Genomic DNA, 116,255 nt, shown 5'->3' on the forward strand with positions numbered 1-116,255 from the left:
TAGTTAACCACTATTTTAATAGTAATACATCATTAATTCTAAGAATATTCTTAAATGAAGGCGTCTATATAAACAAAGGTATCAAGAACGTTGATACATTGAGTGAGTATTTCTACTCATAAGGTATAAGTCAGAAGCCAATGAGTCTCAGACCTTCCCAGACAGTTCTCTACTTCTGCCCCAGTATAATGTTTGACAGGTATCCTTTACCCGCTACTGTTTTTTTTTTTTAGCTTAAATGATAAATTATAATCTCTTCTCAAGGCTTAATAACGCTCATTTGCAAGATCACACTATACCCAAGTGCATATGACAGCTCATAGTTTTTCCAGATATTTTTCCAGCTGAGACACATTAGGTAATATTAGTCAAAACTAACCCCGGAGTTCACCCTGCCTGTCTGTTGTGTTGAAAACATTTGGAATTATAATCTTGAGTCCAAAGCGAACTCTGGCATCATCCGGTATACTATCAATCGCTGACCCACAAATGCTTGGCACCAAACGTGAGCTTGCTTTCATGCTAAAATGGACAGCACTTAGAACCTGGCCCCAGGGGACTGGCCTTTCTGCATCAAGGCTATTTTGCCAGGTATGTCCGTGAACAAAGCTCCCAGCAACTGGCGCTTCCCCACTGTTGTGATTTGATTCCATTTGCTGCCGTAGAGAGGATAATTTGAGCCCTGTTTTTTGTTTTTGTTTTTTTTTTTTTATTTCTATTTACCAATCTTAGCAAGATCAAACCAATCATAGGCATTTTCTTCCTTCCTCGATTCCTCCCTCTCTTTCTTCTTCTAAGTCACATGCAGGATTGACCTGTGTTTCTGACTAGGCCATACGTATCGTTGTTCTCCTGTCTTGATGTAGCGTACATGATACATGACATTTGCATCAGATGGTGCCAGTCATTTCCTAGGCATTCCGGTGACCTCCCAACTTCCCTCCTTCCACCTTCAAAGAGGCAGACAAAATGCAAGGAAATGGCAGGACTATGTTTTCCAGCTGAGTCCACAACTCAGGAAAATGCACTTTACTACTGTGGCCACTCAGTTGCCATTTCTAAAAAGCCACTGGCAACATTTCCCATTGAATCCCTACATTGGAATGACAAAGCCCTTGTGGTGTTTCTCTTATCACCAGAACTGATGTGTTCAGGAGAGAGCAAAATGGGACATAAAGAATACTATTTGCTGATACCCAGCATATAAAAATCACCATTTAATTAAGACATTCAGCCCTCCATGGGAAGCCCAGGACATCCTTCTGCAAATCACCTAGTCCTGTAGGTTTTCTTGAAAGGATTAATTGGGTATAAATCAGTACATTTGCATGCTCCACAGAGTAGAGACAGAAATTTCTTCTGGAGTTTGTGGTATTAAGTAAGATATGATGTGGAAATTCGTCACAAATATGTTGAATTGTTCAGAGCCCTGCACTTGGATATTTGTTTAGGAAGATATGTAATTCGGTGAGATATGTTCCCTCTCATCAAAGAGAAAATCATAACACCTGCTAGAATATAGTATTAGCAACACTGGGAGATAGCAGTGATGCCCAGGAATGGTGCTAAGTGCTCTCCATATGTCAGTTAATTCATCTACGAATACAACGATTACCAGGTATGATGTGCTCGTCTGTAATCCCAGCACGTAGGTAGCAGAGACAGGAGGATCTCCTTGAGTTTGAAGTAACAATATGATAGCTTGGTTATCAGATAGGCAGCTGGAATTAACTGAAACCCAAGTTGCTGGGCTCACCTGGGACATGAGAAATTTTTTTTTCTCTTTGTTAAATCCTCTGAAGTGGGAAGACCTACATTCAATCCAGATCGTCTGAGATGTGAAGACAGACCTTTAACGTAGATCTTTTAAGGTAGGAAGACCCACCTTTAATCTGGGCCATGCCTTCTTCTGTCAGCCTATGTAAGGCACATGGAAGAAGGAAGCTCTCACTGCCTGCTTGATCTTGATGGCAAGCCTATTCATTCGTTAGCCTAAGAGCCTGAGACCAACACTGATAGGCAGCCTCGTGGACTGAACAGCTGCAGTATTATTTGCCCTTGGTAGGCAGCCATTGTTGGATCTAGATCACACACACACACACACACACACACACACACACACACACACAAACACTCATATGATGTATGTATGTATATATGTGTGTATGTATTTAGAAAGATATATAGATATAGATATAGATATTCATCCTATAAATTCTCTGTCTCTTTAGAATTCTAATACACCTGATCAACATAATAAACCCAAGCTAACAAGTAATACATATGGAGACCTTGTCTCAATCAATCCACCAATCAATCAACCAATAAATAAATAAATAAGTGTAAAAGTGGAATATTGTTTAAATAAAGGGGGGTTGACTATTATTATTCTGATTTGACGAGGAAGCTAAAGCACAGAAAAGCTAAATGTCTGGCCCAAGTCCCTAACAGCTGAACATTGGCGTCCTCAAGGTGACAAAGTTGGTAGATCTGGAAGCAAGACACCCTTCCCTGAGGAGGTGCATTCTCTGAGTGAAAGCAGACGGTGTGTTCTCTGCCTGCTAAGAGCAAGTGTAAAGGAAGGAGAGAGTCTACATTGGAACTCATGGTCTCCCTTGTAGGCTCCACTGCAGATAAGGTAGGCAACCCTCAAACTGGTAGCAGCCGTGTCGTTCATTCCCATATGTGCGCTAACACTCCCAGAGGTTCTTGTCCACATCCTGAGCTCTGAGGAAGCTACCCTGCTCAGGGAGGAGGCACCCAGAGCCAAGTCTGTGGAGCACGGAGGTAAGGTTTTAACCTCCATTCCCCACACTCCATGAAACACAGGGCACCCCACTGACTAGTGAGGCTCCATCCCATGTTACGATCTTGATGATACCTAGAAATAAATACCACAGTGGTGTTGTGTTGGCTGTGAATGAGCTCGCACAACCTCGTGGCTACATTACAGGTTTCTCCTGACAGGCATGTGCCCTGTTTATCATCCCACAGCACACCATGTTAGTAGCAATACCGCCCTTGCTGCTGAAGTCCACGCACCACCAGGCTATTCCTGCCCAGCACCATGGGGCTATCAGACTGGGAAGACTGGAAGGAAGGATGGGGAAAGAGGAGGATTCTGATGTTTGGTGACAAGGACAAGGAGGTCCCAGACATGCCCCACGCCCCCTCCCCCAGGGCTATAAGCATGCCTGTGCTTTCTTTCCACAGCCTACTGAGACTTTATTAGCCCAGTGTGGCAATCGCCTAAGCCAAGGTCATTGATTAAATACCATTACTCCCCATAGGGCTCCTTTGAGCTGTCATGTTGGTGTGCTACTTCAGCTCATGACGTCCCTGGCCAGGCAATAGAGACAGTGCTCAGAGCTCACCGAGTTGTTAGACTGTGAAATGTGTTGTTCTCATCCACAGGGGATGGGGCAAGGCTGTGGGATGCCGCGCTTCACGTTTGCTTTAATTCATTACGTGTTTCTTGCTGAGCGGGCCTCCCCCACAAATATTGAAGACAGCTGCCTAATGACTCTCTATTAGCACCGGTTCACGTCAGTGGTTGTGCATCATTCCAAAAGTACTTCGTAAATACTTCTGAGTTTGCTTTGCAAAGACGGCAGTCCCACCAGATGTGATACAGTGTTATTAGACAAAGACAGTCCTGAAAGGCTTTCAAGGTAACATTTAAAAAGTAATCCTTTATTAGGTTGCCAAGCGAGATGCCCTGTGACCACTTAAAACACAGGAGAGGTGTGAGTTCACCCTAAGAACATGCTACCAGATGGTGACAGTAATTACCCAGTCTCCGAACCTGAATTGTGTTTACCCCTCCTTTCACCTACAAAGTTGACAACACAGCGTCTGGCTTTTTGAGGGGAGCAGGTCATTTCTGTCTTCCTGCTGGCACAGATATATTAATGAACAGGTGCTTTTTATTAATAAGTGTAAGACTGGAGTATTCCAGTCTTGCCAGCCTACACTGCCTGTTATGATCATGAAGAATAAGTGTCCATTTTAATCGGCATTAACTCTTTGGAGCCAGAGAAACAGCTACCCTGGAGTTCATTGTCAGAGCTTCTTGGCTTTTGCTAAGTTATCAGTTATTAAATTCTCTTCGCCTCCTGCTGAAGCTGCCAGGAAACACCCAGAATCTCTAAGAGAGGCATTCTCCTAATCTTGAAATCAGTCGGAAAACTCCTTAGCATCTGTTAAATATCTTTGCCTTCCTAATCTGCTCGAAACTAACAGGAGGAGAGTGCTGGAACGTTTCTTAATTAAGGGGTAAGAGATGTTAAAGAGGGATTTGATATCACCACAGTGGCAACGATAGGAAATGGAGATAAACTGAGCACCACTAAGTAAGTCCTAAGACATCTCTTGAGTACCCCTAAGTCCTAAGACAACTCATGTCCCTTTACATGGAGCTAGACAGTGTGTGCAGTAATCTTAACCTCGAATTTATGCCTATGCTGTTCTGTTGAAGTGAGTGTGGATAGAGGTGATGATGCTGGAAAGGGGACCCTGGTGGGGGAGGAAGTGGGCACCATGATCTGAAAGTGGAAAGGGGAGTACAGGACAGTGACAAGGACAGCAGCATCAAGCGGAGGAGTTCACAACAGTAACGTGTTACAAAAGGGCATAAGGGAATCTGCCCCTTGTCACATGACCAAAACACAGCAATAGGGCCTGGGAGTAGGGATGCAATTCTTTCAATCCCTTAAACTAACCTCTGGTCTACATGTCAGCCAGGACAAGAGCTGATCTAATACGCATTAGATTAGCATAGATCTAATCTCCACTCAACCATGCCAACTAGTCACAACCCAGACCCACTTCTTCCTGCCGTGTTTAACTCCAAGTCGGAGTCAGCACTAAAATGAGTTCTAGAACTGTCTCTCACACTGTTGTGTCCACCCCCACCCCCCATCTCTGTGAGACCTGTTTTCATGCCTCAGTTGCTTTCACTGTGTCAAAGGACCTGATGACCATCGGGATTGTCTGAATAATGGGGCTTGCCCTGCCATGCAGATGACTCCATGTTCCCCCACTAGCACTAACCTTGGTTCCTCCCTTTCTCTTGTCAGTCCCACCAGCAGCAGATCACAGTACACCATTCCAAACCATACCTGCAGACCATGCTAGCCAAGAAAGTCCACATGCAAGTGGGACTCTCGTGCCTCCCACTTCTAATGAAACCTGGCATTCATTTCTCCATTATAGATGTGGCATGGTTCCTTTGTAAAGGTGTCTGCCCTGCCTTCTGAGAAACAGCATTTTCATCTGTGCAACCTTACAGAACAACAAGCATTCGTGTCTTACATCCTAAGACCCTCCTTACAAGTTACCTTAGAGCCCAGCCTTCTTCCTTCACTCTCTTACTCTCTAGGATAGTGTCCAAGGCCTCCCTGACAGTGCACTGTGCATGTGGAACTGCCTTCTCCTCCTCTTCCTTTTAAACTTGCCCTTTATCAGTTTAATTTGCAAGTCCTAGTGAGTAAACTTAAAAAAAATAAAGGGAATGTTCTTCCTTCACGTACACTGATAAGGATTCTCTGGAATAAGTGTGCCCTGTGCCATCCACGTGATACGTTGTTGATTTTCAGACCAAACTCTGATAGCCTAAAACATTGCACTAACTACTAAATTAAGTGGGCTTTCTGTTACTGTTATTTTGTTGGTGTGTTGTTGTTGTTGTTGTTGTTGCTCCTCCTCCTCCTCCTCCTCTTCTTCTTCTTCCTCCTCCTCCTCTTCTTCTTCTTCTTCCTCTTCCTCTTCCTCTTCCTCTTCCTCTTCTTCTTCTCCCCTTCCCCCTCTGTTGGTAGCCGCCTGTACCAGCTGTTGTCTGTTAGTAGCCGCCGGTACTGCGCCCAACATAGGGCCAATTTCCTGTGAGTGAGTCAACAGGGCACAGCTGTTGTCCACCCCGAAGGACGCAGAGTGCATGAGCCAAGCACGTCACAGCCCGCTCTCGGGGCATGCAAATTGGGCATTGGGGCTTGCACCAATCGGGTAGCGACACAAGTCTCCTAAGCATATATAAGCAGTGCCTTTTCCTCCCTCGGGGTCCCTGTTCAAGAGAGCTGTACAGTAAAGGCTTGTTCGCAAAAGAATCCTGTTGCCTCGCGTCGTTCTTGCTGGCGAGACATTGGGCACGTGACACCCCTCCTCCTCCTCCTCCTTTTCCTTGTTTTTGTTGTTCTTGTTCTTCTTCTCCCCCCCCTCTTCCTCCTCCTCCTCCTCCTCCTCCTCCTCCTCCTCCTCCTCCTCCTCCTCCTCCTCCTCCTCCTCCTCCTCCTCCTCCTCCTCCTCTTCTTCTTCTTCTTCTTCTTCTTCTTCTTCTTCTTCTTCTTCCACTCCATACTGGGTGTTCACAGATTCTGTACATGAAAACTCACCTGTTCATTAAGATGTAATGGAAAGTGCCACACCTTCCATCACTCCTAGGCTTGCCTGAGTTTGATCCTGAGAGAACGGACTCCTGTTGGTCTTGGCCTAGCTGAGCTCTCCCAGCTCATCTCTCCTGATAACATCCCACACACATCCTTTCTATCCTCCGGTTTGTAACCTTTCCTTCACCCATTCATACTTTTGTTGGTGATTTTGACACCTGACAGGCCAGCAAAATACTCGCAACATAATTCTGAAACACTGTTCATTGTCCCTAAATGCAAAGAAATCTGTAACATGTCCCTACAGAAAAAATATTCTTCAGTGCTCATGGACTATATATATCTATATATAGATATATATATACATATATGTATATGTATAGATATATACATTTACTCATCCATAATAAACTGTGCGCTTTTCTTCTATGCTCTCTCTTCCTCTCTTTCTCACTCTTCCTCCCTCTCTCACTGTCTCTCTCAAAAATTCTCGATTGGTTTTTATTGTGCCATTTAGTGCTATTTAAGAAAGCATACAGGTAAATAAAATATTAGGATGAATTGAATTGTCATGTACAGCCAGCTTAACATGACAATACAACCACACTTAATTAATGAGAGGGTTGTTGAAACTGCCCAAAATGAACCCTCCCAACCCGTGCATATATGTCCTGTTCTTGTCAGAACCGTGTAACAAAGCTCAGGACAGGCTGGGCAGCTTTTATTTCATCCCTACCTTCAGCTTGAGGAAGGACAAATTGAAAGGAAAAGGAACCTCAGATTTCTCTTTTGCCCTTTCTTGTGCAGCCATCATTTTTAGAGGAAGTTACTGACGAATGGGGATGTGATCAGAGTCAGGGGAGACACTGCAGTTTGCCTGCCGACATTGCCGCTGTCATCCTGCATTGCAAGTCCTTGGTCAAGTGGAAACAAGCCTGGGAGCCTCAGCCCTGGAGCCTCTTCTGCTCCACCATCCCAGTGGGTAGGAGGAGCCTCACTGCCGATCTCTAGATCACTGGAGTACGGCTAACCTCACAGAATCCCCACACAACGTTATACCCACTACAATCTCGTGCACATGGGGCACTGCTAATACCATGCAAGGAACAACAGGCATGCATATTCTACAGATGACCTCTCATCATAGCTCATATTGCCCCATCAGACTTTATATTCAAAACTTAAGTTTAAGAAAATGATTTATTAATTAATTGCCAAGAATTTCAAGACGATGATGGCAAAGGAATATAGCAAGTGCATCGGGCGGATGGACACTTACGCCCATCAACTTCTGCCACCAGAGAAAAATACATGAGGTCATTGACAAAAAGAAAAGAAAAAAAGTTTCATTCAGCTAACCTGAGGTTTGCCTCTAAAACCAGGTCTCCGAGGGTGGTGGAGAGCAGCGGGTTGACAAGTTAAGTTACGTGTTTGCAGCTTGAACAGAGAACCATGAGGCTGTGCAACTATAGTCCCACAGTCTCCTCGGAGGGCATGTTGGAAATCACCTACAGACCTTCCCCTTAGCACTCCTAAAGGCCCTCCACTGTCTAACTGCATTGATAACCCAAGGACTTCTGGGGAACATTAACCCTATGTGAACCACAGCACAACCATGAGAGTCATATGTCTGTGAAACTAACCCAGACCCCCAGACCCAGCTAAGCTGCAATCCACATGTGGCTTCTAGAATTACTTACAGAGGATACTCACCAGCCTTAGCAATGACGTTTAAGAACTAAGGACCCTCTTCCTAGATAATAGTGAGTCTTTGAAAGAGTGGAGGCATCATTCGGCCTTTGTATTTGTCAGTCATCAAAAAAAAAGCAGCTCTGGACTTAACGGGTTTAACTGGAAACATTGCAGAAATGCATTATAGAGTACATTGAGAACTGAGGTATAGATCAGCTACAGAGAACATGCCTCCTGCATGAGGATCCAAGATCCATCTCCTGCATCACCCATACATGGATACACTCACACACATGTACATGTACACAGATTCACACACATGCACACTCACACACATGTACACACACACACTCACATATGCACACTCACAAACACATGCATACTCACAAATACTCATAAATATACACACATTCACATATACACATGCACATACACACACGTACACACAGTCAACATGTACTCACTCAACATGCACACACTCACACCTTCACACACTCATACTCACATGCACACATATTCACACACATACATATACTCATCACATACATGTACTCACATGCATGTACACATATATGCGCATGCACACTTGCACACATGTACACACACTCACACATACTGACACTCATGCACATGTACACTCACACACATATACACACACACATGTACGCACATTCACACGTACACATATGCACACACACACACACACACACACACACACACACACTCACTCATTATAATCCAAGGCCTGAACTTGAGTTCAGAGCCACACAGCAAAACTCCACTCCATGAAACACACATCTTTAGAAAGAGATGCGCATCAGCATGATTTTCTAAATCAATGGTGTCCACAGGGAATGACTGGGAGAAAAAGGGAAATCTCCGGTGTGTAAGGCAGAAAGATGTTCAAAGCTAGAAGGTGGGGTTGAGAGGTAAACAGAACAAGAAAAAGAAGGGAAAGAGCCCAGGCTAGAAGCAGCAGCAGGGGAGCTCTGGGAATGAGGGAGGGTGGAAGATTTCATGGGAGGTGCTGTTATTTGAACCCTGCAGGTGAGGCTGGGAGTTGAAACTTCAGGAAAGAAAGAGAAACAAGAGGAAGAAATTGCCAGAAACTCTGAACACAGATCCTCAGGGGGAATAGCCTCGAGGGTCTGAAACATCAGCTGAAGGCTCTGAAGGGTGGATAAAAGGAAGAGGCAGTGACCAGGGGCCAGGAATGGTTATTAATTGATTGCGGTCTTTGCAGATTTGATGATTGCTTCTCCGTTGTTGTGATGAGACGCGCTGCCAAAGGCAACCCAAGGAAGAAAGCATTCGTTTGCCTTAGGGCTCCAGAGTGACGGTTCCTCAGGCCGGGAAGTCATGGCAACCGTCTGGGAGAGCAAGAAGGCAGGAGCAGGAGACTGGCAGCTAACTTTTTCATTCACACACAGTAAGTTGAGGGGAAGAGAGAATAGAAGTTGAGGTGAGACTATAATTCCTCAAACCCTACTCCCACTAAGGTTCCCTATTCTTCCCCAATAGCACCACCAGCTGGGGACCAATTATTGAAATACTTGAGAGTTTGGGAGGATGTCTCTCATTCAAACCTCAGGTACTCCTAAAACACTGTGCATCTTCCGTTTACAGTGGGCTGCAGTTATAGATGTGGATGCTGGAGGACAGACTCTTGAGTGGTCCCTAGGTCTGGCCCCCACTGCCGTGCCCTCCACTCCAGTGAAGGAAGCCATAATTTGCTTCCAACCAGCTGAAAGCTGTGGAAATAAAAGGGCACCGCATCACTATCTACGTGAAATTGTGTTGTATGAGGTGGAACTGCCTGCCACTCCAGCTCCTCTTCATCACTGCCTTCACGTAAGCAAGTTGTCCTGTTGCTAAAGCCAGGTAGTGAGTAAGAGAAGCTCAGACAGGAGACTGCAGCCCTGAGTCAAAAAGGACAAAGAGGCTGAGTCCTGACAAAAACCATGTGATCTCCCACTGGTGACTCAGATAAGACCCAGCCTCTCACTGGGACTTTGACTTCAACCCTCATTCTGTGCCAGGAATCCAGAAAGGGTTTGTTTTTATCTTGGTCACCCATCAGAACGTGACGGTAAGACTCTGTCGTTGACGACACCATACCGTTGGTCTTTACAGGACATAAAGAAACCCAACTGGGGTTGACTAGTAAGTGTCCTCTCTACCAGCTGGCCTATGCAGTGCCAGAAGCTGTGTTGCTAGGCAAAGAACCAGCACCGCTCTTCCTTAGCTGCGAAGACGCCTAACTCTACCACTGACCTCCCTGCCAAGATGTGCCTTGTAGTCAGAGCTAAGATGGGTGACTCATTTAATACTTACCAGGCAGCCTGTACGTTCCAGGCACGGTTCTGAGCGCTGGGAATGTATAAAGCTCCATCTGTAGGAATTCAGTGTACAACACTGCTCATCTCCCATCTCAAAAGGCAAAGGTAACTGTGCGTGGACCGTCCCAGAAGAGAGAGGATCTGGGAGGACAGCCCGCCGAACCATTTACAATCATGTCTCAGTATTCGTGCCTTTGAACAATGAGAAGTAACAGCGAGGGTGGATAAGTCGCTAGTGACTTTAGTTCGGAAGTGGAAGTCACGCTGAAGAGCATAGAAACCCCGGGTGGCTTTGACTAATTCAAGGAGGAAGCTGAGAAAGAAATTCTAGGTTCCTTACTAATATAGCAAATGGGTCATATATTAATTAACTGGAAAAAAAAAAGATGTCATATTTAGACCTCATGGCTGCAGCCTCACTCATGCCCATTACTTTTGAAAATGGGTTTTTTAATTGGAGTTAAGAGCACGGCCTCCAGGTATTGTATTGGTAATGCCAATGGCCAATGAGAGGAACAACTCATACCTGCCCTTGCTTTCTAACAGGTTGTCTGGTGCTTGAATAATGACTGAGGAGGGTACGGTCTACTTTGCTCAGGTTCACCCATACCACAGGCTTCACTCAGGTTCTTTGTGGCATGATACTTTGTAGCAGAAAATTCAGACTTGGGTTACAGGTTAAGGTCAACTTCATTCAAAGCTAATGAGACAGCTCAGCGGTTACACTGCTTGCAAAGAAACCCAGTTCAAATCCCCAGCACTCAGGGAGCAAGGAAAAGGGAGACAGAAAGGCCCTGGGACTTGCTAGCCTGCCAGTCTAGCCAAACAAGGAGCCCTAAGTTCAGTGAGAGCCATCTCAAAAACGACACTGGAGAGTAAGAGAAAAATAACACCAATATCGACCTATGGTCTCCACATACTCATGCATGAGCCAGCATGGCCGCATACACATGTACACATACATACATGCAACACACAAGAAGAAGAAGAGGAGGAGGAGGAGAAGTAAGAAGAAGAGGAGGAGGAGGAAGCAGCCTCAGTCAATCCCAGCTCCCAAAAGTGTCTGACAACAATTCCAGAGACAGTCACTCTCCAAAGAAACTAGAGATAGAAGCACAACAATAAATAAGTATTTTCCAGAGCTTCAGAAAACTGAAAGTCTTGATGTCACCTCATCCTTTGGCCCAGTTCCTGATGACATTTCATTATGTGTTTTCTATTGTTTTCTTCTACAATGATTCTACTTCTATTTCACTGGTACTAAATCTTCCCCCACTTGACCTCCACTGTCCTGACATACTAAGTTTGTGAAACTTATCGTTGTTGTTTATTTTGATTTCTGTCTGCTTGTTGGTTTTGGCTTCATTTTTGCATTATTTTTCTCTCTAGGATGGCTTGGATCTGAAATGTTTACCAATGTTGCTTGCCAAAGACTAGGTCCCCAAAGCAGCAGCATTTGCAGATGTTATTTGCGTACATGATGGCATCCTGAGGACTCTCTCTGCTCCGAGGGCTCTCTCCTCAATAGATTGGTTCAATTGACAGTTTCATGATTTGATGGACCATTGGCAGGTGATAGACACAGGAGATGGAACCTACTTGGAAGATTAAAGAACACACCTTGTTAAACAGCATATGAGTATTGTACTGACTGGTTTTATGTGTCAACCTGACACAGCTGGAGTTATCACAGAGAAAGGAGCCTCCCTTGAGGAAATGCCTCCGTGAGACCCAGCTGTAAGGCATTTTCTCAATTAGTGATCAAGGTGGGAGAACCCAGCCCATTGTGGGTGGTGCCATCCCCTGGGCTGGTGGTTTTGGGTTCTATAAGAAAGCAAGCTGAGCAAGCCAGTGGAAGCAAGCCAGTAAGAAACATCCCTCCATGGCCTCTGCATCAGCTCCTGCTTCCTGACCTGCTTGACTTCCAGTCCTGACTTCCTTTGGTGATGAACAGCAATGTGGAAGTGTAAGCTGAATAAACCCTTTCCTCCCCAACTTGCTTCTTGGTCATGATGTTTTGTGCAGGAATAGAAACCCTGAGTAAAACAAGGATCAATGCCAGGCTGGGGAGGGAGATGGCTCAGTCAATAAAGCAGTTACCACACGACCTTGAGGACCTGAGTTTGGTCACATTTAAAAGGAAGTCAGTCATGCAGGCATGATGGCACATATTTGTACTCCCCATGGGAGATGGAGACATGGGTCCCGTTGTGTAGCAGTTTTCTCCTAGATAAAATCCAGGGGCAGGGCGTAGAGACAGGGCCTGGAAGAATTCTTTACTATGGGATATTAAAAGGAATGTAAACCAGCAGGATGTTCTAAGAAAAGGTGAGACATTGCTCTTTGCAGAGAGGCGTCTTGAGCTTAGGAAGTAGACAGCACACTGGTTTCAGGAAATCCCTGAAACTGACGATTTAGAAGCATCTCCTCCTTTAGCTACATCACGAGCAGTAACTGCTGGGTGGAAGCCTCAGACAGTCCTGGCTTCCTAGAAATGACTCAGACCCGCTTCTAGGAAAAGCCGAGATGAACTGAGTTGTCTGACAGAGGCTCAGACCAGGTAAGCTTCCTGAAGAGACAGTTCCAACCTGTTGAGCTGCCTACCAGTTGTATAGTACGCTAGATTTCAGTGTACTGGGGTAGGCTTTTGGCAACACTGCTGTCTTTGGCTCATTTCTGTTCCTGTATGCAACCCCTCACCAATATTCCTATGAGTAAACCCACTTCAGTTGACTCCGGTGGTATCTTCACTTCTGTCTGTTCTTGGTTTCCTATTCAGGATAAGTAGACATTTTTTTTTTCATGTTAGTACCATGCAACGATCCCTGTTTCTTTCTAGCCCAAAGCAAAATCAAAAAAGGTAAACTAAGAAAAGGTAGGCTCTGATATCTGAGGTAAGCTTCTTAAGCGCGCCTGAGCCCAGGGCTAGAGTTCCTTATCTCAGAGAAAGAACCAGAAACCGGGGTTCTCTGGTTATACTGGAAAAATAAACAAAATTAGAAATAGGACAGAAGTGCAGTATCATTTGCTTAAAGTTCACCCACTGAGCAGTGTATACCCTCCGTCCGGTACTCAAAAGGCAAGAGTTTCCCCGAGGCACCTACCCTGTCTTTCTGCCTGCCTTTTTCTTCAGCAATAGGGAGGTCTTGGCACCCCCTGCAAAACTACCAGACCTCAGTGCACACTTAAGCAGTCAACAACACAGACCCTTCCTTTGTGAATGAAAAGGTTTGCAGGACAGCCTTGTTTGGCCCTTCTTTCATTCTCCATTTCTTTCTTTGTTTTAAGGTTTATTTGTTTAATTTTTGTTTAGGTGTGTTTGTATAAGCTCTCTTCCAGGAAGATCGGAAGACGGCGTCAGGTTTGCAGAGTTACAGGTGTTGTGGGCCACCGGATGTGGGTACTGGAAACTGAACTCTGTCCTCAGCAAGAGCAGATACTCTTAGCCATGGAACGTTTCCTGCGGCCTCCTGCTCAGCTTTTTTTCGGCTTCCCATTTGCAATATGATCTGAGAGCCAGCATTTCCCATCTTAATTAGGAAAATTTAAATTATGAAACTAGTTTCACACACCAGGAGCTCCGGAGAGACTTAACAAGTAGTACCGGTTTCTGTCGAGCAATTTCTCTATTTCAGGCTGTTAGAGACTGGTGCGTTTAAGTATGCCAGAATGCAAAACGCCTGGAGACGGGGCCCTTAAAAGATGTGATTCAGTCAAAATGCAACCATTTTCAGGCTTCAGTCTGAACTGACTGGTGCCCTTGTAAGAGGAAACGTAGACCCAAAGAGATAGCAAGGATCTGGCCACGCACAGTGGGAAAGGGATGGGCTCTGAAAGAATGGGCCTGCAAGCCAGGGAGAGGCCTCAGGAGAGAGCATGCGTGTTGTGACGTCACTGTTTACAGCCCATCTAATACTCAAGCAATTATTCTATTAGTACCCTTTTGTAGACAAGAAAGAAAACTAAGAAACAAAGCAGTTAGAAATAGAAGTTTTTAAAATATCACACTGTAAGAGGTTGAGCATGGAATCTAATTCCTGAGCTCTGCCTGCCTCCAGAGGCCACACGCTGAACCACCTCGCACTCCAGTGTCTCTCGTCACAGAGTCCGTCACACTGTATTCACGTATCTTACTTCTCTTCACATCTTATTTAATCTTTTTGTGTAGTGAGGGCGGGGATTACAGTGTCTGGAAAGAAATGAGCAAAGGAGTCAGAACTTCTGTTTCCTCTGTTCTTCGGGGAGAGTATTTATTAGTTAGGATTCGTATGCAGTGGAAGCAACCCCACTCATGCTGCCTTGAATTTTAGAAAGAAAGAGAGGGGGTGAGGGGGAGAGGGAGGAAGAAAGAAAGGAAGAAAGGAAGAAAGAAAAAAGAAAGAAAGAAAGAAAGAAAGAAAGAAAGAAAGAAAGAAAGAAGTAAATACCCACTACCCCTTCCCCCTGGTTGCTTGACGTCTCTAGGCAGACAAAATGGCTCTCTGACCATCCATAGACCTTACCACCCAGAGCTGAGACCAAGTCTTTGGGTGTTCTTCCCAGAAGCCTCAGGGAAGACCCCTTTCCTCCTTAGCTTTCTGTTTCAGATTCCACAGCTGGAACTCTGTGGCTAAGGGCACAGAAACAGAGATAAACAGGTTCTCTAGAGATAAGTAGATTCTTCCGCAGTCTCAGAGCTCTGAGTCTCTGTAGGGGGTGGGGAGGGGGGAGGGGGGCGGTGCTTCCTTAAAGCCGGTTTATAGGTTCCCCGGCTGGAGGGTCTGTAGTTAGGATTCAGGAGGAGTGGTGCTCCTGTTTGGAAGATGAGACATGTGTTAGTAACGGGGTACCTATGTAGTATGCCTAGGACACAGGGCGCCATCCCCAGAACTGAAAGAAAACAGCTCTGGTTGGGGTGCTGAGATGGTTCTGGAACCAGGAGGATTGTTGTACAGTATCTCAGGTGTAGTGTATGCCACTAAATTGTATGCTTAAGATAGTTCAAATGTCAAACGTTATATATTATCACTATTTTTAACCACAAAGGTTCTTTTTAAAATTAAGAGAAAAATCTCTTAACTTATTTCACTTTCCCAGAAGCTGAAAAAATCGATTATGTCCACCGTTCTGGAGCAAAATGTCCCCAACAAGTCTGGAGGGGCTGCTGAAACCCTAACACAGTGCAGGGTCAATGAGTGTGACAGAAACCTGGCCTCTGTCGGCAGTCAGGAAAAAACAAAACAAAACAAAACGAAACAAAAAAAAAACAAAAGAAAGAAAGAAAGACAACAACAAACAAAAAATACAGAAAAAGAAAAAAACGCCTAGATTGTGCTGGACGCTAAGGTGAGACACGACTCAGGACACACAACTTCTTCCTGGGAGCCCAGAACCTTATCTTAAACTTCTAAAGAATCCATACGGGGAGACAATTAAGATGAAATCCCTTATTGGTAGATTAGGTGATAACTGTCCTAGTGGCATTCAGATTCAGTGCTGGGAGGAAGGATGATGGGGAAAGGCCCTTGCTGAGAGATAGAAACCCCAGCGGCTGAGGCTCTTAAAAGATGCTGTTTATTCCTGCGACTGCACACAGCTTGGGATATACCCAGCAGCCTCAGCAAATCCAGCCAGCGCTAGATGTTTAGTTTTTGGCTGTGGTAACAGGAATGGGCAGACTGTTCTGTGATAAGAGCCGCTCAGTCACATCCTCGGCCCAGCAAAGGGAAAACCGAAGTCCAAGGCAGCCACCTAGCTGTCGGGTGAGCTCGCCGGTGAGCTCGCGGGAGCTCAGGTGTTCTGCGGGACGCGGAGGCAAACAATGGCTTTGCATCCCTTGCCGCAGCAGAGTGACTTTTATCACGCCTGCTTTTGTGTTCAGCTAAGCTGGGGAATGCCAGCTGTGACAGCTCTCAGAAAAAGGAGTGCATTTGCATGTTCCTGGGATGTAAGAGTCCTTTGGTTGTAGAAGAGGTCTGATAATGCTGTCAAGAGCCCGGCAGACAGAGCGGCACCCAACCGCACCAGATCCTCTCTCGGTGTGGCTGACAGCAAACATCGTAGTCAGCGAGGGATCAAAGGGTTGGGAATATCTCCAGCAAAAGTACCAAAAACACAAAGAAGCCATTATCTTGCTACGTAGGCGCCGAGAAGGGAAACGTGCAGAAAGAAAGAAAATGATACCGAAACTGCGAGACGTTACAGGCCTCAGACGTTACAGGCCAGAGACTACTCAAAGGGGAAAAGCAAGCATGCGCTCTGATTCAAGGTTTCAGACCGGGAGAAAGGCCAGGAGTTGGGTGCAGGAGCAGGAAGAGGGACCATCACAGTCACCAAGGGCAGGGGTAACAAAGCCTGTGGCATTGCTGTTTTCAGTGTTGGCCATTGGCTTCTATAAATAGCTCTGAAAACACACCGTGGCTGCCCTGACAAGAATGGAGACATTCCGAAGAGGCACTTGTACCCTTCCCTTTGTATACCAGCGTAAACAGGAGTTCCCAGGAAATTAGAGTTTCCCCGGGAGTATCACACTGAGAGAAGGGAAAGGCTGCAGCCCAAAAGGGAGGCTGTCTCCCAGGGAGAGACAGCACACAGTTGTGGCAACCTGTCAGACTGTGGCAGAACACCCGAAAGAGGGGCTTGTGTCAGGAGTGTCCACTGGACCTCTCGGCTCCTTTTTGAAGTCTGGCCACATTGAATTAATCTTCTTTTTCAGTTTTTCACTATCTCTTTGTTTACTCATTGGCTTATTGAGGGCACATGGCTGAGCATGGCTCGTTCCAATAGCCAAGGCCCAGCCTCTGATCTTTTATGACTCTGGTAACATCCCCAATACATGGATTCTTTTAGTGGAGCATTTTCCATTGATGGGAAATACAGGTATGTCTAAACAGGAAGATACGCCAAAAACAACAACAAAAAACCAACAACAACAACAAAAAAAAAAACCAACAACAACAAAAAACAAAAAAGCACACACTGCACCTCACACAATATTAGTGGGAGACTTCAACGCCCCACTCTCATCAGTGGACAGATCATGGAAACAGAAACTAAACAGAGACACAGAGAAACTAACAGAAGTCATGAACCAAATGGACTTAGCAGATATCTATAGGACATTTCATCCTAAAACAGAAGGATAAACCTCCATCTTAACACCTTATGTTACCTTCTCAAAAAATGACCATATAATCAGTCACAAAGTAGGCCTCAACAGATATAAGAAGGTTGAAATAATCCCATGCACCCTATCAGATCACTACGGAATGAGGCTGGTCTTCAATAACAACAAAAATGACAGAAGCCCACATACACATGGAGGCTGAACAATGCTCTACTCAATGATAACCTGGTCAAGGAAGAAATAAAGAAATTAAAGACGTCTTAGAATTTAAGTAAAATGAAGGCACAACATACCCAAACTTATGGGACACAATGAAAACAATGCTAAGAGGAAAACTCATAGCTCTGAAGGCCTCCATAAAGAAACTAGAGAGAGCATACACTAGCAGCTTGACAGCACACCTGAAAGCTCTAGAACAAAAAGAAGTAAATACACCCAAGAGCAGTAGAAGGCAGGAAATAATCACACTCAGGGCTGAAATCAACCAAGTAGAAACAAAAAGGACCATAGAAAGAATCAACAGAACCAAGAGCTGGCTCTTTGAGAAAATCAACAAGATAGATAAATCCTTAGTCAGACTAACCAGAGGGCACAGAGAGTGTACCAAATTAACAAAATCAGAAGTAAAAAGGGAGACATAAAAATGGAATCTGAGGAAATTCAAAAAAATCATCAGATCCTAATACAAAAGCCTATACTCAACAAAACTGGAAAATCTGGAGGAAATGGACAATTTTCTAGACAGATACCAGGTACCAAAATTAAATCAGGATCAGATAAACCATCTAAACAGTCCCATAACTCCTAAAGAAATAGAAGCAATCATTAAAAGTCTCCCAATCAATAAAAGCCCAGAACTAGCTCGGTTTAGTGTCAAATTCTATCAGACTTTCATAGAAGACCTAATACCAATACTCTCCAAACTATTCCACAAAATAGAAACAGAAGGAACACTACCCAATTTGTTCTATGAAGCCATAATTACACTTATACCTAAACCACACAAAGACCCAACAAAGAAAGAAAACTTCAGACCAATTTCCCTTATAAATATCAATGCAAAATAACTCAATAAAATTCCCAAAAACCGAATCCAAGAACACATCAAAACAATCATCCATCATGATCAAGTAGGCTCCATCCCAGGGATGCAGGGATGGTTCAATATACAGAAATCCATCAATGCAATCCACTATATAAACAAAGGAAAAAAAAAACACATGGTCATCTCATTAGATATGGATAAAGCATTGATAAAATTCAACACCCCTTCATGATAAAAGTCCTGTAAAGATCAGGAATTCAAGGCCCATACCCAAACATAGTAAAAGCAATATACAGCAAACCAGTAGTTAACATCAAACTAAATGGAGAGAAACTTGACACAATTCCACTAAAATCAGGGACTAGACAAGGCTGCCCACTCTCTCCCTACTTATTCTATATAGTACTCAAAGTCCTAGCCAGAGCAATCAGACAACAAAAGAAGGTTAAAGGGATATAAATTGGAAAGGAAGAAATCAAAATGTCACTATTTGCAAATAATATGATAGTATACTTAAGTGACCCCAAAAGTTCTACCAGATTGCTCTTCCAGCTGATAAACAACTTCAGAAAAGTGTCTAGATATAAAATTAACTCAAAACAAAAAAGTAGTCTTCCTCTACTCAAAGGATAAACAGGCTGAGAAAGAAATTAGGGAAATGACACCCTTCACAAAAGTCACAAATAATATAGAATTCCTTGGTGTGACTCTAACCAAGTGAAAGATCTGTATGACAAGAACTTCAAGTCTCTAAAGAAAGAAATTGAAGATCTCAAAAGATGGAAAGATCTCTCATGCTCATGGATTGGCAGGATTAATATAGTAAAACTGGCCATCTTGCCGAAAGCAATCTACAGATTCAATGCAATCCCCATCAAAACGTCAACTCAATTCTTCACAGAGTTAGAAAGAGCAATTTGAAAATTCATTTGGAATAACAAAAACCCAGGATATTGAAAACTATTCTCAACAATAAAAGAACTTCTGGGGGAATCACCATCCCAGAACTCAAGCTGTATTACAGAGCAGTAGTCATAAAAACTGCATGGTATTGGTACAGAGACAGGCAGATACATCCATGGAATAAAATTGAAGACCCAGAAATGAATCCACACTCCTATGGTCATTTGAGTTTTAACAAAGGAGCTAAACCTATTCAATGAAAAGAAGACAGCATTTTCAACAAACGGTGCTGGGTCAACTGGAGGTCAGCATGTAGAAGAATGCAAATTGACCCATTCTTATGTCCTTGTACAAAGTTCAAGGTCAAGTGCATCAAAAACCTCCACATAAAACCAGATGCACTGAAACTAATAGAGGAGAAAGTGGGCACTGGGGAAATTTTCCTTAGAGTTTATGCTCTAAGATCAAGAATCAACAAACAGGACCTCATAAAATTGCAAAGCTTCTGTAAGGCAAAGGACACTATCACTAGGACAAAAAGGCAACAAACAGATTGGGAAAAGATCTTTACCAATCCTACATTCGATAGTGGGCTAATATCTAACATATACAAAGAACTCAATAAGTTAGGCCGCAGGGAGACAAATAACCCTATTTAAAAAATGGGGCAGAGCTAAACAAAGAATTCTCCGCTGAGAAATACCGAATGCCTGAGAAGCACCTAAAGAAATATTCAACATCCTTCGTGATCAGGGAAATGCAAACCAAAACAACCCTGAGATTCCACCTCAGACTAGTCAGTGCCTAAGATCAAAATCTCAGGTGACAGCAGATGCTGGTGAGGATGTGGAGAAAGAGGAACACTCCTCCATTGTTGGTGGGATTGAAATCTGGTACAATCACTCTGGAAATCAGTCTAGTGGTTCCTCAGAAAATTGGACACAGTACTACCTGAGGACCTAGCTATACCTCTCCTGGGCATATGACCAAAAGATGCTCCAACATACAACAAAGACACATGCTCCATTATGTTCATAGCAGCCTTATTTATAATAGCCAGAAGCTGGAAAGAACATGTGAATGTCCTTCAACAGAGGAATGGATACAGAAAATGTGCTGTGTTTACACAGTGGAGTACTACTCAGCTATTAAAAACAATGACCATATGAAAGTCTTAGGCAAGTGGAGGGAACTAGAAAATATCATTCTGAGTGAGGTAACCCAGCCACAAAAGAACACACATGGTATGCACTCACTGATCAGTGGATATTAGCCCAAAAGCTTTGAATACCTAAGAAAAAATTCACAGACCATATGAAGTCCAAGAAGAAGGAAGACCTCCTTCTTGGAAGGAGCCCTACTGACACAGATGAGGATGCTTGCAGCTAACCACTGGACTAAACAAGGGGACACCAATGGAGGAGTTAGAGAAAAGACTAAAGGAGCTGAAGGGGTTTGCAACCCCATAGGAAGAACAACAATATCAACCAACCAGACCTCACCAAAGCTCCCAGGCACTAAACCACCAACCAAAGAGTACACATGGAGGGACCCATGGCTCCAGCCACATATGTAGCAGAGGACGGCATTGTCCAGCATCAATAGGAGGAGAAGCCCTTGGTCCTGTGAAGGTTCATTTCCTTGGTGTCGGGGAATGCCAGGGCATTGAGGTTGGAGTGGGTGAGTGGGAGCATCCTCATAGAAGCAGGGGGAGGGGGAGAGGGAGGAAAAAAATGTGCCAGGTAATTCCATGATTGGAATACAGATAATTAATGGCCCCCCTCCAAGGGATACTACGTCTTCTGGTAGAATTTAAAGTGTTTAAAACTCAAGTCCCTAATGTTTTGACTTTCACAAAATTTCTCAGAACAAATAGCTGGACTCCCCTGGAAAGAACCGGTGACTAAAAATCTGGCCCTCAGAACTTCACAGATGTGGAGTGGTTGGGATGGTTCGTGTCTGTAGCCAAATCTTCTGGAGCCATCTCTGCTCTCTTTACCAGTTACCTACTGCCTCCTAGGTCCTCTGCACATGACCTGACGTCTTTGTGACCTTAGGTGAAGGTCAAGTGTGCAAAGAGGCCCCTTGTTTCTACCACCAAAACACTAAGAACACCTCCAGTCTGCTTCGGAGACAGCCTGACATTTCCACTGATGTCCGTGAGAAGCGTCTTGGTCTACCATCACTTTGTTCTGTTACTTGGCTTCACTATTAACCACATGGAAACATGAAGTTTGGGGAAACCCGAATCTGTGTTTCCAGGCTATGGTCCCTCATGTTTGCTTCTTTCATGAACTATTTCTCAGCCCCTTTGAGATGAGAGTTGCGTTTTGGGACAGACAATATTCTTTTAAACCATGTAGCCTGAAGCCATCAGGGTAGGTAGTGAGCTTCTACCGCCAGCATCCCGTCCGCCATATTGGTTAGGCATGAGAAGGGAACTTTCCGGGGAAGGGCGGTTTCTGATATTGCACTTGAGTGCCTAAATCAAATGCTTATTTCTAGTTTCAATTCATTTAGCCACTATCTGTTGTAAAACTCTTCCATTTGTTTCCCTTGAAAATAGTTTCCGTTTGTTCCTTTTGAGATGCCGGAGACCAGACTCAGGGTGCTGCAGCTCCCGCCAGAAGAGCCTTTCGCACCGGGCTGTATATACTCCATCCTCTCCTTATTTTTATCTCGAGACAGGGTCTCTCTACATCGTCTAAACTAAGATTGGACCTGTGGTCCTCCCCACCTCAGCCTTCCAAATAACCTGTATTCTAGGCCTGGATCCTAGTAGGTAGATGGCTGTGTTTCATAGAAAACTCATTTTCTGTGGTATGACACATGGCTCTGTAGTTAAGCACCCTTGCTGATCTTGCAGAGGACCAGGTTTCAGTCCCCAACATCCAAGTGGAGCCTCATAACCATCTGTAACTCCAGTTCCAGGAGACTCAACACCCTTTTCTGGCTTCTACCGGCACTGCAGACACTCACTGTACATGCACACACACAGGCAAAACACCCATGCATACTAAATAAAGGTAAATAAATCTTTAAAAGGAGACTCTTTTTCCAATCTTCCGATGCAACACGAATATACAAAGACTGATAACTGAATCATATCCTGTCCATAGTTTCAAGGAGTGAAAGAAATTTCCAGCATCCACCCTAAACTTCGATGGTTTGTGGCCAAATATCTAACATCAAAAGAGACGGCAATGAAGTGCGGATCATAAAACATTGAATGAAAGTCTTAAAGGATTAATAGAACTTTTCTTTTGAGAAATGAAGCTTGGGGCTGGATGGCTCATTGGTTGAGACCAGTTCTAGCGACCTGGTTGGGTTCCCAGCACCTACACGGTGGCTCACAGCCACTGTACTCCACTAATGCAGACAAAACAGTCACACACATAAAAATAAGTAAACATGAAGTTCTGAGAGCTTCCCAGGAAGCCTTTTCTCTTTGAAATACTGTGCGATTCATCAGTTCCGGCTCCTGAACTCATGTTGAGTCTTCCAGGATTCCGCATGTACTGCACTCACTCACCAGCCAGTTACTCAGGAAAGGACCAGGGGTTGTGGGAACGCTGGGAGAACGTTGTGCAATTTTCAAGTCTACCACAAGAGGGCAGGTCTTGCTTTACTGTAAACCTGATTCTGTCCACTAGAGATGGTCACTGCAGCAACTGCTAATTCAGAAACAGCCGACGGCACACAAAGTAAGTGAGTCATTGGGTGGGTGACTTGGTCAGTGAGGTTGATATTATTGTAAGAAAGAAAAGGGAAAAAAAGCCAAGCTCACGCCTTCCTACTTGGCATTGGTTACACATTATACCCCAAAGGTCAGACTTGCATTGCTGTGGCAAAAGCCACAAATGGTTCCTGGCTTCTGCCCAGTAACTGTAGCCCTTCTTCTGAAAAAACGTCCCTACCTAGATTGGAACTTTTTTTTACCTTTAGCTTTGTTTTGCTTTGTTTTGTTTTGTTTTGTTTTAGGACACCTTGACACGCGCTCCAGCTCACAGTTTCCCCCAGTGTCATTTTCAAGATCTCATTTAATGCCAATGCATGATTAAGTTCACAGGGGTTGGTTTTTGCTCCAACTGCCATATAACCAAAGTCAAAGTGTCATCAGCGCTCTTGTGAGTTACTCTTCTGTAAATTTATCCAATAAACAACGAACATTTTATGGGGGGAAGGGGGGATGGGCCTGTATTAAACGTAGACCCTTTCCTATGTTGTGATCATTACTTAGGGAATCCATACCACAAAATTATTTGCCAACATTTACCCTGAGCTAAAAACTATCTAGAGATGACAAGGCAGGCCTGAGGATATGTGCCTATTTTATATCAGGACTAGACTTTTTATATAGAGAATTTGAGCATCCATGAATTATGTGGTACCCCGAGGGATCAGGGTCCTGAATCTTCCATAGCCGGGGACTCTAGTTACCTTTGTGGAGTTTTCTCTAGTGTGATGGTTTGTATATGCTTGACCCAGGGAGTGGCACTATTAGAAGGTGTGGTCCTGTTCGAGTACTGTGTCACTGTGAGTGTGGGCTTTAAGACCCTAATCCTAGCTGCCCGGAAGCCAGTCTTCTCCTAGCAGCCTTCAGACGAAGACGTAGAACTCTCAGCTCCTCCTGCACCATGCCTGCCTGGATGCTGCTATGTTCCTGCCTTGATGGTAATGGACTGAACCTCTGAACCTGAAAGTCAGCCCCAATTAAATGTTGTCCTTATGGGAGTTGCCTTGGTCATGGTGTCTGTTCACAGCAGTAGAACCCTGACTAAGACACCTACTTCCTCAGATCCAGCAGCATGAGAACAGCGCTGGTTTGCCTGTGTGAGTAGCTTTACCCTCTCGTCCCTTTCACTGGAGCCAGACTTCAGACAGCAAGCTTTGGAAGGCTCCTCGGTGATGTGTGTGACATTTTAGAGAAGTGAAAAGTAGAAATCTTAATTTTCTACTTAGTCTCTGTCAGCCATGGCCAAGAGTAGGGAAACTCATCTAGAAAACAAACAAAGCCAAAGCGCCCCCTTGTGTCAGATAGCGTGGAGTCAAACTCTACCTCAGGCAGAGGTCACTCACAATCAGAAGGTAGTAAGCTGTGGTGAAACTTCCTGGCAGGGATATCGTGTTCGATCTAGTTCATATTAAAACACACCCCAGTGAAGTGGAAGCTTCTGGTTGTGTCATGTGATGCAGACTTGAGTCATGTTTGCTGAGGCAAGACCCGTGAACGGAAGCGAGACGTTTGGAGAGGGTATAAATAGGGCTCGACAGACAGTGAGGGGGCACTTGCATAGCTAGCCGTGCAACTCTCGTTGGTCTCGAGTCTTAAATGATCTTCATGCTGAGAGGGGCACGGCAGAGAATGCCTGGCATTCTGGCTGGTTGTGATCACTCCCGGAGACTCGTGCACATTCAGCGGAGGCCTGTCGGTTTCTGCTGGATCATGCCATGCTGATTCGGGTTTGGTGACACTTTTGAACTGTACTGTTGGTAACATGGCACTGCTGAACTGGACTGCCAGTATCCTGACAAATGGAGATTGGGATCGCCTCCAAAGAACTACTTCTAAACAGGTCCACAACCCCTTGTCCTATTGACCATCTTTTCTCCTTTACCTTTGGACAGCGGGCTAGAAAAGGGGGTTGAAGTATGTGAGAGTAAAGAGGGTAAAGTTCTACTGTGAAGTTGGTTGGTTCATTTATTCACTAAAAAAAAAAATGCTAAAACACACACACACACACACACACACACACACACACACACACAGTGGGTTGCGAATTTAGCTCAGTGGTAGAGCGCTTGCCTAGCAAGCACAAGGCCCTGGGTTCGGTCCCCAGCTCCGAAAAAAAAAAGAAAAAAAATGCTTACATAGGACTCAGGGTAAACAAACTCTGGAGAAATTGGAAGACTTGGATTCTGCCATTGTATTGATGAAGACAATAACCCCACCCCCTCCCTGGGGAAGAGGTTCTTTATACACATGTCTCAGTTAACAACCCACATTTTCTGAGTAAGGGGAGATGCTTAGCTATAAAGCCAACAGAGTGGCACTAAAGAATGTATCACCTGACCTCAACCAAATCCAGATGAGGACTCTTACCCACCACCTCGCTGCCTCCAGCTTCCTTCTGGAATTCAAGAGGACGGCTGGCCTTGAGGCTTGGAGGATCCTTAGGGTCCCTGGCCTTGAAGAGGAGCCTACAGGATTGGCACACTAACTCTTGCAGTATCTCTTCTCCTAAGTCAATGATGAAGGCAGCACATCACCCAGGATGGAATTGCAATGACCTGTCAAAAACCCTACACACGAACAAGCATGGAGCCTCCCTTTCCACCTCTACAATAGAGACCCAGTTTTAAAACTCACCCAAGAGCTCAACTGTGCATTCTAGGGCAGATTTTCCAGAAGTACCTATATGTGTATGTGTTTTCATATACGTGCATTGAGCACCCAAAAAATGGAAATGAATGCACACAGCTTAAAAACCAGTAAACATACACACAGACACACACACACACACACACACACACACACACACACACACAGCATTTTTATTTTCCTCTTTAAGTAGCTTTCTCCTGTTTAACACAAGATGAAGCATGTAAGATTTAAAATCATTCACTGAAACTATTATAATTATTAAATCCTAATCAAGACACACATCAAGGTCCAAGACTTTTGGAACTGGAAGAGAACCAAATTCACAGAGGGCATCTGTTACTGGACCTAATTCCACCTTGGACTGTCAGCCTCGTGAAAGCATTCTGGGGAGACTGCACTTCCTACACCATCCTTTCCTTACCCTGAGCTTGTAAGCAGATAAAGTGATTTGTTCCTTTTCCTCAAGGTTGAATGTGCCCCTGTCATTGAGAAGAATACCCTGAAATTCTCAGTGACATTTCCTGAGTTTATTTGCATAATATTCAATATAAGTAAATACCAACGCTTTCCCGTGTGAATTTATCCTACCTTTTGAGTTGGTTAAAAGCATTCCTAATTGATTTATTGTGGGGTTAGGAAATCATATCCCTTTTATGTGGAGTAGAAAAATTAGAAAATTGTTTCTTTAGGAAAAACATAAACTATGATACTTATAAAAAGTTACACGTGTTCTAGATAAAAGAAGCTAGGTATAAATGACTTCTGTTCATCTCTATTTCTGAACAACTTGCTTCAATAAAATCTTACGCTGATGTGGTATACAAAAACTCTGATGTGCCTGAAAGGTAAGGTGGTAATAGTCATTTGCCTTATGGAATTATTCATAAATGCTCACCTTTAAAAACCTGATTTCCCATGGTACTTTTAATATATAATTGATTTATATATAACTTTCCACAGCGTATCTACCATGCACAATTTTATCTTCATTTTAGTATTTTCCCCTCATTTTAAAAGTAGGAGATTAAAATATACAGCCAAGAACCCTGAACTCAGAGCATAAGCCTTCCAGGCAGTACTGCGCAAATGACACGTTGTTTGGGTTCCGGGAACACTGTGAGTGACAGAATCCTGAGATGTGGGTGTGTCTGTGCCCAAGATGACCTTCCCCAAAGTCAGGAAGGATGCTGGGGTATCTGGGTTGGTTTCTCTGGGATACTCCTGTAACTTTACAAGACTTGGACTTGAATTTCTGGTCCAGCTGGCTTTGTCCCTTTTAGCAGTCATTCCATTGCACTGGTTCTGGATAAAGTGTGACTGTTTGTCTCCCACACTCTCCCCCACACACAGCAGCTCCACAGACCTCCCAATACCCATCATCTTCTTATACATGGCCTTTCCAGCAGAGAGGGGCAAAGCGAGCTCACAGAGAGGCCCCTGGAACTTCAACCCCGTTCCTGAGGTGCATACATCAGATGATAAGGTCAAAATGGATTTTACCTTAACTTTGTTTCTGTCTGTTTTCCTTTGAGACATACTGCACTCAGGTTGCCCTAGAATTCAGAGCGATCATGTTCCAGCCTCCAAGGAGTTAGAACTGTAGACATGATCCCCATAGCACCCAGTTTAACTCGTTTTAAAATCCGTTTCCTTGCTTGTGTGTCCACTGGAGGACACTTTTTGCAAGGCAGCAGCTCTCTCTCCCCTTACACCTTGTCTGTGAGGCAGGGTCTCTTTTGTTTCTGCCCTGCACTCCACAGCCTCGCTGGCCCCTCAGCTTCTCCCAGACTTTTCCATTTCCGTGCCTCATCTGTCTACAGAGGTGCTGGTACGACAGAGTCGCACGGCTTCGTCCTGTATCTTCCATTGTTTTCGGGATCAAACTTGGGTCATGCGGCTTGCATGGCAGGTGGCTATTCCCACCTTATGGGTCTCTGGCTTGGCATATCAGTAACATTTAACCTCTCAGAAGAGGGGACCACTGGGATACATTTAATTTTTACGGTTTTGGGGCTTTTGCCCGCATGTGTGTCTGTGTACTGTGTTTGAGTCATGCCTGGAGAGGTGAAAAGAAGGTATCAAAACACTTGGGACTGAAGTTCCGGGTTTGTGAGTGCCAGGAATTGATCATGGATCTTCTAGAACACAGCCAGTGCTCTTAACCACCAGTTCTCTCCAGGACCAATCATGATAAGCCTAAACACTGTATTAATGATTAATATATTAAGCATTCTTAATTTTCATGATCTGATAGTCTCTTAGTAGAATGTGACCATTTAATTCCAAATTGGCATACTTTGAATAGATGGTTTGCTTTAGAATGATAAGAGGTAATTGGCTAGTATGCTTGAATAATTTCCTCTACGGCCAATTCTTACATACCATCCAGTGAACTGTAGAGAAAGATCTTTCATTTCAGCATGGGTGAAATGAGACCCCAGGCTCATGGGGCTCTTAGTGAAATGTCTTGTGACCCACCTCCTCCAGCCAGCCAGCCTTCCGGGCAAACACGTGATCCTACATCCATCCACAGGCCTGGATTATATGCTGATGAACGGGGAAACTAGAGTTATTCTCTCATGCGCTTGTTTACCCCATGGAGTCAATATTTATGCAGCTATCGAGTCTTGTAGAGCCATCAAGATTGGCAACTTTAAACTAAATTTTATAAGCTTCCACCCATTAAGTAGGACTAAAGCTTCATTTATTCATTGGTTATCCTATATGGAAAATGAAGGTTTTTCTTATTTGTCAGGGCCAGAAGGGGAAAATTATGGGAAAAACAAACTCCAAGGCAGATGAGGATGAGGTACCTGGACCAGTCTTCAACTAAAGGGACCGTGGACCGTGAGTAGTGATGACACGCTGCTGTGGCTTGGACACGGTGAGGGTGTTCCACCCTCTCCAGCCTGAACGTGATCCAGGTGTATATCCCTCCATGGTCTGAGTGTGTGTCTGTCCCTCCATGGTCTGAGTGTGAGACCCACCCGCCCAGGCTGAACACCATCTGGATGTTCTCTCTCCACCCCAGCTTCATGGATGAGAATCTAACCCCCAACATGAAGAATTAAAAAGACAAAACTGAAACTATTGCTTAAGATGTGGGAAGGTAATTAGGATTCAACAAGGCCACCAGAATAAAGTCCTGACTGAATTCTGTTGAGTTCTATAAAAAGAGGGACAGTGGGCTGACAGAGAGACAGACAGACAGACAGACAGACAGACACACACACACACACACACCAGACACACACACACAGACACACACACACAAACACACACACACACAGACACACAAACACAACAGACACACACACACAACGGACATACTCACACACACAGAGACAGATACACACACACAAACACACACACAGACACACGTACACACAGACACACAGACACACACACACAACGGACACACACACACACAGAGACAGATACACACACACACAAACACAAACACAGACACACATACACACAGACACAGACACACACACAGACACACACACACACACACCTTAATTCTTGCCATGTGATGCTCTATGCCACCTTGGGATTCTATCAACAACGCGACCATCAAATTCAGCACCTTGTCCCTGCACTTATAAAACAGCAACTTTGGAAAAAATTCATTTCTTCAAAAAAACCCTTCTCCTCTTCTTGCGTCACATGTTTCAGTATAACAGTGAAACATCGACAAGCACACTTCCCACACACACTATTTCAGGCAGATATTTTGACTGTTCGTATCCTGCTCTCACAGTGCACTTAGCTGCAAGCTTAAAGGCAAACACTCAATGTTTGTGTTGGTGGTGGTGGTTGGAGATGGTGGCGACGGTGGTGGCTGTGCTTTTGGAATAAAAAGAGGCTTAATCAGTATAAGGACTTTTAATCAAAGGTCACGTAGGACTAGCCACACCTTACTTTGATGACGGTGACAGACCCAAGCATTTTGTCTGCGTGTAATAAGCAAAGTTGGGGGATCAGCATCACTGCTAAGGAGCACACGCTCAAGATTTTCACCGATCCCAAGAAGAGTGAGGATGCATTTAGTGACTACCTAGGTCAAGCAGGAGAGAGCCTGTTAGGCCTCCTCTGTGTATCTCTTGCTGCTTAGGCCTGTCTCCATTAAGGGTGCATAGCCTTTGCGAAGCCTTCTGTAGTGAAGGAAAGCCAGAAACGCCAAGACTCCAGCAAAACCTCCCAGGATTCCAATGACCACTGAGAGGGTTGTGGTCCAAACTGGAGCTTCTTCCACTGAAATGAGAGTAGACAAGAAGGCTCCGTGGTTACAACTCCGTCAGCCAAACACTCCTAGAAAATGAAACTATTTCCCTTTCTCACGTACATTTGTTTGCAAAACAAAACAAGCCTTGCTAGAATTTCATCCTCCCTCTTCTCACTGTTCTCAGAGCCACCGCTGTTTTCCAAGGCAGCAGAAAACATTATTTAAATCGGGCTGACTGCATTTAGTAAATCTGTCACAATAGATGTTTAGATGCAGAACAAAACCTCTAAGGAAATGCACACCTGCTTTTGTAATATAGAAACTCGCTTGTAGACACGAGAGGTAAGATGATCTTTGGGGGAATGGATAAATGAACGACCCTCTCGGTGGGAAATTCTGCTATTGTCTCTACCCGTGTGGAGGATGATAAAAATGTGTAAGAGAGCAGATGGACTCTCCTGACAGAAACGCCAGCAGAGGCAGACCTCTTTGTGTATTTCAGTAGTTTTGAATAAGATCTAAGCCTCTCACATTATATATCTAATCTGCTCACACTTAATTCTACTCTCCCATGAAGTTAGTGTATTTTTGAAATTCGTTTATGCCTGTGTGACATTTCCTTAAACCACATCAGATGCTGCAGAAGGCTCCAAGCCATCATATCTTTCAATGCCTAACCCTCACCTAAAGGACAGAGTACCTTCTCAACCTTCTCCAGTCCCAACGGCCAGAGACCATGACTGTATCCCTCCAAAAGGAGTTTCTTTGTCCTTTCTTTATATGACCCAGCAGAACTTGCTACTACTTATAACTTATTTTTTCATTTCATAATATAATATTTTTATTAATATTATATGATGCCAAGTCCAGCATGATCATGGAAGAAACAATGTGACACGGTTCCTACCCCTGGAACACTTCCACAAGTGTTGACAGTTGCTGGGTATGAGGTGTGTGTATGTGTATGTGTGTGGTGTGTGTGTGTGTGTATGTGTGTGTGTGTGTGTGTGTGTGTGTGTGGTGTGTGTGTACATCTGTTCCTCCTTCGGGAAATGTTCACCCTTCCAAAGTTATCACGGAATGCTCTCCCTGCCAAGGTTAATGACTCTATGACAATTAGAAGCAGCACCAGTCCAGAAGGCAAGGGTGTATCTAATGTCTCAGCAAAAACAGTAAATGCTGAGACCTTCAAGAGAGCCCTTAAGGCTGTGGAAAAGAACTCTGAAGACATGAGCTCAAAAAAATATGTGATTTCTCAACTATGCAAAATATAAGGACACAATATGAATTATATAAGGGGCTTCATGGGCCTAAAAGAACAGAGGCAGCTGCACTATGAGCCAACTTGTCAGAAAAGTATTAAGAAAGGAGATAAAGAGATCTAGGGAGTAGTAAGAGACAGATTCCATTCAGCCAAGTTTATTGTTTGTGCTTACAAAGGCAGGCAGATTCCTGAGTTCACAGTCAGGTACAGAAAAAGTTTAGGTCCAGGCCCAGGTGTGGTAGGAATGGTAATTTCAGGACAGGACCCCAACCAGTTAAACTTATTGTCTGTGCTTACAAAGGTAGGCCAATCTCTGAATTCATTTGCAGTGTCAAGAAAAAGAAAAAAGAATATGCTTGCTGTCTTTTTTTAGAATCAGGGGGCTGGGGTCATAAGATGCTGATTTGTGGGATAAGTAACCGACTAAATTGATATTAAATAAAGGACAGGGCTTTGGTCTGCAAGAGCTGAGCTATCTGGATAAGCTGTCTAGAGATCTCCAGAGAAAGCTGTCTCAAGCAGAACACAGGGTATCAGCTTGTACCCACAATTTGATTTCCAGTCTTTCTTCTCACCACTCCTGAACATCCCTTCCTTGGGACCACCAACCAAGCCAAGGCTAATCCTTGGCAATATGAAATATAATTGTATATAAAAATGTAACATTTGATTGATTCTTTGATAGGTTCATGCATAGTGTTTTGGTATTTACCTTCCAGCCTTTCTCTTAGCTCCTTCCAGATCCAGTAGAGCATGGTAGACTTATCAACGTTCACACCTTTAGGAAAAATAACTCTCTCCTCCATCAGAAGCCATTAACTATCAACAGTGTCTCAGTTATGGGTGGGAGCTCATCAGGTACACCACTCAGTGCTAAACTTATAGACTGTTAATGACTTGACCATGTGCAGTTTTTATATGACCTTGTACAGTTCTTGTGGAGCCCTGTGTGATCTTGTGCTGGTCTTGTGTGATCCTGTACAGGTCTCGTATGATCTTGTCCGGGGCCTTGCGTGAGCTCATTATAACTTCTTAAAACATGGAGTTTTAAACAGGCATGTTGGCACACACTTTTAATCCCAGCACTTGGGAGACAGAGGCAGGGAGATCTCTGTAAATTTGAAGGCAGCCTGATCTACAAAAAAAACATAGCAAGTTGCAGGCTACCCAGAGGAACACGGTGAGAACCAACAAACCATGGATTTTTATTCTGGCATTTCTTTAACGAGACGCCAAAAATTATGGCCTCTGATTGTCCAAATCCTGTTGGCCTTTTTAAAATACGTGTTTAGATTGTGGTAACATACATATAATATAGGCTTTTACCATCATAGCTATTTCTCACGCACTTCGTGGTATTCAAGAACCTTCACATTTGTGTGTGGCTGTCATCACCATTGTCTATAGAACATTCCTTGTTCTACAAAACTGAGATGTAGTAGCCATCATATGGTGAATCCTAGTCTTCTATAAATGCCCAGTGACTCTCTGCCTAGGCCCTTCCAGTAGAGCAAGGTGTGGAAGCAAAAGGGTTTCCTATTCACTCTGTGAAGATAGACTCATTCAAGTACATAAGGGAAGCATAAGGCCAAGAACAGGCAAGTGAACAGGAGAAACAGCATCCAAGTCCATGAATATGTAAGTGCATGGGAGTCCCACGACGTGTAAAACATTGAGTAGAGACATCTGGTTGGAGTTGCAGAGTAATGGCAGGAAAAGATCGTGTGGCTTTTCAGGGGAGATTAACGGTGTTCCGAGGACAAGCTTGCTGGGCTCTGAATGTGCCATGAAATCTAGTCTGTTCTATTGATCCTCTGGTGTGTCTGGCTTTTAAGGGAACCGGAACTTCGGAGAAAGCCCCTTCCTGCCCTTTGGGAAGCAAAGAGCAATAAGAGACGGCAGGGAGGAGAGGAGGCGTCAGAGATGTCTTGGTTCTCTTTTAGTTGAGAGCGCTCTGCTTGCCAACATCTCACAGTCAGGGATCAGGCGGGCAGAGCCAAGTTTCCCTCTCCCAGCCTTCAATTAAGCCACCTGTGCAGTTCCCTGCCCGTCCCTCTCCCTCCTCAGTCTAAGGCACCTGCTCACCTGCTGGGCATCCATCAGTCCCCTCAACTCCAGCTTCAGATCCATCCTGTACAGTCTTCCCTGAGCCACTCACTGCTTCCTACCCTCAGCCAGAAGAGAATGTGCCTCCCCACAATGCGTCCATGGGTAAGAGGGCCATCTTAAGATAAAGGCATTTGATGTTCAGCAGACGTCACTTCCTAGTGCCTCCTTAACTGACTAAACGCAGGAACTTGAAAGAAACAAGGCCCGTCAGCTGTGGAAGCAGCGGGAAACTGTACAGACCTGCAAAAGATCGCCTCATCGGCCACCGCTTCCCTGCGGACTCCCTTCCCATAGTTTGCCTTTGTCAAGTCACCTCCCTGTGACTTCTCACTCTTGGTTTAAAGTGGCGTCTAAGCTCCTAAGTCATTGACTTCTCTGGGTCTTCCTTTCTTTCTGTTCTAGGAAGACTCCGGTGTCCCATAAAGAGGGGCATCACATTTCTCCTGTTAATCTTTCCTTTGTCAGTCTGGGTTGCTGAACGCCAGTGAGCCCAGGAGTTAGCAGAGAAGAACACCCCTTACTCACACCCCTCCCCGTGCAGAAGTCTACATTTGATGGTCAAACCATCGCCCAGCATGGTTGTTTATCCTCTGGGAAGTTGACAGATTTTAGGCATATTTGGGACTTAATGATGCCTGCTAATTGATTTGTTGATATAAAGAATAAAAGCAGATCAGGGTGCCCGGATCACCCTAACCTATCATTGTGCTTAATCCAAGAGCAAAGAGAAAGAAGTTTTTAAATGGATGCCCTCAGCATTCCGAGTTAGTGCCGACAGGAAGCAGCCAGTGCCAAACAGAGGGGAAAACAGAGAGATGCCAAAAGAGTCTCCATGTCAGAGAGCAACATGAGGAGCTCTGGAGTCCCTTTGTCGGCTAAGAGTAAGGGCAGTGACAGCCATGAATGGGAAGAAGCTTCCAGCAGATTCTATTCTGCAGCTTCTCCACAGTTTAAAATATTTCTGTGGTTTTATCTATCCTTTCTCAAGCTTCCCTAAGACTCTGTGAAGGACATGTGACACCCTGGAGTCTGGGCAAAAGAAGAGAGATATCCGTGCCTACTAATAAAGGTATCCTGGATTTGGAATCGTGGCATAACCTCCATGAAGCCCAATCTGTTCTGAAGCTCAATGATATCCTGGGTAGACCTGTCCATACAGCACTCATGTAGCCAAGGCTGACTCAAAACACCTGGTGCAGCTACAAAGTAATTTCACCCTATCAATCAAAGAAACAACGGATGAGTCACTTGGACTTTATTGGTTACATGTGGGGGCAGTTCTCATAGATTTGGTGAGTTAAGCTAAAAAAAAAAAAAACTGTGAAATCGGGCAGAAGAGTTGACATTACCTCTGTAGGATGTGTCTTTTAACAACTTACAGTTTCCCTGAGTGGTCTGCAGTTAGTCCCTTTCTGATGTTTAATTGGTAGCTTAATGATTTACCTAGTTAAATCCAAGGTATTCTGAAAATAGCCAATAAACTTAACTCAGCCTGAATGCTTCAATTAACAGTCTTGCTTACATTAAAGGGAAAGAGAGAAAGAAAGCTGTCTTAGCAGCTGACTGAGTCACCCACTTAGAGGCCGTACTCCTTACCTGACAGATCAATGGCATAATTGTAGCCAAGTTGGTCTGCGGTTAAGAAGAGCTCCTCATTGGTCACTGGTGGGAAGAAGGGGACCATGTTATACATCCGATTGTGACCAATGGGTGCCAGCTCCTGAGGCCAGGCATCTGTGGAAGGGTTGTTTTTCCTCAGCCACTCATCAAAGATGGCGTCCGTGAAAGAGTGGAGGACCTGCAAGACAGATGAACATGGTGCTGATCAACTCACCCGACCCCAGCCATCTCTGCAATGGAAGATAGTGTTAACGTGGAGCGTGTGTGTGCCTAGCCTAGCCCTGACGATGCATGCACACATGCAATGACTGGTGGGTTTCAGATGAACCTTGCGATGACATAGGGACCCACCTCCTCAAAGGTATGTAAATCCTTTGATCGAGTGAGTAAGTATGAACTCATGTTGCAAATTCCACACTGGTTTGGAAACATCTAAGACCTTCGGCACATAACCAACCAGAGCTTCCACTACCCAAAGACTATACATGGACTGACCCTGGGCTCCAACCTCATAGGTAGCAATGAATATCCTAGTAAGAGCACCAGTGGAAGGGGAAGCCCTTGGTCCTGCCAAGACTGAACCCCCAGTGAACGTGATTGTTGGGAGGAGGGTGGTAATGGGGGAGGGTGGGGAGGGGAACACCCATAAAGAAGGGGAGGTAGAGGGGTTAGGGGGATGTTGGCCTGGAAACCAGGAAGGGGAATAACAATCGAAATGTAAATAAGAAATACCCAAGTTAATAAAGATGGAGGGAAAAAAAAAGAATAGCAAAAAAAAAAAAAAAAAAACCCGAAAAGAAAAAAGACCTTCGGCACATTGTGCTAATTAGTGCTTCTGGAAGAAAGGAAAATATGATAGATACATATTTTCCTCAAAATCTAGATGTTTGAGCCTAGCAGAAAAGAAGAGGTAGCCGTCGCCATTACTGTAAAATTAACGAGCGATAAAAAGGAAATAAAAACACTGAAGGTGGATTTTCGGATTTCGCGTGCCCTTTTCCTACCCATTTTACAAACCTCTTCCTTGAATTCTTAGTATCGCACAGCAATAAAAAGTCTAAAAGTATATGAATACACAGAACACTCGTTTTTATTTTCTCAGAGAAGCTGTAAAACCCTTTCAAACACTGCCGTCTTTATATATTTCACCACATCACCAGTGCAGTCCCCATACGCACAGCCCTGATCTTTTTTTAAACAGGGTATAAAAGCAAGAGTTCAGTTGACTTGTTTTTCTTTTTAAACAGGGTGTAAACGTAGTTCAGTAGATTTCACATCTGGCAGTGAGACTTCCTCTTTCATTCCTAGACTGCAAGGTCGGGATGCTCACGGACATCATTTGTTCTTCCTCGTATGTCTTAGACATGGTCAACTCAGGTCACAATATACGAGCCCCACCTCTCTGGAGGCAGCCATTTTGTCAGGAAGCCCAACTCAGCCACACAGAAAAGCCAACAGCAACAAATGCTAGCTAAACTCCAGCTGCCCCGGTATCTACCACTATCAGACTCCAAATGCCTCAAGATCATGACCCACCCAGGCTCAGTAAAGCCATTCCAGAGTCTCTGCCCAAACTCATGGGAAATCACAAGAAACAAAATGGTCACACAGACTTCAAGCTGAAGTGTTGGGGTCATTCTAACACAGTAGTAGATAACCACAGGGAAAGGAGTAAGTCTGAACAGCTCAGGACAGACTCAGACTCGCTCCACCAAGCACAGAGAAAGCTGTTCCTTGAACCCTAGTGTTGGCACTGGGGGTCAAGGATCAGTAAGTTCCAAGATTAGGAGGACATGGATCATGAGTGTTGACCAAAGGGAGCACTGCAAACATCGGCAGTGGACACCAGCACGTGGCAGTGTGGAGACAGAGAAGGCAACACAGAACCTATAGCAGCTTCTGTTGTGTCAGAAACGTTAGCAAAGGGTGACTGTCGCTTCAACTATAGCATCGGTGCTATTACCAGCTTAATTTGACACAATGGCTCATAGGAGAGGAATGAAGGGATCCCTATTTTATGGGTGTATGCAGGCTACTGTTCTCCGGCATCATGACTTTGTAGAGCTAGCTAATAAAAAGATGGGCATTTAGGGAGGCCTATGGTACATAATTAGCCCTTATTAAATACAATGATTAATATTGTTAGTGCTTGTTCTGTGTCAAACGCTACCCTAAGAGCTTTATGAATAACAATGTGCTGGAACCTCAGAACAACCTGACTTAATGGCTGCTGCTTTCATTAAGTGCTCAGGCTACTGTAAGGAAGGATCTCAGGCTGGGTGCCTGAGACGCTGCGAGCTCATGCTCTTCCCGTCCTAGAAGACAGAAATCCAAAGTAAGATGTTGCTGGAGCTGGTTCCTTCCCGGGGTCTTTGCCACTGCTTGGTCGTGGCTCTCTGCCTTCATCTTCATTCATGTGTTCTTGCCACGCCCAGACCCCTGGACATCACTTACTAAGGCTTGAATGTCTCTCTGAAACTCCTGCTGACATTCCATTGCCACTGACGGTGAGACTGAGTCTGAACGCCTGGATAGACTAAGACTGTGATTACGGGTAGGGGTTGGTTACTATAGGACCCATTTTCTCATTAAAAACAAAACCAAAACCCAGCTTCTCCTGTTTTCTCTCCTTGGTCAGAAACTCCCATGCTGCCCTTCCTGAGCTACCACAATGCTGGGACACAGTGCGATGGCCCCGGCCAGATGCCAGTGCTGTGTTCTTGGACCTTCTAGCCTTCAGAACCATAACAAAATAAACTTCTATTGTTTACAATTAATGCAGACTGTAGACTTCTGTTATAGCACGGAAAGCAGGCTAAGGCCCCTTGCATACCGGATAAGGCACATGCCCCTCTATTTCACCTTACCTGAGCTACTTACCCAGAAACAAAGTCACTTACTTAGAGTGATCAAGGATTAGGATTTTAGTATTTCAGTGAGGGAAGGCACGATCTAAACAGAATGTAAGATACGAAGCATTAAGAGATTTGTCCAAAAGCAAGACGGAGCAAGAGTGCTCGAACCCAGGATGCCCAGCTGTAAAGCCAGAGCTCATTTTACAATAAAATGTTTATGTTGTTTTTAATTCAGTACATGCGTGTGTGCCTGAGTGCTGGAAAGTATGCGCATGTGCGCTAGTGTGGCTACAGAGACAACAGGCCCACTGGAGCTGGGCTCACCAGGCAGCTGTGGACCTGACATGGGTGTTAACTCGGGTCTTCTGCAAGAGCAGTCTACACAGTAGCTGCCGAGCCATCTCTGCACCTCTGCATCCATCCTCGTCCCTTTGCAGAGGAAGCCAGAATTCTTTCAGTTGGTTTGGTTTGGTTTTGGGGTTTTCGAGCCACGCTTTCTCTATGTAGCCCTGGCTGTCCTGGAACTCACTCTGCAGACCAGACTAGCCTCGCAAGTTCTGGGATTTAAGCTATGCTAAAGCCAGAGTTCTCAAACCACCTATTTCTTTTCCCATACAATAAATCACCCTGTTCATCAATCACTTGGCTGAGTCTGGAGCCCAACCACAAGAGCAAATTAGTTTTTAGGAATATCCTCACGTTTGACCAGGAGGATGAAGTGTAGAGTTCAACTCAGGAGTTCCTAAGTCAATTGTGAACTTTCACGATCTCTGAGCCAATCCATGTCAGAAATAAAAGTGTGATTAGGAAAAAGACAAGAGAATCTCAAGGCACCAGTAAGATGCAGGGCCAGTGCAGCAAGAGGCTAACAGCTTGTAAAAACACAGTGAATCCTCCCAGTGCAAAGCATATAATTAAAAAAGCAGACAAAACTCTAAAGCAATTTATCATCAGCAGAGATAAAAGGGAGGAGAAAAACAATAAAAGACAATAGGTTTCATAAGGGCCATAAAACATACAATAAATGCTCGAGTAGGAACAACATACAGAGGACCCAATTTACAGAGCCCAGTAAATGAGGAAGAGCGTCGTGCTGGGAAAGCCTGCAGACTACAGTGAATAGACTGCAAGTGGTAACACATCCACGGCCACAAAGGGAGACAGTGTAGCCAGTGCAGAAAGCCTCTGTGCTGAAGCTACAGATGCTGCTCTTCCACAAGAAACCTTGTGTTCTTTCTGGGACGCTAATTGTATCTTTGTTGGACACAGTTGAAAATTAACTTGGGCATTATTGCTGTAACGGCCAAATGCTATTTCAGGGTCAGATGTGGGGAGCAAAAGTCAAGTAAAGGTATAGTATTATGGACTTTTATCAACTACCCAGAGACGTAAATGCAGGTTGGTATTAAAATTTAGCATTTAGGAATAACGTGACAAAGTCTTGCCTGGCTCCATTCTGCTTCCTCCTAGCAAAAGAAGGATAGGTTCAAGAAGCAGGGGGGGAACTCCTGAGTCTCCACTCAGAAGCACTGTTGAAGAAAATGGGAGCACATGGCTAAAAACCGTTTTAATGTAATCCTTGCAGGGGAAAGCAATCAATCAGCACGGATCGTTCTCACAGGCAAGAGAATACCACACGAGAATGCAGATGAGGCTAAGGCTACCGCCAAAGGGCTGGAACTGAGCTGGCTATAAATTTCGACTCTTGCCATACAGGAGAATTGAGAAGACTTTCTGCACCTGGAGAAAAGGAATCACAAACAGCTGAGTCCAGCCGCAAAGAGACGCACACATTATCAAAGGTCAGCACACTGCGGCCTCCACAGCCCCAACCACCCAGAAGACACCCCTTATCATCAGAGAGGCTTGTATGATGGTGACATGTTACTGTTGTGGTTCTAGATTCGGAATTCAGAGGTAAAGTCAGATGTGATTGTTTAAAAGTCGCAAGGCATACATAGACATGGACAAACAGGCACTGCCCTCTAATTTAAAACTTAAGGCGAAAGTTTAAGTCCCTTTTCAAATGTATTTAAGCTGGTGAAGGTGCCTTTAATCCCTTGCCCTGGGGAAGCAGAGGCAGGAAAATCTCTGTGAGTTCTGGTCCTCCCAGTCTGCTCTATATATAGAATCCCAGGCCAGTCAGAGCTACATAATACGCTGAGACTCTGTCTTGAAAACAAAACCATATTTAATCAGCTTGCTCTTTCATGGATGATTTTTTTAATTCTTGCCTTTTTCCACCAAGGCACTGAAGCAATGTATGGTCCTGTTTTCACATTTCCTGAAATAAGCCATAGTGTGTGTGTGAAGTGGTGAGGGGCATCCAGACTTCTACCTGCGTGGCTGAGCTGTGCCCTAGAAACACAATTCAGTCAAAGACAAGAAACAGCTTTGTACAGACTGGATGGTGTGTCCTTCCCTAGCTCATGGTGGATCCCTAAGCCTGGCTGTGACAGTTGGAAGCTATAGCCCCCTGCAAGATGCCAGACCATAAGAATGGAGCACTTATGGACAGGATCAGTTCCCTTAGAGAGGACCACGGAGAACATTTTCTCACTTTCTCATTTTCTCACTTTTGTGAAGACAAAGCAACAACAACAACATCAACAACAGCAACAACACAGCCTTCTGTGAACCATGAAGCAGCACCTCACCACACTCTGATGCTTTCCCCTTGAACTTCCTACTTTTCAGAGCAATGAGAAATGAATGTCGATTGGCTGAGCCCAGTCTCTGGTATTTTCTATTTTCATTACAGCATCCTAAATGGACCAGTGTGCGATTATAGTAGAAAGAGCATTTGGGCATTAACAGGTGGTAAGACAGCTCAGTGGGTAAGTTCAAACCCCATTACCCACATTGGAGAAGGAAAGATCTGACTCCAGAAAATTGACATCTGACCACTGTACACTACAGGGCACAAGTTTGTGCATGCACACACAAACACAAAATAGGTAAATAAGTTTTTAAGGCATAGAGTGACTAAGGAAGGCATCCAATGTCAACCTGTGGCCCTCACACTCACCTGCATGAACACACACACAGAGAAGGGGGGTGGGCATATTTCTCTGTCATTCTGGAGAAGTTTTTTCAGAAAAGAAACACCTCCTGGTTCAATCTGTAGCGTGATGAGACAGACTGGAGAGACTGCTCAGTGATTCAGAGCATGCGTTGCTCTTACAGAGAACCAAAGTTCGCTATATAGCATTTACGTGGTAGCCCACAAGTGCCTGTGACCCCCGCTCTGTTGACCCCAAAGAACACCAGAATGCATATGGTATGCAGATATATGTGCAAGCACTCACACATACACGTACAAATAAAATAAAAAGTCATCATTAAATTAAATGGATATAATAGTACTATATATGTATCACCGTACATATGCTTGGTCCAGGAAGTGGCCCTATTAGTATGTGTGGCCTTGTTGAAGGAAGTGTGTCACTGCGGGGGTGGGCTTTGAGGCTCCTTTATTCAGGCACCTGCCAGTGTGGAAGAGACTCTCCTCTTGTTTGCCTTGCAATGTCAGTCTCCTGGCTGCTTCTAACCAAGATGTGGAACTCTCAGTTCCTTCTCCAACACCATGCCTGCCTGGACCCTGCCATGCTTCCCACCATGATAATAATAAACTGAACCTCTGAACCTATAAGCCAGCCCCAATTAAATGTTGGCCCTTATAAGAGTTACCTTGGCCATGATGTCTCTTCACAGCAATAAAACCCACACTAAGACAACATGGAACATATGTATGCAAATATTTATGCCTACATGCCTATGAATATATTGTATACAATATAAATAGCACATAGAAGAAACTGAACCCTGGAAATTCAGCAGTTAATTCCTTGAGGGGAAAATGTTTATGGTTTTGAAATTTTTTAGCAAACACAAAGATTAGGTGTACCAGGGTTCTGCTATTAGTGCATCAATTTTCTGAGCACTGTGGCCAGTTCAGCAAGCATCCTCCTCCGTGAGGGTCTCTCTGAAGAGAGAGCTCTGTGGTAGTGTGAGGGTCCAGTCTGCTGAGAGCTACCTCCAGGCCGTGTTTTGTTGTGGAATCAGAAAAGCCCTAGGGGACGGAAACTGAAGCTGATGCTATACCATCCTAGATGTGCGCAAAAACTATGGCTTATCAGTCATATTTAATCTGACTGATAAGGAGGAACATCTAATTCAGTCCTTGGTACTGACTTAGCTCTCAAAAGTGTCCATTCGTACTTAGAAAGCCATATTGTTGAAAAGGCATTTAGCGTCTGCCCATGTAACATCCTCAGACCAGATGGGATTCACAGAGACCTTTGCCTGTGGTGGTTACCCATCCTACCTTTGGCTCTTCTAGATCTTACTCAGACAGGATGCCGCTTAAGAGGTAGGGACTGTGTGTCCGCTACATTAAACTGCATATTTAAAAAGTGAACGCCGCATTTACGAAGCGTGCACACAGTGAAACCAATGGCCCCATCCTTTCAAAATTAGTGAGACATGCCCTTCCCAACTAGGGTTAACTCTGCTGCTTAGCCTGACCTAACAGCACTGAACTGGCTCAGCTATAATGAAAGCCATTGTGGTGGGTTGAGTTAAGAACTGTCCCAAAGGCAAAATCGTTGGAAGAATTAGATGGAGAAATTGTGTGAGTGGTAAACCTTTCCAGCTGATGGGCGTCTGCCTCAGCATCTCGAGTCTTACGTTCTTGTAATGGCTGTTCCTGGTTGTCAACTTGACTATATCCGGAATGAACTACAATCCAGAACTGGAAGGCTCACCTGTGATCCAGATCTTGAGGCTGGGAGATACAAGTTTCTGACCTGGATTTTGGCATGGAGATCTTGAGGCAAAGTGGCTATGAATCCCAGGAGACTAAATTAAGGAGATCTCTGAGTTCAGGGTCAGCCTGAGACAAAAGTCACAGATACGAGCATGGTGGTACACACCTTTAATCTGGGTTGTACCTTCTACTGGAGGCCTACATAAGGACATTGGAAGAAGGAAGATTCGCTCTTCTTCACCTACATGCATTTACTTGCTAGCACATCTGTTGGATCTACTAGCCTTGTGGGACTGAGAACCTTCTAGATCCTTGGGCTTCCCATTCACAGCTGACCATGGTTGAGGAGTTGGACTGCAGACTGTAAGCCATCATAACCAATTCTCTTACTATACAGAGACATTTCATAAGTTCTGTGACGCTAGAAAACCCTGACTAATACAGTTCTCCAAGTTTCAAACGAGGAGTATGGTTTGGCATAGAGAGGTTAAAACATCATGTCTGTGTTCATACCTATAAAATAGGAACTGTCACTGAATAGATGTTCAATAGTGAACAGCTTCTTAATAACAGAAAATAAAACAGAAAACGAGGTTTGGAGGGCAAAGCCCAGGATCCACACTTAGTAGGCCATACTCTAACCTCTGCCCGACCCTAAACAAAGTCACTACACATGTGACTGGGCCAGACCGGATGTGATGTCAATGAACACACCAGATTCTCATAAACTAAAAATAAATTAGTAAGATGAACAATTTAAATTTGCATGAACCTGCTATTACTTTTTCCGTTAAAAGCCTCAAAAACAGAGGATGTTGCGATTTGTTGACCATTCAGAGAGCAAATCAGTCTCACTAATTCTGGTTCTTTCGAACATTTTTTATTTTTTTTAATTATACAGACATCATGATGAAATGAACACATGGCTCGTATAAAAGCAAATGTTAGCAAGATTTGTAAATGCATAGAAAAGATACAAAGCTTCATTTACAAGAGAAATTCGAATTAAAACTTCTCCTGCCAAATTAGCAAAGAGGAGAAGGCAAGACAGCACAGGGACAAAGAGCGCAAAGTCAAAAGGAGGGGCTAGCAATGACCATGACTGCACCATGCAGGGGTTAGGAGGGACTGTCCTTCAGTCTTTGGGGACAACTCAGGATTTTTATCCAAAGTCCAATGTTTTATCACCCCCTCCCATACAAGGACTCTACTCTGTCTTCTCACCTTACCTGCTCTACATGATATATCTTAATATTACTGGTAAATGAAAAGATTAGGAACTGTTAAATGCCTGCTGTGACTTCAGTGTGGTTTGTCCTCATCAAGATTCATGTTTAATTTTAATTCCCAGTGTAAAGGTGTAGAGAGGTAATAGGAACATTAAGTGACTAAGTCATGAGGGACCGATCTCCTGAGTGGCTGACACTCTCTTTCTGGTAGTCATCAAGTAGCTGAGCTGCCTAACTGGACCAGAATCCAACTCCTGTAGTAGCTGTTACTGAAATACATTTGGCTTCCTCAGCTCTTTGTTTCCTCTCTTGAGAAATGCTTTCTTGCTGCCTTCACCATGAGTTGAGGCTACACAAGGTCTTCAAGTCTAGACTGCAGGAGCACACCCATGAGCTATAGTAATCTGTTTTGTATGATTTACCCAACCTCGGGATTTCTGCTATAGTCATACACAGTGGACTGAAGCAGTGCCCATCTATGGAAGACTGATTAAATTTTTGATGATAAATCTATACAGTAGATCACCAACCAACCAGAATAAGGGGAAAGAGAAAAGCCTTTATTAACGGATGCATGCTGGCATAGAAAAGGAATGGAGAGGAGGAAAAAAGGGAGGGGGAACCTCGGTGGGGGAAGAAAACATTCTATAGTATATTTTCAATTAGTTGGATGTATAACCTATTTGCTTCTAGGTTTACAAACTATACCTAGAGAGAAATGGTAGCGAGTGGCTGAAAGACAGACGCAATGCTTCATTTAGATAGCTTTCACTGTGAACCTTGTATATGCATTATTAATTTTAGGATTCAAGATTTTAGGGAGGGTTGGAGGTGCAGTCACATGGCAGGGCATGTGATTGGCATACCTGAAGCCCTGGCTTCAATCCCAGGTACCAAATGAAACATTAAGAAACTATGTAACAACGTTATAGTTAAGCGAAACAAGTAGAAATACAATATGTGTCACTAATATACTATAATTGCTACTATATGCAACCTGAAACTTGAAAGGAAACAAGTATAAAAATTGAAACGTGGGCTAAACAGGTGATTGGGTTGTTCAGAGCGCTTGTTACTCTTGCAGAAGACCTGGGTTCAGTGTTTACAGTGTTCTCGCCCTAACTCCAGCTTTCCAGTGCCCTCTTGTGGTCTCCATGGCACTGCATGCACATGGTGCAAGTATAAAAAAGCAAACACAAGCACAAATCAAAATTTCAAACTTAAAAGCTGAACATGTAATTACGAGGATTTTAAAGCTTTTTCTTCAGACTGGAGCAATGGCTCAGTGGGTAAAGCACTTACCACACAGGAGTGAGGACCTGAGTTCAGATCCCCAAGGTCCACATAAAATAGCCGGGTGCCTATGATTCCAGAAAACTTAGAAACAGATGCATGCCAGGGCTCCCAGCCTGTTTAGCTGAGTCAGTGAGCTACAGACTTAGCAGGAAACCCTATCTCAAATAAGTAGAGAACATTGAGACACTCTATTAATCTCACACACGTGCACACTCACACAGAAGCACCGCGCTCACATCCACCTTACTGCGGTAAAGAATGACTGTGATCTAAAACAACTTGAGGAGAAACGTTGTTTCAGCTCACATTTGTAGCCCATGGTGAAAAGAAGTCAGGAACTCAAGGCAGCAACTAAGACAGAGAGCATGGAGGAGTGCTGTTTTCTAGCTTACTTCTCCAAGCTTGCTCACTTTGTCTTCCCATATCCCGCAGGACTACCTGCCCAAGGGTGGCACCACCTGTCATGAGCTGAGCCCTCCCACATCAATCATGAACTAAGAAAATGTACCACAGGCTAGCCCACAGGTCAACCTTGAGAAGACTTTTTTTTTACAGTTGAGGTTCCTTCCTCTAATTTATGTCAGGTGACAAAAAGTGTGTGTGTGTGTGTGTGTGTGTGTGTGTGTGTGTGTGTGTGTGTGTGTGTGAGAGAGAGAGAGAGAGAGAGAGAGAGAGAGAGAGAGAGAGAAGATGGTAATGATACTGACTTCGGAGGCTTAGTCCAGTTAGAATTACAGCACATTTGATAGAAAACAAACACGTGAGCTAGCTATCGTTATCTAGTCAACTCACAGACCTCACAACCAACTCAAGTGCTTGGAACTCATGGCATGTACCTTGTAAAAGGGTAACTCTGACGCACAAAAAGATGCCACCTCTCAGCCAAAGGACTTGTACCAAGAAGATGAACATAAGAGGGCTGGCGAAGCTGTGGAGAAAGGTGAAGACTTACACTGCTGGTTTAGTAAAGCGATGGTGGAAAACGACAGAATGCATCCTCAAAAATGTGAAGTGGGACCACTGTGTGCTCGTGAACTCCAACACGGGGTTTAGATCTAAAGGGGGTAGGTAGTATGTGAAAGGGCACCCAGTTTCTCACCACACTCTTCACAATAGCTGACATTGGAAAATAACTTCCGTGTATAACAGACGCCATGCCCTTAAATGGTGGTGCCTGGGCTGGCTCTGTCGGTAGGCTTTATGCCTGTGTGTAGTTCTGGGTCTCATTCCCCAAACCACGGAAGTTGTGTCTTGAAAGACAGCATTAGATTAAAAAGTGGTGTATATGTATATATATATGTTCAATGGGAGATGGTTATTTTTTTTTAACATAGGGTCTCCTATAGACCAGGCCAGCTCTGAAATTTCTATGTTGTCAATGAAGGCCTGGAGTTCCTGATCCTCATGCCTCTAGCTCCCGAGTGTTGAGATTACAGCCGTGTAGCACCACTCCAGCTTCTGTTGGATGACAACACTGGTAAGTCTGCCACACACGCGTGGGGTGGGATAAACTAGGTGCGGAGAGACAAACTGCTCAGCCCCTAAAACGCTTCCGGGAAAAGTATCCTGAGGCTCTGGGCAGAATATCACATTCCTAGCACAGCCTCTTTCTCAGCCTCAAACTGTTGAATTTTTACAGTGTATTGGTTTCCCCAGGGGTCCTCAGCTTCCCTGGGGCCTAACCTCATTTTCCATGATAAATGTGTGGATTTGCTGCAACTCGTCAGAATTATTAGAATTTCAGACATTGTTTCAGAGGGTTTTCCCCTCCTTCCTAACGTTCTGCCTTCTCTTCCTTCTTATCGCGATCCTACACAGCGTTATAGTTCTGTTGCTTGTAGAGATTTTACAAAATAATTTTTAATAAAAGCACTATGCAGCAGGGTTGCTTAAATTGCCTCACAAATATGAAATTCCTGAAGCTATAACTCTGTCAACTAAAATAGTTTAACCTAAATCTCGGGATGCAAAATCATTTAAAGCTCACTTGGCTTCAGCATAGCTTCTTCGTAAACAGCCTTAAGTAAGTGTGTGTTTTGAAAACGGCGACCAAATGCTCTTCCCTCCTCCTTCCTGCTGTTTTGCTGTCCTTGTTTTATGTATCTAATAATACAGTATTACTCCCAAAATTTTCAACATGGAAGATATTAAAAGTAATGAAGACGGAGACAACTAAATACATAGTAGCCTTGAACTACATGTAAGCTTCAATGGTTTGTTTTGTTCTTAGTAACGAAGTTACCAAGTGGGTTCTCACCTAGGACAGGAAAAGCATATGACTACAGTCATAGTCCAGAAGCTAAGGTAGAAGGATTATAAGTTCAAGGCCAGCGTGGGGGACATAGTAAGAGCCCCACCCCCTACAGCAAAACAGAAAATAAGAAAGGCAGAAGGAAAAATGAGAAGACAGGGAAAGTGTCCTATGCTGCAAACAAAGAATGCTGCTCCCTTAGGATAAGAGCCAGAAAAGTATTAAAGAGGACAAAGAAAAACTATGAGATCGTAGTACCGGGTTAAACAAGACAAGTGCAAAGTACCACGTGGGCCTACTGTCTGTCTCTCTGCGTGGCTTTACTGGGATACCACATTCAATCGTTTGTGCGTTATCTGTGGCTGCATTCAGTGCTTCAGTAAGGGATGGGGATACAGCCCGATGTTTGTTGAGCAAGCACTAGAACTCAGGTTCAGCTCCCAGGACTGATTAGAAAATAAAGTAAGGGCAGGAGGCAGGGGTGGAGAGAGAGAAGCAGAGGAAGTGGGACGGAGAGAGAGGGTGCTGAGTAATCGAGGCTCTCGGGGCTGGAAAACCCCAGAATTTTGCTATCTGGTCACTTACAGAAAAATGTGACCTGTCCTTGTAGGCGAGGTTCACGAGCTTCCTCAAAAAGATAGCAGGTCGGGCTGGAGAGATGGCTCAGCCGTTAAAGGTTAGGCTCACAACCAAAAAGATAGCAGGTCTACAAAGAAAATCATTTAGCGCCATTGCTATTATTTCCTTCAGGAGCAGAGCAATGTTTGTGAAGAGGAAGCTCTTCAACCTGTTACAGAACCTCATGTTCTACTGAGAGCAACTTGAAATACCGACAAGAGAAGCTGTAAAATTGTCCTTACGAGTAGGGATTGTGTGCACAAATGTATGGTCGACGCTGCACACTTCGACAAGACCTCCTTAGAGACATATCCTTTCAGATAGGTACAAGATTATCTGGGCATGCGCTGAAGGCTGAAATGGTAGCCAAGGAAATGATCTGAAACATGGAGTCAGAGACCTCGGGCAACCAGCAAGAGGCAGATGGTGTGATGGCTGCTGATGCCTCACAGATGGGTCCCACCTGGTCAGAGGCAGGGACCAACAGTCCACACGGCTGACAACCCCATCAGGCATCATGGCTGTGCAGACCTGAGAGGAGAAGCAGTTTCTAGAAGGAATGATCACCCATCTCCTCTTTTGAAGGAGACTCAAGTCTAAGTCAAGTTGCCTTGTTTAGCCTCCAGTTGACTTAGACTTGAGTGTCTTCTTATCGTGTCACACAGCCTCCCAGGAGCCCACGAAGACAAACTTGTAGAAACTGATGATGCCGTGAGTTGAGTTCATTCACTTTCATGTGTTGAAGCTCGTGCTCACTGATGTATCTACATTCAGAGATGTGACTTCAAAGGAGACTGCTAATGTTTGTTGAGGTCTTAAGGGTAGCCATGATGGGATAAGACTAGTGTCCTTCTAGGAAACAGCACAAGAGAGTTTACTCCTCCTCACCTCTTCCCATCACTCAAGCGCACAGCCAGGAGGCCCAGGAAGAGAGCTGTTGGAGCTCGAATGTGAAACATCCCCTACAGACTGCTGTCTTTAAACAACTAGTTCACACCTGGTAGCACTTTTCCGGAAGGTTTGATGGAACATTGATGGATGGAGCCTTGCTGGAGGAAGTGATTCACTGTGGGAGGGCTTTGAGGTTCTATAGCCAGAACCCACTTCCTGTTTACCGGGCTCCCTGCCTATGGGTGCAATGGGACTGGAGCCCTCTTACTTTCTGCCATGATTTCTCCACCACAATCACCTGTATCCCCTTATACTGTAAGCCAAAATGAGCATTTCTCCCTTCCTGTTGTTTCTTGTCATGCGCCTTGGTCGCAGTGATAAGAAAAGCTAATACAGGAACTTTCATCCAACGCTAATTGTGTTGGTCGTACACTGCTGATCCCCTGCTCAGGGCAGTGGCTTTTGTTCACACTAACAAGTCAGCAGTGTGTTATTACAAAAATCTGAGCAAGCTGAAACATGGATATTAATTCAACACAAAGGAAAGGAAAATTCTGGAAGAATCTAAATGCAAAATACTATCAAATATGTAAAGGACGAAGGGAGATTTTTTTGTGTGTGTGTTTGTGTGATGGATCCTAAATCATCTACCTAAGGCACACAGCTCTGAAGAGAGCTGGCAAACAAGCAGTGTGATTTGAGAGCCTCCAAAGCAGACACCTTGCTGGAGGTCAGCAGTTGAAAACCAGTATTGCTGTTCTATAAATCTTCGCAGCCAACTTTAATGAGCTGTTCTTCAGAAAGAAAAGCAACCTCAACACCTAGGAGCTGGCCTGGTACTGTCAGCTAGGCCTGGATGTGTTCTCTCAGACAGAAACTACTCCACAGAACATCAGCCACAGACAGGGCCTTCTGTGACTGTGATGGATCAGGACCAAACCAGTATAACCCTATAGACGTGTCTGAGCACAGACAAAATACCCAGTGTCCTTTGCTGTCTGCTACAAATGACTGCTGCTGGTGTACCAATAAACAATATCTGCCTTCCTATGGGCAAGTGCTTTCAGTAGTCAATGATAGAATCGCCCTTTCTTCCTGACAGGATTGATCTGGAATGAAACTCCCTGCTTCTCTCTTCACAAAATACCAGGCACCAACCCAAAGCCTAACCACCTTTTCTAATGTCCATTGGCCAGGACTTCTCCAGCATCCTCATTCTCTCCCCATAAGGAGTTATAACAACTCAATGTGTTTATCTGTGGTAGAAGGAAACAGACACCACATGCCCCAAGCCTTCGTTGGATGCCTGAACCTCAGTTGATAGCAAACCTCACATACACTGTGCGTTCCCTCTACATGCATACCTATGAGAAAGTGTAACTTAGCAACCAGGAATAATTAACAAACTAATAAAATAATATAATAATAACAGTGTGCTATCATAAAATTGATATGAATGTGAACTATCAAAATATCTCATATTCATCTTTCTTCTTCTTCCAGGACCATGGTTGGCCGTGAGTAACTAAGTCACAGAAAGGGGGGTCTGTTTTATAGCTGTTCCTAGAGGACCATCTCTTAGTAAAAGGCATCATGACAGGCAGCTAAATACTATGGCCCCAGATGGTATGATCCCCATTTGAGTTGTCTCCAGAGAACTCCTTGGCCAACATCTTTAAGAACTAGTGTAGCTTGGGATTGTAACATTGATTACCCCATTGCCAAGTATGGTCGAGATTTCATGGTTTGAAGTAATACTGAAATCAGATTTCTCAAAGAAATTCATTGTTCTTGGGGTATCACTGGGACCCTGAGTGGACAGTACCAAGTCTCTCTCATGGCTATCTTCTGTCCTGTCTCTCATGGCTGTGTCTCCTGTCCTGTGTCTTACAGCTGTCTCCTGTCCTGGGTTTTGAATCACTACTGTGGCTGAGAGTATTTGCACTTCTCATCCAGCCAGCATCCCTCTTTCTCCTTCTTTCTGGCTACCCAAGCCTTTGTTTCCTACAGGCAACAAACAAATGTAGTCTACATGCCATGCTGTGCACACTCTTCAACACCTTTCATTCACCAGGGAACATCATTTACAGCTATGCTAATTTATGATATACAGTTTGTTAGATTACTAACATAATTCTGCTAACACTCTCCTCTGGACTGTAAACTCCCGGTTAAGTTTATCTAAATCCAACCAATCCTAAAGGATTGGTTCCTGAGTAGGGTCTTCATTTGGTACCTGGCCACATGTCCCGTGTGGATTAAAATCAATGTATATAGGTAGAGAACAAAACGTCACCAAACCTTCGCTGCAAAGTCAACACATCCAACATAATACATAGAAACAGCTTCGTAAGTTCTGAGTCTCTAACATACCACAAAGACAGGGTCGTTGGCAGCTGAGTGTGGCAAGGCATTCGTTCCATTCAGGAAGGAGTGAGCCAAGTTATGAAGGTTCATGACCTGAGAGTCCAATGTTCCGTCTGCTTTGTCAAACCCTTCCAGCGCATTCCTGAGAGAAACCAGAGTGTGGTGACTTCAGTGAAGATCGTCAAAAGTCTCAACACTACCCAGCCATCTTCTCCTCTAAGGTTGGACAAGAATAGCTGAGGCTCCACCACCAATTGACTAAGGGCTCTCTCCCCTCCACCTTTTGTTACAATCTTCTGCAAGGGGAAGGAATTCAATCAATGCTGCCCTGTACCTGCCTGGTAACATTGTTCTCTTCCTGAACAGTGTAACTATTTATTTTCATTTTCTATACCATTGAAAGACAAGGACTATGTTTCCTTCATGTTACTGCCAGGACTTGTTTTCCCTCCCCCATATATGACCTGTGTTCAGTAAATGAATTTTGAATCAACATAGATTCTTACATTCATATTTCTCAATGAAATAGACTGTCTGCTTGGCTGGAAGACAAGTATCCTTCTAAACATACCCCAGCATTTCCCTGTTCTTCTCTTGTTTCCCTCTCTAGTTCCAAGAAATTCTAAACATTTCTCCCTGCCACAGTGATACTGGAAAGGAAGATTGCCTTGGAAGCACGGAAGGAAATGTTCATGACCTGTTTTTAGAGTTTCCTCCCCAGTAAGAACAGGCTGGGTCCTAACCATGTTATGTTCCTAACTGACTCTCAAACGATGCCAGTGATTACACTCGCAGCTCAAACCTAGAGAGAAAGCAGTCCGGATTAATAGCATTTTTATCACAAGGAAAAAACGAATGCATTCTTCTTTTTAAAACCATCTTAAAATGTTACCCTTCACCTACTTTTTTTTTTTTTGCTCGAATCTTTGAAACAGAATCTCACTGGCTGGCCTGCAAATTACTATGCAGTCCAAGTTGGCCTCAGACACACATAGATCTGCCGTGCCTCTACCTCCCAAGTGCTGCAATTAAGGCATGCACCATCATGCTTGGCCCTTTGCCTACTTTTGACACCACTCTAAGGACCATGCCCACTTCCAGTGCCAGGTTCAAAGCCTGATACATTCAGCAAAATTCCTGAAATTAAGTTCTGCCTACCCTGTCCCTAGCCCAGTATAAGTTATGTAATTTGTGTGTGTGGGAGGTTGGGAGCTTGTAGAGAAAGAGAACGAATGCAGTTTGGGTGACCACCTTCTCTTCCGTGGACACCTGGATCATCTTTGTTAGAACCTTGTTTACATACATATTCACGACTACTCTTCTGTGGTGGGAGGAAACTGATGGCCGGTCTTAAAGTATTAGGCCATTATGCTTTGCGATACTTAGAGCTAAATCCAAAAGCTCCCCTGAGAGTCAGACCCTAATAGTAAGATGCGTGACTGATGAGCTTCTAATGTCCGATTTTAGAAAGTAAGAAGAGGATAAGAGTTTGAGCACCGTTGAAATGTGAGAGTTCATGAGATGCCATGGCTCCCGAGGTAATGCCTATATGTTTACAGAAATCAGAAGTTAGAATGTCATCAAACAGCCTACTTAGAAGCTGATGAAACTATAGTGTCGGTTAGAGTATATTTCTCAACACCAACCCCTCCTTACCCTGTGTTTTTAAGCCTTTCTCGAGTATTGAGATTTGGAGGTATCAGCCAATACCCGGATTCTTTTGGTCCCACTAATGCAGTGGTTCTTGAACCTGTGGGCCATGATCCCTTTGGCAAACGTCTATCTCCAAAACGTATTCACCTTACAACTCATAACAGTAGCAAAAGTGAAGTTAGAAGTAGCAACGAAAACAAGTTCATAGTCGGGTATCTCCTCATCATGAGGAACTGCATTAAAGGGTCTTGGGGTGAGGAGGGGTGGGGAGCACTGCTCTGAGAAGAGACCATCGCCTACCTGAAGCTGAAGGTTGAGTTCTGGAAGAAGGGAGGACTGTCAAACTCCTGGAGGGACAGGCAGTCTTGCACATTTTTTAAGGTTGGCAATGTCTCGTTATTTCTGCCTACTTTGTTTCTTCTCAGCAAACCTTCGTAGGTGCCATTACACAGGGTAACCCGGCGGTTGTAGTCATCCAAACTAAGATTCGCAAGATTAAAAACAGTATGTCTTAACTTGGTGGGTGGTATCATGAATTTGATCCAGGCAAATCCATGGGGGATCATGGCCGTTAGTTACTTCACAGGGTCCAAACTAGGTGTAAAAAAAAATCACCCCTAAAGATAATCGTGGACGGAGACATTTCAAAACCTGTGGTCGCCCAAGCAAGAACACAGGAGTAAATGTAATAGTAATTATCGTTCAGTTTAAAAGACAGGGACAGGTTTACAGGCAAGGTGCTGACAACTGTAATTGTAATTGAGCTTGGAAAAGTTAAAGGGGTAAAATAGTAGCTTCTATTACACAGCCAGTTTAGAGGGAATATCTGCATAGAGCTGGAAAAAGCACTTAGGACAACTGGAGACACACAGGAAGCCAAAGAAACAGCTATAATTATACAAATAAAATGTAGTAATAAAAAGTAATAAAGTAAGTAGTTATTCGAGTCTTAAATACCTTGATTTGATTGTCCTACGTTGGATACACACATGCGCACATGGTAATCAATATTATACCCCATATTTGTATAATAAAAATAATACTCGTCCCTATGCTTATTTACATGAATGTATGTACACATGTGTGTGTGGGTACAAAAACCTGAGGGTCGCATTTCCTTAGCTAGAAGCCAGCAAGTGCCAGCAAGCCTCTTCCGCTCCTCCTCCTCAAGCTGGTCCTTGAGATGGGCTTACAGACCTGCCCGGGATGCCCAGGTTATCAAGTTTGTGCTGGGATTGAAACTCTGCTTCTCACAGTTTCTCATCAAGGACTTTCTTAACCACTGAGCCGGCTCTCTGTGCTGTGAAATAATCATTTTTTTTTAAAGTGCGAAAGCAAAAAGCACATTAGGAACTGTGTGAAGACAGCTGGAAATGAATAGTTAGGTGTTGAATGTGAGGCGGAGAGGAAGGGTCCACAAGGTCTGCCGCTGGCAGCCTGGAATCTCAGAGTACTGGTGTGTGGATGGAGGTAGATCCTAAAGACATTAGTGCATGGGCTACAAAGAGTGAGGGAAAGAGTGATGCATAGAAAAGACGAGAACATGCAAAGACAGAAGGTGCCAGGACCCCAACCTCAGCAACCAAGGCCTCCCAGGCATCATTTCCCAGAGCGTTCCAGTGAGAGCCGTCTGTGAGATCAAGGGTCCCAGAATCAGACACGTCTGCGTTCCCACAGATGATTGGTAATAAATTCATCTTCATCTAGGGCAGCTAGAAGATGTTCCAAATATTTTTTTAAAAACACACTTTGAACTCAGTGTTCTTTAGACTAGTGTGAGCACAGAAACTCCTCATGTCACTTATGAGTAGACAAAGGCACAGTGCCAATGGCGCTCTGTGGAACTCAGTGAAGTTGAGAAAGGGTATCTAAAGCATCAGCTGAGGTCTAACTGAGGGCTTGAGGACATGTACAGAACACAGAAGGTATTCCTATGCAGGTCCAGACCCCCCCTGAACACACATGTACCCCGGGACAGGTCCCTCACCACACACATCCACCCAGCACAGACCAACACCTCAGAACAACTATGTGCCTACAACCAGGGAAGTAGGCCCTGAGGTCACTGAATGACATGATATAGGAAAGCAAAGTACAACCTAAGACATGGGAATCTGGAGAGAAAAAATAAGAAGGAAGGCAAAGGAACCTCTTGGGGAATCCTTTTCTGAGCCACGATCATTTCCCCTTATCCACAATTTTGTTTTCCATGGTTAGTTCCCTGGTCAACTCTGCTCTAAAATATTCTGACAGTGTGCTGAGAAACCGGAGCATCGAGAGAGATGGCTCACATAGGTCTTCTTTGGAACACTATAATAATAGTTCTGTTTTCTCGTTAGTTATCGTTGTTGATATCTTCCGGTGCCCAATTCATAAATTAAATTTTGCACAAGTAGGGAGAGTCAGAGACACAGCATCCGGTGCTATCTGAGGTGTCAGGTAATCTGGGAACCCTGGAATGGAGCCCCAAAGGCCAGGTGGGATTACCAAACTGCACCTGCACAGAGACTGAGTCCAAGGACACTTTGAAGAGGGAATCTTTCTGGACTCTGGGTCACTTATTTTCTCGTGCAGCCTTCAGGGATTGGGAGCTATTGTTGAGCCTCCCACATCCAAGGCCTGTGCTTGTGTCCCACACAACTCCTCAGGAACCTGTGACCCAGATCCACCACCTTCCCTCCAGAGGTTTCTCTAGAGTGGTGCATGATGCTCCCACACCTAGGCCCTGCCGTCTATCCATTCCCTCCTTGCCATCCCCCACAGCCAGCCAGAGTCTGGACCTCTTTCTGTCTCAGAAATATCAGCTCTACACCCTTGAGGACTTGTCCTGACTCCCTTCTTGGCTTCACGCACACCACTATTACAGAACTTCTCAAACTGCTTGGTGATTTATTTACCACAAATTGATCTCTGTGGATGCAGAAGAAGACCTGGCTCTTATTTCTCCATGTTCCCAGCAGAGTTGCATCACCAAGGATGTGCTTGATGATGATCGGCAAATGGTGGCCAAAGGCTAGAACTGCTCCAGGTTGTAAAATGGTGCTCCTGATCTCAAAATACAATTTCCGTGCATCTACCTTCCTGATTTCAGAGGTTTAATGCTTAAATTCCTGCCTCCCATAGGAAAACTGTCTTCAGAAACATGTAAACATAACTCATGTCCCACAGACAGAGAAATATAAAGAAACATGGTGTGCATCACCTAGAACTAAGAGAAAGTGGTGCATTACCTGTCACACACAATCTCCCAGGTAGAGAACCTTGAGTTCTGACTAATCAGGGTCGGGTCATCTTGTCTCGCTGCTCCGAGCAGCTCATCTGTGCACACGTCACACTCATTCTTCCCGGTGGCAAAGTTCCAATAGGGCAAAGCAAAGGACTCGTTGCCAATGAGTCTCTAAAAGCAAAGGGAGGGCCCGTCACTTTATGTATGTGTCTGATGCTACACAAAGGCGTCCAAGCAAAGACTGGCCTGCTCCTTGGCCAAATTCACAGTACAACTACAAATACCAATTGGATTGGCAAGGAAATATCAATGTAAAGATATAGCTGTATATATTCACATAAATATACAAATCTCACATATGCATTGTGCATACATGTAAATATGCACAATACATTTGTTCTGCCTTAATACAGAAGGAAATCATACATTTGCAACAATGTGCAACAGTATAGGTAATTTGTCAAGAGAGCAGGCTTTAGATGCTCACAGAGGGAAAAGAAAGCTATCTGAAACACTGAGGGTATTGGGTTGGTTTTTTCCCCCACTGGTTATCACTGAAATAAGTGTACTAAACATCATTTACTTCTTGAATGCAAATCCTTTTTAGATACAGAGCACACACAGTTTTGACCAACCTGGAGCTCTCTTTCCAGCCACAACAAATGGTACCTGTGCCATGTGACAAAGGCAGGCCCTTGGTGAGAGAAATCAATGGCCTTATAGGGGCGTCCTGGACCTAAAACAGTTGGGAAATAGAGATCAGAGAATAGAATACTTAAGTTAAACCTTAGCAGAGTACATCTGTGTCCAAAAGGACCACAGTGTTTTAGTTTAAAATCCATGTATCTAAACAGCAATGATAAGAACAATAACAAAGTTTCAAACACAGCACTTTGACAAACTAGCAACTTTCATTCCTCAAACTTTTTTTTTCTTTTCTTTTCTTTTTAGCAGAGAGCTGGAAAATTCAAGTCAATCTCAGCAGTCAGGGTCCTGTTACAAATTTTAATTTTTACACAACAATGCATTACAATAAAATGCTGTCTAAAAGTGTCAATCCTTAATACCTAAATGAAATGCATTTTAAGGATTTTCTGACTTGCTCTTTAAAATCACATAAATTTATAACAGAGGAACTACTTAATAATGTAGCAACTTCAACCACACTCAGTGCTAATGCAGCCTTTATACATCCAAAAAGAACTTTTCGAGAATACTGCCTCACCCATCAATCAGCTAGAACCACAAGCTGACAAGCATGGTCACTGAGACCAGAAGAGGAAAAAAATATGCTGGAACCAATTTAGCTGGCCACTGGAACTGTCAATTCCAGCGAAGCGCTTTGGGCAATTTAACGCCCTTCTTGCTGCCTGCTCTCCATCCATCTTCCGCCTTTCACAGCAGCTTTTGATGGTTATGCAGAAACTTCAGCTCACTTTAGCGCTTTCAAAGTACCTGTAATAACTTCAGAGAGCCGAACAGACGTGAATATAAATTCAGCTCCTAGATAGGACCAGAAACTATAGTTTTCCTTTCCTCTTGAGAGGCTATCTTCTCATAAAGCAAAAATTCCTCAGAGTAAAGACAGGAAAACGATAAAGGCTTTTAGCCTCATCTGTGGATAAAGGAAGATGGATGCTTCCCCGTGAGGCAGGTTTTAACAACGCTCACACTAAAAGCAGAGCATCTGTCACTGATGCTGGCCACACCACCTTTCTAAAAATTCGTTTTTGACTAAAGAAAAGTTTCACGTTTTCTACACAAAACGATGAGAGGAACGCCAAAGGCTAGGGACTGGTGATGTGCGTGAGAGAAGGAGATGCTGAGAGAGCTGCACCACCCCTAAGGCACTCAATGACTTTGTTCACCCTGACCCAGGGAGGGGACCCAGAAGTAGGGACAGCAGCAGAAATAGCCAAGTGTATAGGCTGCTATGAAAAGAATCTAGAATGGACTCAAAGTCTCCTAGAACAAACCAATGGCTTCTCCTCAGACCACGGGTTAAATAGGGGCGAAGTTGTAGCTGTTTGATTGCTGAAGTGTGACTGTCAACTTCCTGTGCCATATCCCAACCAGTCCTCACATTTTTTAGGTTCTGGGGGAGTCCTCGATATTTCACAAGCATCATTTCATTATGATAGTGGGGGACATGCGCACCATAGCGCATGTTGGGGTCAAAGGACATCTTCATGAAATCCAAGAAGCCTCCCAGCATTTTGAAATTGTGTTGTCAAGGAAACATTTAAGCAGAGCCGTAGCAACGTAGAGTTCCCACTTAGCATGTAGATGATTATGCCTGCGTTAGATGCTTTACAAAGTGGTGAAATGAGCTGATGCCCATGGCCAGCAAGAAGATAAAGACCCATGCTACTTTAGTCTGGACACCTGAGTTTGATCGACCACATCAAAGCAGAAGGAGAGGACAGTGATCAGAAGATGCCACCTGTCCTACAAGGAAGCAACCTCAAGCGAGCATCCAACTGAAAACCTAAAGACATGTGAGTTCAAGGGGTCCCCACATTTCTAGTACAGATACTGCAATTCAGGACAAGGAACTGCTGTGCTCCTTGGCATGGGTTCAGTTAATTCTCTACTTTGAAGAAAAGGCCAGAGCCAGCTTTAAGCCAAAGTTGATTTTTTTTCCCCTGGACTCAGAATAAATTTGCCTCTACTTTGCTCAGGTCTTTGAGGATTAAGTTTCACAGAGAGCTAGGATTAGTCTCTGAACCAGGAATATAAACTAGAGAGGTTTGAAGTATCTGCGGAACAGAAAGAAACTGCCTCATTTGAGCTACAGGCGGTGTTTGGTAATTCTGCCAGACCCACCTCGCTTGAGGTTGCTCCCTGTTAATTAACTTGTATCAAATGACTTCCCATCCCATATCCCCACCCAGTCACAAGCCTCTAATAATGCATGTTAAGCCAATGGGGAAAACCCACCTAATAATGTGTCTCGAACAGAATAATAATGGAGCCACACAAAAAAGTCATACACGCTGCAATTGGCAATCTGGGGCTGGGTTCCGTTGGGCCCAAGCAGCCCCAGCCAGTGCTGCGTGGTGATCACGTAGTCTGGGTGGATAGTCTTCTTCGCTAGGTCTAAGGCGCTCAAGAACTGCTCCCTCTCCTGGGCAGTCAGGGAATGGATATTCTGCCTTAGGACTGGTGGCTTCTTCTGATTACAGTCGGGGCCGGTCCAGCCAAACTTGCAGCCTCCACAATTATAACCAGCAAAGTTTCCTGATTTAAAAAAAAAGGGGGGAGGGGGAGACAGGAAGTAGGTGTGAGGTTATACACTTTGGGAGAAAGTTCTCAATTGGAATTCCAGGTAGAATGTTCCAGAAGAACAGAGATTAAGAGTGGGAACGAAGGGCGCTGACACCGGGAAAACTATGACAGGACACGGAGGGAGAGAAAACACCGGATAGGGTACAGGGGCCTCCGAGAACCCAGGCCCCTCGCTGCTGCCTTGTTTTTGGGCTTGCATCCTCTACTACTGTCTGGAAACCATATTAGTGTTAAAGCAGACAAGGAGAAGTGGGGAGAAAGAGGAGAAGAGGGAAGGAGAGGAGGAGGAGGAGGAAGAAGAGGAAGAGGAGGAGGAAGAGAGAAAGAGAGGAGGAGGAGTGGGAGGAGGAGGGGGGAGGGAAAGGAGGGGAGGGGGAGGCGGCTTCGTGCCCAGAATCTCAGCATGTGTCTAGCTTTGGAAATCATGTTTTCAACATAGCCATTAAGGTAAAATTGGGGAAGGGGAGCAGCAGCCCCTAGCCCCGTAGGACTGTACTCTACGCAAAGGGAAGCTACATGAAAACACAGCGATCGTCGGGAAGCCCAGGGGAGAGGTCTCAGAAGACACAAGCCCTGCTCACACCTCAGGCTTCCGCTTCCAGCACTTGTAGAAAGTCACTTCTGTGGCTTCTGTCCCTGCCTGCAACGATTCGTTGCAGTGGCCCCAGCAGAGGAACTCCTCTGCTCTTGGGTGTCCTGGAGCTATCTCTTCTAAGGTCCTCTGCACACCCCAACCTGGTCTAATTTTGCTAATCCCGGCTGTCTTTGCCGGCCCACACTACTTGGCCGGCGCAGACTGATCCACAGACTTAATGAACAATCCCGGCACTCAGGAAGCACAGAAAGGTGGATCTCTGTGGGTCTTTGAGGTCAGCCAGGTTTACATAGTGGGTTCCAGCGTGAGACAGCCAGGGCTACACAGTGTGATCCTGTCTCGAAAATAATAATAATAATAATAATAATAATAATAATAATAATAACAACAATAACAACAACAACAACAACAATAATAATAATAATAATAATAATAATAATAATAATAATAATAATAATATAGCAGCAACAATGACAAACAAGCTGACTTGCAGAATTTGGGTGGCATCTAACTTTAAAAATGCCGGTTCATTTCACAAAGGAGACAGCATTAAGACAAAAATCGATGCTGTCTGGCAAATCATAAAAGTGAATTAACCGCTATGATGTGGAGATGTGCAAATTCTTTAGAATTTCTGTCCGCAACAAAGCAACTCTCCCTTCCCACACCAAGAGGACAAGAACTAGTGAGAAAGTTCTCAGACGCCCCCCAGGACTGGCGGCTAAGCCTAAATTCTTTACTTGCCTTTGCCCTCAACCTCGTGGGTTTTCTGCTTTGGCAAAATCAACGGCTCATTCCTTAGGAACACTGAGAGGGAAGGTCTAGCTGTTCTTCCCCAAGAAGATAATAGTCTTATCTCCAGAAGATTAAAGGGCTGACTCCAAGTACTCAACGCCGATGACCAGTTCCCGCTCATTCTGTGCTTCCGCCTCACAGCCCTTTTACTGCATCTTTCCTGTGCCCGGAACACTTTTCCAACGTCCCTCCCTGTGTAAGCTACGTACCCTGCTTTTAAGTTCAAGACAGATCACCTCTATACCACATTTGGGAAGAGCTGATTGAGGGGTATGGAACCCAGGGCTTCAGCCACTGATCTGCATCCCCAGCCTGGGACCCAGAACCTCAGAATGACCTGAGCTGTGTTCCCTCAGCCACTTGGAAACACTGCTTGTTTATTTATGTATAGTCATCAACAAGGCCTGACTCAGTGGTGGAGCACTCGTTTTCCATGCCCCACGTCATCAGGAAAAAAAGAAAGAAATACCTATTACCCACTGGGGTAACTTTAATTCGGATAGCTTTTCTTTTTTTTTTTTTTTTGAGAAGTGATCAGAAAAAAATTTATATTCGAAGAAGAATACTTACTACTCAATTGCTCACTCGGTCAAACTTGCATCAGTTTTTAAAGTCTCTGCTCAGAAAGCTATAGTCATCTCTCTTCAGTGGGAAAGAACCCAAGACCAGTGGACAGGAAAACATGCACACAAGCAAAAGGATGTGAGTGCTTTTTGCTCTGCGTGTGTGTGTGTGTATGAATGTGTGTGTGAGTGTATGTATGTGTGTGAGTGTGTGAGTGTGTGTATGTGTGTGAGTATGTGTATGTGTGGGTATGTGTGTGAAAGTGTGTATGAGTGTATGTGAGTGTGTGTGTATGTGAGTATGTGTGTGTATATGTATGTATATGTGTGAGTGCGTGTGAGTGTATGTGAGTGCTTATGTGTGAGTGAATGTGTGTGTATGTGAGTGTGTGTGTATGTGTGTGTGAGTGTGTATGTGTATGTGTGTGAGTGAATGTGTGTATGTGAGTGTGTGAGTGTATGTGAGTGTGTGTGAGTGAATGTGTGTGTATGTGTGTGTATGTGAGTGTGTGTATGTGTGTGAGTGTGTGTGTATGTGTGTGAGTGTGTGTGAATGTGTGTGAGTGTGTGTGAATGTGTGTGTGAGTGTGTGTATGTGTGAGTGTGTATGTGTGAGTGTGTGTGAATGTGTGTATGTGAATGTGTGTGTATGTGAGTGTGTATGTGTGTGAGTGTGTGAATGTGTGTGTGAGTATGTGTATGTGTGAGTGTATGTGTGAGTGTGTGTGTATGTGTGAGTGTGTGTATGTGTGTGTGTGTGAGTGTGTGTGTGTGTGCTTGTTGTTGTTTCTCATGTCCATACGCATCTTTGTGGGTCTGTGTGCATGTGCATATGTGCATGATAAAAGTCATCAAGCATCTTCTACCTCTCTCCACTTTATTTTTGAGAGAATCTCACTGAATCTAAGCTCACCAAATTCAGCTAGACTGTCTGGCCCACAAGCTCCAGGAACCAACAACCCTCCTCTGCCTTTGCAGTCCTGGAATTCCAAGCGCACATGGAGAGCTGGGGAAATGGCTTGTAGATTAACATCCCTGCTGCTCTTGCAGAGGGCCCAGGTGCATTTCCTAGCACGCACACGGCAGCTCACAACGGTACACAACTGCAGCTCCGGGGGATCTGAGACCGTCTTCTGGCCCAACCGTGTACATGCAGGCAAACACCCATAGACACAAAATAAAAACAAATAAATATTTTTAATAATAAAGGGGTTATTGGGTTTGGTTTGGTTTGGTTTGGTTTGGTGATTTGATTTTGTTTGGTGTGGTTTTCACGGAGGAGACCAGAGGGAAATGGAGGGCAGTTAGCTGGGCTGTCTGAGGTGACTGTCTAGCTCATCCTGCTTGCTGAACCTTCATTTACAATGATCCAAGTGATCAAAACTTAAAACTTTTAACACTTTAAAGTTTATAGTTGGCTTTATGTTATCTTAAATAAAACATTCTCTTCAATAAAGTCATAAAACAAGGTCAATGGATTCAGTTTCTCTCACTAATGCTTCCTACAGATATTAAAATCATTAAAAAGTAAGAAGATAATAGTAAAGGTCTTTTGTATTTTGTTTTGTTTTGTTTTTATAAATACAATGAGCCGGGCCCTCTGGGCGGCTCTGCATGGTTGGCCGGAGACCATGGTTGCGTGTCAAATGTTTTACCAGCAGAGACGTCTCCTCCATTCATTCTACTTAGTTTTTTGAATGGACTAAAAACAGCCCTAAAAAAAACATTTTAAATAGTAAGAAAAAAATCTTAAACGTTCTAGCAGTGACTTTAATACACTTTTAATTCTCACATTAAAAGTCATGAATTATTTCTGACTCGGTTATCTATGTGGTAAATAGCACACTGCACATCGATACCTAATTACGGACAGCACTAAGCAGCGGGTGTGAAATTGAGGATGTTCGCAGACGGAAGGGGATACATAGGAAATTCCATACTCTCGACATAATCCTTACCTGAACTTAAAATTTTTAAAAAAAAATACTCTTTCCTGTAAAGAACAAAAGGAAAAAATTGGGGTCTCTCAAAGATGGGTACATAAGATTAAAATGCATTATTCACAAACATAAAGTTGCCAGTATAAATGGGATAAATAAAAGATAGTCTATTCTAAGAAGTGATCTTAAAATGAATTTCAGTATGCTTTCCTCTGTCCTCACAGCTTTTTATATTTTTAGACAAGTTGTTACTCCTGGTGGCTTTGAGCTCAACCTTTCTGAACGTATCGTGTCAAAATAAGAGTTCTGCGCTACAGAGTTTTGTGAAAAATTAAGTGTGGTGCTGTAGAGCCCAGAGAATGGCATCGGGGCTCAACAGGCTCCATGCCAAGTGTTGCTGCTGATAGTCTTAGAAAGCTCTGCTTTTCAAGTGGAAGAGCAATGACTTGTCTTCAGCTATTGCTACCTCGATCCCTTGAGCATCACGTCCCTCACCCCCTCTCTATACCTCATGGGCTCAACACCCTGAGTATAATGTCATTCATAATGAGATAAAAGTCATTTGAGCGAGTGATGGAGGGAAGACCAGAAACTGGAGGACGGAGGCATGTATTAGACACTGGGAATGGAGACACAAACGAGGTATCACTGGGGAGTAGAGGGGGTGGGGACGCCTGCTCGAGAGGCAGCGGCACACCTGGAGCTGCAGGAAAAGTAGAAACAGAAAGAAACAAAGTGTTGTGGCATGTCAAAAGACAAAACAAACACTCCTGACTCTGGAGAAGACCCACAGGGCTTCACAACACCGATGAGCACAGAAGTGGGATGGAGGCACACACACAAACACACACACGCACACATGCAACTACTCACCAGAAAATACTTGCTACTTATTGTTTATAATCCAGAGGTTTACTCAGTTTTAAAAAATTCCTTTTCTACATACATATGCCGTCCCTCCTGTTTTAGCTTACCAAGGACCTGGCCTGAACAGTGTATCAAAATACTGAAAACTAGCAAAATGCAACGGCTCTGTTACTCTTTCAATTTCCTGGTTGTAACTTGCACCAGCCTAATAGGAGTTAGTCTTCTCCTTCGTGCACAGGCGGTAAGAAATACAAGTAGAACTCATTTTAAAAGATTATGTTTGCTGCTGGGGTGGGACATGGGGAAGGGAGGGAGGGGATGATTCCAATCTATCTCACACTGAGTCAAATCGTCCGTGAGGAAAAATTAAACTTAAACAGTCAAGGGGGCTAAGTCCTCTCCTGACTTAGAACCAGGATGGGGAAAAAGAAAACATCTACACACCACAAGTCCCTACATGCGCTGCATGGCTTAAACTCAAAACGCTATTAGACTAACTAAGCTTAACGAGCACCGATTAGTGAGTTTACAAGGAACTCTAAATAGCCTATCCCTTTTAATTAGAGATTCTATTATTTTAATAACAATACTCTGTGCTCACACAGGTTCTTTCATCTGCAGAGCTCAAAAAGATTTTACAAGTGTGGCTTCATCATTATCCCCATTTCAGAGATTGGAAAATGAGGCACTTAGTCATTGTACAAACAAGAAGTTCTCAGCCAACTGTTCAAAAACTATTTAGTGCCCAAGGATTTCAAAAAGCCCAAAGGTACAGCTGCAAGTAGCATCTAAATGCTAACTGTCAGGTAAGCCACAGAAGAAAATGGCCAATGCCAAAATCTCCTGAAGCATGTGTGGCTCCTCCTGATAAATCTACTCAGTGCTTTTTTCCCGATTTATCCCAACCAATTATAGAGAGATACTCTATAGGGAATTGAGACACCAAATTTGCTTATTTTATTTTAGTTTTGTAGTTTTCCTTGATGAGGCTAAAGCTTCTCTCGCCAGCCTGTAGTAGAGCGTGGAGCAATTATTTTCTCGAGGAATCGGCGAAATGCAGAGGTCACCAGCATTCTGCTGGCCACACACTAATTTCCATCTCTGCCCTAGAAACTTCAGGTTGGCCAGGAGAGTCCAAAGTGCTCCATTTGCAAATGCTCTGGACAGCTCCCAGAGCCAAGGGCCTTTGGGATGCTCAAAGTCAGGTATAAATTGCACATAGTCCCTGAGAACCACAAAGACACTACTCAAGGAAGGCAAATCACTCACTCTTTAAAAGGGGAAATAAAAGAACATGTCTTTGAAACAGCTGGCCCATCATCAAATGATGGCAACTATGTAGACAAAGCAGCTTTCCATTGCAAGTCTCTAAGACGGAGGGGTGGGGCAGGGAAGGAGACTGAGGATGTAGCTCAGTAGTAGACTGTCTGCTTAATGTGTGTAAGTCCTGGGTTCAAGTCCCAGAATAAAAAAAAAAACATAATGAGTTGAAAAGGGGAGGAGGAGAGGTAGTGGGATCAACCCACAGATGAACCTGAAAGAAACTGTTCAGTGAAGTAAGTCCCCACTGTACAACACTGTCTGGTTCACCCTCAGTGAGGCACCTAAAGCAGTCAGCTAACCAGAGCGGACAAGAGCACTGTGGTTACCAGGAGGGATGGCAGAGGAGGAAATATAGAGGCTCCACTGAATGAGTATGGAGTCACAGTGACAGACGGTAAGTTTTGGATATCCACTCTCTAGCATGGTGTTGTACACTTATGAATGTGCTAACAAGATAAAGCTCGTGTAAAGTATTCTTGAAAAAGGCAGAAAAGCAAGAACACAAGAAAACCTGTTGGAGGCATCGAACATGTCCATTCCCTTGACTGTTGTGAGAGGAACAGGACTGTGAAACTGTGCACATCTACGGACTTGCTGTTATACATGTTGATTGTGTGCAGAATCTTGTGTGGAAATCATACTTCTTAAAGCTAGATAAAAAGAGTAATCTGTCAAAGTATTATGAACGGTACGCATTAAGCAGCCTTAGCACATGTGGTCTGCAGTGCAGAATGAGCAGTGGTCGGGAGTGAGTCAGAGACAAAGAAGTCTTAGAAAGGAGGTGAACCACCAGCGAGGATGGACCCTCGAGGGTCATCGAGGCTGGTGGGTGGGGCGGCTGCAGATGCAGACTATGCCCTGAGGAAGGAAGGCCTGCTTCAAGGAACTGGCCTCTGGAAATGTGATGTTTTACATCTGAAACTTGTGGAGGATCATCCTATGCCTGACCCATTCCCTGTTTTGTTCCTAAAGTAGGTCAGTTTGACGCACGTTTCTGCTCCTTCTTGCGGAATATTCAAAATACTTCCTGGAGAAAGAGACACTGCAGACGAGCCTACTCTTCTGCTATGTCCTGTGCTTTCCCCTTCCGAGTGCAAACTATAAAAAGGAGGTAGGATGAGGATGCTGCTTCCTCTGACCTGCTAAAGCATTCTGCCCCAGGACTCTAAAACAGGATGCTCAGCCTTTGAAAAACACAGCATTTTGCCACCTACTGACCTGGAAATAATTCTCACAGGTGTCTCTGGCATGCACAAGGTTCTGGGTTCTTCTCTCTCTCTCTCTCTCTCTCTCTCTCTCTCTCTCTCTCTCTCTCTCAGTACTTCTAACATAATAACTACTTTATTACAGAATGATAAGGGCAGAACTTTTGGACTGCTCACACCTTCCCTCTGTGGTAGCGTTTCTGACGCTGACATAGCTGGAGTGCGCATACTTTCCTGGGTTTCAGCATCACGTGTGAAAGCAGAAATTAGCCAGAAGGGAAAGCTCCTCAGAGGAGCATCTTCTGAGGGCTTTGTTGGAAATGCTGCTTGCAGGAGTTTTACTTTTAATGCCCTGCCAGACTCTGAGTGTTTATTACAGCTGTGCCCGGTTTCTGGAAACCAGAAGTGGGATAGAGGAGGACTTAAGAAATCTAGAAAAGCAGAGAAAAATGTATATTTCATAGAAGCAAGTATTGGGAGAGACCCTGGTTGCAAAGGAAGGACAGTGGGCAGGTCTGATACTGCCCAATTGGAAATTAGACAATGGTAGAAGGAAGCCTCCCTAATAGCACCTCTCTGAGGAAGTTTCTTTGGCCCATCTCCTTAACTCTGGAAAAGTTACAGTCCAGTCCTGGCTTGAACAAGGCAGAAGGGCCCGGTCTGTGGTCTATTCAAATCCCAAGAAATGCTGAGAACAGCTCTGTGGCACCTGCCTCCTCTGCGCCTGCCCGGTGCCAAGCCGCACCCAGCGCCTCAGCAAGTGCAAACCCATTGCAGGAGAGGTCCCGATCCAGCTTGAAAGGACTTGTTCTCATTTCAAAGCAGGCTCCCCATTCCTGTAGCCTCCCCTCCCAACAAACAAGCCAAAGGTATGTTGGCATGTGTCCAGAAACTCAGGCGTGGCCCACGCAGTGTTGACTTAGTTTTCATAAGTACATGTACAGGGCGTGAAAGGTGTTAGCATCTGAATGAATAGACCTGCCAACCAGAAGCAGCTAGCCTAGCAGTTCGTCACCAGTGTCGTCTCTCCCTCAGAAGGGATCGCTCTCCTCTCTAGGATTCTCCAAGCTCAAATGCAGTGACAGCTGGGCCTGCCCAAGTGTCCTCACCTGTGCATTTGCAAGTCCGGTTGAAGAATTTTCTTGGCCACTGCTCACGGTCATCCTGATTTCGAAGGACGTAAGGGCCGCTCCAGGGCCTGGTGTCTGTCTGCACCTCGGTGCACTGGCCGCGACCGTCTAGAAAGCCGCATATGTTGTTCGCCTCGGGGCCCAGGGGCGGGCAGCATTCTTTGTTCAGCACGCCATCCAAGGTCATGCAGACGCGGGGAAACTGAGCCCGAGCTCCGAGCAGAATTCCGCAGCCCAGGCAACCCAGCAGAAGCCCCCATCGCACGAGGCCCATGCCTTCTTAATTGGGAGGCCCGGCTCGGCTTCCCACCTGTTTTCTGTCTGGCTACCCTCCTTGTCTTCCACTCCTGAGTTCTGGGGCCTTCACTCACTCAAAATCTCCTTTCCTTTCCTTCTCTCGCTGTTTAGTTCTAGCCCTTTCCTCTCACCCTCTCAGAATTCCCACCTAAATCACAGAGCCTACACGTGTGCACATGTGTATGCGCACATGCTATTTTATGTGACTCAAACAACTAACACAAATTTAATTTCATCAGAAGCTCCTCTAACATCAAGTTTAATGAGGGGCGCGCTTCTCGCCAGTCTTCCTTGTTAAATCGGGCTCTGTCTAATTGAGTTAATTTACAGAGCGCTCCAGCTGTACGGCTTATTATGCTGCTGTTTCTAAGCCTCCTCCTCTCCGTAGCCCTTGACCTTAATTGCCTTGAACTCAGTTCAAAAGCCAAGCACCGTGTTGCCTTTATTCTCTCCGGCTCGCCAAGCCACGGGGCCCCCGGTGGGGCGTGGGGGAAGGGCTGGGAGAAGCCATCATTAAGGGGATTATAACCAGAGAAATCCTCTTTGTTAGCACATGACCCCAAGTGCACAATGAAGCTGATAAAGTGTCTGGCTTTGTGTCAGGAGGGCAAAATCGGCCTCTTTATCGGGCTCATGGGTCCCAGCCAAGCTTGTGACCTCAGGCCTCCCCGTGCGTCAATAGATACAGCGAGCATTCCGTCAAAGCCCCTTTACAGACCTGTGCATTGCTAAGCACTTCTCCCTCATGACTGCTGGCTGACATGGGAGAGGCCGCCACAGGAGATCACGCAGCCCCCCCAAATAAAGAAACGCTTTTTAAAGCCAGTATACAAGGAACTGCTTTGTTTGCACAATTAGGAGGAATCCTCTTGCTTCCAAATAACAACCCCCTCTTCTCCTGCTCAGCACATCCCTGAAGCAGATTTCTTTTTAATTTGCAGAAAAAAGTATGCCACCAATTATTCCCAATTGTCAATTCTCTGTAAGGAAGGCAAAGGGACAAGTTGGAGAGGGGCTTGCAAGGAAATCTTTTGATGAGAGTGAAGTTTGGCATAATCAAGCTTTAATTTAGGAAGGAATGCCGCTACATGTTTCCTCCAGGGTACCATGGACAGTGGTGGCCATTTGCAAGAGCATTTGTTCCTTCCTAGTGCAAACAGGACTATCTTGGTGTCATGAGATCTGTACCAACTGCTGACTTAAAATTATTCCAGTTGGCATCTGAGAATGCCTTGTACATGAATGTAAAGTGCCTTATTAATTTCAAAGGAATTCTTAAGGTTGAGAAAAGTACACAGCAGCCAGGTGGATACTCCTGTCAGCGTTCGGAAAGCAGAGGCAGGGGGATCTCTGTGAGTTGGAAGCCAGCCCAGTCTACACGGTAAGTCTCAGAACAGCCATGGCTATGTAGAGAGACTGTATCTTTAAAAGAAAGAAAAAGAAAAGGAAGGAAGGAAGGAAGGAAGGAAGGAAGGAAGGAAGGAGTACCCAGATGTCCTTATACGTGTGTTCTGTGCTACCCCCTGTGATATTAAGCTGTGACTAAATCAATAGCAGTTTGTACCTCTGGGTTCTGGACATTGAATCAGACTCTTGATGATAGGTTCAGGACATCAGTGCATGTGTGCGTGCGTGCATGTGTCCGTGCGTGCGTGCGTGAGTGTGTGTGTGTGCGCGCGCACACACATGCCTGCATACAGCTGTGTGCACTTACAGTATATGTGTTTTGGAAGGCATGCATGTGCATGTTTGTATATGCATGTGCAAGTGGATGCCACAGATCAACGTAAACTGTTTACACACTCACTTTCCACTTCGTTTTTTGAGACAGAGTCTCCCACTGAACCATTGGGTGGTGGCTGACCAGAAAGTTTCAGGGTCTAGCAGTAGATGATGGGGTAGTAACAGCGGGAGACCATGTGAGTTCCTTTCTTAGGCTTGACCATGCTCACACCATAATACCTAATGGTGGTAAAGACTTAAAGGCTTTTTGGACCCCACTCCAAAGCATTGACCATGACCCCACTGTGTGTCTGCCGACTTCCACTCCGTGTCACCACTGTGAAGCCTGGTGTTCTGCGCAGTGGTGACATTCAGGGGATGCCACCATCGAATTTCTAGGATCCTGAAATTGAGGGACTTTCCACATTTCTCACATCAGATGGACCACATGCTGTGCAACCCAGGTCATCTGAGGCTTTACATGGAGGCTCTCACCTCACCCTAGGATTCCTTCCCTGGTCCTGCTCTGAACTATGAATCTCAGACTCATGGCCTCCTAGAAGGGTGGGTCTTCCTCCCACCACAGCCCTTGAATCTTTGATTTCTCTTCCTTCCTTCCCTGGAAATGTTCTCTGAAGCACTGAGAGTGAAATCAAGAGTGGTGCCCAGAGTGGTCGGCAGGTCCCAGTGCGAGCGCTTCTGGCTTACATTAGGATGAATACAGTAAGGACAGGAGGTGGGATCCAGCATTTAGAAGCTTGGCATTGCCATACGCTCTCGCACATGATCCATCAGGTGCAAGCCTGGAGGGTGGCTTGCCCGGACACCATGTGTATGTAGATCTCACATTGGCCTGAGAACTCTTTTACAACAGTTCTGTACCATAGAGTTTGGAAGGAGCTGAACTAGAAGGTCCTGCTGGATCTTCCCCTGCCTGCCTCTCTGTCTTCCTTTGCTGGGCAGAATACTACGGTCACTAGTGGACAGACCTAGTTGTGGGAACTCTAGGCCATTGCACTGCCATTTCTTCTGCCTTAAATAGCCTCTCCTGGCTTCCTGTCTCTGGAGCATCAACCGCTGAGAGAAGCCGACCTTTGCCATTCACTTTGGTGTCCTCAGTCAGGACACCTTCCTATCACAGTACCAGGCTCATTTTCTTCATGGTCTATCTAGTCACTGGCCCAAGGCTACAGGAGAGGAAGAGGAGGCTGGAACCTCAGTTAACAGGGCAGCGGAAGGACTGTGTCCCTCTGACCCCAAGGTCCCAGTCTTCACAATAAGCTGTGTTACTACATTTCCCTTCTCTCGGGAATTAGTTGCAATACTTCTAAATAAGAAAAAGAAGACTCTTGCTCTTCTTACTCCCTCTCTGTCCCTTCTCTCCCTATTCCCCTCCCCCCTCCACATGCTAATGGCCGTCCTCTACTGCTTCTGCTTCTTCTTCTGCTTCTTCTTCTTTTCTTCTTTCTTTCTTCTTTTTCTTCTTCTTCTCTTCTCTTCTTCCTCTCTCTCTCTCTCTCTCTCTATATATATATATATATATATATATATATATATCCCCTTTCTCTGTCTCTACTCCCTCAACTCCCCTCCCCATGCCCTAAATAGACTCTATACCATACTTTAAAAAAGAAAAAGGAAAAGGAAAGTTATTTCTTTTTTTGATGTTTTAAATGTATCTGTGTGTGAGTCTACATTAACGTATGTGCACCAGTGCTTCCATGCAGGAGCCTGCAGAGACCAGGAGAGAGCATCCCATCCCCTGAGACAGGAGTTACGGGAAGTTGCGAGTTGCCGTGCTGATACTGGGAACTGAGCCTAAGTCCTCCACAAGAGGAGTGCATGATCCTACCCACCGAACCATCTGTTCAGCCCCGTGGAAATTTTATTTCTTCCTCTCCTACTCTATGCCGGGTACTGAAGCAAGCTTGCTTCTCTACCTATCGCCATCTCATTTAAACCACAAAGAGGGTTAGAGTTCAGTCCATAGAGATCTTGCCTGGCATGTGTGAGACCTTGGGTTCAGTCCCAACACCTCAGAACGCAGGTATGCATGGTGATGCATATCACACAGTACTTGCAGTGTGGAGGGAGCAGAACTCAGGCTCATCCTCAGATACATAGCAGGTCAAGCCAGCCTGGGCTACCTTTAAATGTACAAACAAATCCAAAGGGACTTCTCCTTGAAGCTTAGGTGTTTCCAGTAGAAATTATTTTAACATCGCTACGCAATGGCGGCAGCTCATTGCAGTTGAGAATAAGGGATCTTGCCTGTTGTAAGGATGCAGGCCGATAGGATTTCCTGGAGGAGGTGGGGGCGTGAGGATCACAAGTCTGAGAGTAAGGGATCCAGTTCCTCCAGCTTGTCATAAACTGAATTCCTGTTCGTGTCGAGGTGTCAGCCTACATTAATGTCTGTTATAACGAAGTATCATGTGGCCCTGAGGTTTATGAAATCATCAAATAGGCTTCTCACTGGAAGAATTTCTCTGCCAGCCCAGAAAAACTGTGCTTCCTCAGGGCTCCTGTCCCGGACCTTCCAGTCTTTACAAAAGGGAAGGTCTGCAGGCCTCGAACAGCAGAATCCAGGAGGACAGAGCATGGGTATACCGAAATCATTTGCCACCAATAAGAACTATAAAAACCGACGGTTCCTATAAAGAATGTTGTGAAACTTACCAGTGTTTGAACATGGATTTCTTTTGGGCTTTTGGATGTATTTCCTCTGGAAGCTTAGCTTGGCAAACTCTGTCATCTCCTAACTTTAAAAGCGTTGAAGAAAGAAAATAAAGAGGCCCTGAGAAGAGAGGCCACTGTGCCTCAGAGCTAGGTGGTCTGAGAACAGGAGAAAGCCTCTCTAGGAAGCCATCCATCGCATGGTCTTCTTACAGCGTTTGAGACAGTAGTGCATTTAAAAGGAAGGTCTGTGGGCATCCCCTCTGCTGCCAGCACCTAGCCCTGCACTGCCCTGAGAACTGAACACACGTCAAGGATGATGAGGTAGACAAAGAGAATTCACACACAGAGGCTTCAAAGCAGGGTGCAAATCCTTGGCAGTTAGGATGGCAGTCCTTCCTCCAAACGAAATCGGGAAGCTACCTTGATGCTGAGTGAGCCACTGACCAGGACTCTCTGTCTTAGGCTCCTTGCTAATACTGCTGAAGAGAAAACGAGCATCTCTCTTCTGCCCCCCAGCAAGCTGCCTGCTCCTTTCTCTGACTGAAAACCCTCTCAGTGTTCAGCCCCTTGCTGGATTCTTCCACGTGATGTGTCCTGTCTCTTCTCTACCGCACATCTTGGGGACATGAGGTCAGTTTCCTTTCCGACAGTGTCCAAACTGCTTCCTAGATGCTGGGTATCTTCTATTATGACTTTGTTTTCTCTGTCTAAGCTCTTTTCTTTTCCTGGTGGCGTGACGGGCTGTGTGACTTCTTTTACGTCAGCTTTTCGCTTTCCTATGCAGCTTTGGTAGGCTGACCTAAAGGCTGTGCGCTACCCCTGCTGGCACTCACCGTGGGCCTGGGGTCTGCCCTCGTGGGCCCCCTAGTGCTCAGTGTGTCATGTGGTTTTGTTGCCTTGCCTGACCCATGGGAATTTGCTTTGGGTGATTCTTTTTTTTTTTTTTTTTTTTTCGGAGCTGGGGACCGAACCCAGGGCCTTGCGCTTCCTAGGTAAGCGCTCTACCACTGAGCTGAATCCCCAGCCCCGCTTTGGGTGATTCTTACATGCACCTCTGCAGTTTAATGAGTGATTTGGATACGCAATTAAGTGGCTTCTGTTTCAAAACAGAGATCTGTGGGAAGAAGAGAACAACTCTCCTTTTGACCCATTCTGAAAGGAACCCAGTGACCATGCCTATGCACTTGCAAGATCAAGACAACTTTAGCACCGGCTTATAAATGTACTGTTAAGATCACAAAGGAGAGTCTGAGGGAATGACTTACTAAGTGCTTGCCCTGAGGGCATGAGGACCCGAGTTTGGATCCCCAGAACTCATGTAAAAAGCCAGGCTTGTAGCGTCAGCACTGGGAGGTGAACACAGGTGGCGGATCCGGAAAATTCGTGGCTCATGGCTGGCTGGCCTAGACAAAACAGCAAGTGCCTAGATTACTGAGAGCCCCCACCCCACTCAAGGCAGGAATGTAAAAAAAAAAAGAGAGAGAGAGAGAGAGTAGAGGAAGATGCTGACAATCTCCTCTGGCATCCATGTGTTTGTGCACACATAGGCATGTACACCCACAAAATCACATGTGCACGTACTCGGGTGCACACACACACACACACACACACTATCCACACTTGGGGTTCCAAAAGGATAAGTATATTCTGTTGCGGTAAAAATTAAAAAGGAATGTTTTCTATCAGTTCCCACAAGCTGGATGGATCCACTCACTCTGGCTGCCATGAAGTCCGCAAGCCAACTTCCCTTTGTCTCCCTTTTAGCCACCTTCTCCACGTGGTCCCCTAGGATACCACGCCTGACACACACATCACATTCCACAGGCCATGCTAGTGTGATCCCATGCCACCCTAGCCCCAAGCATTCTATAGCCTAGCACTGCTTCCTGTCACGGACTCTGCTCACTTCCCAACGACCCAGTGAAATCATGACTCAACAAACTGTAACCCATCAACCAGATTTATATGTTAAATACTCAATGTGCAATATATCCACACAATGAACTTACAACCAATTGATAAGGATATAAACCGCTTACCTAGATGAGATAAACTTGCCTACAGAAATCCATCCAGCTACCTTTGGCAACTCAGGACTACCCAGATCTGGGGTCACCCTTCTCAGTCTCCATCTTGACTCTCCCTCCTTCTCCTTCTCTCCCACCTTACAAAAACTTTCTCCCTGCCTTATATATTTTTACTGTCCAATCATGGCCTTGACCTAACTGCCAACTCTCACCTGCATAACGACATCAACCTACTCTTCACCCTTTCTGTCTAATTAAAAAGAAAACTTTTCTATGAGATGTAAGCTGAGCACGACTATTATCATGTTGTAATTTAAAAGTATAAAATATACCTAACACCCAGTCCAACATTTTATCAGTTAAGCAGAATAGTTATATATTCCAGCTTAAGAAAGGCTTATCTATGTTATATCCTGGCTAGCTTATATACTATCTGATAACTATCTAATTAAATATGTATTTTCAAAGTTTAACAGCCTGAATTGGCTATGAGACTATAATCAGTCTTCAACCCTTTCAGAAATCTGAGAATGGCCAATATATCTGTAAATATAGGAAGCCTAACATGACTTCCAGAACTAAGACAGTTTGTAGAGACAATTTTCTACTTGCACAGTCCCCTGTCAGCAACACGTGAGAGCAAGTCTTCAGCCTTCTGACCTAGGATCATCTGACAGACTTTTGAAACACAGAATTTCGAAGGGCTGGTCAGAAACTATCAACTTATTCTGTAACGTGTCCTTTTCTGGACAGTATTCAGTCTGCTGATGAATGGAGGTAATTCTTGCCTAGTGGCTGTCTTGCCACAATGCATCACCTTACCTGGAGGTGGAGATGTTCAATTTCTTTGTTAAATCCACCAAAGGGGAGCTGTTAGGAGTAGATATCTCTCAACAAAAGATAAATAACTTAAACACCGTATTTTGTGGATTTCTGTTCTTTTTTAATATTACCACATCAGGTGGCAAACCAATGTGTTGGGCAAGAACACACTAGAAAGTTAAGATTATCAGCCTAAATGTAGATCTCTCCTGAGAGACACACCCAGAATACAGCAAATACATAGGCGAATGCCAGCAGCAAACCACTGAACTGAGAACGGGACCCCCGTTGAAGGAATCAGAGAAAGGACTGGAAGAGCTTGAAGGGGCTCGAGACCCCATATGAACAACAATGCCAACCAACCAGAGTTTCCAGTGACTAAGCCACTACCCAAAGACTATACATGGACTGACCCTGGGCTCCAACCTCATAGGTAGCAATGAATATCCTAGTAAGAGCACCAGTGGAAGGGGAAGCCCTTGGTCCTGCCAAGACTGAACCCCCAGTGAACGTGATTGTTGGGGGGAGGGCGGTAATGGGGGGAGGATGGGGAGGGAAGCCCATATAGAAGGGGGGAGGGGTTGGGGGATGTTGACCCGGAAACCAGAAAGGGGAATAATAATCGAAATGTAAATAAGAAATACTCAAGTTAATAAAGATTTTTAAAAAAAGATTATCAGCCTAAGAGTTAAAAGAGAAAATTCTATTTTTAAGAGGGGGCTAGCGCTAGCCATGTTGAGTCACGTGATGTCTCAAGTGCACTGGACCCTTAAACAAAGAAACACAGAAGCAACCTAGGCTTGCAGGCTATAGGTCTCCTGCTGTGATAAGTACTGGGAGCTCAGAGAGTTATAGATCAGAAGCTTCTTGCTTCTTTAACAAAAGTTGTTTGGAAAATGATTTAATTTAGGTTTGGTTTAGTGCTTTAAAGATAGTAGAAAGAATCAATGGTCTATTAAGTCTTTCAGGATGCCCATACTCTTTGTTTGTGGGCTCCACAGGAATTTTGGGTTAAAATCCTAGTTAGACAAGCTGCCTGCTTCTTAATGACAGGTATTAATGGGATTGTGATTAAGTTTGTTTTTATAGTTAGAAGAAGAGAGTACAGAGTTTACCCAAATCATGGCGATTTTCACCCACAGTTCGGAACTAAGATAGGGAAAACTAGTCACTGACTCCAAGTAGAGAGCTGTGATATTTATAAGTTAATAAATTTATTAAAAATAGAAGTCTGTACACCAGGCAGAGTGAATACAGATATATATTACGGAAGTTATTATTAAATAGATTCAGGCACTCCAGGTAGAGAGCTTAACAGATATATTTTGGGCTAAAATCTTAGTTTGACAAGTTGCTTACTTACTGGTATTGGTATTAATAAAAGGGTGATCACATAGTTTTATGAACTATCCCACTAAGGCCATATAGCTCGACAATGCCAGCTAATGAGGGTTTGTGGTTATTGATATTTACCACAACGGGAAACTCAGGTTCTCTTAACCTGGGCTCCATGGGAATTTTGAGTTAATTTCCTGAAATGACAGATTAGTGTATGACAGGGTCATACACTACTGTTTGGCTTACTTCTTTTTTTAAATTGTTTTAATTTTCATAATGGGTGTGACTTTGAGTCTTGGTATATTATTTCTCTGGGAGAGAGTACAAGATACAAGCTTTTTTGGTTACAGACTAAAGAACATGGTATTTTGGGAGAAAATTTTTGTCTTTGTGTTTTTGAAAAGGGTGATTAGGCTCTGGACACCTTCCAGAGTTATATGGATCAGATATGATAGAGGAAGACCATCTGAAAAACTAGATTCAAGAGAATCAAACAAAAAGATATCTCAATTCTAAAGTTTTGTCTTGAGAATTATATTTTGCAGAATGTACCTGCTTGGATTCAAGAACTGTCAACTAGGTCCAGTCAAGACAGACACATCAGGCTACAACATTTGTTCCATTTTCCCTACCCCTCTACCCCTCAAGGAGATCTCAACGTCCATGTACAGTTTTAAGAAGCCATTGAAGAGTCGTCGCTCTGATTCCCTGGACTTTGAAGGGGCTAAAGGTGGTTGACCTAAGGTTGTTTTTATGAGGAATTATGAGGCCGTAATTTAACAGGGAGAAATTAGCTAGATTGATTTGTATAGCCACAATCTCATTTGGTAACTAAGCTAAAGTCATATCTTTACATTGGCATAGAACTTACTTATATGTTACAAAAATTTTAAAAGTACAAGATTTGTACCCAGTCCTTCTATTGATGCCATTACAAACTTTGAAGTTGATTAAACATAAGAATTAAGGGACAAATAATAAATTCATGGCTCCTAGTTCACCACTATGGTGTTTTTAAAATATTCTCATCAGAAATGGCTAAGAATAGTTAACGGACAACAGTCCAGATTACCTTATATAGATAGATGGTTTTCAAAAATGTTAGAAATCCACAAAATATGACATTTAAAGCTATTTATCTTTTGTTGAGACATAACTGCTCCTAACAGTTCCACTTTGGCAGATTTAATGAAGAAATGGAGCACCTCTACCTCCAGGTGAGGTAATACTTTGTGGCTAGGCAGCCACTAGGCAGAAACTGCCCATTTCACCTACAGACTAACACTGTCCAAAAAGGGAGACATTATGCAGAATAGTCAACTGATAGTCTTTGCTGAGCCACAATTATCAGCTCTTCTAGATTTCTGCATTTCAAATGTCTGTCAGTTGATCCTAGGGCAGAAGACTGAAGACTTGCTCTCACATGTTGCTAACAGAGGACTGTGCTAGTGGAGATTTGTCTCTACAACCTCTCAGTTCTGGAAGCCATGTTAGGCTTCCTATGTTTATAGATATTTGGTCATTCTCAGATTTCTGATGGAGTTGAAGACTAATTAGTCTCATAACCTACCCAAGCTATTTAACTTTGAGAAAACATAGTCATTTGGATGATTTTCTAATGGTAATAGTTGTACATAGCTTATGTTTGACGAAAACAGAAGGATTTTTCAATTAAACAGAAGGTGTGATATGTAGGATGATGTTATTATGCAGCAAGGCAGGTCCAGGATAAGGCAAAGCCTATCATTGGATGAGAAGGAACAGTAGGTGGGGAAAAAGTCTAGGAGAGAGAGAAAGAGAGAGGAGGAGAAGGAAGGGAATCAAGATGGAGTCTACAGAGGAGAGTGGTTCAGATTTAGGTGACTAGATCGATTTTATCTTGTCTAAGTTGGTGGTTTATAACTATCAATTGGCAGTGAATTTATTGTGTGGATGAATTGTGGATTGGGAATTTAACATGGAAATCTAATTGCTAAATTACAAGCTTCTGGAACTTTGATTTTACCAGGCTAAAGAGGACAGTGTGTAAAAGAAATGGATGAGAGGCAGTTGGAGCGTGCAGATATGGTTCTGTTGCCTGTGTGGAGTAAGAACGAGCAGGGCTTACAGGATGAGGGGTGTGTGTGTGTGTGTGTGTGTGTGTGTGTGTGTGTGTGTGTGTGTCAGGTGTGATAACTACTGTATAGGGGACGGTGCGGAGAGGGTGGTGAAAAAGGAGATAGCCGGAAGTGGGCGGCTTATGGACCACGTGGCAGAGTAGCAGCCAGAGTGAGTGGATCCAGTTCGTAAGACCTGATAGAAAACGTTCCACTTTAATTTTTACCACAACAATATCCTTTGTGTGTGTATGTGTGTGTGTGTGTTATCATCATATATACATATACATTGTATACACATGTACATATACATACATATATATTTGTCAAGAAACATAACAGCAAGGACCATGTGTTTATTCTAATTTCTTCTTGGAAAGGTGTGTGAGCTGAGGCAGATCTCTGCATCACTCCGTCTACTGCTGCCTTTCTGGAAGTTTAATGCATAGCAAGAAGCAGGAAATGTGACTGTCACTGGGGAAAGGACTTGTACAGACTGAGAAACAAGGAAGAAAAGGCCACCTGCTTTCCTTCCATGCTGTACATTTTAACTTTGAACCCTGGATATGTAAAATTTGCTTTAAAATTCACATTCATTAGTAAACAAAGTTGTAAATTTTTAATGGCGAATGACGATGACGGTGCGTGATGTAACTAGAGGAGCTTCCCAGGAGTCGTGAAAGGTGAGCATGTCAATCAGAGTTCCACAAGTTACTTCGTGCATAAGAACAAACTGGTCCTAGAATTTATGGAAGCCAGGTGTGGCAGCACACACCTCTAATCCCAGCGCTCAGGAGGTAGAGACAGGCCGATTTCGGAGTTCAAAGCCAGCCCCATCTACAGAACAAGTTCCAAGACAGCCAGGGTTACACAGAAAAGCCTGTCTTGAAAGAAAGAAAGAAAGAAAGAAAGAAAGAAAGAAAGAAAGAAAGAAAGAAAGAAAGAAAGAAAGAAAGAAAGAAAGGAAGAAAGGGAGGGAGGGAGGAAGGAAGGAAGGAAAAAAGAAAGAAAGGGAAGAAAGAAAGAAAGAAAGGATAGATAGAAAGAATAGATAGAAAGAAAGAAAAAGAGAGAGAGGAAGGAAGAAAGGAAGGAAGGAAACAAAGAAAGAAACAAAGAAATAAACTAAGAAAAGGAGAGAGAGAGAAAGAGAGATTGATTTAATGTATATGTATGAGTGTTTGCCTTCATGTCTGTATGTGTACCACATGCAAGCCTGGTGCCCATGGAAGCCAAAAGAAGGTGTTGGATTCTCTAAAACTGGAATTACAGATGGGTGTGAGCTAACACACAAGTACTGGAAACAAAACCCTGGTCCTCGAAAGGGAGCAACTATCCTTCACACGGAGCCCTCTCTCTATACCAGTCTCGGGTTTCTGATATGCAAACCCTAGAGAACAGTACCGACTTCATAAGGTCTCATACTGAGGATTAAACATGCAGTATATACACAGAGTCTGGCACAGAATGGGGCAGGAAGTGTTGGTGTGCAGCAAACAGTGGCTACAATTATTATCTCCAGAAAACATTCAACCGGAACCACATCAGCCTTGACCCTATAACCCGGCAAACCACTGAACACTTTGCCCTTTTTTTTTTTAGGAAAAAATTACCTGATAATTGTACACTATTTTTATTATATTTCAATGGACTGCTATGAAGGGTTGCACATCACAGTAGAGTACTGAAAATCTCCACTGAGAAAAATCTTTATTCTTATCAACTTGTGACCAACTTGCGCTCTCTCTCTCTCTCTCTCTCTCTCTCTCTCTCTCTCTCTCTCTCTGACAAATACACTCTCACAGACATACACATCTAGCTCTAGAATCTAATTATAAATATTTATTTCAATATTTTCTCCTGGCAACAAAATCAGTATTTTTAACTCAACATATGAAAAATATTTTCATCCACAGTATATTTCTACCCAGAAATCGAAGCAGCTGTTCTTTCTTAGATTCTACTGAATTAAATGCTATTTACAAACTTGCTCTCATCAACGTAGAACTTTAGACCTTCCATCATTAATTATAATTACTATATATGAGGACAAATTTTAATAAGCCATGGAGGGAGGCATGGGGATAAACCAGATGTGAGAAATAACTAACTTCAAGAACTGACACAAATGAATCCAATCATTAAAAATAAGAGAGAAAAAACAGTGCCCCAAAATTTCTTGACCTAAATCTGATGCAGATACAAACTCATTATTTTATAACAGCTGTCAGAAAGTATCCAGCCACAATGTCCATCTGACACTCTCTCTGCAGATGGCTCTGTTTCATTTAACTGCATCTGTGCTAGTTCAGTAATCAATCCCACACGTGCACATACACACATGAGCGCATTAAGAAAGTAATTCTTAAACATTCTATTCATTTGATAAGCTATAGAAAAGAACTATGCTCTTATAAATCATTGTAGATGGCAGCATAGAATATACAAAGTTTACTCTTATGAATTTTTCATTTTTTAAAAGCATCCTACTATTAAAAGAAAAAGGAAAACAGACAGAAGAGCAGCACAAACCAAGGCAATTTCTTAGGCTTTGATTTATCTTCAGCTATAAAGATATGCATAGTATCCCAACATTTTTATAGTCATGAAATCTGTAAAGTTTATGAAAGTTCACTGTGTGCCAGAGAAATAGATCTCACTCTGTGCAATGACTTGAATGCTAGATCAGACCCTCAGTGGAGTACAGTTGTAATGAAGGAGAAACGGACTTCTTGTGAGAACATTTAGTCCTCTCTGAAGAACCAGCAACCATAGGACCATGCTACCCGCACGGGGACTGGGAGCCATCACAGGTAAAGAGCTTGAAACTCAAACATAGTCGTGAAAATAACAGATAAACTCTCAAGGCTCATAGATAATGCGTTTCTGCTAAGGAAATCCAAGACCACAAAAATAGTCTGAATTGAAGAATATGGCAGGGGTAACAATGATTCATCAAGTAAGTAGTCTGAACAATACAGGTTAAGCAGCTGGAAGCCTAGAATAAGGTATCACGAGGATTTGTCCCAACGTTTCTGGTAGATAGTGGGCTTTTGAAGTCATCCATCATGCAGTGTTCTATTTTTGTGTCTCTGTATCCAGATTTCCCTTCTTATAAGGGCACCGACACACTGGATAAAAGGCCCAGCCTACACCAGTATCACCTCAGCTTAGCGAATTGCATCCAGAAAGAGGATCACGTTCTGAGGCATCAGAGATTTGTATTTGAGCATGTAAATTGGAAGGGGCACAATTTCAGGCCAACTGGACATGGAATTTCATAAACCTATTTAATTTTGACAACCGCGGCACTTCTTCAAGCTTTGGGCTTCAGAGGTCATGTTAGTGAAGAAGAAAAACTGGAAAGAAGTAAAGAAGAAAGATCTTAGCTGTTTTCCAACAACACGCAGATGGCCACTTATCTCATTGGCACTCCAGGTTGGAAAGGGAAGTCCGTGAGAACAAAGGTAGCAGTTGGTACCGGAAGTGCCATGGTACTACCGGAAGCACCAATCAGTACTACCGGAAGCACCAATCAGTACTACCGGAAGCATCAATGAATACTACCGGAAGCACTAATGAGTACTACCAGTTCGCACTATTCACAGCCTCTTTGAGCTGTGTCATTACAATTGTTACACTGGAGACAAGTTAAAGATCGTTTAGATTCTTATATTAGAATGCCAAAGCCCATACAGAATCTAAAACAACAGCACAGAGCTCAGGAGAGATCCCATCTCAGTCCTTGTGCGGCACTCCCTCACACCGGGCAGCCAGGATGAGGAAGCTTCTGACGTTCTCTCCTGATCTTTACTCTTTTCCCTCTGATTACCTTTATCCCTGGCATCTTTGTGTAAAAGTCAATTTTAATTAATCTTTCCACCAACTAAGTGTTAGGAGCAGGTGCGTAGTAAGTGCTCAAGAGTTGATAGATAAGCTTACGCCCTTACGAATGAGGGCAGAGAAGCAATGTGCCTTTGTAACTCTGAGTTCCACCACTGAGATGCCCAGCGGGCCTCTGGTCGTGCTTCGCCTGTCTGTGTGCAAAGTCCAAGGCACCCACATTCTTCTGAGTTAGAGGAGGTAGGTTTTTTTTTTCTGAGTTAAATCATCCCTTCTTTCCCTCCTAGATTCTGCCTTTGAGCTAAAATCATCACAATCTCTCCATGTGGCAGCTTCTCTTCTTACAAAAGATAATCCACCTCTTTATCCCCACAGCAACATGACTGCTTTGTTTTGTGATAGTTTGCACTTCCCATGCCTCTGTGAAGATATCACTGTGTGCTAGCCTTCTAGCATAGACCATTCATCTACCTGAGGATGTAGCTCAGTTGTGTAGAGTGCTTATCCAGCACTTAAGAAGCCTGGATTTGATCCCCACCATTTCAAAACTAGGATATGATTGCACGTGACCATAACTCCAGCATTCAGAAAGTAGAGACAGGAAGATCAGAAGTTCAAGGTTATCCTTGACTACATAGAGACTTTGAAGCTAGCCTGGGCTCAGGAGACCTTTCTGGGAGAAAAAGAAAAGAAGGGAAGGAAGGGAAGGGAAGGGGAGGGGAGGGGAGGGGAGGGGAGGGAAGGGAAGGAAGGGAAGGAAGGGAAGGAAGGGAAGGAAGGGAAAAGGGAAGGGAAAAGGGAAGGGAAGGGAAGGGGGAAGGGAAGGGGGAAGGGAAGGGAAAAGGGAAGGGAAAAGGGAAGGGAAAAGGGAAGGGAAAAGGAAGGGAAGGGAGAAGGGAAAAGGGAAGGGAAGGGAAGGGAAGGGAAGGGAAGGGAAGGGAGAAGGGAAGGGAAGGGAGAAGGGAAGGGAAGGGAGAAGGGAAGGGAAGGGAGAAGGGAAGGGAAGGGAGAAGGGAAGGGAAGGGAGAAGGGAAGGGAAGGGAGAAGGGAAGGGAAGGGAAAAGGGAAGGGAAGGGAAGGGAAGGGAAGGGAAGGGAAGGGAAGGGAAGGGAAAAGGGAAGGGAAAAGGGAAGGGAAGGGAAGGGAAGGGAAGGGAAGAAAACAAAAAATATGTTTAAGGATGTGAGTGCTTTTTAAGTATTTCCTGTCATTTGTGTTTCTTTGGAAACTTTCTGTTCAATTCCATGTTTTTTTTTCAGTTGTGTACTGTGTTTCTTTGACATTTAGTTTTTAAGTCTTTGTGGTTTTGACACCACTCTGCAGTCAGAAGCGTAGCTAGCAAAGATTTTCTCCTGTTCTGTAGGCTAAATGTCTTCAGTTGGTTGACTCTACTGGCCGTTCCCTTGGCTGAACAGAACCTTTTTAGGTTCATGGGATACTATTTGATGCTATTGTAGACCTTGTTTCCTGTGCTACTAGAATCCTATTCAGAAAGTCCTCACCTGTACATATAATAAATTAAAGCATATTTCTATTTTTTCCTCTAGCAACTTCAGGGTACGAGGTCTTCTGTTGAGGTTCTTGACCCATCTGGAACCAAGGCTTATGCAGGGTGAGAGATAATCATTTAGTTCCATTTTCTGTATAATGAAATCCATTTTTTCCAACACCACTCATTGAATGTTGTCTCTTTACACACACACACACACACACACACATATATATATATATATATATATATATATATATATATATTCACATCTTTGTCAAGGATCAGGTGACTGTAGTTGAGTGGACTTATATCTGGGTCCCCAATTCTATTCCACAGATCGGTGTGTCTGAGTTCAGGTCAGTCACATGGTGTTTTTATTACCATGGTGCTGTAATATAATTTGAAATCAGGGATAGTGATAACCTCCCACAGTAAAACTACTTAAGGAATCCATCTTACCCAAGACAGAATGGTCATCACAAGAATTCAATTGACAATGAATGCTAGAATGTTGTAGGAGTGTAAACTTCTGCAGCAACATTGTAAATCAATCCAGAGAGTTCTCAAGAAAGACTAGAGACATAGAGAAATCGATCTGGAGCTGACAAGGAAACTTCCTTTCTGCTGCTAGCTTTCACAGTCCCAGAAGGAGTGTTACAGGCAAAGGGGTTTGCAACCCTTGGGAAAAACAACATTATCAACCAACCAGACCCCCTCCCCTAGGGCTCCCAGGGACTAAACCACCAACCAAAGAGGACACATGGAGGGACCCATGGCTCCAGACACATATGTAGCAGAGGATGGCATGGAGTCCGTTCAGTGGGAGGAAAAGGCCCTTTGTCCTGTGAAGGCTTGATGCCCCAGTGTAGGGGAACACCAGGGTGGGGAGGCAGGAGGGAGTGGGTGGGTGGGGGAACACCCTCATGGAGGCAGGGGGTGGGGGATGGAAAGGGGGATTTCTGGAGGGAAAACTGGGAAAGCGGGTAACATTTGAAATGTAAATAAAGAAAATATCCAATAAAAGTAAAAAAGAAAGGAAGGAAAAAAAAGAAGCAACTCTGAATGCTATGCAGGATCCCAAAGACGACTTAAGATGGAGGTGGTTCCATTTTTACATTAGTTCTCATGATCTATCAATGGTCTTACCCATGACTGGACCCTAAATGCTATGATATGCAGTGCTGGCCTGCCAGGCAAGAAGTGCCCATTGGTGCATGGTGATATATCTGTTATGGAGGCAACCAACCACTTTCTGCTTGAAGTTGAAACTTGAGACACAGTGAACAGGCCCCCAGACCTTAGCATAACTGACACCATGATAAACAAGAAAGCCGTTCAGGTTTCGAGTCTCAGGCAGCAACACCTACCAAAGTCAGAACAAAGACCTGATCCATCAAAGGCCATCCTTCTGGAAAAGTCCCTACACATGTGAACCTTGCTCTTCACTTCTGTAGTTCTTATTCTGCCTAACTGTCCTTCTAACTGAGGCGTGCCAACCTACGATGGGGTTTTTGTGCTGAAAGGCCCACCTTAAGAAGGACTTGGGACTACACTTGGGTCCCAAACACCTAGTGTAGTCACTGAATGGCTACTAAAAACTTTCTTTCTGTTGGCTCAAACCCATGGCTGAGTGGTCTTCTCTGGTGGACACTTCACAACAACAGGAGAGGTTTTATGCCTGCGACTGTGAGCCTGGTCTAAAGCCTATGACAGAACTGTTATAGGCTCTGGGTAAAACCTACTATTGTTGTTTTGCTAAATAGTCAAGTTGCTGAACTGCCTTTCAAATATCTATGTTTACGCATAGATTTGCGCTCTTCTCAACCTTGGCCAACAAAGTTTCTTTTTTGCAGTTGGCAGAAGCTCGGAACTCATGAAAGTATGGAGAATAAGTGTTGTTGCTAAACAGAATCTCAGTTGTTCAATTTTACCAAAGAAGACTTGGAGCCAGATGCCGGGGTGAAAGCCTGCTAACTCAGAGAGGCAGAGAAAGCACCCAGCTGACCTTCCTAGAACAGCCGACATCCCCATTCTCCACACTGTCCCTAAAACCCTCACACTGAATGTCCCTCCTCTCTACTTCCTGTGCACCTCCCAATCCATTCCCCCTACTTCCTGTCATTTCTCCATGGTTTTTTTTCCCCCTATGTTTACTCCCTGTCACTTGGTTGCTTGCTCTGCCTCTTGTCCTGTCATTGCCTTTATTTAATCCTGATGACAATAAACAGAAAGCTCTCTGATTAAAGAAAGGTGTGTGCTAGGGCTGAGCACACACTAGAAACAGGTTTTTCCAGTAAGCAACACAGTCTCAGGGTTCACAGTGTGGTCAAGTAAGTGACGGTTGCCCAGCCCTACACAGACCGTCTTTATCAACCCTCCCTTTGCAAAGCCTGGGGAGCATCCTAGAAGAGGAAGAGGAAAGAACGCAAGAGAGGATGTGGAGAGGTGATGGGAGATGCTGTCTTTGGGACGTGACATGACCTTGGCACGCATGAACTCACAGCAGCTGTGTTACCTTAGCAAAATCAGAATGGTCAAAATTCCCTCAGATGGGAGATGGGAGAGTGGCTCATGAGGCTGCATTCCTCACTAAAGAACTATGGTATTTACTGAGGGAGAATCGTTTTTCTGTGGGAGTGTAGTTACTGTTAAACTGCCCATGCTCCAATGGATGGTCCCATACCTGTTTATGTACAAGCAGCACTTGAAAAGCTCTCAGGGAGAACTTTCCCTCGGGATGGAGACCCTCCAACTCCAAAGACCAGACCGAGACACCACAGGATGCAATCAGCAAGAGGATTTGGTTTATTGTCGGGATACACAGGCACAGGCACCTGCGGGCGCTTCAGTCACTCAGGGGACTGGCGCGCCCCACGGAACCAAGGATGGGCTTTTTATAGGATTTTGGGGAGCAGAAGCAAGCATACAGAAGCAGATGCATGGTTACAGGGATATAATTGGTGGATTCTAATATGGCAAGGGTTTAGCCCGGGGGCAAGTTTCCTAGCTACCTTCCTGAAACATAACGGCTGACTCGGCCCCCCAAGGGTTCAGCCCGGGGGCAAGTTTCTTAGCTACCTTCTTGGAACATAACGACTGACTGGGCCCCCCACCAGGGTGTGGGACCTCTCCCGGGGCTTTTTTTCATTGTCAGGTGCTCAACCGAAGTCGTCCTGTTGCCAGGCCTTCAACCAAACACATCCTGCTTGGCAGCCGCTGTGTACTCAGTGTTCTAACCTTTCCCTGAACCAGTCATCTTAAGTACAGCCTTGCAAAATGGCGTTACTGCTGCTAAGCTGGGGTCTTTCACACTAAGTGGACCTGGTGGGTTATAATAATAATAATAATAATAATAATAATAATAATAATAATAATAATAATAATAATAAAGAAAACATGAGGTTGAGGTTGGGAGAGGGTGTGCTCCAGAGATCTTTGGCATGGATGAGGGTGGAGAGCGAAAGGGAGTTGGATAGATCAAAAGTCATTGTATACACATGTCTCAGTCACTGGTCTGTTGATGACCATGACCAAGGCAACTCTTACAGGAGAAAGCATTTCACTGGGGCTGGCTTACAGCTTCAGAGGTTCACTCCATTTTCACCACAGTGGGGAGCATGGTGGCAGGCTGGCAGTCACAGTGCTGGAGCGTGTAGCTGAGAGGTACATCGTGATCCACAGGCAGGGGGTTGGGGACCTGGTGTGAATTTCTGAAACATTGAATCCCACCCCCAGAGACACACTTCCTCCAACAAGGTTGCACTTCCCAATCCTTTCAAATCTTTTCAAACAGTTCCACTCCCTGGTGACTTAAGTAGTGAAATACATGAGCCTATGGGGGCCGTTCCAGTTCATACAATATGTATATAAGAATGAAATCTCCAGTGGATAAGCCTAGAACATTTTAAACATGGCCTCTAGCAGACTCCCCCACACACCTTAAACAGTGACTAAGACTGGGCTCACTGATCCACTATTACAATCTCACGATTGGAGATTGCTCCTTCTTATGCACGATTCGTCACACGTGAGAAAACAATCCAGATGTGAGGCGAGTGCCACTCAGCCCTATAAGACACGTTTAAATAAGTCTGAATTGTAAAGAAAGGTCTATTCGGAACAGGCCTTTATTAAAGTGCAAAAAGAAAAAGAAAAAAGAAAGAAAGAAAGAGGCCCCGGTGTCAGAAACCTCCCAAGAAAAGGACAGATGCCTGTGACATGTGATAGACAGCTTGGAGTCGGAGGTATCACTTCTTGTTCTTCTCCATATTAAATTCTGCAGACTCTGCCACGCAGTCTGCTGGTTGCGAAGTGATCTTCCTTAGGGAGGAGAAATACTGCTTTCTTCTTGTTTGCAGCCAAATCTAAAATGGTTCCTGGCAGCTAATAGCAGAGCAATAAGTCTGTGCTGTCAGAGCAAGTCATCAAAAGAATAACAAACAATGAGTACAACTGTGTAGGGGCCAGGTTAGCTGGAGATGAAAGATTGTTCATTTAAATTTCTATTTTTTAATTTATATTGATGTGCACGCGCGCGCACACACACACACACACACACACACACACACACACACACACACATCGGATCCTGTGGAACTGCAGTAACAGGTGGCTCTACCTGCTGGGAAATGGACCCAGATCCTCTGGAAGACCATCAAGAACTCTTAACTGTGCAGCCACAACTTCTGAAATTTACAACCTAATGTAACTATTTCCATATTGATTCTGATAACACAAGACGTAATCTCAGAGAGTTTGAAAACCTAGGCTGAAGAGAGATGGCTCGGTGGGTAAAAGAACTCTCGAGCATGAGGACCCTGAGTTTAAAGTCTAAGGACTCATATCAAACTCCTTGCTCGTAAGCAATTGTAACTCCCTGGCATTCAGGAAAGCTCAAAACATGGGACAGCATCAGCAGCTTCTTGGGAGGCTGGAGCGGAAGAAGGTCAAGCATGAAACCAAACAGCAATTGTTAGGAGGTTCTGCCCAAAGACAGTCGAAGATAAAACAGTGGTAAACTGAGGAGGTTCTGTGTAAAATTTCAAATCTCAAGTTTGGACTTAAGGACCAGAAGCTCCCAACAAATCTGCTTCCAAATTCGAAAGTCTCAGTGGCTAGTGTGCGTGTCTTACTGGACGTCAGTGTCTACCTGGTGTTTGAATTCTCACAGCACCGATGTTATCTGTGGGGTTGTACCTCCAGGGTTGTACCTCTGAGAGTCCTGGTTCCTGGTCATATCCCAGGAAACAGCTTTCCTTGAGACTCATAGCAAAGACTTCCCCACATTAACACAATCCACCCATCTAATGTCTCCACCCAGGCATTTCACTTAAAAGTACCCTGATTTATAGCTTTCTTTGTTCTTTCGATATAAAGCTTCATCAAACTATAACCATAATAGAACACATGTTCCTAGACCATGGTTACTCACCTTTGACTTTAGAATAAGCTGCCTCTTTTCCTCTTTTCAGCTTTTTTGGCTTTTTTGTGTCAGCAGTCAAATGACTGTCAAACTTTAAAAATAATAATATGCCACGCTTCCTGAGAATGATTACAATGTGCTTGAGGACGCTCTAGAAAAGACTTGACCTAGAGCCCAAGAAAATCACCCAAAACCAAAATGGGCTCCAAAATAAAGTCTGCTGTACCTTCACACTGCCTGTCTTTCTTTCTTTCGTTAGCCTTGTTTTCTTCTGAATGCTCAATAATTAAACGCTTCCTGTATCGGTTTCTCCACAGTATATCGACCTCACCCATGTTGATGTTTAGAGAAAAGCAGCAGACTGAACATAGAGAAGTGAAGCGGGAGTCCATGCAGCTACCGTCAGACTCCAAAACACCTCCACCGACACCAATATCTAACTCAGTTTCGCTCAGGGTTTGTCAAAGCCTAGTCCTGTCTTTTGGATCTCTGTGGCTCTTGCCCTGTGGCCCACCCACTTGTTCACCCAACTACTGTGCCAATACAATATTATAAAAGTATCGTGTACATCCTAAGCGGCAGGAACTCCCCCTGGACTCAACAGCCAGAACTAAGAACACAACTCCATGTCAGTGAAGAGTTAAGGCTGATATCCTACTGTGTGCTCTGTCTGTTTCTTTAAGAGAACGATGTAACAGCCCTCTTCACTTGCTTTGGGTTGCCCATGTCCTCAAGTTTTAGAAGCTAAGCTAAGGTATAGCTGTTGTCTTAATTCATGTACTCTCCCATGCCTGGACCCGGGAGTCATGCATGTATTATGATAATCAATGCTGGAAACAATAAATAGGTTGAAAGTGACCTTGTAAAGCAAATATCCACCACAAGCGATGGTATAGATTGACGAGTCTGTTTATGGTGATGTCTGCAGTACTGTTTGTTGTGTGGGTCAGTTGGAGGCAGACGGAGTCAGTGACTTAAACTCTTACTGGGGAAGCTTCTGGCAAAGGAGGCCAACTTCCCTGTGTTTCGCCATTCACCCTGCCTGCAGCTGCCTCCTGTGACTAACAAACCTGCTTAGATTAAAATGCTTTCTCGAAAACGAACATTAAGTTAATTTATGGGGAAACTACTTCCCCTGGCCTCAAGCTGTAGGTACATTTAGATCCAAGGCAGCAACTAAATAACTTTATTTCACCTTTCCACGTTCAACCAACTGAAATCGTTAAGCTGCTTACGTGTCCGAAGCAGAATGTTTTCTTCTGCCACTAAGAGATTTTTGGCATTTTGTGTCTGGCTTACGGGATACTTCTAAGACTATCAGAGAGTTTTGGAGACAGCATCCTAGCGTTGTGTAGCATGGGCAGGTCTCAGTCTCGGATAAACAATGCATCCCTCTCTACTGGAATAAGCCCCCCACGTGCCGTCATTTTGTTTATGTGGACAAAACAGACAGCAGTCAAGGATTGAGTTGGAACGGCAGCCTACGTCCTTACAATACTGCAGCTGTCTGCTCCTCTTCCCGTGGTGAAACAAGCCATGGTTTAAGCATCCCAGCAAGGGCTCACACCCTGCATCATCCGCTGCTTTTCTTATTGCTGTGACAGACCACCTGACACAGCCTACGTAAGGAACGTTCATTGTGACTTGCAGTTTGTGGCCACACAGTCCTCCACAGTGGCGAAGGCGAGAGCATGAGGCCACCGCACACGTTGTCAGTATCCACAGAGAGGTGAAGGCTGATGCCCAGTCCTCTTTGTCCTTCTCCAGGACCCTAGGCCATGGCGTGCGTGGTGCAGTCCACAGGTAACCGGAAGTGAAATGGGTACCAAAATCAAAATCAAAAGCTAGTTAATATATCTTTTTTTGAAAAAAATAACGTTAAGATTTACTTTCTCAGCAAGCTTCATGTGTGAGACACGGTGTCGTTGACTATCGTCACCGTGCTGTACACAGGATCCACCTGGACATTTCAACCTGGTACAGCAGATGCAAGGTGTGATCTAGGATGCTTAAACCATGGCTTGTTTCATCACAGGAAGAGGAGCAGACAGCGGCAGTATTGTAAGCCAAGGACTTAGGCTGCCGCTCCAACTCGCTCTCAGGCAGTTGTCTGGTTGTCCACATAAACACAGTGACAGCGTGCGGGGGCATAGTCCAGTAGAGAGCGATGCAGCATCGCTTGACAAACATTTCTCCACTTCCCCACCTCCAGCTCTACTAGCCACCACCCTACGTTCCACTGTCAAGAACCCTAGGGTTTATTAGCTTGGTACAGGAGCGGTTCACACAGTCCTGCTCTTTCTATGCCTGACTTGACTGTGACCTCCATGCTTTACCCACGCTGCTTCTGACCACAGGATCTCCCCTGTTCAATGCCTGAGTAATGTCCACCGTGCATAAATGCAGCAGCATCCATGTCCTTGTACGTTCACAGCTTGTTTATTGTGAGTAATAGTGTTGCAGTGAGCACTGGCCTTCGATCTGAAGGTGATTTCCTTTCTATGATCCTACAGAAGCTAGGCACGGTGGTGCATGGCTGTAATCCCAGCACTGGGGCATGGCAGGAGAATTGTGAATTTTAGGTCAGCCTGGAGTAGGTGGCAAGGAATGAAATACAGGAGAAAAGGAACGAAAGGAAGAGGGAGGTGCTGATATGGTTGCTCTGACTAGCAGATCCTTGTACACACAAAATGATGTTGTATAAAGCTTGCTCCCCGATTTAAAGCTCTTAGTTAAATAAACATGGCTACAGCCAATTACTGGGGAGAATAGAGACAGGCGGGGTTTCAGTTACTAGGCCAGGGATTGAAGTTAGTGACCAAGAGACAAGAGAGAGGAGGAATAGAGGAGGAAAAAGGAGTGAAGAGAAGGAAGGAGAGAAGAGACGGAGAGAATGAGTCTCCCACAGACACGATGGCCCAGGAGCCCGTGGCCAAGTGAAATACCCGGAAGATGAACTGATGGAACAGAAATAACCCAGGCGAGGTCCGAACAACAAGTGCGTGGGGAGCACAAATGAGGAATTAATAGTAAAACATACAGAAGAAGATATTAGGGGTAATTCGCCCAGTAATTTTGCTAAAGCTGACTTTAAAATTCCATAGATCCCTGCCTCCATTATTGGGAGGCTGGCCATGCCAACTCAATAACTAATAGAGTTATTAAATAACATTTTAAAATACTATTTACAGGAAGGGAGAAAAGGAGGAGGGAGAGAGGAAGGGAGGGAGGGAGGAAGGGAGAAAGGGGGAGGAAGCAAAGGAGGGAGGAAGGAGGGACTGGCCCACAAATGATAGAGCCAAAAGTCTTTCACAATTTCTTACATTTGTAAGAACTCAGGGGCTAGAGAGGAGTCAAAGACAAGCACTTAATGATGTCTAAAGAAAAGAAACTCCCTCAGCTGCCTGAAGGGCCGTGTTACAGCAATTTATCAAGAAGAAAAACCACATACTGCCCACCACCCCAACCCCATTCAATATAAGCAGTCTTCCTCTTCCACAGCAGTAAATATTCTAGATACATCACACAGCATCCCAAGTACTGGAAAAGAAGCTCCCACTCATGGGTAATCCATGTCAAGATATTGGAAACCATCTAACTTGTATCCACATCATCCTGTCCATTGTAACCATGCCTTTCATAGCTGAAGTTCTGACATGAGGAAGGTGTATTTAAGTCAGCTTCTGTCAAGGGTGGCAAGACTATCTGATGAGACTGTAAACAGATCAGACATGCCCCTCCCTCACCTTACTGCTGACCGCAGGTTAGAGTCGGCCCTTCTGTCCATCCCTCCTGCCTCTGTCCTCTTGCCATACTCCTCCAGCTTGAGTGGCTCCTTGGAGTGGAAGGATTGAGGCATTGTTGACAGACACAGGGCTGATTGCCCGCATCTCTGGCTTCTTTCGTTAGTTTTAAGGGATGTCCCTCCCCCACACCATCATTTGTCCCAACATTCTCCAGCCCTTCCCCCAGCCAGAACATAGATTTACACCCTGTACTCCTGAGAAGTGGCCTTTGCTGAGGCATTCAGGCATTCTCCCATGGTTTTCCTTCCTTGCCTTTTATTGAGAAATGCTGACCTGTTTTGTTTGTTTGCTCATTTTTCTCTTCTTTCTCAACTCCCTGTTACACGCCTCTACCCAACACTTGGATGGTAGTTTCCTTGGGGTGGCCAGAAGCCATACGGTAATATTGGAAGAGCTAGCCTGCCTCATAGCTCTAGAACCACATTCACTTACCCTTCTCCAGCATGGGCAATGCCTGTGAGGCCAGGGGCCCCGCCTCTTTGCTGTCCCTGTTACTCACTATGCTTTCAGTTCAGGTCTAGATATGAGGAGAGCAGTCACCTGGATGACTTGTGGGCTCTTTACTGTCTCCCTCACCGTGTTTCTGTTTGTATGTGTGCTGTGTCAAAGACAGTTTGGTGTCTATGAGTTCAAGGTCAGCCTGGTCTATAAAGTGGATTCCAGGCCACCCAAAACTACAGTTAGACATGTCTAGAAGAAGAAGGAAGAGGAGGAGAAGGAAGAGGAGGAGGAGGATGAGGAAGAGGAGAAGGAGGACGAGGAGGAAGAGGAGGAGGAAGAGGAGGAGGAGGAGGAGGAGGAGGAGAAGGAGGATGAGGAGGAAGAGGAGGAGGAGGATGAAGAGGAGGAGGAGGAAGAGGAGGAGGAGGAAGAGAAGGAGGAGGAAGAGGAGGAGGAGGAAGAGGAGGAAGAGGAAGAGGAAGAGGAAGAAGAAGAAGAAGAAGAAGAAGAAGAAGAAGAAGAAGAAGAAGAAGAAGAAGAAGAAGAAGAAGAAGAAGAAGAAGGTGGTGGTGGCAGCTGAGAGATGGCTCAGTGGTTAAGAGCACTGACTGCTCTTCCAGAGGTCCTAAGATCAATTCCCAGCACCCACATGGTGGCTCACAACCATCTGTAATGGGATCCGATGCCCTCTTCTGGTGGGTCTGAAGACAGTTACAGTGTTCTCATATAATTAATAAATAAATCTTTTTTAAGAAAAGGAAGAAGGGGAAGAAAGGACACCAGAAAACAGAGAGAAGCGTAGGGGAGAAGTCACATGGAAGGAGGTGGCAGAGACTGCAGGGGTCCTGTCACAAGCAAAGAAAATCTGGAGCCACCAGAAACCAGAAAAGAAGGAGCATCCTGTGTGGCTTCTGAAGCAGTGGAGCCCCGCCCTCACCTTGATTGTAGCCTACTGTCCTGCAAGTGTGGGTGAATACATCTGTACTGTTTAAAGCCACCCAACATCTGGTACTTTGTTACAGTAGCCCATGGCACAGATTCTGCCTGGGAGAATACATCTGCATGGTTTAAAGCCACCCAACATCTGGTACTTTGTTACAGTAGCCCATGAAACAGATTCTGCCTGGGAGAATACATCTGCACTGCTTAAAGCCACCCAACATCTGGTACTTTGTTACAGTAGCCCATGGCACAGATTCTGCCTGGGAGAATACATCTGCACTGCTTAAAGCCACCCAACATCTGGTACTTTGTTACAGTAGCCCATGGCACAGATTCTGCCTGGGAGAATACATCTGCACTGCTTAAAGCCACCCAACATCTGGTACTTTGTTACAGTAGCCCATGGCACAGATTCTGCCTGGGAGAATACATCTGCACTGTTTAAAGCCACCCAACATCTGGTACTTTGTTACAGTAGCCCATGGCACAGATTCTGCCTGGGAGAATACATCTGTACTGCTTAAAGCCACCTAGTAAATGGTGCTTTGTTACAGTAGCCCAGAGCAGATCCTGTCCATTGTTCCCTTGTTCCCTTGTAAACAGTATCAAGTGGAGACTGTGGCTTTCATATTAGGGTCCTTGATAAGCAAGTTAACAATGAATATCAGCAATTGTGCGGTAACATTTCTTTCTCTTTTTTATTACATAGTGAGCTCATTTATCAAAGTCAAGAAGAAAAATAAATATTACATCCCAATCCAAAAATATGGAATTAATAAAATGCTGTTGTTGCAGGGTGCAGTCCTGGCTGTTCTCGCAGAATGTAATGGGAATGTTTGGCACACCACAAAACGTAGTTAATCTTCTGCTAAAATCATGTACTCCGACCTTATACTCCCTCCTGCTTGGGAAGAGCATTCTACTCCTCCTCACTTCTCGTGGTGAATTCCAGGAAGAGTCTTAGTGTCTCTGAGCCTCATGCTGCTTCTCAACCAAGGAGCGTTTGGCCCTGGCAACACTGCCCACTTGCTTTTGATCCAGGGGGTACCTGTTACTGGCATTCAATGAGCAGGAGCCAAAACTCTTCTGTCCTGAAAGTCTATAAACACCACTGTGGACAATACCACTAATGATTTCCACAGCAATGTCATACCATGCTATGGTGATGTGAGGGGAAAGAAAAGAACAATTAAAAGTGATTTGTCGGGTCAGGAAGATTGCTCAGTCAGACACAGCTCCTGTCACCAAGTCTAAAGACCTGAAACCAATCCCTGGGACCCACCTGGCAGAGGGAGAGAAATTGCACTCCCAAGGTGTACCCTGACCTCCATTCATGCCCTGGATCTGCCATGATCCCAAACATACACATATACAACACACAAAGTAAATTAACATGTGGTTAAAAAATCAAGTGTCTCATGTTTGGCTTCATTATATACTCAGGGTACCTCAAAGAAATTCATGAGACAACTCAAAGGACAACTCAAGGACATGAGGACAGCCCGCAGGAAGCCCTTATAGCCAAGCACTAAACAATATAAGCAATAAAGTAAATAGTAATGGGTTAGAAATCAGACACCGAAACAAACACTCAACCACACAGGTTGATATTACAGAAATCGGAGACAGGAGTGGAATAAGAGATTACAGAACTGAATTAATAAAGACCGAAACATCTGGGCACATTCTGGAGTAACCACCATCACACGGTGAAGGAAGTTAGAGCTGCAGTGTCAGATTATCTACTTAGAGGAGACATGCACACACACACATATCCATTGAGGGTGTTATTATTATGTCAAGTGCTCTTGGAGCATCTTCTCCCTGGGCAACAGAAGGCTGCGATTGTCAATGTCCTTCAATAGTATCAGAGTCCCAGAAAACAGTCAAAGGTCACAGGCTGCAAAGACAGGGGATATTCAGAGACGTGCCAGCACAGTGCAATCTAGAATCAGAAGAGAGAGACACTAAAGGAAAGTTGACAGGATTCGAGCAAGATCCCCAGATGAGCTAATAGCACAATGTCAATCTTGATTCCAAGTTGTGGTAGCATTACTATGGTCATGTAAAGTATTGACATAGGGAGAGTGGGACTGAAAAGTAGACGGGGATTCCCTCTGCACTGTATTTCTTCCTTTTTAGGGGCAACTTCCCTGCAAGTCTGGAGTTAGTTCAAACTTGAAAGTTTAAAAAAAGAAAGCCATCGTTGTGAGAGTGAAGTCCCACTGGATTGTGAGCCTCATACCCAACCTTTGATGTAAGCTACAAAAGAATGTCTTCTTAGTAGATATCTGCCAACCCGTATCAAAGGCTGTGACCCTTCTGAACAACAGTAGAGTTTGTGTCTCTGCTGTAGCACCTTTTTAAATGGAAAACTCTTATGAGCCATCGGCTCAGTTTGAATTCACCTCTCCTTCACCTGCAGAGTCAAGAGTCTACAAGTTTTAGCCTCCATCCTTCACATCGTGACCGACAAAAGAAATTGCTCACCTGAATCACTGGCAGAGGAGAAAATGGACCCATCAGGGACCCTTCCATAACACTCTCCCATCAGGTTTTCACATAGCACACAGCCACATAAAAATGTGTGCAAATACATCCAGAACATGCACACCGTGCTGTACTCTATGACATTAAGGAAAGGCACTGCTGCAGATCACTATGTATTCTGGTGCTGGGCACTACAGTCGCCCCAATATCTGGCATAACAAGTAGCTTGTTTTTACATAATCGAGCATTAGACAGACTACTTAATGCCTTTTTGTTTGTCCCTTCAAAAATCGTATAAGCTCAGGGCAGATAAGTCGGCACACCTTCACTGTATATGCATGGCTTCGGGAGAAGATCAGGTGATATCCTGAACCCTGGGAGGCGACCATATATAAAGTCACAGCAAAATCCATTGCTTCTCCCTTGGTCCTGCTAAGACTGAACCCCCAGTGAACGTGATTGTTGGGGGGAGGGTGGCAATGGGGGGAGGATGGGGAGGGGAACACCCATAAAGAAGGGGAGGGGGAGGGATTAGGGGGATGTTTGCCTGGAAACCGGGAAAGGGAATAACACTTGAAATGTAAATAAGAAATAGTCAAGTTAATAAAAACAAAACAAAAAAAATCCATTGCTTCTGTTCCTTCTGTTTACATATCTCTATTTAGTTCATTCAGTGGTCATCCTTGCTACATATTTGAAGGGTGAAAGAAAACATAGAAAAGAAAGAAAGGAAGGGAAGTGGATGGAGAGAAGGCTCAGAGGATAAGAGTCTAAGAACATATTGCTCATACAGAGGACACAAGTTGGGTTCCTCCATTCACATATAACTGACTACATAGCTCTAGTTCCAGGGAGATCCAACACCTCTGGCCTCCATGGGTACCTGCACTTGCATGAACATACACACACACACACACACACACACACACACACACACACTTGAACGTAAAAGTATATTTAAAAAGAAAGGGGAGAAACGCCTTCATTTGTATGGGGCCGTCTGTTTAACGAACTTCACATTAAAGGCGTTCCAATATGGAGGAAAAATTCCCAGGAAGAACATGGAAGACTTGTTCCAAAACGTAAAGGGCTGTTTGAAGCGTGTGTTATTCGGCAAGGGGAGAATGGAGACATTGGGCGGAAGTTCACAGTCTAACCAGCTAGTCCAGTTAAGATGGCTGCCGACAGGCACGGGGAACTTCCGGTCCAGGATGGTGAAGGAGGGTAAAGCTGAGGATAAGAACCTACGTATCCTTGAAGAGCCTTCTGCTTCTTCTTTGCCACTGGCTCAGACCTGTACACAGACCACATGCAGTCCTAACTCCCCAGTGCCACAGTCAGAGGCTGCTAACCATGAAGATGAGAAAACTTGATGGCTTCGTGAGATGAGAGGCTGACTCGCAGGCATCCGTTAGGTGCTGACAGCGTATGTAATGTAGAAGGTACCTACTTCGTCTCCCTCAAGGCTATGGTCAGTCATCATCTATAAGGGGAAGACTGTGAATGAAAGACCAGTCACCGGCCCAGCTCACTTGATTTAAGAAAGTCTTCTGATTCTTTTGTTCCTAGTGTTGTTTTGTTTTAGTTCGGTTTGGGTTTTGATTTTTAATCTTTTTTTTTTCTGAAGTTACATTGGTTTGTGGGAATTGCAGGTCTAATTGGCAAACATTTTATGACAAAAAACCAAAGCTATCCCCCACCCCAAGCAGCAGTGAGCTTCACAAGACAGAAGACACTTTAATGAGATTGCCCCCGTACAAGGCCTGTACTGTACAGCTGACCCTACAGAACGAAGATTCCATTCACCTAAGCAGATCTCTTGAGCCTTCAGCCACTGGGTCGCAGTAAATTCTAGGTTTTCCTCTACTTGTCTGCAAGTAATGAGTATGCTTTACATGACAGACGTGTGTGTGTGTGTGTGTGTGTGTGTGTGTGTGTGTGTGTGTGTGTCTGTGTGTCTGTGTGTGTGTCTGTGTGTGTGTCTGTGTGTGTATCTGCGTGTGTGTCTGTGTGTGTCTGTGTGTGTCTGTGTGTGTCTGTGTGTGTGTCTGTGTGTGTGTCTGTGTGTGTCTGTGTGTGTGTCTGTATGTGTGTGTCTGTGTGTGTCTGTGTGTGTGTCTGTATGTGTGTATGTGCGTGTGTATGTGTGTCTGTATGTGTGTGTGTGTCTGTGTGTGTCTGTGTGTGTGTCTGTATGTGTGTATGTGTGTGTGTATGTGTGTCTGTATGTGTGTGTGTGTCTGTGTGTGTATGTGTCTGTGTGTGTCTGTGTGTGTCTGTGTGTGTGTCTGTGTGTATCTGTGTGTGTCTGTGTGTGTCTGTATGTGTGTGTCTGTGTGTGTATGTGTGTCTGTATGTGTGTGCGTGTGTGTGTCTGTATGTGTGTATCTGTGTGTGTCTGTGTGTGTCTGTATGTGTGTATGTCTGTGTCTGTGTGTGTCTGTATGTGTCTGTGTGTGTGTGTCTGTATGTGTGTCTGTGTGTGTGTCTGTGTGTGTCTGTGTGTGTGTCTCTGTGTGTGTCTGTGTGTGTGTGTCTGTGTGTATGTCTCTGTGTATGTGTATCTGTGTGTGTGTCTGTGTGTGTGTGTCTGTGTGTGTGTCTATGTATGTGTGTGTGTGTCTGTCTGTGTGTCTGTGTGTCTGTGTGTCTGTGTGTGTGTCTGTGTGTCTGTGTGTGTGTCTGTGTGTGTGTCTGTGTGTGTGTCTGCGTGTGTGTCTGTGTGTGTCTGTGTGTGTGTGTGTCTGTGTGTGTCTGTGTGTGTGTCTGTATGTGTGTGTCTGTGTGTGTCTGTGTGTGTGTCTGTATGTGTGTGTCTGTGTGTGTGTATGTGTGTCTGTATGTGTGTGTGTGTGTGTATGTGTCTGTGTGTGTCTGTGTGTCTGTATGTGTGTATCTGTGTGTGTCTGTGTGTGTCTGTATGTGTGTATGTCTGTGTCTGTGTGTGTCTGTATGTGTCTGTGTGTGTGTCTGTATGTGTGTCTGTGTGTGTGTCTGTGTGTGTCTGTGTGTGTGTCTCTGTGTGTCTGTGTGTGTGTCTCTGTGTGTGTCTGTGTGTGTGTGTCTGTATGTGTGTCTGTGTGTATGTGTATCTGTGTGTGTGTCTGTGTGTGTGTGTCTGTGTGTGTGTCTATGTATGTGTGTGTCTGTGTGTGTGTGTGTGTGTGTGTGTCTGTGTGTGTGTGTAAGCATTCATGGTGTACCTGAACAGTAGCCCAGGACACAATGGGCAGAGGACAATGGACTCTTGTTCTGATGGTTGTCATGGTGATCATATGATGATACTTGCTGTTCTTCATGGAATGGGAGTCGTTTCTGAAGTTGATGATCAGCATATTTGTTTTTCAGGCCCTGCCCACAGACTGGATCCAGATGCATGCCAAGGACCAGGGCAGTCAACAGTTCATCCTCTGCTCAGAGCATAAAAGTAGTCTATTCTATGAGCACTTGCCATGTGCAGCCGTGTGGCACTGAATTATGATTAGTCCAAATGGTAATGTGTGTGTGTGTGTTAAAATATTCCTGATTAACATCATTTTACTTTTTTAATTATTTTTTTTAATTATTGTTCTTTCATATATTACATCCTGGCCGCAGTTCCCCTCTGGATATATACTTAAGCATTAAATACATGCCAGATTTTGAAGAAGAGCTTATAAAATAACTTTGATAATTTTTGAATAGGCAAAATTGTGAACCAGTGCTTGGGGTGCATTATCTTAAATTGTATGTCATTAAAATCGAACTCACCTGTTTCTTTTGTACTTTTTAATGTAGCCATTAGACACTTTTTTTAACTACCTCTGAGGCCTAGGTTATTCCCAACATTAGCTGTTTAGACTACCACAGCACTGGGGCACATCTTCACCCCGGACTGTAGCTAGAGATTGGAGAGTGGTGTTGAGCCGTGCTCTGTGGCCTCCAAGGGGAATGCTCTCGATATGCTTATAGATCGTAGGGAAGATCGCTGAGCTATAGAGTTTAAAGATTCTGGGATTCAAAACTGTGGTCACACAGACTGTAGAGAAGCAGGAAGCTGTGTCTACGGTGGGAAACGATAATCAGAGATCCTGGGTTGTTGATGCTTCCGACTCATCCCTACCCTTAGAACCCCTTCATCTCGTAGGGGAAACGTGGGAGCTGCATTCATCTGCCCCACTGACCTCAGGCTCCCATTTTTCCATCAGGTCTGTGAAAATGATCCCTACTCACTGACTGTGCCTGGGGTAGCTCAAGTAGGCAGAGATGATGGCTAAGTGTGGGTGGGAAAAGAGGAGAACCTAGAGACAAACTGGGTAAGCTATTTCCTCAGTCTAAGCCCCGGACAGAGCTGCCACCCTGAGGAGCTGTATGTCTAGCGGAAATCACCAAGATTCAAAAGAAGGGACCTCAGGAGTACTTCTGCACTAGTGTTTCATGCTTTGCTCATCGGGAGGAGGGAACTTAAACAGAGTAAAGCTTTAAGAAGTGACTCGTGTTAACCAACCAAGGAATTCTGAGATCAGCCAAAGAAAGACAAAAAGGAACCAATTTCAAAAGTCCATCCTAAAACAGAAATTTTGCACAATGATATATGCAAAACAATGCACCTCGGGCTGGAGCAATGGCATAGCAGTTAACAGCACTTGCTGCTCAATCCTGAGGAACTGAGTTCGCATCCCATGCCCTCTTCCAGCCTCTAGAGTCACCTACACCACACATGCTGGTACATTCACACACTCACATGCACACACACACACACACACACACACACACACACACAAGATAAAATAAGCCTAAATATTCAAAATGAAAACAGTATACTTCAAGGCACATTAGCCATTTAACTTATAATAAACCCTCCCCCATCACCATGTGATTGCATTCTAAGTTATAACGGGATAAGCAGGGTACTGGCTGGTTCTGTGTGTCAACTTGACACAGCTGGAGTTATCACAGAGAAAGGAACCTCCCTTGAGGAAATGCCTCCATGAGACCCAGCTGTAAGGCATTCTCTCAATTAGTGATCAAGGCGGGAGGGCCAAGCCCATTGTGGGTGGTGCCATCCCTGGGCTGGTGGTCCTGGGTTCTATAAGAGAACAAGCTGAGAAGCCAGGGGAAGCAAACCAGTAAGTAACATCCCTCCGTGGCCTCTGCATCAGCCCCTGCTTCCTGACCTGCTTGAGTTCCTGCCCTGACTTCCTTTGGTTCTGAACAGCAATGTGGAATTGTAAGCTGAATAAACCCTTTCCTCCCCAACTTGCTTCTTGGTCATGATGTTTGTTCAGGAATAGAAACCCTGAGAAGACAAGCAGTATTGGGAGCTAAGGAGAACTGCATAGGTTCAAAATGGTTTCCAGGTCACGTGCCTTCTGTTTTTGTTGTTCAATTCCACCCTGATCAGCATCTCTCATTTTGTCTTCTGCCATCCAGTCATTGTCCTCCATTCTCTAAAGATTTTAATAATTAGCTTCTAGGTCTTTCACACTGACACACCATCCTATCAGTAAATAATTTCTCTCTCTGTCTTCCTCTCTCTCTCTCTCTCTCTCTCTCTCTCTCTCTCTCTCTCTCTCTCTCCCTCTCTCCCTCTCTCCCTCTCTCCCTCCCTTCCTCCCTTCCTCCCTCCCTTAAATAATAATCTCATGGTCCTGTTCCTAATTACCGCCATCTGAAACCATGTCACTTCCAAAAGTGACCCTTTCAAAACTTGTAACGTGTAAATGCCCAACTCTGTTCTGATGCCCTTCCCTCCTTACAGGATCCATGATTAGCTTCTCTGTAAGAGGCTACATGATAACCCCTGAAATATCAGCTCTCATGCCCCGAATCCTGAGGAGGTGGTTTTATAACACCTTAAATCGATAGTCTTAAGATGAGAATAATTGTAGACTGTGTGTCCATGAGACACTGAGCGCCGACGCTCGCCGACAGAAGGGACATCGTTGTGACGACAGGCAGACTGGAGGAGTAACACACCTACACACTGAAGAAGGCTTGCAGCCACCAGAGGTGGGGGGAAGCAAAGAGCGTATTCGAATTCCTAGAGCTGCACCAATGCCTCTATTTTAAGAACCGTGCGTGAAGAACATTTCTATTGCTTCTTTTCTCTTCCACTTTGGCTTCAGAGCCCCACCCCACCCCAGATTCCATTTCCCGGAATCAATACCATATGTAAATACTCAGGATTCCTTCACCCACCTTCTTCAGCTTAACTCACCGCCTTCAGAGGATACAACCATCCACCGACCAGCAATGTGTCAGCACCTAATGGCTTAAAGTTGTTACAGAAAATTCATGTGACCAGGCATTTTGGTGCTACCAATCCCAGCTCTGAACGGTGACCTTCAAATGCTTCTTTTCCACCGCCCTTAGCCACACTCCAAACAATACATATCTGACTGCCAGGTTAGTTTGGAGATCAATCTAAAGTCCAAAGAAAGAGCAGCCTGGCCTACATAATGAATTCCAAGACATCCAGGCCTACATAGAGAGACCCTGCCTCAAAAATTATTGAAAACAAAATAACAAAGGGATTTCGCCATCGCTCTGTCAAGCCACTCTCTCTGAACCAGAGTTCAAGGAACAACCCCAATACTGTGTCCCGTTGTTCACGTTAGAATCCCTGACCCTCTCCTGTTTCCTTTAGACAATCCATCTCCAGTCCCTGCTGAGGAACAGTGTAGCGTTTTCTAAGCACTCACTGTCACGGGTCACCTGAACAGAAGCCGCAGCTCTACATGGCGTTCTTAGTCACTCCCCATCCCTGTCAGTTGGTTGGTTTTTCATAGATAGACTTATTATTTAGAATACAAATTTTCTTTAAATTTCTGCCTAAAACTAAATATCTGAATAGATTTCAGCTCCCTGTAGATTGAAATCTCAAACCCCGAGTGTGAACTTGAGGCCACAAAGATTTGGCCCCTTCCCCTCTCTGTAGCCTCATCTTGATCCGTTCACTTTAATCCTGATAGGATCTACTCTCTGTCTTTATTTCGATTCTTAGAATACATTAGATTTTTCTCTCTTTAAGGTCTCTGTCCACACTCTTCTACTGAAATTTTCTTTCTTCCTTGCCCAGCCTCAAGCAGGCTATTTCTTCATCAGTGTCATCAATGTCAAGGTCATGTCAGACCAATCTGGTCATTACAGTCTCCTAGACCCCACAATAACTTACCTTTCTCACATGTACCTTGGTGAAATAATTAATCATTCATACAGTTGTTTTTTTCCTGTGTCTCATCCCACCAAGCCCTGATTTGTTTTTAATATCCAGTACATTGATTGATTGACTCACTGATCGATTGATTTGATGATTGATTGATCGATTGATTGGGGTGAGTGGCTTGTGTGGAATGAAATGTGTAGAGAGATCAGAGGACAACTTGTAGGCGTTGGTTCTCTCATTCCTCCACATGGGTCCTGGGGGCTGAACTTAGGTCACTGCTTGGCAACAATCTAATTGTTGACTAATCTCACCAGCCCTACATTGTAAGCTCTCTCCTGACCTTGCTCGATAGGTTTTCAGCCCATTGGTGACAGAAGATGAAAACTAAGATCTTCTAAGACCTGTTTTGCCTCCAAGAAGTTTGCATTTGAACACTGGACTCCTCTCATCCTAGAAAACACCAGGAAATATGCAGAGGTGTTGGTGAGATGGCTCACTTGGTAAAGTATTTGAGGGCCCAAGTAAATGAGTTCCCAGAAACACAGAAAAAGCCAGGCACAGAGGTGTGTGCCTGTAGTGTGACCTCAGTGCAGGGAAGTGGATCTGTGGCTCACTGGCCAGCAAAATCCAGGTTCCGTGACAGACCCTGTCTCAATTAATAAAGTGGAGGGGCTGGTGAGATGGCCCAGCGGCTACAAGCACTTGCTGCTCCTGGAGAGGACCCAGGCTTCTTTCCAGCACCCACACAATGGCTAACAATTGTTTACAACTCCAGTTCCAGAGCATCCCATGTCCGTTTCTGGTCTCCACTGTCACTATACACACATGGTACACATACATGCATGCAGGTAAAACATCATACATGTAAAATAAAAGTAATTTTACAATAAAACAAAGTAGAGAGGGCTGGCGAGATGAATCTGTGAGTAAAGGTGCTTGCCACCATGCTGATGACTGACTGAGTACAGTCCCTGTCTGAGGGTTCTCTAACTTCCAGAACTTATGGAATGTCTCTATGTGGTAAGAGAATTTGTTGTGATGACTTCCAGTCTGCAGTCCAACTACCCCAACAATGGTCAGCTGTGGATGGGAGTCCAAGAATCCAGTAGTTGCTCAGTCTCAGGAGGCTGGTTACTTCAGCTGGTCTTCAGTAGAAGTAGGCTCCAACAGATGTGCTGGCAAGTAAGTGCAAGCAGGCAAAGAAGAGTGAGTCTTCCTTCTTCCAATGTCCTCATGTAGGCCTCCAGCAGAAGGTGTGGCCCAGGCTAAAGGCGTGTGCCACCACACCTGGGACTGGGACTTGCTTTGTCCCAGGTGACCTTGAACTCAGAGATCTGCTTGACTCAGTCTCCTGGGATTAAAGATAGGTACTACCTTGCCTGGGCCTAAGATTTTCATAGCCACTATGCCTCAAGATCTTCATGCCAAGGTCCAGGTCAGAAACTTGTATCTCCCAGCCTCAAGATTTGAATCACAGGTGTGCCCTCCATTCCTGGGTTGTAGTTCATTCCAGATATAGTCAAGTTGACAACCAGGAACAGCCATCACCGTCCCAGAAACACAAATGGTGGAAAGAGAGAACCAACTACTGTGAGGTGTCCTCAGACATCCACATGCATGTTATGGCATGTGCATACCAATATTCTCACACATACACAAATATACACACAGACACATACACAAACATACACACCTATACACACCCATGCACACATATACACACACATGCACCCATACACACATACACATACCCACATACACACACATATGTACACACACACACACACACACACACACACACATTCAAAATATTTTGAGATGAATGTCTAAGCAGTTTCAAATGGAACTTGCTCTTTGAGCCATGGCTACTTCTGTGTAGGGTTTGCGTTGCCAGGAGGTACCTAGGAGCTGAACTCCAACTCTGCTCAACTTTTCCAGCTTCAAATCTATGAAGACCACATGGGTTGAAGATGTCCCTTTCCTAGTTTGTGCAAAGGCATGGCAGGGTCCATTGGTCACATTGTTTCATACACCCAAGGAAATGCAGTGGCCTGAAATAAACCACAATATAGAAGAATCAAGAAAAAGCTCACGATAGTTCATTATCTTCCAGACAGAAACTGAATGGTTATCTGTGAGAGAAAATGTCTAAATAGAGTCCTCTGAGATGCAATGAAGGACATCTAACAGAATCTTCGAGTGGTCCCTGTGTGACTTTATGATGGCTCATGGAGGTCAGGAAGGGTCCAAAGGAGCCTTAACACACAAATCTTGCTATTTAACATTCCCAGTAATCTTCGCGTTAACCCCTCAATGGCTTCCAGACATTGTGCTATTTGCTGCAAAATTAAAATTAGAATCAATACAATGAATTCTCGCTATGCAAAACCACTCAGGGCTCTTTCAGCACGAAGTTACATTTAAACTTGGGGGATGAAAAGAACAGACAACCCTTTGTTCTGTTCATTTCACAGCCCTGCAAATGGCCTCTTAACCAAAATAGCTCCTCTAATCTTTAAGTTTTAATTAGCTGCCCACAATTCATAAACTATCAAGAATTAAAATGCTGATACCTCGTTCTCCTGAGAAATGGCACACAATTAACCTCTTTTTTCTGGTCAAAGGCAGAAACTGAGAAAGGGTAATGACAAAATTAATCTATTCTGGTGGCGAGGGCCGCCAGAGGGCGAGAAACAGCATCGGCTCCTGCATCGAAGGGGTCAGCGACGGCTGGCATGTCCAAAACTGCACATTCCTTCTGCCTTTTGTACTTCTGACAAGTCACCTCACAAACACTGGGTCCTGCTATCTAATAAAAATGTTTAACGAGTCCGTAGAATATACCACCTAGCTAGCTCAGCTTTCTCCCCTGTCTGAAAGCGGGCAGGCTAGGTTCCCGACTGCACTAAAGCGCTAGTGTTTTGGAAATATGGGTGGAGAAGGAAGAGGATGAGAAACCTAGGGCCCCCCAGTGTGGAAGCAAGACTGAAGCTGGCTGTAAAGCCAGACCGAGTTGCTGGCACCGACGTTGTGCCTTTCCCTGAGGATCACTCTCCCAGAAAGACAGATCCTGCTCTGTAATTCTTCAGAGCGAATTGCATGATACATACTTGAAGAGAACGAGTCCACTTAAACTTAGCTGAGAACCCACAGGGCAGAATGAAACCTATCCTTTGGACAGGTTGTCAGTGAAATCCTCTTGGGATGAGGTTAGGACAGAGGCGTGGAGTCCTGCCTGGTTCCAAACCTCACCGATGAGGAGGGGCTGTGTGTTACAGGGAAAGGTACTGAACCTCTGAGAGCTTCTCTTTGTGCCTCAAAAAACAGGAACAAGAATCTGCGTTGTGAGGGTGAAGGGGAGATCGTTTCATCACCGGTTGACTGGCTCAGCACCTGGTGATTGGCTCGGCACCCGGTGATTGGCTCGGCACCCGGTGATTGGCCCGGCACCCGGTGATTGGCTCGGCACCCGGTGATTGGCCCGGCACCCTATACTTCCTGAGTACCTGCTAAGATCAGCTACTGTTGCCGTTTAAATTTTCATCCCTAAGCATGTGCTGGAATCAATTCCCAATACAATAGTATTGGGATTTGTGTGGATGGATTAATATTGAATAAAAAGGGGCTTAAGGTCACTTGGTCAGGCTCTCGCTGTCCTGCATCCTTTCTCTCTCCCCTGGGAGTTGCCTTCCACCATGGAATGATGCGGCTAGAAGGTCGGGACCAGTCATTGAATCTTGAGTACCAGCACTCAGAACGTGTGGGCCAATAAATTCTCATTATCAATTACCTGGTCTTGCGTACTCATGTAGAGTAGCGCCATGGGCTAAGACACCACTTTTTCGTTGGCCTTGGAAACTAAATATCCCTCATGAATTCAAAAGGAAAAAATGCTATTTTGTGTTGAAAATGTTTTAGGAATTCTGATTGCTTCTGGTACGGGAGGACAGGCTAAAGAACTGTGATGGTTCTATTGAGACATAACACACACACACACACACACACACACACACACACACACACACACACGGCCATTCAAACTGCCAAGTCAATGATTCTAGTGTACTGTAACTTCCAGCACAATCTGTTTTAGGATGTTTTCACTGCTGCCACAAAGGTTCAATACCCTGGGCTGTTACTTTTACCTCCCTTGTAGCCTTATAGCCCGCCACCCACCAGAGGTAGCAGAAAAGAAAAGAGAGAAGGGGAATCTGTTTAGGAACAGCCATTCAGAGCCTGCCCCACATGTGGCCCATATATATATACAGCCACCAAAACTAGATAAGATTGATGAAGCTAATCTCTCCTGAGAGACACAGTCAGAACATGCCAAATACAGAGGCGAATGCCAGCAGCAAACCACTGAACTGAGGACGGGACCCCCATTGGAGGAATTAGAGGAAGGACTGAAAGAGCTGAAGCAACCCCATAAGAACAACAATGCCAACCAACCAGAACTTCCAGGGACTAAACCACTACCCAAAGACTATATACGGACTGACCCAGGGCTCCAGCTGCATATGTAGCAGAGGATGGCCTTGCTGGGCACTGCCAAGGGTGAACCCTCCAGTGCAAGGGAATGTCGGGGGAGGGGCGGTAAGGGGGGTGGATGGGGAGGGGAACACCCTTATAGACAAAGTGGAGGGGGAGGGGTTAAGGGGGCTTATGGACAGGAAACCAGGAAAGGAAATAACATTTGAAATGTAAATAAAGAAATATCCAATTGAAAAAAAAAGAAAAAAAGAAAGAAAGAAAAGAAAGAAAGGTTCTTTGAAGCAGCTCCCATCTGTGTTGTCCAGAAACCAGCAGTTCAGTTCACAGGTTAGCAGCAGCAGCAGCAGCTCGATCCACTTGCTAACACTTCACACATACACCAGCTGTCCCCTTTTGGGAGAGTAGGGATAGCAAACACGAATCAGCAGCTGTGGCACTACCTAGCAGAGACAGCCAGGTCTCAGCCTCGGCTCCAATCAGCAACAGGAGGGAGCCGGAGGGTGCCTCTCAGGGAAGCAAAGATCAGAGAAGACAGAGATCAGCAAGCATCGCACAGCTAGCTCTATAAATAGCCTAGCTCAGTCTCGGTTACTGTGTATCAAGTTCTATTTATACTCCCTCCACCCATCTCACCTCCTCCATTGGTCTTGCCTCGCCAAGTGTCTCGACTCAGCATGAGTGCCTGTCTCAGCTGACATCACTCTGTTAATCAGTCCCAGTCTCCACAAGCGGCAGAAAAGCCAAGGCTCACTACCGGAAGTTGGTGTGTTTCTCTCTATGAAGTCCTGACAAAAGGAGCGTCAACAAAGCAATGTAAGATGAACCAACACATGCGTGTAGTTATCAAAGGATCTTTTATCACGTGTCTTTCTGCATGCTTGCTTTAGCAGAACATCCTCGAACCTGTGGCTGCTTCATTGAAAGGTTCCTTCACAAGTCTGCCTTGGCCTTTTGCCTGTGTCTTCAGAAATACCCTCCTTCACGTGTTTGCCCCAACGAAACACCGTCCAACACAACTGACTTTCCAAAGAACCCTTCAGTTTCCACTTCAACAAGGTCTTCAAGATTCATGCACACAGAGCTGGAGAGATAACTCAGTGGTTAAGAACACTGGCCCCTGGTCCTGGGGTTCCAGGTTCACATCTTGGCACTGAGAGTGGTAAAAAAAAAAAAAAAAAAAATTTGTAAATTCAGTTCCAGGGTATCAGATACCCTCTTCTGACCACCAGAGACACTTTATGTATGTGGCACACAGACATATGTGCAGGCAAAGTACTCATACACATAAAATATAAATAAATCTTTAGTTAAAAGTGTTGGGGTAGAAATATCGGCTGGCGTCTGGACAAAACACAACGGGCCAACACGTGGAAAGGTTTAATGAAAGAGCAGTAGGAGAGGAGAGGAGTAAAGACCGGCCATGAGCCCATAGAGGGAAGGGGGAAGGGGAATGGGGAGAGACGGGACGAAGGGGTTAGAGGGCAAGAGAGCAGAAAAGAGAAAAGAACGAGTGAGTGAGTGCCAGGCACAGCTGGCTGTTGCCAGGTAACTGTGGGGCGGAGCATACCTGGCTGTTGCCAGGAAACTGTGGGGGTGGAGCTTAGACAGAATACCAATAAAAAGAGTCATACATGTGTCAGGATTCCACTCCTATCGCCTATATAAACTATATTTTGCTTTTTGGTAAAATATAAATCCAATGCCTAATAATAAAACGAAAGAATGCCCAGTGCCCACTTCCGCCTGAATAGAGCTTTTTAATAACGCACACTGTGATGACGTTTAAACAAGAGATTTCATTTCTATGACACAATAGTTGTGAGAGCCTGGTGTTCACACCCCATCAATGAGCCCCTGAGAAGTCAGGAGGGTCAGCCTCCCAATCCACAGAGAAAGGACCCAAAATTACCATAGTTGCAGAAGACATATTGAGTGTGTTGCCTCCTTACCAGTTCATACCATCTCCCAGGCCTAAATCAAAGTAACTTCTCATGATAATTCCGATGGTAATCTTCATTGTGGACTCGGCTACACTTAGAATCATCTAGAAAACACACCTCTGGAAGCATCCGTGACAATGTTTTCGGGAAGTTTAGATGAGGTGAGAAGACCATCATGGCAGTGGTCCATGGGCTGGGGTTCTGGACTGACTAAAGAAGAAAGTGAGAGAGGAGGTGTGTCGGCATTCATCCCTCAAATGCCTGCAGCCCTGTCTTCCCTCCATGACAAACCAGGAACCAGGTAAAGCCTTCCTCGTTTCGTTTCTGTCAGGATTCTGACACCGTGATGAGACAAATAAGTTAATATTTAATTATCTGCATTCCTAATTCCAGATCTGTGGACAAACTCTGAGTAAAGTCTTGGGAGAGGAAGAAGAAAGATAAGACAAGTTCTGGAGTTGATGTGTGGATTTAAATTCAGTAAAATGAGATGGTAACTATACAACCCCAAACAGGGATAACATGATCTTCCAGACTGTTCCTTCCAAGAAAGAGCTTCAATTACAAAACAGCCAGGATGGCCACACAGGTTACCCAGTGCGATGGGTTATATTAAATGTCAACCTGACAGGACTGGAATCTCCTAGGTCTGCACACGCCTGTGAGGGAGTTTCTAGATTTGGTTGTTTTCTAGGAAGGTCCATGAGGGACTCATTAAATTGGGTCAGTTGAGGTTGAGAAAGGCCACCCTAAACATGGATGGTTCCACTTTGCTTCCTGACTACAGACATTTTATGGCCTGCTTCCTCAAGCACCTGCTGCTGTCACCACCACCACCACTACCCCTGCCTCCGTGATGGATTCTACCCTCAAACTATGGATCAGAGTAAATGCACCCCGCCTTAAGTGGCTTCTCAGGGCTGTATGTTCAGCAACAACAAAGAAGTCAGACCATTGGCATCGACAGCAAAAATTCTCAATAGTTCTGTTTGTCTTCCACACTGTGGCTAACACAGCACATGGAACGCCCCTCGGGCTGTGGCACCTTAGAATGGCTGAATTACACAGGTTACGCAGCGCAAAGCATAGCAAGGATCTTAGGGAGCTGGCTGTGTCCAGTGCCTGCGCTGCAGAGACCACACAGCTACGGGGTCAGCTTTATCCCTTAAGACGGGTGTCCCCACTCTCATCTATGTGGAAGCAGGCCAGTTTCTCCTCAGTCAGGATGTCTTTTTTTTATACAAGTAGGTCAGAGTGTGGAGCAGAGCCCAGGTCAACTACCGGTTGTTTTGTGACTCCTTTAGTGGAGAACGAGATGACTGGATAAGACACTGATCTATGAGCGTAGTAAAACATCACTAGGTGTCACTTTATTTTACCTTTTCTGGCTAGTCATGTTTGGTTTTACCATAGATCATTGGGCTATCTTGGTTGGCCTAGCAGTAGCGGATAGGGGTTCCTTCGCGTACACTGAGTCTTGTGCCAAATCAGATGTTAAGTGGCCACTCCCACGAATTCTATGCCTCCATTGTCCTAGCAAATTCTACAGACAGGACAGATTGTAGGTCAAAGGTTTTGTTTCTGGGTTGGTGTCCACATTTCTCTTTTGGTAGCCTGCAGATTACTTTCCTGCACCAGAGACTAGAGCAGATGGGCGAGGGCGCATGCAGGCACCAGCTTGACTTCTCCGTGACCAAAGAGTTGTGTAGGTGCTGTCCTCAGCCATGGGGCCCTTCTGTCAGTTTGCAGAGAGTAACCTTTTGTCTTAGCATCAGCCTGTTTGGGGATTTCCATGGGACACTCCCCACCCTCACTTCATACCTGCCCTGGCCAGCAGTTCAACTGCAGGCAATTCAGACCTTCCATTGGAAACCTTGCCTGACCGCAAGACGTAGCCAGTTGTTACTCCATATTCCCAATTACTAAGAGTCCACCTTTGGATCACCTTCATAGATTCTGAGGAAGTTTCCACTGCACTAGGCTTCCATATGACCACCCTTTTTATTAATCATTTTGTTCGTTTACATTTCAAATGATATCCCTCTTCCCAGTTACCCCTCCACAAACCTCCCCATCCCATCCCTCCACTCCCTCCTCCCCTTTGCCTCTATGAGGGTACTCCTTCACCCACTCACCCATGCCTGCCTCACCTCTCTAGCATCCCCCTATTCTGGAGCATCAAACCTCCCTCCCCTCCCATTGATGTCCCACAAGGCCATCCTCTGCTACATATGTATCCGGAGTCCTGTTCCCTCCATGTAGACTCTTTGGTTGGTAGTTTAGTCCCTGGGAGATCTGGGTGGTCCAGTTAGTTGATATCGTTCTTCTTATGGGGTAACAATCCCCTTCAGGTCCTTCAGTCCTTCCCCTAGCTCTTCCATAGGGGCCTCCTGGCTCAGTCCGATGGTTGGCTGTGAGTATCTGCATCTGTATTGGTCAGGTGCTGGTAGAACCTCTCAGGAAACAGCTATACCAGGCTCCTGTCAATAAACACTTCTTGACATCAAGAATAGTGTCTGGGTTTGATGTCTGCTGATGGGATGGATCCCTAGGTGGGGAGGTCTCTGGATGGCCTTTCCTTCAGTCTCTGTCTTTCCTTTGGACAGGAACATTTCTGGAATAAAAATTTTGAGATGCATGGGTGGCCCCATACCCCAACTTGGGACTGAAAGTGGTCTCTACAGGTTCTCCCTCCCTTTTGTTATAACCCCCTTAGTTCCCCCGACTTCCAGTTCTCTCTCCACCCATCCCATCTCCCCCCAATGAACTTTCCTGATCCTGTCCCCATATGTCCCCAGTCCACCCACAAAATCTATTTCATCTTCCCAGGAAGATCGACCTTCCCTTCTAAATCCCTCCTGATTACCTAACATCTCTAGGTCTACAGATTGTAGCTTGGTTATCATTAACTTAATGGCTAATATCCACTTACAATGAATATATACCATATTTGTCCTGGATCTGGGTTGCCTCTCTAAAGATAATTTTTTTCTAGTTCCATCCATTTGCCTGTGAGTTTCATGATGTCATTTTTTTTAACAGCTGAGTAATACTTCAGTGTGTAAATGAACCACACTTTCTTTATCCATTCTCCTGTTGAAGGGCATCCAGATCACTTCCAGTTTCTGGCTATAATAAATAAAACTGCAGTGAACATAGCTGAGTGTCCTTGTGGTAGAATGGAAGTCCTTTGAGCATATGTCCAAGCGTGCTATAGCTGGGTCTTGAGGGAGAACTATTCCCCATTTCTGATGAACCGCCCTATTGTTTTCTAGACTGGTTGTACAGGTTTGCACTCCCACCAGCAATGGAGGAGCGTTCCCCTGCTCCATCTCCTTGCCAGCATGAGCTATCACTTGTGTTATTGATCTAAGCCATTTTGACTGGTTTAAGACAGACTCTTGAAAGTCGTTTTGATTTGCATTTGCCTGATGGCTAAGGATGTTGAACATTTATTTAAATGTTTCTCAGCCATTTGAGATTCCTCTGTTGAGAATTCAGAACGAGAATATTGTAAGCCCACACTTGTGCCCCTCTCTCCTATTGGCTGTCAGGTTATTAAAACAATGGTTCCCAAGATAGGAAATCTCACGCTGAATGAAGCCTGGTGGAAGCCAGAGGCAGAATTTGTTTCCTCAGAAAGGCATTTCACAGTCTGACAGTTCATCAGACCATCTTGCAGGACAGACAAGAACTGAGACAACAGAGGGTCGGTGACAGACAGGACCACACAATGACTGGGGCCGCTTAGATACACATTCCTCTACTTAAACATAAGCCTCAAGTCAGAACCCAAAAGATAAACTTGGGCGGTGCGCGCGCGTGCGTGTGTGTGTGTGTGTGTGTGTGTGTGTGTGTGTGTGAAAGAGTGTGTGTGTGAGAATGTGTGTGAGAGTGTGAGAGAGTGTGTGTGTGTGAAAGAGAGAGAGACTGTGTGTGAAAGAGAGAGTGCGTGTGTGTGAGAGAGAGTGTGTGTGTGTGAGAGAGAGAAAGAGAAAGTGTGTGTGTGTGTGTGTGTGTGTGAAAGAGTGTGTGTGTGAGAATGTGTGTGAGAGTGTGAGAGAGTGTGTGTGTGTGAAAGAGAGAGAGACTGTGTGTGAAAGAGAGAGTGCGTGTGTGTGAGAGAGAGAGTGTGTGTGTGTGTGAGAGAGAGAGAGAAAGAGAAAGTGTGTGTGTGTGTGTGTGTGTGTGTGTGTGTGTGTGTGTCTGTCCCTCTCTCCAATGTGAGCACAACTGCTTTTCAACATTATTCATTTGCTTAATTGGCTTACTGAGGATAGATGGCTGAACTCAGTTTGTTAGGGGGATATGAGGGCTTGGTCTCTGGCTTGGGTCCCTGTGACAACAGGAACAGTGTAATAGCAGGACTGACAGGGCCAACCCTAAGCATGCCATATGGCAGAGGTCAGGATGTGAGGGCACAGCAATGGCAGGAAGCCAAATATGAGATTGTTCCAGGAGCTGTCGGGACCTGTGATAGCCAACAGCTGCTCTTCAAAGGGGACTCCCCACCCCAGCACACCTGCAGCAGGGCACCACCTGTGCCAATGAATACCGCACAGGAATAACTGAGTTATAATAAATGAGGAATTAGATACAATGTTGCCATGTAGCCGTGTTTCTATTTGTGTTGGACTGTTTGGTTTCTAATTCCATGAACCCAAAACTTTTATTTAGTTCTTTATCTCTGTTACAACTGAAAGCTTTTCTAAACCCCGTTTATCTAGAAAGTTCTTTGAACTTTACATTTAAAAATAGCAATCAAAACATAGTAAGTAGCTTGCAAGATGGAGATAATTCTCCTGTTGCTAGGATATTTATCATCATGTCATGTGTAGCTACTAGGATATTTATTGACTAGACACCATGTCATGTGTAGCTACTATGCTGGTTCACAGGTCCAGGTTCATGACTTAAATTAACCTGGGTCAGTGTCCTGACAGGTCAAGATCCCCCAAATGCCTCTCCTTGTCTGTTAGACCAAGACAAGCACATGACTGCTACTGTTGTTTCTCAGCACTAGTACAGAGGTTGCCATGACTTTTTGCCTCCACCTATATTGAATAAAATACAGAACAAGGGAGCTGGAAAGATGGCTCAGTGGTTAAGAGCACTTGACTGCTCTTCCAGTGGTCCTGAGTTCAATTCTCAGCAACCACATGGTAGCTCACAACCATCTGTAATGAGTGAGATCCTATGCCCTCTCCTGTTGTCTAAAGACAGCATGTACTCACATACATAAAATAAATAAATCTTTAAAAAAATACAGAACAGTATTTCCTCCTCTCTTTTTTATTATTCAATGGAAAAAGTAATGCAGATAT

At 44.6% G+C, this 116,255-nt stretch overlaps 1 protein-coding gene and 1 long non-coding RNA gene across 3 annotated transcripts; one reads left to right on the plus strand and one right to left on the minus strand.

The window, feature by feature from the left end:
- Positions 1-29,725: 29,725 nt before the first annotated feature.
- Positions 29,726-68,648, minus strand: Dct (dopachrome tautomerase). The gene is given in 8 exon segments (NM_001427268.1): positions 29,726-30,109; positions 35,050-35,251; positions 51,355-51,490; positions 53,302-53,481; positions 56,232-56,398; positions 56,863-56,963; positions 59,168-59,467; positions 67,913-68,648. Coding segments are annotated over 8 exon segments (1,554 nt in total). The 5' UTR covers positions 68,208-68,648; the 3' UTR covers positions 29,726-29,936.
- A 13,803-nt stretch (positions 68,649-82,451) lies between these two features.
- Positions 82,452-90,755, plus strand: LOC102548872 (uncharacterized). Of its 2 annotated transcripts, none has more exons than XR_015639055.1 (3): positions 82,452-82,997; positions 84,305-84,369; positions 89,989-90,755. It is a non-coding gene; the product is annotated as an uncharacterized LOC102548872 (long non-coding RNA). The 2 variants fall into 2 exon arrangements; XR_015639054.1 differs by lacking the exon at positions 89,989-90,755 and adding an exon at positions 86,103-86,499 and having other exon boundaries at positions 82,464-82,997.
- The last annotated feature ends 25,500 nt before the right edge of the window (positions 90,756-116,255 follow it).

This window comes from Rattus norvegicus, chromosome 15, assembly GCF_021556685.1.
Source record: "Rattus norvegicus strain SHRSP/BbbUtx chromosome 15, alternate assembly SHRSP_T2T, whole genome shotgun sequence".
Classification (NCBI taxonomy): domain Eukaryota; kingdom Metazoa; phylum Chordata; class Mammalia; order Rodentia; family Muridae; genus Rattus; species Rattus norvegicus.